This window comes from Malaclemys terrapin, chromosome 16 (genome assembly GCF_027887155.1).
Source record: "Malaclemys terrapin pileata isolate rMalTer1 chromosome 16, rMalTer1.hap1, whole genome shotgun sequence".
NCBI lineage: Eukaryota > Metazoa > Chordata > Testudines > Emydidae > Malaclemys > Malaclemys terrapin.
This window is the reverse complement of record NC_071520.1, coordinates 815,703-957,051: the sequence shown is the minus strand read 5'-3', so window position 1 is coordinate 957,051 and position 141,349 is coordinate 815,703. Positions and strand designations below refer to the sequence as shown.

The 141,349-nt window shown below is 52.2% G+C and overlaps 3 protein-coding genes across 6 annotated transcripts; 2 read left to right on the top strand and 1 right to left on the bottom strand.

Moving 5' to 3' along the window:
* The first annotated feature begins 42,557 nt into the window (after positions 1–42,557).
* SEC14L2 (SEC14 like lipid binding 2) lies at positions 42,558–98,093 on the top strand. 3 transcript variants are annotated; one of them, XM_054006569.1, is made up of 12 exons: positions 42,558–42,827; positions 50,095–50,170; positions 73,830–73,873; positions 81,337–81,396; positions 81,521–81,709; positions 82,437–82,532; positions 85,181–85,241; positions 85,776–85,859; positions 90,128–90,234; positions 90,492–90,631; positions 91,137–91,306; positions 95,332–98,093. In XM_054006569.1, the coding sequence occupies exons 1-12, from the start codon at positions 42,615–42,617 to the stop codon at positions 95,484–95,486; spliced, it is 1,395 nt and encodes a 464-aa protein (XP_053862544.1). In that variant the 5' UTR covers positions 42,558–42,614; the 3' UTR covers positions 95,487–98,093. The 3 variants fall into 3 exon arrangements, with proteins under 3 accessions (XP_053862544.1, XP_053862545.1, XP_053862546.1); XM_054006570.1 differs by lacking the exon at positions 42,558–42,827 and having other exon boundaries at positions 50,155–50,170; positions 80,788–81,396; XM_054006571.1 differs by lacking the exons at positions 42,558–42,827; positions 50,095–50,170; positions 73,830–73,873 and adding an exon at positions 80,407–81,079.
* A 20,897-nt stretch (positions 98,094–118,990) lies between these two features.
* On the top strand, positions 118,991–127,208 carry MTFP1 (mitochondrial fission process 1). Its single transcript, XM_054006843.1, has 4 exons — positions 118,991–119,215; positions 120,514–120,641; positions 122,518–122,750; positions 126,524–127,208. The coding sequence occupies exons 1-4, from the start codon at positions 119,161–119,163 to the stop codon at positions 126,594–126,596; spliced, it is 489 nt and encodes a 162-aa protein (XP_053862818.1). The 5' UTR covers positions 118,991–119,160; the 3' UTR covers positions 126,597–127,208.
* On the bottom strand, positions 126,999–138,181 carry LOC128824914 (uncharacterized). Of its 2 annotated transcripts, XM_054006840.1 has the most exons (9): positions 138,062–138,181; positions 134,832–134,969; positions 133,461–133,652; positions 132,030–132,210; positions 131,423–131,534; positions 130,261–130,352; positions 129,526–129,620; positions 128,628–128,708; positions 126,999–128,062 (listed from the first exon to the last, which is right to left on the bottom strand). In XM_054006840.1, exons 1-9 carry the CDS (start codon positions 138,120–138,122, stop codon positions 127,773–127,775), a joined length of 1,242 nt encoding a protein of 413 aa, XP_053862815.1. In that variant the 5' UTR covers positions 138,123–138,181; the 3' UTR covers positions 126,999–127,772. The 2 variants fall into 2 exon arrangements, with proteins under 2 accessions (XP_053862815.1, XP_053862817.1); XM_054006842.1 differs by lacking the exon at positions 128,628–128,708.
* Positions 138,182–141,349: the final 3,168 nt, after the last annotated feature.

Here is a 141,349-nt window from a genome sequence, read left to right as displayed (position 1 = left end):
GAACCTAATCACTGGGCAGCCACAATATGAGGCACCTGACCGTGGAAAACAACCATTAGTGCTATCTTAGAAGTCTCAAGTGGACAAGTGTCCACGTTACAAAGTCATCACCATTAATCAGCCTTTTGTTGGCAATCTCAGCTGAGAGGCTAAGGATTGGATGGACAACAGAGACCAAACTCCCCTCCCATTATGTAGGGATATTAAAGAAGGTACTAAAAGTGATTCCCCCAAGTGACAGTGACCCCCCAATAATTTGTCCCCCATACTTTAAAATCCAACAGTTTCACCAAGTACAAAAATATCTTGGGTCTTCTGTTAAAACTTGTAAGCTACTGTCTGTAGAAACCATTGATTGTATCTGTCCTGTGAAAGATACTTTATCACTATGTAAAACTTACAAACAAGTTAATTGACTTTGTTCTTGAGGTAATTAATACAATGTAAACAAACGCTATAAGCCTTTAAGTGACTTTCACTTCATTGTAACAACAATGGCTCCTAGGAACAGACCCCCACCCTCTATGATTAAAGGGCCGGGAGTCTCAAATGAATTAGCACACACCCCGAAAGTGGTGGAGACAGTAAATTAAAATATGGTTAAGATATGGAATGTATGTAAATGAATGCTTGATGTACATGAATGGTTAGGGAGGTGCCAGCCTAGAAAGGGAGTATCCATCGGCCGAAGAATGTGTAAAGTGGACCACCAAAATCCTTGGAGGGTAAACTGGGATCCACCCCATCACCTGGAAGGATGAGAAACACAAACTTTGGACAGAGTGGAGCCACCAGGAATGTGCCATCCGCTGATTGAGTCAGCAACAGCAGGATGAAACAGCTCCCATAGACTAACATAGGAATTAATTCCTATAAGAATGGACTCTCAAGACTGAAGATTTTGAGTCTCTGGTTCTGCTGCCAACCTCCAGGAGCATCAGGTGCACCTGACACAGACTCGGCTCCATCCTTATGACCAAGATACCTGGCCAGTAACTTGGCATGAGCAACTTCTAGACTGGTAACTATAACACCTATACAGAACTTGAATGAATGATTGTGTGAATGAATATGTGTGTGTGTGTGTGTGTGTGTGTATAAGAAATAAGTAGTGATAGGAATAAGTATTCAAACAACGTTGTTTACTTTTATCTTTTGCTTTATCATTATATGTACAATAAATGTGGCATCTTTGCCTTACCCCTCTTAATAAGATCCTGCTGGTTTTTATTCTATTGGTATAACAAGTGTACATTCCCATTGCGTCAAGTGGATTTTGGCCTGGTGGAAAGTGCTGGACAGCTTGCCCTGGAGTCTGTAGGCCTCCCCTGATCCACTGAATGAGTGGTGCACAGTGGGTAGAGGCTTCCTCCCACCACCCTGCCATTGTCTGTAGGGTTGGGAAGATAGCTCAGTCTCGGTGTCCCGTTCAGGCCTTGGCCTCTCCAACATGGTATTGAGTGAGTTCCAGGAAGTGGACACATGGCACCAGATTCAGAATCAGCAACTAGTGATGTGTGCCTCAGGTTTTGGGTGCTTAACTGGAGACTTCGGCCTGATTGTTGGAGCTTGAGCACCCGCAGCTCCCTGTGACTTCAGCACCTCTGAAACATGTCCCGAGTTGGGCAGATTCGAAGTGGTCAGATTGGAACGAGCTGGCTCTGGTCTTTAACAGACACCATTCAAGTCAGTTATCAAAGAAGGTGCCAAACAGCCAGCTCAGGGTCCCAACTCTCAGTGGCGACTGATCAATTTAAATTCAAACTGTTGAATCCCTCCATTCCCCTTCCCTCATCCCCCCAGCTCCCTGGCCACCTTCCCAGCTTCCTTCGCTGGAACTCCCCTGTGATAAATGAAGCAGGAGTGGGAGTAGCTCCCTTTTATGGACCCAGCCAGCCAGTTAGCTATAAAATCCCTCTTAGTAGCTGTTCTCTACTTGCTTTACTTGTAAAGGGTTAAAAGTCTCACTGCGATGCATAGGTAAAAGAAAGTGAGTGGGCACCTGGCCAAAAGAGCCAATGGGAAGGCTAGAACTTTTAAAAATTGAAACAAGACTCCCTTTTTTGTCTGGCTGTTGTTCTCGGGGAGAAGCAGACAGGGAGTAGTTATGCTGTGAGAAGCTTGGGCCAGGTATGAAAAATTATCAGTATCATACCTAGAAACTACTCAGCAAGTTTGCAGATGACACTAAACTAGGAGGCGTGGTAGATACACTAGAGGGTAGGGATCGGATACAGAGGGACCAAGGCCGGCTCCAGGCACCAGCCCACCAAGCATGTGCTTGGGGTGGCACCTGGAGGGGGGTGGCATGGCACTCCGGCCCGAGAGCGGAGCCCTGGCTGGCTCGCCGCCCTCCCCTGGCGCTCTGGCCGCGGGGGAGAGCAGAGCCACGGCCGGGCTCTCCGCCCTCCCCCTGTCGCTCTGGCCACCGGGGAGAGCGGAGCCCCGGCTGGCTCGCCGCCCTCCCCTGGCGCTCTGGCCGCCGGGGAGAGCGGAACCCCAACCGGGCTCTCCATCCTCCCCCCGGTGCTCTGGCCGGTCGGGGAGAGCGGGCCAACAGCCGGGCTCGGTGCCCTCCCCTGCCGCGCTCCCCACCGGGGGCTGGAGGGGGGGCGGCGGGAGGCTTTTTTGCCTTGGGCGGCAAAAAAGCCAGAGCCAGCCCTGAGAGGGACCTAGACAAATTAGAGGATTGGGCCAAAAAAACCTGATGAGGTTCAACAAGGACAAGTGCAGAGTCCTGCACTTAGGATGGAAGAATCCCATGCACTGCTACAGACTAGGGACCGAATGGCTAGGTAGCAGTTCTGCAGAAAAGGACCTAGGGGTCACAGTGGACAAGCAGCTGGATATGAGTCAACAGTGTGCCCTTGTTGTCAAGAAGGCTAACGGCATTTTGGGCTGTATAAGTAGGGGCATTGCCAGCAGATCGAGGAACGTGACCGTTCCCCTTTATTCGACATTGGTGAGGCCTCATCTGGAATACTGTGTCCAGTTTTGGGCCCCACACTACAAGAAGGATGTGGAAAAATTGGAAAGAGTACAGTGGAGGGCAACAAAAATGATTAGGGGTCTGGAGCACATGACTTATGAGGAGAGGCTGAGGGAACTGGGATTGTTTAGTCTCCAGAAGAGAAGAATGAGTGGGGATTTGATAGGAGCCTTCAACTACCTGAAGGGGGGTTCCAAAGAGGATGGAGCTCGGCTGTTCTCAGTGGTGGCAGATGACAGAACAAGGAGCAATGGTCTCAAGTTGCAGTGGGGGAGGTCCAGGTTGGATATTAGGAAACACTATTTCACTAGGAGGGTGGTGAAGCACTGGAATGCATTACCTAGGGAGGTGGTGGAGTCTCCTTCCTTGGAGGTTTTTAAGGCCCGGCTTGACAAAGCCCTGGCTGGGATGATTTAGTTGGGAATTGGTCCTGCTTTGAGCAGGGGGTTGGACTAGATAACCTCTTGAGGTCCCTTCCAACTCTGATATTCTATGATTCTATGATACTCATCTAAAACTCCAGATATGTAAGTAGATCAGGAAATGTCTAGGAAGATGCGATTAGGTTTCTCTCTTTTATTTCTTTGTGGCTTGTGGATTCCTCTGTGCTAACCCCAGGTGCTTTTGTTTTGCTTGTAACCTTTAAGCTGGACCTTAAGAGAACTATTCTTGATGCTTAATCCTTGTAACTGTTTTTTTTTAAATCTAGCAAAAGCCTAAGTCCCAGATGTATTTTCTTCTTTTGTTTTTTAATTAATAAAATGTATCTTTTTTAAGAACAGAATTGGATTTTTGTGTCCTAAGAGGTTTGTGCACATGTTTTTAATTAGCTAGTGGCAACGGCTAATTTCCTTTGTTTTTCTTCTTAGCTCTTCCCCAGAGGGGGTGAAAGAGCTTGAAGGTACCCCACAGGAAGGAATTCCCACGTGCACTTGGGTGGTGGCAGCATCTACCAATCCAAGGTCAGAGAGAAGCTGTAACCTTGGGAGTTTAATACAAGCCTGGAGTGGCCAGTATTAATTTTTAGAGTCCTTGGAGGCCCCCACCTTCTGCCCTCGAAATGCCAGAGTGGGGACTCAGCCTTGACAAGCCTGTGAGGCCCCCATTCTCGGCCACCTCTACCAGGGAGTTGCACACATTGTCACCTGTGTGGGCTGATCTCATTGCACAAACCCAGGGCCCCTTGCATGCCTCCATTCAGGGCCAGCTCCAGGCACCAGCTTGGCAAGCAGGTGCTTGGGGCAGCCGCTCTGGAGCGGGGTGGCAGGTCCAGCTATTCGGCGGCAATTTGGCGGACAGTCCCTCACTCTCGCTCGGAGCGAAAGACCTTCCACCGAATTGCTGCTGCAGATCGCAATCACGGCTTTTTTTTTATTTTGGCTGCTTGGGGCAGCCAAAACCCTGGAGCCGGCCCTGCCTCCATTCCCCTGCTCCCACGCCCCCAGCTCCCTGGCCACCTTCCCAGCTTCCTTCACTGGAACTCCCCCATGCCAGGGGCTCTGTGTACCTCAATGTTCCCCTCCTACCATATCAGGGTCCCTCATCCTCCCCCCAAATCAATGGTTCTGTGTGCACACCCATTCCCACCTCCCCCATGCCCTCCATGGCAGGGGCTCTGTGTGCCCCGAATCCCCAAAAGCTAGGGTCCTCCATTTTCTCCCATGCCAGGGGCTCTGTGTACACCCCTATTCCCCTCTTTACCACATATCCCCATTCCAGCCAGGTCCCCCATATCCCCTCTCAGGGGTTCTGTGTTCTCCCCTTGCCCTCTCCCTACATAGCTGGGTCCCCCATTCTCCCCCCATGTCAGAGGCTCTTTCTGTCCCCCATTCCCACCCTTCCTCCAGGTTAGGGGTTCTGTGTGTCCTATTCCCCCCTTTCCCTATACCAGGGACCCCCGTGCCACAGTGGCGTAGCTAGGTCCTAAGTGCAGGGGGAGCAAACCTAAAAAAGGCGCCCACCCTTGGCTCCTCCTCTGGCCATGCCCGTCCCCTTGGCTCCTCCTCCGGCCGCTCCACGCCCCCCCCACTGGCTCCTCCAGCCGCGCCGCGCCCCCTCCCCTTGGCTCCTCCAGCCACGCTGCGGCCATGCTGCTCGGCCGGCTCCACTCGGCCAGGGCCGGGATCGGGCCGGTGCGCTCGGTCGCAGCTGCTGGGGCCGGGGCCGGTGTGCTCAGCCGGAGCCGTTGGGGCCAGGGACGGAGCCGCTGGGGCCGGGGCCGGCGCCCAGGGGCCCGAACCAGGCCGGAACCGCTTGACCGGGGCTGGAGGGAGCCACTCGGCCAGCGTCGTGCTGCGCCGCGCCTCCCCGGAGCCCTCCTCCTCGCGTTCCCCCGCCATGCCCTAGCTTACCTGCTGCTGCCGGCCTGCCCCTGCTTGTTTTCAGACTTCCTGCGAACATCTGATTCGCAGGAGGCAGGGGAGGGGGAGGAGCAGGGGGGACGGAGCGTTCAGGGGAGGACAGGAGGGGGAAGTGAGCTAGGGGAGGGGTGGACAGCTGCGGGGTCCTTTTAGGCACGGCCAGCCCTGCTCAGGCGCCGCTTTTGAAAAATGTGCTGAGGGGAAGCGGCCGCTTCCCCTGCACCCCACCAGATACGCTACTGCCGTGCCACCTCCATGTCAAGGGCTATGTCCATTCCTCCTGTCCTGCCCATTACACTGCTCTACAGCCAAAATGCTTCTGAAATGAATGTAGTCAAACTTTACTAATTCTGGGTCACTGAGAACGAAAATGATGCTTAAAATTGTTGATTGGCTCTAGTTTTCAAGATATGCTATTGGGTCAGTCTATACGACCCTTGACTTGGGAATGGCGGAGGATAAGTGAGTAATAAAGGGAAGGGATCTCAATTTAAACTAGAAATGACTAAAATACATCTTTGACTGGATGTATGAATAAATCTATGACTGGGTTTGGACAGTACTTGCTTTTTAGGCAAAACAATGAATGATGCAATCTGAAGCTGGTATTACGTCATACATGATATGAATTGGATCATGTTATTCCTAGAAGTCATGGATGATGCAATCATAACGAAGCTTACATCACTCTGCTGAACAAATTGCCCTATATCAGCTCTAGAAATCAAACAGTGTCGTGCTCTCTTATTTGTCAGTGTTTGATTTTGCAAAGGGACACATTTCTGTTTAGCCAAAGTGAGCAGAGATGCCTTGTACTTGTGTGAACAGTGCAGATATCTTCTGCTATGTTTGTGGTGAAGTGACTTTTGCATCACAAAAGCGCAGTATAACCACTATGGTTAAGAAAGCCTATCACCTTTATTTTGGCTGCAAAATTGGAGATCAGGACAAGAGGTGGGCCCCACACATATGCTGCAACACTCGTGCAACAAATCTTCGCCAGTGGTTGAACAGGAAAAGAAAATCTATGCCTTTTGCAGTGCCAATGATTTGGAGAGAGCCAACAGATCATACCAGTAATTGTTACTTCTGCATGGTGCCTCCAGTTGGGAAAGGTGTGTCAAAGAAGAAAAAGTGGACTGTGCATTATCCAAACATTCCATCAGCTATACGCCCAGTACCCCACGGAGAAGGACTGCTGGTTCCTGATGCACCAGAATCATTCTCACTTGAGTCAGACGAGGAAGAGGAAGAGGATGAAACTTCTGGTCCTGAACCATCAATGTCACAGGACCAACATTTTCTCCCATCCTCCTCCTCTGAACCACACCTCATAACACAAGGTGAACTGAATGACCTTGTCAGGGATTTGGAACTACCCAAGAGTAAGGCAGAGCTGTTGGGCTCCAGACTACAGCAGTGGAATCTCCTGGCAGGTGATGTTAGGGTTTCCATGTTCCGTGACCATCAAAAGGATCTTGTCCCATTCTTCTTCATGGAAGGTGCTCTTGTAGCCTGCAACAACATCGATGGTGTGGTGGCAGCCCTCAACATCGTTCACGATCCAGATGAGTGGAGACTGTTCATTGATTCATCGAAGACGAGTCTTAAAGCTGTTTTACTGCATAATGGCAATGTTTTGCCATCCATTCCAGTTGGTCATGCAGTCCATATGAAGGAAACCTATGACAACATGAAACAACTTTTGAAGTGCATAAACTATGACCAACATCAGTGGCAGCTTTGTGGCGATTTGAAGGTTGTTGCTCTCTTGCTTGGTCTGCAGACTGGATACACAAAGTACTGCTGTTTTCTCTATGAATGGGATAGTCGTGCAAGAGATTCCCACTACATCAAGAAAGATTGGCCACTCCAACAGTCATTGGAGCCTGGGAGGAAAAGTGTTCAGCATCCACCACTTGTTGAATCAAGGAAGATTTTGTTACCACCCTTACACATCAAGCTGGGTCTGATGAAGAACTTTGTCAAGGCCATTGACAAAACACAAGCAGCTTTCAAGTACCTCTGTGGAAAATTTCCAAGGTTAAGTGAAGCTAAGATAAAGGAAGGTGTCTTTGTTGGTCCTCAGATTCGTGAACTTCTTCGAGATGATGCATTTGACCCTGCACTGCGTGGCAAGGAAAAGACGGCATGGAAAGCCTTCCAGTTAGTGGCAATAAATTTTCTCTGAAACAACAAGGCAGACAACTACAGGTTGTTGGTGGAAAACCTCCTGAAGGCATACAAAAGCCTTGGTTGCAAATGTCACTAAAGATAAATTTTTTGCACTCTCATCGAGATTTTTTTCCACCGAACTGCAGAGCAGTGAGCGACGAGCACGGCGAGCGATTTCACCAGGACATTGCAACAATGGAGAAACGCTATCAGGGCAAATGGAGCCCATCAATGCTTGCAGACTATTGCTGGACAGTGACAAGAGATGCTCCATTTAATGAATACAAGAGACAAGCCAAGAAGTGCCGAGTAGACACTGAATAGGAAGAAGTGAGGTTTTTACCCAAGAAAGCTTATGCCCAAATAAATCTGTTAGTCTTTAAGGTGCCACCAGACTGCTTGTTGTTTGACTAGGACTAAACTATGTGCATAATAGTTTTTTGCCTTTTGTTTCATAATAAATTTTATTTATATAACCCTTTTGCTGATTTTTAAAGTGTTACATAAACAGGACAAGTATCAGCGGGGTAGCCATGTTAGTCTGAATCTGTAAAAAGCAACAGAGGGTCCTGTGGCACCTTTAAGACTAACAGAAGTATTGGGAGCATAAGCTTTCATGGGTAAGAACCTCACTTCTTGCATCTGAAGAAGTGAGGTTCTTACCCACGAAAGCTTATGCTCCCAATACTTCTGTTAGTCTTAAAGGTGCCACAGGACCTTCTGTTGCTATAAACAGGACAGGTGAAATATTATCATGTAAAGCAACCATAAACACATGAAAAGACCTAGGTTTACAATTTATGATTAAAACTCTACTATCTACACAATATACATAGACATAAAATGTAAAAACTTAAATATCTTAGGCCTTGTCTACACTACGAGAGTAGTTCGATTTTACTTAAATCGAATTTTTGGAATCGATATTGCAAAGTCGAACGTGTGTGTCCACACTAAGGACAGTAATTCGACTTTGTGAGTCCACACTAACGGGGAAAGCGTCGACATTGGAAGCTGTGCACTGTGGGCAGCTATCCCACAGTTCCCGGAGTCCCCGCTGCCCATTGGAATTCTGGGTGGAGCCGCAAATGCCTTCTGGGTAAAAAAAATGTGTCCAGGGTGCTTTTGGGTAACTGTCGTCATCCGTCCATCACTCCCGCCCTCCCTCCCTGAAAGCGCCGGCGGGAAATCAGTTCGCGCACTTTTCTAGTCAGTGACAGCGCGGACGCCACAGCACTGTGAGCATGGAGCACACTGCGACCATCGCTGCAGTTGTGGCCGCTCTCAACGCCTCGCAGCTTATCATACACCTTTCCCTGAGGCAGATGCAGATAAGTCAGGCGAGGAGGCTACGTCACCGCGGTGATGGCCTGAAGTCTGAGAGTCGCACAGACCTCTCAGAAAGCAGGGGACCCAGCGCCGAGGACATCACGGTCGCAATGGGTCATGTTGATGCCGTGGAACGGCGATTCTGGGCACGGGAAACAAGCACTGAGTGGTGGGACCGCATAGTGCTGCAGGTCTGGGATGAATCCCAGTGGCTGCGAAACTTTCGCATGCGGAAGGGAACTTTCCTGGAACTTTGTGAGTTGCTGTCCCCTGCCCTGAAGCGCAATGACACCCGGATGCGAGTAGCCCTGACTGTCCAGAAGCGAGTGGCCATAGCCCTCTGGAAGCTTGCAACGCCAGACAGCTACCGGTCAGTCGCGAACCAGTTTGGGGTGGGCAAATCTACTGTGGGGGTTGTTGTGATGCAAGTAGCCAAGGCAATCGTTGATGTACTGCTGCCAAAGGTAGTGACCCTGGGAAACGTGGAGGCGATCATAGATGGCTTCGCAGCGATGGGATTCCCAAACTGCGGTGGGGCCATAGATGGAACTCACATCCCTATCCTGGCACCGGACCACCAGGCCAGCCAGTACATTAACAGAAAGGGCTACTTTTCCATGGTGCTGCAAGCACTGGTGGACCACAGGGGACGTTTTACCAACATCTACGTCGGATGGCCGGGCAAGGTTCATGACGCTCGTGTTTTCAGGAACTCTGGTCTGCTTAGACGGCTGCAGCAAGGTATTTACTTCCTGGACCACAAAATAACTGTTGGGGATGTGGAGATGCCTATAGTCATCCTCGGGGACCCAGCCTACCCGCTAATGCCCTGGCTCATGAAGCCCTATACTGGCGCCCTGGACAGTGAAAAAGAACTCTTCAACTACCGGCTGAGCAAGTGCAGAATGGTGGTGGAGTGTGCTTTTGGCCGTCTCAAGGGGAGATGGAGAAGCTTGCTGACTCGCTGTGATCTCAGCGAAACCAATATCCCCATTGTTATAGCAGCTTGCTGTGTGCTCCACAATCTCTGTGAGAGCAAGGGGGAGACCTTTATGGCGGGGTGGGAGGTTGAGGAAAATAGCCTGGCTTCTGATTACACACAGCCAGACAGCCGGGCGATTAGAAGAGACCAGCGGGACGCGCTGTGCATCCGGGAGGCTTTGAAAGCAAAGTTCCTGAGTGAGCAGGGTAACCTGTGACTGTAAAGTTTGTGTACAGAGAAGCCGAACCTGCCCCCGTTTCTTTACCCAGTTAATGTTGACTATCCTACCCAGTTACATACCCCCTTCACCCCCCTTCCAACACACGTTTCGAAATAAAATCAGTTCTACTTTGTTAATGAACACCGTTTTCTTTACTACTGTTTTCGCGGGAATTATTTTAAACTGGGACGCGGATTGTGGTGCGGAGCGGGTGTAGTGTAGTGACGCAAAGAAAGCTTCTAAACTCAAGGATTGACAGGCTCCGCTGTGGTGGGCTGGTTCTTTCAACGGAGCCTGTCACCCCTCCTGATCGGGACTGTGTGTATGGGGGGGCTATGTGACTTTGTGGCAGGGGGAGGACGGTTACAGATCTCCTGCTGTGTGGCTCTGTGATCCTGCATAAGGACCGCCGCTTAAGATCTGTAACTGCCCTCCCCCGCCACAAAGTCACAGAGCAACCCACCCCCCACTACAGAACATGAAAACCACCTCCCAGACTGACCAGGGCAACTAGTCACTGCACTGTGTATGTGCCCTGCTGCTGTACCTGCCCCCGCCTATGTACCCTGCCAAAGGTGACTGTCCTGTCCAATTACCATCCCCGTTTCCCCCCCTCCTCCAAAAGAACATGATGGAAACATTAGTTAACAGAAACATATTTTTTATTATCAACTACACATGGAACTGGGAGGTGAAACTTGGACGGGGGCTTGTGTCAGGCGGGAAGGAAAGAACTTGTCAAATTTTGGGGAATGAGAGCCTTCTGCTACTAGAGCTCTCTGCAGGGGTGGAGTGAGAGTTTGCGTGGACTCTGCCGCCTCTCCTTCTGTGCACTTTGGGTGAGGGGGGTATGGGACTTGGTGGCGGGGGAGGGCGGTTAGAGATGGACTGCAGTGGGGCTCTGTCCTCCTGCCTCCGTTCCTGCAGAACATCCACAAGGCGCCGGAGCGTGTCCGTTTGCTCCCTCAGTAGTCCAAGCAGGGTTTGAGTCGCCTGCTGGTCTTCCTGCCGCCACCTCTCCTCCCGATCCATGTTTGCTTGCTGCATTTGGGACAAGTTCTCCCACCACTGGGTCTGCTGTGCTGCCTGGGCTCGGGAGCAGGCCATAAGCTCTGAGAACATGTCCTCCCGTGTCCTCTTCTTCCTATGCCTAATCCTCGCTAGCCTCTGGGAGTGTGATGCCAGGCTAGGTTGTGAGACAGTCGCAGATGGGGCTGTGGGAATGGGAAAAAGGGAGTGAATTCCTCAGAAAGATAAATGTAGTTGTGAACAAAGAACATAGTCTTTCTCTGTGAACAAGACCATGCACAGCACCTATCACATGCGCACTCAGCACAAGGTCGAATTCTCGGCCTTCGCATTCAGTGCCTGGGGTCTTGTACAGCACATTTGAGAAGCGTGTCAGGACAACGGAATTTCTGTTGCAGGCAGACATGGTAAGCCGTAGACTCGTGGCAGCTTAAAACTTTAATATTAGCAATGGCCTCATTTCACATTGAAATCAATGTCGGTCCCTGCTGCCAGCAATCCGGCAAGCAGGAACTCTGCTCCTGTCCCACACCCTCGCGGCTGTCCCCGGGAACGATCCCTTTCGGCTGCCCCTCTCCCGCCTCCACCGCGTGGCTGCAAACCAGCGGTTACAGTTCTGTAAAGGAACGGTAAAGCAGTCCCAACACTAACATTCCCCTACCTCATTCAAAGCAGGTCACCATGAGCGACATCACCCTCATGAGGATCTCTGACAGCGAGAAAGAGAGAATGCTCCGGGAAAGCCTCCAAAGACCAGGGCCGTATGCCGCCCTGCTGTGCAGAGCAATGATTCCCGAGTACTTGCTTGTCTCGTGGCGCGGCAACGTGTCGTACTACGAAGGACCCAATAAGGCCGCTCTCCCCAGGAACCTAATGCAACGGATTTCCAATTACCTCCAGGAGAGCTTCCTCGAGATGTCACAGGAGGATTTCTGCTCCATCCCCGGACATATAGACCGCATTTTACTCTAGCTGCTGTAGCAGTGACTAAACAGTAGAGCGGCTTGGGCAGGACAATCATGCAAAACTGGACATTGCTAGATTTTTTTTTCAATAGTTGCACTGCCCATGACTGAACCGTTAAGCGCCTAGGGCAAACTAATCATGAGAAACCCATTTTTTTAATTGTTAATATTCCTGTTCTGTTAAAAATAAATGTTTAGATATTTACAACACTTACTGGCTGATCCTTCCCCAGATTCTGTGTCCGGGGTAACGGCTGGGGACGGTTGGTAGGGGATCTCTGTAAGGGTGATGAAGAGATCCTGGCTGTCGGGGAAATCAGCGTTGTGAGTGCTGTCGACTGCCTCGTCCACCTCTTCTCCTTCCTCATCTTCCCCGTCCGCTAACATGTCCGAGGATCCGGCCGTGGACAATATCCCATCCTCAGAGTCCACGGTCACTGGTGGGGTAGTGGTGGCGGCCGCACCTAGGATGGAATGCAGTGCCTCGTAGAAACGGGATGTCTGGGGATGGGATCCGGAGCGTCCGTTTGCCTCTTTGGTCTTCTGGTAGCCTTGTCTCAGCTCCTTGATTTTCACGCGGCACTGCGTTGCATCCCGGCTGTATCCTCTCTCTGACATGTCTTTAGAGATCTTCTCGTAGATCTTTGCATTCCGTTTCTTGGAGCGCAGCTCAGAAAGCACGGACTCATCGCCCCACACAGCGATGAGATCCAAGACTTCCCGATCAGTCCATGCTGGGGCCCTCTTTCTATTCTGAGATTGCACGGCCATCACTGCTGGAGAGCTCTGCATCATTGCCAGTGCTGCTGAGCTCGCCACAATGTCCAGACAGGAAATGAGATTCAAACTGGCCAGACAGGAAAAGGAATTCAAATTCAAATTTTCCCGGGGCTTTTCCTGTGTGGCTGTTCAGAGCATCCGAGCTCGTACTGCTGTCCAGAGCGTCAACAGAGTGGTGCACTGTGGGATAGCTCCCGGAGCTATTAGCGTCGATTTCCATCCACACCTAGCCTAATTCGACATGGCCATGTCGAATTTAGCGCTACTCCCCTCGTCGGGGAGGAGTACAGAAGTCGAATTAAAGAGACCTCTATATCGAACTAAATACCTTCGCGGTGTGGACGGGTGCAGGGTTAATTCGATGTAACGGCGCTAACTTCGACATAAACGCCTAGTGTAGACCAGGCCTTAGAAACAGTAGCCAATCAGTTGTTTTAATTGTCATATTTGAATTCAGCTAATCAAAATACATAATAAACAGCACATTTTATCTCTGAAGTAGACGACTTCTCAAAAATTGTAGACCAGTGCTTCATTCTGCCTGGTGATACAAGTCATTTACGGTGTCAACACATGAAATTCTGTTGGGCGGATGAGCAGGGGCACTGCAGTGTTGGAAGGAGTTAATGGATGCCATCTACCAGCTGTTTGCCCTATACACAATTGCAGAGGTGCATGAGACAGGGGCTATGGCTACACTAGAGTTCATGGAGGCGCAGCTGCACTCAGTACCGGGTTTACCATGGTGCCAGGCCCAGAGTCAGAAGGGGCCAGAGCCAGCCCGATCCCCCAGCTGGCTGAGCCAGCCAGGAAAGCTTCCTCTGCCCCGACCCTGCCTCTTCCCACCCCTGCTCTGCCCTAGCCCTGCCTCCACTCCACCCCTTCTCCCTAAACCCCCTCCCCTGAGCTACACGTCCTGGGGAACTGCAGCAGGGGTCGGATGCCCTGCACTCACTGGGCGGCAGGAAGTGGAGCGACCCAGCCCCAACCCGCTCCGCTCCGCCGGCTCGTGCTGGGGGCACTTTCCCCCCTTCCCCACAAGCCTGGGGAGGAGATGGGGCAGTGGGGAAGGGCATGGGATGGGGAAAAGAAGGGGATGGGGGAAGCGGGGGTTGGAGGAAAGAGGCAGTGGGGACAAAGGGGGTGGGATGGGGAGGAGAAAGGGATGGGGGAAGTGGGGGCAGGGGGGAAACTGGAGCCCAGCATGCGGCATCCCCTTGGCAGAAGCTGGGGCTCCCCTGTTAAGCAGGCCCATTGAACCCTCACCCTGACAAGCCTCACCGCCCCTGCATATGTACCACCCCAATGAGCTCCTCCAGACACCCTCCCCACTGAGCCCCAAACACCTTCACCTGGATCCCTGCAGAGTCCCATTGCCCCTGCACCTGGAACCCCCCAATGAGCTTCTGTCCATCCAGATCCCCCCACTGAGCCACCTGCACCCAGATTGCCCCACAGAGAACTCTCCTACCCCCACCTGGATCCCCCCACCCTAAGTCCCTCTGCACTGGGATCCTGCTGCCGGGCTGAGCCTGCTCACCCACACCTGGTGTGCCTGGCACAAGAGGGCAGGGCCCCAGGGTGTTTCTGGGGCAGGCCTGGCCCTTGCACTGTGTCAGGATCGGGTGCAGCCTCACTGATGAGTCCCTGACCCGGGGTGGGGTGGGGTGGGGGGAGGTTGCAGGGTAATCTCCCACCTCCATGCAACCAGTGGCCTGCGCTCCCCACTGCCACGTTGGAGCCTCCACATTTATTTATTGACAAATAACATTTGCAGAATTTTAAAATATTGTGCACAGAATTTTTAATTTTTTGGTGCAGAATCCCCTCAGGACTATGGGGTGCTGTGCAGCTGTGATGGTGGGACTGTGAGGAAGGGGGTGGGCAGTGGGGAGGTCTATGGGCAGGGGGCACTGGGAGAGCGGTGTGGGGTGCAGGGTGCTGTGCAGCTGTAGTGGGAGGCCAGCGGGGGAGGTCTCTGGGAGGGGTGGGGGCTGGGCATAGAGATCTGTGGTGGAGGTCTCTGGGCAAAGGGGCGCTGGGCATAAGGGTGGGGCACTGGGCAGGGGGGCAGTGTGGTGCGGGCCCGCCCTCAAGGGGAAAGAGCATGCTGGCAGCACAAAGCTGGGCAGGCCAGTGTGTGTCTGGCAGCTGCAGGTTTGTAAACAGTGCCCTCCTGCTGGGCTGCGCAGAGCGGGGCTGCTCCCGCCAGCTGTGCCTCATTGCCTCCAGCCCGCCCTTCACTCTGGACACTGCCCATCCCGTTCCCCTGCACCTTGCCCCATGGGGGCCCACAAATATGTTTGGCACCGGGCCCACAAAAAGTTAGTGCAGACACTCTAAGCTGACTGGAGAGAGCTCTCCTGGCCAGGCAATCACTCCAGCCCATGGGCATGGGGTAGAATAGGCCAGGGGAGTTCAGCCTCCCCAAACAGGACGCAGCACCCCTCCCTTTGGCAGCATGCCGCAGGCCTGATGCCTTTGGAGCGCTGCTGCCAAAAGGGTGCCGGGGCTGTGGGTCTGCCCACACTCCGCCCGGAGGCCTTGCTCCTGGATCCCACTCTTCCCCTGTCAGCTGGAGAAGCTCTCTGTAACTTATGTTGGTGGGAGTGTGTGTGGCTTATTCACACCCCTGAGCGACATCACTTATCCCGACGTAAGCTGTAGTGTGTACATCATTCATGTCTGTGCTAAGGAGCTCTTCCCCGTTTCCATTTTCTAATTTCCTGCAAATCAATAGGGCTCTGCCCGTGGATGCCTGGAACATTCCCTGACATTTTGCAGTGTTGGAAAGTTACCATGTTACACGCAGACAGACCAATACCGAAACGCTGACGAGTTGGGAGTACGGCCTGCCGCAGCTCAGGCAGTGAGGCCATGGAAGTGGCAGCTTTAGGCACCTGCAGCCATGCAGTCGCAGGGCCCCCCCGAGATGACTCAGTTACTTGTCCCCGGGGACAAACACTGTTGTGGAGCTGGAACACACCCTACCTGGGTGGAAGATGCCACCCTCTATGCGGCACACACCTGGTGTGTGTAAGGCACAGCTAAGGGCCCTGGAATTGAGCTTTGCAGGATGCTCCTGGGCAGGGCCGGCTTTAGGCCAATTCCACCAATTCCCCTGAATCGGGCCCCGCGCCTAAGAGGGCCCCGCGCCCAGTGGCAGGACCGCCGGGGGGGAGGGGAGAAAGAAGTGGCCAAGAATCCCTTCCCTGGCTAGAGGCTCCTTTTTAATTTTTACTCACCTGGTGGCGCTCCGGGTCTTCGGCGGCACTTCGGAAGCGGGTCCTTCACTCGCTCCGGGTCTTCGGCAGCAGGTCCTTCAGTGCTGCCGAAGACCCAGAGCGAGTGAAGGACCCACCGCCAAAGACTAGGAATGCCGCCCGGTGAGTACAAGCCCCACGTGTTTTTTTTACGTGGTTTTTTTTTTTTAGTCATCCCTGCCGGGGCCCTGTCAAAACTATTCGAATCGGGCCCCGCACTTCCTAAAGCCGGCCCTGCTCCTGGGGACAGACGCTGCCGCTATGTGCTCCCAGCATTCCTGGAGCCACATACGGTGTGGACACAGGACTTGCTATTTTGCAGCGGGGCTGCTCTTCCTCATGAGAGACTAACACCAGGGGAAGCACCTCGAGGCTGGATCGTGCAAGTTCATGCTGGAGCGTGGATGCAGCCTGTATCTTCCTGTTTGGGTCCTGCAGCCATAGAAGAGCACCAGGAACTGAATGACCTGAAGACGCCTGTCTACTCCTCCCCATCCACACATTCTCTGCTCTGCCTGCCCACCCCAATCCTGCAGCGGAACTAGAGGCCAAAAAACTCTAAGGATCCACCATTTACATCAAGTCAGGAGAACTAGCGTCTCTAGCAGAGTGACAGAAATGCTATGGTAGGGTTACCATACGTCCGGATTTTCCCGGACATGTCCGGCTTTTGGGGGTTCAAATCCCCGTCCGGGGGGAAATCCCCAAAAGCCGGGCATGTCCGGGAAAATCGGGAGGGAGGGATGGAGGGCTCGGGCGGGGCCTCTTTGGCCGGGCCGGTGCGGGGCCGGGCCGGGGTCGCGGTGCCGGGGGCATGGTGCCGGGCCAGGCGCGGGGCCGGGCGGGGAGCCGGGGGCGCGGTGCCGGGCCGGGAGCCGGGCGGTGCGCCGGGCCGCGGGCCGGGGTAGTGGGGGGGTGCGCGGGGCCGCGAGCCGGGCCGGGGTAGCGGGGGGGTGCGCGGGGCCGCGAGCCGGGGTAGCGGGGGGGGTGCGCCGGGCCGCGGGGCCGGGCGGGGAGCCGGTCCGGGGTAGCGGGGGGGTGCGCGGGGCCGCGAGCCGGTCCGGGGTAGCGGGGGGGGGGTGCGCCGGGCCGCGGGGCCGGGCGGGGAGCCGGTCCGGGGTAGCGGGGGGGGGTGCGCCGGGCCGCGGGGCCGGGCGGGGAGCCGGTCCAGGGTAGCGGGGGGGTGCGCCGGGCCGCGGGGCCGGGCGGGGAGCCGGTCCGGGGTAGCGGGGGGGTGCGCCTGGCCGCGGGGCCGGGCGGGGAGCTGGTCCGGGGTAGCGGGGGGTGCGCCGGGCCGCGGGGCCGGGCGGGGAGCCGGTCCGGGGTAGCGGGGGGGTGCGCCGGGCCGCGGGGCTGGGCGGGGAGCTGGGGGTGCGCGGGGCCGCGGGCCGGTCCGGGGTCGCGGGGCCGGGCCGCTGGGGGGTGCGCGGGGCCGGGAGCCGGTCCGGGATAGCGGGGGGGGGTGCGCTGGGCCGCCGGGGGCCGGCAGTGCTGGGCGGGCTGGGGGTGGTCGGCCGGGGCTGGCACCCCAGGGCCCGAGCCGACCCAGGCTGGCGCCGCCGGGGGGCCAGCCTGGGCCGCGCCTGCTCCCCCCACACCCCCCCTTACCAGCTTCAGGCTTCCCGCGAATTTAATATTCGCGGGAAGCAGGGGAGGGGGCGGAGACTTTGGGGAGGGGGCGGAGTTGGGGAGGGGGCATGGGCGGGGCTGGGGGCGGGGCCGAGGCCCCGTGGAGTGTCCTCCATTTGGAGGCACAAAATATGGTAACCCTATGCTATGGAGAGTCAAAGCCAGACAGCAAACTTCTCGTGCCAACACTAAAAAGCAGGAGCATCTGCCCAGTCTGTGGAGTTACGGTAGGAATCCCCAAAAGCTGTGTTAATGAGAATGTGGGTTTGTCTGCTCTCTAGCAGTAACTGGCCCTAGTTACTGCACTTGCAGGAATACATAAAAGGGAGAGAGGTGCTCAGATATTACAGTAATGGAGGCCATAAAAATACAATAGGCAGATACAGAATTGTTTCCCAATTCTGCCGAAAGATCCCAGTAAAATAAAACTACTTCTGGTCATTGCCACTTCACATTAGAGACCACAAGCACAACTCCGCCTCCCTGTTCCTCTCTAAAGGAATCCTTCAGATCAGTGATTTACCAGCTGGAAAGAATTCTGTCACTCAGCGAGATCCGCGCTGGTTATTGTCTATAATCAAGGCATATCGACCTTGCTAGCAGGTCTCTTTATTGTATGTCTAACAGACCTTTTGCTATCCTTGGGTGCATAAGCAGGGGAATAGTGAGTAGGATACTGTATACAGCGTTAGTGAGGCCATTACTGGAGACTCTGTCTAGTTCTGGGGTCCAGGCTTTAAAAAGAATGTTGACAAGTTGGAAAGCTTTCAGAAAAGAGCGATAAGGATGATCTGAGGTCAGGAAAGCTGCCCTACAGTGAGAGATTAAAGAGGCTCAGTCTATTTAGCTTAGCCAAGAGAAGGTTAAGAGGTGACTTGATCACAGTCTATAAGTCCCTACTTGGGAAAGAGATTTCTGAGGGTAGACAGCTTTTTATTCTAGCAGACAAAGGCTCAGAGCGATCCAGTGGCTGGAGGCTGAACAAATTAAAAGTAGAAATAAGGTACAGATTCTGTTGTTTACAGTGAGGGTAATTAACCATTGGTACATTTTACCTCAGGGGTCTCAAACTCCCAGCCCGTGGGCCATCTGCGGCCTGTGAGTTTCCCCAGTGTGGCCTGCGAGGCTCCAGCAGTTTTGGGGCCAGGTCTCTCCTTAGGCCCCACCTGCTGCCCCCGGGCGCTCCCCCCTCAGGGGCCCTGGCAGTGCAGCGGAGCTGAGCAGCTTCTGCCTGCTCACTCCAGTGGCTGCCAGCCCCTCCGTGTGGCCCAGGGGTGGGACGGGGCTGTGCCTCCGCGCGCTGCCCTCACCGTGAGCGCCCCTATGGCCACTGGGATGCTGCAGGGGCAGTGCCTGGGGACAGAAGCGCATGGAGGCCCCCCCGGCCTGCCCCTCCTCTGCTGCTTCCAACTGCTAAATTCCCAGCTTATAGTAAAAACTCATTGTTAGTCCTGTGACAGACCCAGACCAGTGGGGTACAGGAGTCTGGTAGAGGGCAAATATACTGGTCACTGGATGAGTAGTTTTCTGTTCCCTGAGTGACCAGAGCAGGGGCTGCACTAGAGTAATCAGGAACCTGCTAGAACCAGTTAAGGCAGGCAGGCTAATTAGGACACCTGGAGCCAATTAAGAAGAAGCTTCTAGAATCAATTAAGGCAGGCTAATCAGGGCACCTGGGTTTTAAAATGGAGCTCACCCCAGTTTGTGGTGGGAATGTGAGGAGCTGGGAGCAAGAGGTGTAAGGAGCTGAGAGTGTTCTGTGGGTGGATTGAGGAGCACAAGTGTTATCAGACACCAGGAGGAAGGTCCTGTGGTGAGAATAAGGAAGGTGTTTGGAGGAGGCCATGGGGAAGTAGCCCAGGAAGTTGTAGCTGTCATGCAGCTGTTACAGGAGGCACTATAGACAGCTGCAGTCCACAGGGCCCTGGGCTGGAACCCAGAGTAGAGGGTGGGCCTGGGTTCCCCCACACCTCCCAATTGACTTGGACTGTGGGTTCTTCCTCAGGGGAAGGTCTCTGGGCTGTTTTCCAACCCACATGGTGAATCTCTGAGGCAAGAAAATCCAGCAATAAGTGCAGGACCACCAAGATAGAGGAGGAACTTTGTCATAGTCCCTAAGTGCATGGCCTTGCACTTTGCACTATTAAATTTCATCCCATTTCTATTACTCCAGTTTTCAAGATCGTCCAAATCTTCTTGTATGATATTGCAGTCCTTCTTTGTACTGGCAATCCCTCCCAAATTTGTGTCATCCACAGATATTTATTAGCACACTGCCACTTTTGGTGCCATGGTCATTAATCATAGAATCATAGGAATGGAAGAGACCTTGAGAGGTCATCTAGTCCAGTCCCCTGCACTCATGGTAGGACAAAGTATTATCTAGATGAAAATTTTAAGTAAGATTGGACCCAAAACTGATCCTTGAGGAACTCCACTAGTAACCTCCCACCGGCCTGACAGTTCACCTTTTAGTATGTAGTGTCCCCTGTAACCTTGGGATGGAGTTGATTCCCCATTACTTGACATCTTTAAATCAAGACTGGATGTCTTTCTAAAAGATCTTTGTAGCTCGGCTAGGTATTCTGAGCTTGATGCAGGAATTGGTTGGGGAAGTTCTCTGGCCTGTGCTGAGCAAGAGGCCAGACTTGATGATCTTCATGGTCCATTCTGGCCTTATGTAAAACTCCAGCGGAGACTTTGGCCAACCGATAGCGCTGTAACCATAGCAACCATTCAAGAGTGCAAGTATCGGGGGTCGCTGTGTTAGTCTGTATTCACAAAAACAACAAGGAGTCCAGTGGCACCTTAAAGAAGTGAGATTTTTTTTTACCCACGAAAGCTTATGCCCAAATAAATCTGTTATTCTTTAAGGTGCCACCGGACTCCTTGTTGTTTTTGCATTCAAGAGGACTCATCTATCTTAGTTTCACTCCAGGCTCATCCTTGCATTCCTCTTCCAAATGCTCCCACACCCCTTGGGACAGTGAACACTCTCTCAATGGAACCAGGCACAGCATTTAATTGAGCAGAAGGTTCCATTTGTTCTGAATTCTGGCACAGCTACAATGTAGGAATCGATTTATCCAGTTGGTTACATTTCTGGGTGCTGCTCCCACAGGGTGTTGTAAGAAAGAACCAGCAAAATTCCCTTTTATTTGACTCTAAGCAGGAGTGCCCATTATGCCCTATGCTGTGACTCCATTAGTCATGCCCTTCTCAATACTGCATTGCAGGTATGAACTATGTGACCCTCCCTTCCCTCTTTGCTGTGATACCCTCACCTATTGATACCCTCAATCTGTTAGTCTTTAAGGTGCCACCAGACTCCTTGTTGTTTTTGTAGATACAGACTAACACAGCTACCTCCTGATACTGCTCACCTACTGTAAGCCACCAGTCCAGCATGATCATTACTCACCACCCTTGAAGTGATGACAACCCCACCTGTGGCCGAAGGTAAACTGGAATCTAACTTGCATTTGTTCCCATTGGACTCAACAGCAATTTCACACCCACATAATTTATAGCCATTGGGTCCAATTCTCTTTTCCACTAAACGGGGTGGAACTGCCCTGTAGAACTGCCTGGGTGTAAATGGTTTCCCTGGCTGAGAGAGAGCTATTTAAATGGTTCTGTTCTGGCCCCCCAATCCAGATTCTTGGACAGGATGTGGCCCAGGGATGAAGGGGGCATGGGCATAGCACACCACGGGAATGCAGCTACCCTTGCTTGGTGGATGACTCATAAGGAACCATTGCAGCTCTATTAGCAGTAAATATGCCCTCTAGCCTGTGATGGGACACTAGATAGGGTGGGATCTGCATTACTACAGAGAAATCTTTCCTGGGTGTCTGGCTGGTAAGTCTTACCCACATGCTCAGGGTTTAGCTGATCACCATATCTGGGGTCGGGAAGGAATTTTCCTCCAGGGCAGATTGGAAGAGGCCCTGGAGGTTTTTCGCCTTCCTCTGCAGCGTGGGGCACGGGTCACTTGCTGGAGGATTCTCTGCACCTTGAAGTCTTTAAACCACAAGTTGAGGACTTCAATAGTTCAGACATAGGTCAGGGGTTTGTTACAGGAGTGGGTGGGTGAGATTCTGTGGCCTGCGTTGTGCAGGAGGTCAGACTAGAAGATCATAATGGTTCCTTCTGACCTTAAAGTCTGTGAGTCAGACAGAACATTGATTAAGGCACCCTCAAGGTCACTCTAAGATATTGTACACTGGGGGCTGGGAAGATCTCTGGTTGACTGGAGCATTCAGGAGGTGCAAGCTGGTCCTTTGTCTCTCCTCAACCTCCATCCCTTAGCCAAGTGCAGGAATGGAGGGACAGAATTTGGGCCAAAGCATCCAATCCTTCTGATGGAGGCAAAACTCAGGTGGAATTTGATAGGGGATTTATCTGTGTCTGGGCTGCAGGATCGGGCGTTAGTCACTGTGTAGCCTGAGCTGTAGATTATGTATTAATTATATTGATTACTTAAGAATTCTCAATTATCACTTTGAGGATTGACAGGTTCTTGCCCCAAGATCAGGCCCAGTATTATTAAAATTACTATATAGTTGGGAACCCCGATGTGCACAGTTGCAACACTCACACTATAAAAAAACGAGGAGTCCAATGGCACCTTAAAGACTAACAGATTTATTTGGGTATAAGCTTTTGTGGGTAAAAACCCCATTTCTTCAGATGCATGGAGTGAAAATTACAGATACAGGCACATGAAGAGAAGGGAGTTACCTTACAAGTGGAGAACCAGTGATGACAAGGCCAATTCAGTCAGGGTGGATGTGGTCCACTCTCAATAACTGAGGAGGATGTGTCAATACCAAGAGAGGGAAAATTGCTTTTGTAGTGAGCCAGCCACCCTCGGTCCCTATTCAAGCCCACATTAATGGTGTTGAGTTTGCAAATGAATTGTAGCTCTGCAGTTTCTCTTTGAAGTCTGTTTATGATGTTTTTTACTTGAAGAATGCCTACTTTTAAATCTGTTATTGAATGTTCAGGGAGACTGAAGTGCTCTCCTACTGGCTTTTGTATGTTACCATTCCTGATGTCTGATTTGTGTCCATTTATTCTTTTACATAGAGACTGTCCGGTTTGGCCAATGTACATGGCAGAGGGGCATTGCTGGCACATGATGGCATATATCACATTAGTAGATGTGCAGGTGAATGAGCCCCTGATGGTGTGACTGGTGTGGTTGGGTCCTATGATGGCGTTGCTAGAGTAGATATGGGGACAGAGTAGGCAACAAGGTTTGTTACAGGGATTGGTTCTTGGATTAGTGTTTCTGTGGTATGGTGTGTAGTTGCTGTTGAGTAATTGCTTCAGGTTGGGGGGGCTGTCTGTAAGCGAGAACTGGCCTGCCTCCCAAGGTCTGTGAGAGTGAGGGAGCGTTTTCCAGGATAAGCTGGAGATCGTTGATGATGTGCTGGAGAGATTTTAGCTGCAGGCTGTATGTGATGGCCAGTGGTGTTCTGTTATTTTCCTTGTTGGGCCTGTCCTGTAATAGGTGACTTCTGGGTACCTGTCTTGCTCTGTCAATCTGTTTCCTCACTTCCCCAGGTGAGTATTGTAGTTTTAAGAATGCTTGATAAAGATCTTGTATGTGTTTGTCTCTGTCTGAGGGATTGGAGCAAATGCAGTTGTATCTTAAGACTTGGCTGTAGACCATGGATCATGTGATATGTCCTGGATGGAAGCTGGAGGCATGTAGGGAAGAATAGCGGTCAGTAGGTTTCCAGTATAGGGTGGTGTTTATGTAACCATCACTTATTTGCACTGTAGTGTCCAGAAAGTGGATCTCTTGTGTGGACTGGTCCAGGCTGAGGTTGACGGTGGGGTGGAAATTGTTGAAATCCAGGTGGAATTCTGCAAGGGCCTCATTCCTGTGAGTCCGTATGATGAAGATGTCCTCAATGTAGCGCTAGTAGAGTTGGGGCACTAGGGGACGAGAGCTGAGGAAGCATTGTTCTAAGTCAGCCACAAAAATGTTGGCATACTGTGGGGCCATGCGGGTACCCATAGCAATGCCGCTGACTTGAAGGTATAAGTTGTCCCCAAATCTGAAGTGGTTGTGGGTGAGGACAAAGTTACAAAGCTCAGCCACCAGGTGTGCCGTGGCCTCATCAGGGATACTGTTCCTGACAGCTTGTAGTCCATCCTCATGTGGAATATTGGTGTAAAGTGCTTTTACATCCATGGTGGCCAGGATGGTGTTTTCAGGAAGAACACCAATGCATTGTAGTTTCCTCAGGAAGTCGGTGGTGTCTCAAAGATGGATAGGAGTTCTGGTAGCGTAGGGTCTGAGGAGAGAGTTCAAATAGCCAGATAATCCTGCTGTAAGAGTGCCAATGCCTGAGATGGTGGGGCGTCCAGGGTTTCCGGGTTTATGGATCTTGGGTAGCAGATAGAATACCCCTGGTCAGGGCTCTAGGTAGGGGTGTGTCTATATAGATTTGTTCCAATGCTGTAGCAGGGAGTTTGTTGAGCAGATGGTGTAGTTTCTTTTGATACTCCTCAGTGGGATCGGAGGATAGTGGCCTGTAGAATGTGGTGTTGGAGAGTTGTCTGGCAGCCTCCTGTTCGTAATCCGACCTGATCATGAGGAATACAGCACCTCCTTTGTCAGCACCTTTGATTATAATGTCAGAGTTGTTTCTAGTATCAGGGGGTAGCCGTGTTAATCTGTATCTACAAAAACAACAAGGAGTCTGGTGGCACCTTAAAGACTAACAGATTTATTTGGGCATAAGCTTTCGTGGGTAAAAACCTCACTTCTTCGGATCCATACAGTGAAAGTTACAGATGCAGGCATTATATACTGACACATGGAGAGCAGGGAGTTACTTCGCAAGTGGAGAACCAGTGTTGACAGGGCCAATTCAATCAGAGTTGTTTCTGAGGCTGTGGATGGTGTTGCATTCTGTACAGCTGAGGTTATGGGGCAAGTGATGCTGTTTGTTCGCAATTTCAGCCTGTGCATGTCTGCAGAAGCACTCTATGTAGAAGTCCAGTCTGTCATTTCGACCATCAGAAGGAATCCATGCAGAATTCTTCTTGTAGTGTTAGTAGGAGGGTTCCTGTGGATCAGTGCACTGTTCAGTGGTGTGTTGAAAATATTCCTTGAGTCGGAGACAGCGAAAGTAGGCTTCCAGATCATCGCAGAACTATATTGTAGCTCTGCAGTTTCTCTGTAAAGTCTGTTTTTGACATTTTTTTTGTTGCAGGATGGCTACTTTTAAATCTGTTGTTGAATGTCCAGGGAGATTGAAGTGCTACTGGCTTTTGTATGTTACCATTCCTGATGTCTGATTTGTGTCCATTTATTCTTTTATGTACAATTCATTTGCAAACTTAACACTATTCATTTGGGCTTGAATAGGGACTTGGAGTGGCTGGCTCACTCCAAAAGCAATTTCCCCTCTCTGGGTATTGACACCACCTCATCAATTATTGGGAGTGGACCACATCCACCTTGACTGAATTCGCCTTGTCAACACTGGTTCCCCACTTGTAAGGTAACTCCCTTCTCTTCATGTGCCAGTATATTTATGCCTGTATCTGTAATTTTCACTCCATGCACCAGAGGGTGACCAGCCCTTTGTGGAGAAAGAAGTGGTTCAGAACTATATAGAAAAGATGGACGAGCACAAGTCCTTGGGGCCAGATACACTGCATCCGAGGGTGCTAAAGGAGTTAGCAGATGTGATTGCAGAGCCATTGGCAATTATCTTTGAAAACTCACAGCGATCAAGGGAGGTCCCAGATGACTGAAAAGGCTAATGTAGTGCCCATCTTTAAAAAAGGGAAGGAGGAGGATCCGGGGAACTACTGGCCAGTCAGCCTCACCTCAGTCCCTGCAAAAATCATGGAGCAGGTCCTCAAGGGATCAATTTTGAAGGACTTTGAGGAGAGGAAAGTGATCAGGAACAGTCAGCATGGATTCACCAAGGGCAAGTCATGCCTGACTAACCTAATTGCAACAGAGTCCTGTAGCATCTTAGTCTCTAAGGTGCCACAAGTACTCCTGTTCTTTTTGCGGATACAGACTAACACAGCTGCTACTCTGAAAAGAGTCCTGTGGTACCTTATAGACTAACAGACGTATTGGAGCATAAGCTTTCATGGGTGAATACCCACTTCGTCAGATGCATGTATTCAACCACGAAAGCTTATGCTCCAATATGTCTGTTAGTCTATAAGGTGCCACAGGACTCTCTCACTTTTTACAGAACAAGACTAACACGGCTACCCCTCTGATATGATGAGATAACTGGCTCTGTGGATGAGGGGAAAGCAGTGGACATGTTATTCCTTGACTTTAGCAAAGCTTTTGATATGGTCTCCCACAGTCTTCTTGCCAGCAAGTTAAAGAAGTATGGGCTGGATGAATGGACTATAAGGTGGATAGAAAGCTGGTTAGATCATTGGGTAGTGATCAATGGCTCCATGTCTAGTTGGCAGCTGGTATCAATCGGAGTGCCCCAAGGGTTGGTCCTGGGGCCGGTTTTGTTCATGCCATCCTCCAGATCATTAATGAAGATATTGGATTGCACCCTCAGCAAGTTTGCAGATGACCCTAAACTGGGAGGAGTGGTAGATATGCTGTAGGGTAGGGATAGGATACAGAGGGACCTAGACAAATTAGAGGATTGGGCTAAAAGAAATCTGAGGTTCAACAAGGACAAGAGCAGAATCCTGCACTTAGGATGGAAGAATCCCATGCACTGCCACAGACTAGAGACCGAGTGGCTAGGCAGCAGTTCTGCAGAAAAGGACCTAGGGGTTACAGTGGATGAGAAGCTGGATATGAGTCAACAGTGTGCCCTTGTTGCCAAGAAGGCTAACGGCATTGTGGGCTGTATAAGTAGGGGCATTGGCAGCAGATTGAGGGACGTGATCATTCCCCTCTATTCGACATTGGTGAGGCCTCATCTGGAGTACTGTGTCCAGTTTTGGGCCCCACACTACAAGAAGGAAGTGGAAAAATTGGAAAGAGTCCAGCAGAGGGCAACAAAAATGATTAGGGGTCTGGAGCACCTGACTTATGAGGAGAGGCTGAGGGAACTGGGATTATTTAGTCTGCAGAAGAGAAAAATAAGGGGGGATTTGATAGCTACTTTCAACTACCTGAAAGGGGGTTCCAAAGAGGATAGATCTCGACTGTTCTCAGTGGTAGCAGATGACAGAACAAGGAACAATGGTCTCAAGTTGCAGTGGGGGAGGTTTAGGTTGGATATTAGGGAAAAACTTTTTCACTAGGAGGGTGGTGAAGCACTGGAATGGGTTATCTAGGGAGGTGGTGGAATCTCCTTCCTTTTAGGTTTTTAAGGTCAGGCTTGACAAAGCCCTGGCTGGGATGATTTAGTTGGGAATTGGTCCTGCTTTGAGCAGGGGGTTGGACTAGATGACCTCCTGTCATAACTATAAAGGGAAGGGTAATAGCTGTCCTGTGTACAGTACTATAAATCCCTCCTGGCCAGAGACTCCAAAATCCTTTTCCCTGTAAAGGGTTAAGAAGCTCAGGTAACCTGGCTGGCATCTGACCTAAAGGACCAATAAGGGGACAAGATACTTTCAAATCTTGGGGGGGGGAAGGCTTTTGTTTGTGTTCTTTGTTTGGGAGTGTGTTCGTTCTCGGGGACTGAGAGGGACCAGACATCAATCCAGGTTCTCCACATCTTTCTAAGCAAGTCTCTCCTATTTCAAACTTGTAAGTAAATAGCCAGGCAAGGCGTGTTAGTTTTCCTTTGTTTTCTCAACTTGTAAATGTACCTTTTACTAGAGTGTTTATCTTTGTTTGCTGTACTTTGAACCTGAGACTAGAGGGGAGTCCTCTGAGCTCTTTAAGTTTGATTACCCTGTAAGGTTAATTTCCATACTGATTTTACAGAGATGATTTTTACCTTTTTCTTTAATTAAAAACCTTCTTTTTAAGAACCTGATTGATTTTTCCTTGTTTTAGATCCAAAGGGATTTTGGATCTTGATTCACCAGGAGTTGGTGGGAGGAAGGAGGGGGGATGGTTAATTTCTCCCTGTTGTAGATCCCGGGGGGGGGGTTGGAACTGATTCACCAGGAGTTGGTGGGAGGAAGGAGGGGAATGGTTAATTTCTCCTTGTTTTAAGATCCAAGGGGTTTTGGATTTGTTTTCACCAGGGATTTGGTGAGGGTTTTTCAAGGCTTCCCAGGGAGGGAATCCATTGATGGTGGCAGCCGAACCAGAGCTAAGCTGGTAGTTAAGCTTAGAAGTTTTTCACGCAGGCCCCTACATTTGTACCCTAAAGTTCAAAGTGGGGATCTCAGTCCTGACATGGTGAATAGCGGTGGGATCATTTTAAACCCAAAAGCCAGTGAGATTTTTTTTTCCTTCTAGCTGCTTGGAAAGCGGAGCTGGAAGTAGATAGATGCATATCTTATCTCTCCTTGCCTGAAGGCAGAGGTGTTAAGTTTTTTTTACAGGTCCTTTGTTAAGAGAAGGGTTCAATTAGCAAATGACTGGTAAAAGGTATTTACAAGCTGAATTTTTTTTTTTTTTCTTTTTACATCCTCGGGAGTAGCTAGTTAGAAAGTTACTGTTAACTCTGCAGCAGCCAGAGCTGAGAGCTTCCCAGTTTGTCAACTGCAAAGGGGGTGACCCAGCACAAGAAAACAGGAAAATGACTACCAAAGAAGAAAAAGCCAAAGAGGAGGCCCACAAGAGAGAGATAGAGCTGAGAGACAGAGAGGAGAAAGCCAAAGAGGGGGCCCACAAGAGAGAGATGGAGCTAAAAGAAAGAGAAGAAAAAGCCAAAAAGGAGGCCCATGAAAGAGAGATGGAGCTGGAAAAAGCCAAAGAGGAGGCTCACAAGAGAACTATGGAGCTGAAAGAGAAAGAGATGAAGATGAAAGAAAAAGAGATGGAGGAGAGAGAAAAAGAAAGGAAGCATGAACTGGAAGTAGCAAAGGCTAAGCAGGATGCACCAGCCAATGCTAACAACCCCCCTCCAGGTACCACTTCCCATCCCAGAAAATTCCCCATCTACAAGGCAGGCGATGATACTGAGGCCTTCTTAGAAAATTTTGAAAGGGCCTGCCTTGGATACAGCATCACTGCAGACCAGTACATGGTAGAGCTGAGGCCGCAGCTCAGTGGACCCTTAGCAGAGGTGGCGGCTGAAATGCCTAAGGAACACATGAACAGTTATGAACTTTTTAAAAACAAGGCCAGACTCAGAATGGGGCTAACACCCGAGCATGCCCGTCGGCGGTTCAGAGCCCTAAAGTGGAAACCCGATGTGTCATTTACCCGTCATGTCTACCACATCGACAAAAATTGTGATGCCTGGGTATCAGGAGCAAATGTTAAATCTCTGGAAGATCTGCTTTCCCTAGTAAAAATGGAGCAGTTCTTAGAGGGTGTTCCTGAGGAAATAGAAAGGTACATCCTAGATAGGAAGCCCAAAACTGTAACTGAGGCGGGGGAGATTGGAGCCCAATGGGTGGAGGTGGCAGAAAAGAAAAAAACTAGTAGCAGTTGGAGCGAATATCAGAAGGGGCAAGCCGAAACAAAACCTTACCACCGGGGACAACCCAAGGCCCCACCCACATCCCAAGGGAAACCCCAGACGCCTTCTCACCCCACCACACCGGTCTCCACCAACCAACCTCGTCCCGGTGATACCTTAGCAGGGCGATGTTTTAAATGTAATGAACTGGGACATATAAAGGCTCACTGCCCCAAGAACCCCAACCGATTACAGTTAATTACACCCCAATCACACCAAAGATCCCCAAACCCAGATGCCTCTCTCATACCCTCGGAGCGAAGGGAAACCTTGAGAGTGGGCGGAAAGAAGGTTATCGCTTGGAGGGACACTGGGGCTCAAGTGTCAACTATCCACCAATCCCTAGTGGACCCCAAACTCATCAACCCAGAGGCTACAGTGACAATTCAACCCTTCGTGTCACAATCTGTAACCTTGCCTACAGCCACGTTGCATGTCCAGTACAAGGGCTGGTCAGGAATGTGGACTTTTGCAGTCTATGACAATTATCCCATTCCCATGCTGCTGGGGGAAGACTTGGCCAACCATGTGAAGCTAGCCAAGAGGGTGGGAATAGTCACCCGCAGCCAGGCTAAGCAAGCTTTCACCCCCATCCCTGTTCCTGAGCCGTCCACCAGGGCCCCGTCTGTGTTACCGGAGACCCAGACAAAGGTGGTGGAACTGGATCCCCTGCCAATGACTGCAACAGCCGTAGTGGATCCAATCCCAGAGACCCAGCCAAAGCCAGTCCCAGAACCGAAACTGGCAACGCAACCAGCACCAGAACCATTGCCAGCCCTGAGTCCAGCGCTTGCAAACCCGTCTACAACTCCAATGCCAGAGGGCACCAGCGAGCCTGAACTGGCAGAAGCAGCAGATAACCCTACCCAAGAGGCTCAGCCAGAGCCTGAGTTACCACATAGTGCACCAGCGGACAGCGGTTCACAGTCAATGGAAACAGCCCCAGCACCTGCATCACTTCCAGAGGGACCAAGCCCCAGTCCACAGTCCAAGGAGGAACTGATGTCTCCAGCATCAAGGGAACAGTTCCAGGCCGAGCAGGAAGCAGATGACAGCCTTCAGAAAGCTTGGGCGGTGGCGCGGAGCACCCCACCGCCTCTCAGCTCTTCTAACCGATCCCGGTTTGTTGTAGAACAAGGACTTTTATACAAGGAGACTCTTTCTGGTGGGCACCAGGAAGACTGGCATCCTCAAAGGCAGTTGGTAGTTCCCACTAAGTATCGGGTAAAGCTCTTGAGCTTAGCCCATGATCATCCCAGTGGCCATTCTGGGGTGAACAGAACCAAAGACCGGTTGGGGAAGTCCTTCCACTGGGAGGGAATGGGCAAGGACGTTGCTAATTATGTCCGGTCTTGTGAGGTGTGCCAACGAGTGGGAAAACCCCAAGACCAGGTTAAAGCCCCTCTCCAGCCACTACCCATAATTGAGGTCCCATTTCAGCGCGTAGCTGTGGATATTCTGGGTCCTTTCCCAAAGAAGACACCCAGAGGAAAGCAGTACGTACTGACTTTCATGGATTTTGCTACCCGATGGCCGGAAGCAGTACCCTTAAGCAACACCAGGGCTAAAAGTGTGTGCCAGGCATTAACAGACATTTTTGCCAGGGTAGGTTGGCCCTCCGACATCCTTACAGATTCGGGAACTAACTTCCTGGCAGGAACCATGGAAAACCTGTGGGAAGCTCATGGGGTGAATCACTTGGTTGCCACCCCTTACCACCATGAAACCAATGGCCTGGTGGAGAGGTTTAATGGAACTTTGGGGACCATGATACGTAAATTTGTAAATGAACACTCCAATGATTGGGACCTAGTGTTGCAGCAGTTGCTTTTTGCCTACAGGGCTGTACCACATCCCAGTTTAGGGTTTTCACCATTTGAACTTGTGTATGGCCGTGAGGTTAAGGGGCCATTACAGTTGGTGAAGCAGCAATGGGAGGGGTTTACGCCTTCTCCAGGAACAAACATTCTAGACTTTGTAAGCAACCTACAAAACACCCTCCGACATTCTTTGGCCCTTGCTAAAGAAAACCTAAAGGATGCTCAGGAAGAGCAAAAGGCCTGGTATGATAAACATTCCAGAGAACGGTCCTTCAAAGTAGGAGACCAAGTCATGGTCTTAAAGGCAATCCAGGCCCATAAAATGGAAGCGTCGTGGGAAGGACCATTCACGGTCCAGGAGCGCCTAGGAGCTGTTAACTATCTCATAACCTCCCCCACCTCCAACATAAAGCCTAAGGTATACCATGTTAATTCTCTTAAGCCCTTTTATTCCAGAGAATTAAACGTTTGCCAGTTTACAGCCCAGGAAACAGATGACGCGGAGTGGCCTGAAGGTGTCTACTACGAAGGAAAAAAGGATGGTGGCGTGGAAGAGGTGAACCTCTCCATGACCCTTGGACGTCTGCAGCGACAGCAGATCAAGGAGCTGTGCACAAGCTTTGCACCAATTTTCTCAGCCACTCCAGGATGGACCGAACGGGCATACCACTCCATTGACACAGGTAATGCTCACCCTATTAGAACCCCACCCTACCGGGAGTCACCTCATGCCAAAACTGCTATACAAAGGGAGATCCAGGACATGCTACAGATGGGTATAATCCGCCCCTCTAAGAGTGCATGGGCATCTCCAGTGGTTCTAGTTCCCAAACCAGATGGGGAAATACGCTTTTGCGTGGACTACCGTAAGCTAAATGCTGTAACTCGTCCTGACAACTATCCAATGCCACGCACAGATGAGCTATTGGAGAAATTGGGACATGCCCAATTCATCTCTACTTTAGACTTAACCAAGGGGTACTGGCAAGTACCACTAGATGAACCCGCTAAGGAAAGGTCAGCCTTCGTCACCCAGGCAGGGGTGTATGAATTCAATGTACTTCCTTTCGGGTTGCGAAATGCACCCGCCACCTTCCAAAGACTTGTAGATGGTCTCCTAGCGGGATTGGGAGAATCTGCAGTTGCCTACCTCGATGATGTGGCCATTTTTTCTGATTCATGGGCAGAGCACATGGAGCACCTGGAAAAAGTTTTCGAGCGCATCCAGCAGGCAGGACTAACTGTTAAGGCTAAAAAGTGTCAAATAGGCCAAAACAGAGTGACTTACCTGGGGCACCAGGTGGGTCAAGGAACTATAAATCCCATACAGGCCAAAGTGGATGCTATCCAAAAGTGGCCGGTTCCAAAGTCTAAGAAACAGGTCCAATCCTTCTTAGGCTTGGCTGGATATTATAGGCGATTTGTACCCCACTACAGCCAAATCGCCGCCCCGCTGACAGACCTAACCAGAAAGAAACAGCCAAATGCAGTTCAGTGGACTAATGAATGTCAAAAGGCCTTTAACCAGCTTAAGGCAACACTCATGTCTGACCCTGTGCTAAGGGCCCCAGACTTTGACAAACCGTTCCAAGTAACCACAGATGCGTCCGAGCGAGGCGTGGGAGCAGTTTTAATGCAGGAAGGACCGGATCAAGAATTCCATCCTGTCGTATTTCTCAGTAAGAAACTGTCTGAGAGGGAAAGCCATTGGTCAATCAGCGAAAAGGAATGCTATGCCATTGTGTACGCGCTGGAAAAGCTACGCCCATATGTTTGGGGACGGCGTTTCCAACTACAAACAGACCATGCTGCGCTACAGTGGCTTCATACCGCCAAGGGAAATAACAAAAAACTTCTTCGGTGGAGTTTAGCTCTCCAAGATTTTGATTTTGAAATACAACACATTTCGGGAGCTTCTAACAAAGTGGCTGATGCACTCTCCCGGGAAAGTTTCCCAGAGTTAACTGGTTAACAATTGTTTTTGGAATGAAACATATTGTTAGTTTTTATATAATCAGTCGTATGTCTAAAGGTACATGTGTCTTATTAACTCTGTTTTCTCCTAAAACTCCAGGAAGAAATCACAGCCAGTGTGGAACCGAACATCCAACACTATCTGTGATTTGGGGGGCGTGTCATAACTATAAAGGGAAGGGTAATAGCTGTCCTGTGTACAGTACTATAAATCCCTCCTGGCCAGAGACTCCAAAATCCTTTTCCCTGTAAAGGGTTAAGAAGCTCAGGTAACCTGGCTGGCATCTGACCTAAAGGACCAATAAGGGGACAAGATACTTTCAAATCTTGGGGGGGGAAGGCTTTTGTTTGTGTTCTTTGTTTGGGAGTGTGTTCGTTCTCGGGGACTGAGAGGGACCAGACATCAATCCAGGTTCTCCACATCTTTCTAAGCAAGTCTCTCCTATTTCAAACTTGTAAGTAAATAGCCAGGCAAGGCGTGTTAGTTTTCCTTTGTTTTCTCAACTTGTAAATGTACCTTTTACTAGAGTGTTTATCTTTGTTTGCTGTACTTTGAACCTGAGACTAGAGGGGAGTCCTCTGAGCTCTTTAAGTTTGATTACCCTGTAAGGTTAATTTCCATACTGATTTTACAGAGATGATTTTTACCTTTTTCTTTAATTAAAAACCTTCTTTTTAAGAACCTGATTGATTTTTCCTTGTTTTAGATCCAAAGGGATTTTGGATCTTGATTCACCAGGAGTTGGTGGGAGGAAGGAGGGGGGATGGTTAATTTCTCCCTGTTGTAGATACCAGGGGGGGGTTGGAACTGATTCACCAGGAGTTGGTGGGAGGAAGGAGGGGAATGGTTAATTTCTCCTTGTTTTAAGATCCAAGGGGTTTTGGATTTGTTTTCACCAGGGATTTGGTGAGGGTTTTTCAAGGCTTCCCAGGGAGGGAATCCATTGATGGTGGCAGCCGAACCAGAGCTAAGCTGGTAGTTAAGCTTAGAAGTTTTTCACGCAGGCCCCTACATTTGTACCCTAAAGTTCAAAGTGGGGATCTCAGTCCTGACACCTCCTGAGGTCCCTTCCAACCCTGAGATTCTATGATTCTATGATCTGAATAAATGTTTTTTTACCCACAAAAGCTTATGCCCATATAAATCTGTTAGGTTTTAAGGGCCACCAGACTCCTCATTGTTTTTGTGGATACAGACTAACACGGCTACCCCTGATACTCACACTATATAGGAATTCTTCTATATTTACAATAATTTATTAGTTCATTTAGCAAAGTCACAAACTCTCTATCCCAGTAAGGTGGCTAGAGATAATACAGAATGTAATATGCACAGCCACATACTCACACCATGCCTTGCAGAACAACCTGAATGTTAGCCATTATCTTCCTCATCACCATCACCTTCCTCATCATCGCCAGTGGCCATCACCCTGGCACCTCCCAAGGGCTACATCTCTCTCTTCTCTCACTCACAGGCTGGATAATATGTTATCCCGACACCACTATGTCTAATGCATAGTCACTAGGGGTTTCTCCCCTCTTCCTTATTTGTATGTCCTCACCCTACTAATGTTGGGGTGCCCTTCTCCTGTAGATTAGTGTATTAATGATCTCAACTTATTATCATATACATCAATTCGTTGCCATGGCACTCTTGTAGCAGACATTTGCGGATGTTCTATCCAAAAGCCAGTGTTAGCTCCTACTCCTGTGGTTGGCTGATGTCATTAGGGACCAAATTCCCCCTGCCACTCTATTTCCAGTTCCCCAAAATTTAGGGGTGACTGTTAGGTCATTTATCTGTGCCCAAGTTCATAGGCCTCAAGCCTGATGCTAACTGCTGAAGCCAACATCTTACAGGAGACAAGCCTGTAGGTTCTGTGCGTTACTGTTGAATATAATGAAGGCAAGCTAGCCCTGTGGGCTACAACTGAAACCCTTTCAATAGCTGGGGATTAATGAGCACAACAACCTTGTGCTTTTACTGGCTCTGCACTGTGTCCTAACTCAAGCAATTACTGATTTGAGCATCTGGAGAACACACAACTCATTTAAGCCGTGGCAGGATTAATACAGTCATAGAGGGCACACTCTCCTGGCCTTCTCCAAAGCCTCCCCATTAATCCTCTGCCATGTCTCTCCATGTACGCAGGTGAACAGAAGAGACGACACCAAGCTGCGCCTGCAAACTCAGCAGCTGCCCATCCGGAGGAAGCTAGCTCTCCCAAACTCCTTTCAATATTATTTGGCAGCACCGCTCCAGTTCACATCACTCTGGGCCTATCCTGAGGCTGGGACTCCACACCCAGGGTAAGCCAGAGGACAGATCCTGTTCCCCATATGCCACTCCAGCAGCATAGAGGGCCAGACCTGTGCAACGGGAGGCTGGGGTAGAATTCCCCTGGCACAGGCCCTCACAAGGATCTACTGAGGGCATGAGAGGCGAGGGCCATAGTCCGCCCCCGAGGGGATTCCTAGGGAGCCATCAGGAGATGACTGTAAATCAGGGCACTTCTGCAGCTGCTCATCTACACCAAGTACCCTGCCAGCCCCCAGCCAGCTCATAATCCAAAGGCACAAATGTGGTGTGAAGTTGGTTTGACCCTCCGCCCCCTGTGCTGCACTCTATAGGGGCAGCGTGCAGAATCTCAGCCTAGAAGACTCAAGGGGAAGAGCCCCTGGGCTGCCCCTACACATAGGAGCCGAGGGGTACATGCCCTGGATCCCACTCCCTGGCAGGAGCTCAAGGGCCAAATTAAAACATCTGGAGGCCCCCAGATGCGGCCTCCGGGCCGTAGTTTGCCCACCCCTGGTCGAGGTCACCAGGAGGGGATGATAAGCCATGCCTGTGGACTGCTTTAAAAGCATTGTTCTCTAAATGCTTTATTCCTACTGTTAAAACAACCGTACTTTGGTTTAAGCCGTCTGTCGGGTCACTGCTCACCCCGGTCGGACTCCTGAAGGGAAGAACCACAGGTGCTGCGCTCAGTCAGCATGGTAACACACAGGTGCTGTAGCCCAGGAGAGGGAGAACGGCAGGATTCTGCCCCAGGAGAGGAAAAGGCACAAGGCTGACAGCTGAGGAGGTGGCCCAGAGAGGGAACGAGGGTGCTGCTTGCCCTATTCCCATGACACAGGTGACCATCCTTGCTTACCCTGCCGCCACCCTGAATGGTTAGAATAGGCAAAGAGGAAATAACAAGCCAACCCCTGCAGTCTATACCCGCAGCCATCCCCTCCAACATCAATAACAGGAAACAGCCACTTAACAGAGAACCCAGAGGAAACAGGACTAGAAGCCTAGATGGGTTACCCCAGCCCTCTGCTGGCTCCAAGCGGCAGCCAAAGCCCAAGCTTTGCTCCAGGGTACTCAATGGAGCTGCACCATCTTCAGTGGCTGATTCCCAGAAGCTGTGGTAAAAGACAGATCATTTGTTCTAGCTCCACTCACCTGCCATAGCTCGAGGTTACAAGATGTGTCACTCACAGTGACACAGCAACAATAGGCACAAGAGAGAAACGACCCTTCCTAGAGAGCTTCCGGGTTCTTGGTAGCGTCTCACTATTGGCTTGCTCTCTTAGGTTCACTATTTTCCCCAGAATGCCTTTCTAGGGGCGGCCCTTTACGTTTGGCAGAACCAAGCAACCACAGCGCTGACGTGCCTCTTTCACAGGAGGTTGGATCTGTTTCCCTTCCAGCCAGTTTAGACGTCTGTCAGATTTGCCCTTTCCTATTACTAAGGAGCTGGCCTAGGAGGTGGGACCTGTTCCAGGGCAGGGAACTATCCATTCATGCCAATGGCTACAGTTCCAGCTTTGTTTTCTTTTTTTAAATCAAATGCAACTAAATCCTAACCTTAGCCTAGCCCCACAGCTGCAAACACACACAAGAGGTGACTATATCCCCGACAGACGAGACGACTGAGCTGCCTCTGATGGGACGTCTGAAAACAGTTCCCATCTCTGACCCTCCATGGCTTGCTAATAGCATGGCTGCTTCTCTTGTCTGTCTGCAGGGGCCTGTTTGGTTGTTGAGGCTGATACACCACGTGGGGCCTGGATTTGCTGCTGTTGTTTCCCACCGTTAGTGGCTGTGCACTGTTGCCAACACAGGACCTGGCGTTCTCAGAGCTACTCTCCTTGGTGTTGGTTAATTGCCATGTGTTCCTGCCGTAGGATGGACCTTTGGGGTGTCTGGGACATAAAACCACAGGGTGGATGTGATAGCTCTTCCCAAGGGGAAGCCAGTGAGATTTGGGCACCAAACTTGCTTGTAGCCCATGCCCCGGTCACATGGCAGGGGCCAGTATCCATTGACGGCAGCAGCTCCTGTTAGAGCCAGCCAGGCAGAGTAAGGGTAACAGAGTAGCTTCCCCTCTTGGCTTTGATAGTGGAGACAGCCTGGTAAATAAGTAGGGTTGCCAACTCTCCAGGATTGTCCTAGAGTCTCCAGGAATTAAAGATGAATCTTTAATTAAAAATGTCATCTGATGAAACCTTCAGGAATATGTCCAACCAAAACTGGCAACCCTAATGAGTAGCCCAACAGGTCCTAAGTTTTCCCTGATTAATGACTATTCACTCTATCTCAAACCATTTCTGTCACAGCATCCCTGCACCCCACACAGGGTGTAAATCGGGCAGAATTAGGCCCAGGGAGTTCAAGAGCAGCCATGTCCCAATCACATTACTCCCAAGCCCAGTGATTCTGGTTGCCTCCCAGGGGATAGTTGGGGCAGAAGGGGTTTGTAACAGTCCTTACATTTTTTGCTGGGAGGATCATGCACGGATTACCATGGTAACAGCTGTAATTGTCCCAGGGAAGCTAGGCCTGGTTCTCTGCTGTCTTGTGCAGTCACTTACACCTGTGCCAAGAAAAGTCATCAGCATGGATGCACTTCACGCCCACTCGGCAAAGCTGTAATTGGCTACATGAGGTGCCAAGCAGTGGAGAAGCCAGCCTGGCATCTTTAGGTAACATCCAAGCCAAGAATTTCCCCACTTTGGGTCTGATCCAACATCCACTGAAGACTTCCTTTGACCGTAATGATCTTGGATGAGGCCCTTAACCCCTGGCCATTTGCAGCACCCTGCTGAGCTTTTGGTCTCTCGTGGGAGCAAAGTATTGATCAAATGCAGTTTGTATCAGTTTTCAGGTTGTATCAGGGAATGATCTGGGGGGTTCATACCATAAATAGCTAAGCACCCCTCAGTTTTCCGCTGCAAACAATGTGAGTCGAGACCCCTCTGCATCAAGGTGGATCAATCCCCGATTTACCTGACTTCCATTTGAAAGCAGAGGCTTTTCATTACGTTCTTTTGGATCAGGAATTAAAAGCTCGCCTGGTCTGAGGTTCAGAGTCTTGCTAGATTAGCTTGTGGACCACTGGCAAAAAAGCCTTCAGGGTCTCATCAATGCAGCTGGATGAATATTTCTGAAATATCAAGGAAAACATTTTGTGTGTTATTCCAACCAACTTATCGAATGGTTGGCATTTTTTCTTTTAAAAAAAATTGAAATTGACACTTTAAAAAAAAAATCTGCAAAAATATTTGTGACCTTTTCAACCAGCTTCCAGACTAGAAATGAATGGGGAAACTGAGGTACCAATGTTACGGTGATGTGCCAAAAATTACACAGTAAATCTGTGCATGCACCAGGTATCCGAAATCCTAGTTCTCTGGTCCATTGTTTATAATAATAATTGGCCGAGCTGTCTGTCTGTACTGTGATAGCTTTGAAAAACACATTGGATCAATTCCAGAATGTCAGGGGATGTTCTAGGCATCACTGGGCAGAACCCTATTGATTTTCAGGACAATCAGAAAACCAGAAAAGCCTGATTTCCATTAACACCACCGTTGGGTCACTCAGGATACAGTGGTGAGAGTTAGGGACAGGGTTAGAGTTATGGGCCCTTCATCCCACTCTGGTCAGCTATGGTTGCCAACTTTTTGACTGCAGAAAACTGAACATCCTTGCCCCACCCCTGCCTGGAGGCCTGAATCCGCCCCCCACTTTACTGAGGCCCCCCTGTTCACTCCATCCCCCCTCCCTCCATTGCTTGCTCTTCCCCACCCTTGCTCATTTTCACCAGCCTGGGGCAGGGGATTGGGGTTCGGGAGGGAGTTTGAGCTCTGCCTTTGGGGTGCAGGAGGGGGCTTGGGGGTGGGGCTGAGAGGTTTGGTGTGTGGGATGGGGCTCCGGGCTGGGGCAGTGGGGATTGGGGTGCGAGGTAGTGTGAGGGCTCTGGCTGGGGGTGTGGGCTCGGGGGTGGGGCTGGGAATGAGAGATTTGGGGTTTGTGAAGGGGCTCCAGGCTGGAGCAGGGGTTGGGGTGCATGTGGAGCTGTGGGGTGTGGGCTCTGGGAGGGAATTTGGTGCTGGAGGGGGCTCAGGGCTGGGGATTGGGGTGCAGGAGGGGGTTTGGGAGGGGGTTCCGGGCGGCTTTTATCTCAAGTGGCCACGGAAGCGTCTGGCATATCCAGAGGCAGATTACGGTTTTGTGGGGCCCTGGGCCACTGCAAGTGGCGGTCCCCCCAACCCCTGGTGCTCCTACTGAGGAAATGGGGTCAGGCTCCCCAGCAGGAGCGCCAGGCGGGTGTGGGTGCAGCAGGTCAGGGCACAGGGGCACCCATTTTTCCGGAGCCCCCCCAATTGGCCAGGGCCCCTGGGTACAGGCCCCGTTGGCTAATCCGCCACTGGGCATGTCCCTCTGGTTCCTAGGCAAAGGGGCAGCCAGGGGGCTCTGCACTACCCTGTCCGGCCAATGGGAGCTGCAGAGACAGCGCTCAGGGCGGTGCAGCATGTGGAGCTCCCTGGCTGCCCCTCTGCCTAGGGGCAAGAGGGACACCACTGCAGCCAACTGGACTTCTAACCGCCCGGTCAGCTGTGCTGACCAGAGCTGCCAGGGTCCCTTTTAGACCAGGCATTTCAGTTGAAAACCGGATGCCTGGCAACCCTATGGTCAGCGCCCCCCACCACTCCCAGCTGGGCCCTTCAGGTCCCCATGCCAGCGGGCCCCTGATTTCCTGCTCTGGGCAGGAGTGAGGCAGTGTGACCTCACAGAGGCCTGGGGAACAGGGAGGGGAGGTCCCTGGATACAGGGGTGTAGCACTGAGCTCACAGAGAAGAGGAGCAGGGTCACTCTGGGTACAGGCGGTGACCTCAGAGGCCTGTGGCTGGGGAACAGGGCCGTTCTGGATACGGGGTGAGGCAATGACATTAGGGTTAGGTTAGGATGCGCCACTTATCCCACTCCATCTGGGCCTGCCCAACTGGGACCCTCATCAGGGGACAAGAGGCTGTGGCGAGGTTATTAGCGCAGACAGCAACATCTGAAGCATTCCTGGGTGAAGTAGGGCTTCAAGGCAAGATATGAAGGGGGTGGGGAAACGGGTGGCTCTGAATCACAGAATCATAGAATATCAGGGTTGGAAGGGACCTCAAGAGGTCATCTAGTCCAACCCCCTGCTCAAAGCAGGACCAACCCCAACTAAATCATCCCAGCCAGGGCTTTGTCAAGCCTGACCTTAAAAACCTAAAAAGAAGGAGATTCCACCACCTCCCTAGGTGACCCATTCCAGTGCTTCACCACCCTCCTAGTGAAAAAGTTTTTCCTAATATCCAACCTAAACCTCCCCCACTGCAACTTGAGACCATTACTCCTTGTTCTGTCATCTGCCACCACTGAGAACAGTCTAGATCCATCCTCTTTGGAACTCCCTTTCAGGTAGTTGAAAGCAGCTATCAAATCCCCCCTTATTTTTCTCTTCTGCAGACTAAATAATCCCAGTTCCCTCAGCCTGTCCTCATAAATCATGTGCTCAGCTCCCTAATCATTTTTGTTGCCCTCCGCTGGACTCTTTCCAATTTTTCCACATCCTCCTTATAGTGTGAGGCCCAAAACTGGACACAGGACTCCAGATGAGGTCTCACCAATGTTGAATAGAGGGGAATGATCACATCCCTCGATCTGCTGGCAATGTCCCTACTTATACAGCCCAAAGTGGGAATCTGTTCCAGGCATCTGGGTGGGTGAGGGGGGCAGCAGGTAAGAAGCTAAAGGTGGGAGAAGACTATGGAAGGAGCTGCACCAGGCCTAGCACAATGCGGGTCTGGCCTATGATAGGGGTTTCTAGGTGCTACTGCAATACAAGCAATAATAGCCTGTACCAGGTTAGATACCATGGGGCTAAAACACCTGGGTTCAGTCCACATTAGTGTGTGTGTCCACTGGGCAGCTGCGCTGGCTCTAGCTCAATGGTGCAGGAATTTTTGATGATTGCCAGGCTAGATGCAGTTCTGGTGTCTCTGCCATGGACACCACAACCCTGCTCCCCGGTGCCTGGCAATGGCCTCTCTAGCACTTGCGGCCTGAGTCTAGAAGCTGCCTGATAGCTACAGAAGGACCTAGGCCCTGATTCTGACCTTCACTGTGGCCCATGTACCCCAGCTCTGCAGGAGTAAAGAAGCCAGTAGCCCCTGGCCTGGCTGCTGCAGAGCCAGATGAATGGCTCAGAACTTGCAGCTCCCAGCATGGGGCATAACTGTAGGAGAGGGTGTTTTGATATTTTTAACTATTTGTAGCGCCTAGGAACCCCAGTCAAGGAGCAGGGCCCCATTGTGCCAGGTGCTGTACAGAGCAATAACAAAGAAGACAGCTCCTGCCATAGAGAGCAATCACAACCTACAATGGTGGAAGTGCCCTCTGCACACTTCTTGTTGCTGGAATGGGGATTTGGGTACCACTGCAGCTAAGCATAAGTAAGAGCAGCCCTCTGGTTGCTCTAGCTTGTGCCAGGGGCTGACCCACTCCCTGGAGGGCCTCAGACTCAGGCAGGAAGGTGGCATAGGGCTGCTTTTCTCTTCTCCCCATCCTCTAAGCTGCACCGAGTTTAGCTCAGCCGCCACCCAAGGGTCAGGACCCTAGTGCCTGACCCTGAAGGTACTTGGCCTGGAGTCAGTGGGAGCTGTGGGTGCTCAGCACTGCTCAGGGACTGCTGAGAGACCTCCGATTCCTTGGGTTCTTTGACTGGAGAATGCAAGGGAACAGTGTGTCTGCAAAATAAAAACAACAAAGGGGAGGGGGAGAACTCTGGGCTGGGACAAGGGCATTCAAAGTCAGCCGTGTCTGGGGAGTGGGGCATGTCCTGTGTGTTGGCAGTGCAGACACTGCGGGATCTCTGGGTGAATTCATAATTTTGATCCAAAGGAACAAAACGAAAACTTGGTATCAAAATCTCCCATCTCTTCTCAGTGCAAACACACTCCTGCAGGGACCATCAAAGCTTTCGGCAGCAGCTGTGCCCGGGCAGGACTGGGTTAGTGACCGAGAGGGCAAACTGGGCAATGGAGCAGGAGTCCAAGGCCAGAGGCACAAGTTACCGTCTATTATCACAGGTCATCAAGGGGCAGGGGCCGTACCAGACAGTGCCAGCCACGCACGGGGGTGGCTGCTCCCTGCCCAACACCTCTGCCACAGCACTCTGGCTACAATGCCCTCTCCTTCCAGCAAAACTGGTCCTGCCTGGCCTCCTACATGCTTCCTGCGTGTCTGAAACCCATCAGGGCTGCCAGGGAGCAGTCCCCTTTAAGAGGTGGAGCTTGCAGCCTGGCACAGGAAGATCAAGTCTGGAATGAACTGCCTTGGTCGGAGGAGGTTGCAGACAGAAGCCAGCTGGTCAGCACAGAAGAGACCATGAGTGGCAGGGTGGGAGATCTGAGCCCCAAGCAGGCAGAGGCGTTAGCCAAGGTGAGATCTAGCAACAGTCCCTATTCTTCAGCAATTCTGATTACTTCCTGCACACCTCCTCCAGTGGGGGAAGGGCAGTCTGGAGGGGGTGTTAATTTTCTCCCCAAAGTGTTGTGCCTTTGAGATGCTGGGATCCTGCAGTGATGGGGACTGTATAAGCACCTAGATAGAAGCAGGGATCTTAGAGGGGTGCAAGGGACTGGGAGAAAGCGCATCTGTGCCCCCAGGCTGACCGGGAGGCAGTTTACCTGACCTCACCCGCAGGCCGTAAACGAGATTTCGAATCTCCCTGCACCCAGCTTTCCGCAGGACTAGGGTGACCAGATGTCCCATTTTTAAAGGGACAGTCTCGTTTTTTGGGACTTTTTCTTATATAGGCACCTATTACCCCCCATCCCCTGTCCTGTTTTTTCACAGTTGCTATCTAGTAACCCTACACAGGACCATCCTGCGAGGAGATTTCTCCCGCTCCTCAGCACCCAGCACCTGTGGGACTCGGTGCCCGGAGCAGCCCAGGCCAGCTCCAGGAGCTGACTCACACAGGGAGCCTGTTTGGGGAGTGAGTGGCAGTCCCAGCCGTGATTAGCACAGAAAGCGTTGGCAGAGGCATCGGCTCATGGGAGCGTGATCATGCTGGGTTTCTGGGGGCTGCCGAGCCTCTCATGAGCTCCCTCTAGACTGCAGAAGGGGCAGAGGAAGCTCTCAGGGTGACTAGGAATAGGACCCCCCCACGCCCTCCGTACCCTGAGATGTGGGATGCTGCTGGGTCCTTGAGGTGACAGAGCTGGCACCTCCACTGGGGCATGTGGTTGCCTGGCGACTAGCAGAAGGGACTGGACACAAGGGAGTATTCATGGCCTGTGTCTGGTGGAAAAGCCTCAGGGCCGCAGGCTGATTACTCGGCAATTGTTCCTTAAGCAGCTTCTGAATGAAAGGTGACTGAGTGCACAGCTGCGGGGTCCTCCCTGCACAAAGCGCCACTACCCTGTTCTCCTGCAGGGAGAGGCTGGGAGCTGCCCCACAGCCCCCACCATTCCTGCAGTGCCAATTCCTCCCTGGGCAGGAGTAGCTGGGCCTTTGCATAGTGAAGCCTAACGTCTTGTTCCCTGCAGCTCCTGGAGAGAAGGGTTTGGACTGGAGTAGCTCTGAGACCCTCCACAGCCAGTGCTCCTGCCCCATGTCGTAGTGCCTCTTGCAAGGCCAGATGGGAAGAAATGGTTAACTCACATGGTTGCTTCTTTGCCCCCTCTTTGTTCCTCTCCTTGTAAACCTTGAACTTTTCCTGCCTCCTGTGAGCTTTCACCCCCCCTTCCCATCTTCCTCTCTCTTGCCCTTCTGCATGCATTTGCTCTTTCCTATTCTCTGTCCCAACGTGCATCTGTGGGGGCCTTTTATGAAACTGCTCTTCCTTTGATGCTAACTCAGACGCATCTGTGCTGAACTTAGGAAGGGGAGAGAGGGCTGAGCGGGGTGTTAAAGGAAAAGGCCCCTGTTCTGCTATCCAGCATTGTTGGATCCATACTTGCATACATCCCCCACCAGTATTACAAATACCTGGGAAGTGTGAGCATTGCTGGTGGCAGCCACTGGTTCAGAGCTCCCTTTATGGAGCAAGGGAGTTTTCTCAGCTGGGCTGAGAGAACCTCTTCCCCAGTGTGTTCAGAGGGAAGAGCTGTCAGCTTTGAATGCGCGTTTGTCAGTCTGGGGGAGCAAAACATGGCTTTGTCATACAGCACGTGCTTCAATGTATGTACAGGCAGGTAGGGGCAGGGTTCTGTGCATGAAGGCAAACTGCACCCACCCCCAATGAGCTCTGGCTAGCCCCCTTCCTGCAGACCCTTGAGCCAGGTGTGCAGCGTGAGCAGGAAGTTCCACCACAGGTGTAAATGGGGAAGGGAATTTTGGTAGCATTTTTACATGCACTGGGCATAGGTGCTAATGATGGCACAAGGTGGTGGAGAATCAGCCCCCACTGCATTTGAAGAGCACGTGTGCTATAGGGGTTTAAACCTGTTCCTCTAAGGAATAAAGAACAGCCTTGTAGGTAAGGTGTGTGAGTGGGTCCTGGGAGATTTGCAGTCTGTTTGCAGCTCTACCTGCATGGACTTTGGCAAGTCACTTAACCTCTGTGCCTCAGTTTCTCCAGCTATAAAATAGGGACAATTCTATTTCCCTACTTCTCTGGGGAAGCCATGAGTGTTAATTAGTGCTTGAGGAGCCTTAGCAGCCCTAGAAGTGCTGTGTGCGATCAACAATTCTATTTTGCATTCTTCTCATCAGCTGGTTTTCATGACTCCTCCTGTCAGTTTCAATGGAACTTTCAAGTTAAAATAAAAAGAAAGCGAGAGATGCTGGCTGGCAGGAAACCTCTCCCCCATCCCACTTCCTGGCATTCAAGGGAGAGAGAGGCTGTGGGTTAAGAGTGGGACGTCCCAGGAGCTCTCTGTGGTGTGGTTGTGTGGGAGTGAGGGAGGGATTGCAGCTAATCCTCATGTACAAGTCTAGGTCCTTCTATCTGTCTAGAAGTAAACCAGTCCAAGTGACAGTAACTTAGTGTAGTACTACATTCATAGCTCCCCTAAAGATCATCTGAAAGTCACCTCAAAACAGCATTCAAAAGTGGCTGCCTTCCCCATTGAAATCTGCATTCATCAGAGGAAGTCTCAGCTCCACAGATTTCACAGGGCTATGGAGACTGGCACAGGAAAGGTTTCTGGTGTTAGACCCTGGAGCCTGATTCTTGCACCTTGCATGGCCATTGACTCCTGTGCAAAGTTTCTGGGCAGCATTTCACACACACCCTTTTGTCAGCGATCTCATAAGGGGCAGGGCAGGGGAGAATCCGATTGCACACTGATTTATTCTGGATGCAGTTCAGTTGGTTTTGATGCTCTGTTGCATCATTCCAAACAACGATACGTGTCTTCCTTTAAAGGATCATGGAACGTGGGTCCCAGGATCCCAACTCAGTAGCAACTAAGAGTCACTGTTGTCTAACAGCCGCGCAGGGCCCTCTGTGAAATGCATCAGTGTCCACATGAAACCCAGAATGATTCAGCCTCAGCAGAGATATGAAAGACTGCCTGGCCACAGTTGCCAACTTTCACATGGTAAATAAGCACCCTGACTTTCACAATAAGCCAAAAATCAAGCTAATCCCATTTCAAAACAAACCCAAAACAAGCCAATCCCTAAGAACCCCAACGCTCGATGTGACTAGATCCCCCCGGCGTGCAGTCTGGGACTGTGATGGGCCCACTGTGCACCCCTGACTCTCTCCCCCACCAAAAGCCAAAAACTAGCCAACAAGCAACTTACAAGCCAATTAAGCCAAAAACAAGCCCAATTTCTGTGTTTTTTCCCCATGGGTTTGGCATGTCTGTGCCTGGCCCAGTGACTGAATCCTCCCTCACACCAAGAGGTGAATTCCTGGCACATTGGCATAGTAGTGAGGGGGAAGGGGGCAGTTTATCCTGTCGCTGGCTGTTTGACTTCTTCTGTGGCTAAATGTAGGGCCTGCAGGGTTGTCAAGCCAATACCTTGCGCTACTGCTTACAATTGATTTTAAATGTGTAGACACAGAAACTTCAAACAAACCAAGACCCCAAAAGACATGCTGGGGATGTCCAAGTCTCTCCCTTTGAGGTGAAGCTGGAACCTGCCATGTACCATAATGTCAGGGGCAATTTGGAGACTGCTCTGCCTTTTTGACTCGGGCTGTAGCAGGACAGAGGAGTTGCTAGCCTGGAACAGACCCGAGGTCCCTCTAGTTCAGTGTCCTGGCTCTGGCAGTGGCCAGCATCAGATACTTCAGAGGCAGACATCAAAACTCTTCCATAAGGGACAATAATGCCACATTTTCCAAAGTTGCCTCCCAGACTGTGGGCGCTGAGAGATCTGAGGCCAAATTTCCAGGGATGCTGGAGGCCCAAAGCTCCCTTGGTTTCAAATTAGGTTGGCAGTGCTCAGCACTTGGAAAATCATGTCTCAAATCAGCACCCAAAATCAGGGATGGTCTCGAAAATGTGGCCCTTAAGAATAACAAGCCCATTGGGGACCATTTCTAGCCACAGATTTATGGGTGTGCGGTTATACCTTGGAGCAGGAAGGTTGATCTCCTTTACACATTTTTATTCTTTCTGATCATCACTATAAACACCTTACACTTCTTTCAAAACTCTATCAAACTGTTTACCTCACCCGTGTCTTCTGGCAGCGAGCTCCAGAGATGACTTAGACGTTTAAAGTGTTTCCACCTATCAGTTTTAGCTGTGATGCCTTTTAATGTCTTGGGAGGTCCCCTTGTTTTTATATTATAAGAGGCAAACTGGGATGAGATTAGTGAGGATGGAGGGGGTATTTTAGATGGACAGTTGAATTAGAGAGAGAGAGATTTTAAGCACTGGGAAGGTTGGGGAAGTTTTGCCAACTGAGAAGTGTTATATTCTCTGCAGAGGGTCTGATCTGATGCATAGTTGCACATAATTGAAATCTCTATTGTGCAATATCTTTGGTTCAAGGAATCAGAGCTGGGGCACAGCATTAATTGACAACAGATCTTTGGATATTCTCCTCTCCTGCTTCCCGGAGCTACTGCTGGGCTTTCATCTTATCCTCCCTTCGCACTGCTCCTCCGTGGTGCTGTTCTCAAGGCAAAGGAATTAATCTCAGATTTAATTACACCTAATTTCAGACCACAATAATCTAACCAGCCCCATTAAGAAGGGAAGGGAAGGACTTAGAGTGCTCTGCCCCTCTGAGATTTATGCTATTCATTGCCCTGGTGCAGCCGTGGCTGACCCTGGTGTGTGTCCTGGGAAGAGGGGGGGATCAGCTGACCTGCAGGCTCAGGCTTAACTCTCACATCTGTTATTTGGGATTGATTCCTCCCCTGCCCTTTGCACCCCCATGTTGGGTTTGCCATTGACCCAAGGGCACCTGCTTGGGCTCCCCTGCTGCCTCTCAAACTGATGCCAATGTTGCGCTGCACAGCAGCCTGCAGGGGGTGCATGCATAGCAATTCCCAGCCATTAACACCCCCACCCACCCACCCACCCCCGTTCTCCATATCTTGGGCAGGGGCCAGCTCTGTGATTCAGATGAGAATTGCCGGCCCAAGGAGAGAAATGCTGCCTCCAACACAAATTGCCCACATGCCTTTGTGCCCTATGCTAGCACCTGAAGGTTCCCTTCAGGAACCCTAGAGACCCCTTTAGACCCCTAAAGATTGCTTTAATGCCTCCCCTTTTGGGAGACTGAGATCAGGGCTACCCTGTAGCACTGACCCCCGTTTCCCTTCCAGCTCAGCTGTGCTGTTCCTCACTTGGCCAGAAGGAGCCACTGTTGAGCATGACAGGCATCTCCTCTCCCGGGGTGGGATGTGCTGCCCTGCCCTCAGCACTGCAAGGAATTAAACAGGCTCCAGCACCCTTTCTGGCTCCCCTCACAGCCGCATCCAGGGCTGAGCTGGTTAGTTAGCCAGGTGTAGAGAGGCCCCCAGTAGATTTCATGCTATCTTTGGCCCCTCCAGGAAGCTCTGCCTAGGGAAGCATTGGGGAGTGTTGTGATGACTGGCAGTCCAGCTAAGGCAGGAAGGCTTGATCCCAGAGGCGGGCCCCGTGCACTCCCCCATGGACGGTCAGACCCTGGGTTAGGCTTATCTCACAGGGAGCTTGGTTCCATAGCCAGACCAGACCCCATCTTCCCCCTGCCTGGGCTCTGTGCCAGCACTTCCCAAGGAGCACAGCGGGCTGAGTGACCAGTGGCCCTGCTTCTTCATTGTTCGCTTCCTGCTTGTGCCTTTAAACTGCCTTGGTTTCCCCCTATTCCCAGGGCAGTCTGGGCCTGGGCAGCCCCCAGTTTAAATTACAGGAGCCCCAAGGCTGAGGCCAAGCCCCCTTTCCCACCACATCTCTTATGCTGGCCAGGGAGTTCCCTTATGCAAGGGCTATTCCCAGGAGCAGTAACAACCCTGTTGCGCTGCCCAAGTGGCAGAAGGGTCACGGCACAAACGATCGCTGGGAAACGGTCCTTGATGAGCTGGCTCCTCACTGGCTCATGGCTTTGACGATCAGGACCAAGGCCTTGATCTGGCAGTGGCAGCATGAAAACCAGAGCTGTGTGCCGAGCGCGATCGATGAAAGCACTGAAATGCCCTTGCGAATAGAGACCCAAGCTGAAAGCAACTGGAGCCCCAGCCTGAACGCCAGGGCACTGAACCTCAGGGATGGGGATGGGTCACAGGACTGAAATATCAACTTGGGGGTGGGGGGTGCTGGGTTTCTAAAGGACGTCAGCCCCACAGGCAATTGTACTGCGTAGGTTGCTGCGTGGCGTGGGGTGGAAGGAGCTGAATGCCCCCTTGGAGTGATGCGTTAGAAAGGAGTAGCAGGGAAACACCCCACCAGCAAGATCTCCGGAGCTGTGGACAGGCCTGCTGGGGAGGTGGTGGAAGTGCCTCCCATGGGATCCTGCAGCTAGACTGGAGAGAGAACAACCCTGTTTCCAGCCCAGAGGGCTGGACTAGATGGGACCTAATGGGACTCTTCCACCTCTACAGCGTCTTCCCTGAAACCCTGATCTCTAGGGGGCAGGGGTACATTGTCATGGTGAAGAGCTCCTCATTAGACAGCTCCCTGCCCCCCCCCTCCCCAAATTCCCCAATACTCCTTCTGTGCCTGCAGCCATCCTGGCCTGTGGTATAAGCGATGGCAGAAAGGGAGAGGGCCCTTCTCCCCAACCCACAAGTCACTGCGGTCTGGGCATCTCCACTTGGGGCCCAAATATTGGGTGCAGGCCTTTTGCTGTTCTGCAGCCCCCAGCTCCGGGAGCGCGAAGCCAATGCAGGAAACACATCCTGCTGTAGACATGCTCAGCAGTCGCTTTGCCCTTCGGTCTTAATGGTTGAGGGAAACAGGTCAGACTTGTGAGAGGCCTTGGGCAGATGGCAGGACAGGCATGGGGCTGTCTGCAGCCTGGCAGCTGGGCACTTCCTGGGCAATTGCATGCAACGTGCCCCTTGGGAGTCTACCTCCTCCTTGCCCCTGCCCTGACTAAAGTCTAACTGTGGGATCAACCTTGGGAGTCCCAGGGCCTAGCACCTGGGGATGAGGTGGGGCAGGTCATGGAGGCTGGGTGAGAAGTTCTGGCCTCTGCACTGAGACACTGAGCTTGTGGGCCCTGCGGGGCCCAGTTGGTGCCTCCAGCTTTGCTGATCCAGAACTGGGAAGTGCCCATGACGCTGTCCCTGCTCCTCTTCTCTCTGCAGTTCCGCGAGAACCTCCAGGACGTGTTGCCCTCCCTTCCCCATCATGACGACTACTTCCTCTTGCGCTGGCTCAGAGGTAACAGGGGCTGGAGGAGGGAGGAGATGCGTTATGGAGCCAAGCTAGCCCTAGTTGCCCCCCAGCACCCAGCCCCTTGAGCCAAGATCAGCCGCAGGCACTGAGCCACTGCTGGAGCTTTCTTCTTGTTCCCACTCCTGCGAGACAGGAAGAAAATGGATGGGCCTGAGTTTGCCTGGGGTGTTTTAGGTTTGCCCCATAGAGGGAATGGGGGTGTGTCACCACTGAGCAGGGAAGGGTGGAAATGCCTGCTTGGGCACAAGAGGAGGGAATGGCTAGTAGGGGGAGATTCCCCTGCTGAGCTCCTGGGAGGAGGGGGAAGAGGAAATCCCTTAGCACCACTTTTGCTGTAGGATTCAGACCCCGGCTCCAAGCAGCCCTGGGATATCGGGTTTTTCTTTAAGCTGCTGGTTTCTCTCAGAGTCAGAGAACAATAGAGCAGTCTGACCCCCTGTGGGGGCGGTGGCAGAACAGGTAGGGCAGCCCAGGATTAGGGGCCCCACACAGGTGGATGCAACACCTGCCAGTGTCTGGGTGCAGTGGAAGATGGTTCAGGTGTGGGAACTGGATTGGGGGAGGGAGAAGCCTGCTCTTTTGTCTGGGGCAGCTGCGGTTTTGGGTTACACACAATCCCTGTGAGCAGGTGCAGGGAGCTAGCCACATTTCTTGGTTGCATTAGCTGTGGCCTGAGCCAGCCATGCAGCAGGGAACCGAGAGGGGAAAGGGCTAAGAGCTCAGCTCTGTGAGAGGTCTGGGCCCTGGCCATGGCAAAGCCAGCCTGCTCTGTCTGGGGCATGAATGGGCTGACTTGGCTTGTGGGGGCACATGGCTTCCTGAGCACTCAGGCCTGAGTGTTTCCAGCCCGCTGCTCCTCTCACATGGAGCCTGAGTCCTGGGGGGGATCCCCAGGTCTGATTCCCAGCTGGGGGCACCAGTGGGACACCCCACAGTTAGAGCCAAGCAGGGAACAAAGACTGACATCATCTGCAGGAAGCTGGGTGGGTTGGTACAGATCAGGCCGATATCACAGGCCGATGAGGGGCCTTATCTTGGCAGGGGGTGGGGCAGTGAACTGTGAGCTCGGTTATCACAGAGAACTCCCTCCCTCCCACTTTCTCCTGCTATCTGTTTTGGAAAGTCCAAAATTCAGAGACTTGTCCAGCCCTGACCTGGGAGATTTCTATCCCCGTGCGGCTGGGCAGGCCCAGTGTGGCTGGGCCAGGCAATGCCAGATCCAGGGCAAGTCCCAGTACAAGGGGCTCTGTGGGTCCTGTCTGCTTGGCCTCAGGGTTAGGGGGAGGCTTCTAAAAGCACAGGGGTTCCTGCCTCTCCTTGACTGGCCCACCCACCCTTCCTACCTTTGCATAGCTCCCCCATAGGCTCTGACCTCCCAGGCTCTCACTGTAGCAAGCCCCAAAGAGGGGCCCTCCAAGATCAGGATCTTTCCACTTGGCCCCATGAAGCCAGGACCCTAAACACACCCACAAGGCCCTGAGATCACTCCTCTGGCCTAAGGGGGTGTGGAGAGCAGGAGGGGCTGGGGGGATCAGTCTGTCCAAGCAGCGGGCTGCTTTTAGTTTATAGGTGGACTGTTGCTCTGTAAGCACCCAGCTGGACAGCATGGGCCCAGGCAGCTTAGCCCCAAATGTACATTGTTCTGTCATTAAACTACAGGGCTTTTTACAAACCTCAGTGTTGGGACCAGCATTCTAACAAAAGGAACTCCTTCCCCTGCAGTGCTGGGGATCCACTTAGATGCCAGAGTAGGCCAACTGGCTTAGGACTCCTGCTTCCTATGCTAGAGGTCATGGGTTCAAATCCATCTGATGCCTGGGGTGGGGGACGAAGAGTGCATGAATGGGGCAGTAACCTTAGATTAGTGTTACCATATTTCAACAATCAAAAAAGAGGACGGTGGGAGCCCTGCCCCTGCCCCTCCCACTTCCTGCCCCCTGACTGCCCCCCTCAGAACACCCAACCCCGCCCCCCGCTCCTTGTCCCCTGACTGCCCCCTCCTGGGACCCCTGCCCCTAACTGCCCCCCAGGATCCCACCGCCTATTTATGTACAGGCGTGACTACCTGCCCTTTCCTGGTTACTATACGCGGCCAGTCCGCATCCACATCCAGTAGTTAAAAAAAAAAATAAACTAATAATTTAAATTGGAATTTCATCCATTAATAAGTATTTATTATATAGTTAAAACCATTCTATTGAAGGGCAGATATTAAATAACACTAAATATGTTAATGTTCAAAACAATATTAAAAATTTGAAAATTTAGAGCATGGAAACCAAAATAGCTAAAATTTAGTTTTGGCAAGATACACGGAATGGAAACTCCGGGATCTTTACCTGTCACTGAATATAGCCATCATACCAATAGTGGAATATAAAACAAGTCTACATATACTCTCCTTAAAATTTTTACTTCTGTCCATTCCCAATAATTGTAACAAATCATTATTACCTTCACTCCACTTGCCACGCGCCCCAAGCACAAAACCAAAGAAGTGGATATTTTTACCTCCCGTTAAGTTTTTAATTTCTTCCTCTAACTCAAGATAATAAGCCACCTTCTCACTGTGGGCTTGTTCCAAACTTCCGGCATTATCCTCCCATCGCACTGTAACATCAACCACCACTGCTGTATCTCCTTTTATAAATATAATATCCGGCTTTCTTAACTCACCCTTACTATTTCTCAAATGGGGCTCTATCATTGCCTTCCACCCTAATTTACCAACCTTATCTACAACTGCAGCCACTACTCTATTATGCCTTTTTATCCTAGCATTCTTAGTCTTATAACATTGTCCTGAGATATGGAGAACAGTCTCCCGCACTTTACCGCACCATCTACAAAGAGCATTCACACCTCCTCTTCCTCTTGCTAATGTCTCCCTAGTAGGATAAATATTTGCCCTAAGCTGCAATGCTGCGATATACGCTGACGATTTAACTTTACTAGAGTTTCTAAAAATCGAATTACTAATTAAATCATTTTTAAAATATTTTATCCCTATTCCCTGACATCTCAGTTCCGACCATCTTAAAAATTCCTCTTCCCTCCATTTCTTGGGATGAGATGTTACTGCACTAAATGACAATATTTTATCCACAAGATTTTCTCCTGCATATAGATAAGATAGGTCCATCCAATCATCTCTCGAGACAATATGTCTCTTCCATTTATGAATTAACATATTTGGGATTTGCACACTAAACTTAGTGAGAGCTAAACCACCATCCCTACCTCTAGAATAAAATATCCCATCTGTGGCACACTGAGGTAAATGTAAAATCTCTTTAACTATTTTTCTAACACACACATCAAGATCGTCTAAAAGATTAAAAGGGGGTTCTATTAAAAGAAGATTATAAAATAGCTTCGGTAAGATGTATGTCTGTAAAATTAATATTTTTTGGGCCGGTTTTAATGGGGCCTTAATTAAATTCTCACTCCAATCTTTCAATTTTTCTTTAAGTACCGGTCCCCCTACACCTATCCAGGGATCTATTCTAGCCCCTAAATATTTTTCAAAATCCCCTGGTTGAACATAATCAATCTTCTCTGACCCTATCTGCCAATTATCCTTAGGATTAACTACATAGGTTTTATGTTTAGTTAAAATATGAAAGCCTTTCGTTTTCTTCACATTAACAGAGAGATTAGTATTTTTACAAAACTCCTCTAAGATACCCAAATTTTTGATCATTCCTTTATATGAGCTACTTAAAATTGCCACATCATCAGCAAAAGCCAATGACGTGACACTATTACCCTTAACATAAAAACCACTTCCTTCTACTTCTAATCTAGTTAAAAGGGGATCCATAGCAATATTAAACAAAATTGGGGACAACGGGTCACCCTGCTTGACCCCCCTCCTAATTAAAATAGACTCAGTAGCTTCATCACCCACCCATACCCTAGTTGTGCAATTATCATAAAGGTCCCTAATAATATCTATAAAATGTTCATCTATACCAAATCTTCTCAACCCGGCTATTATATGTCCGTGTCCCACAGAATCAAATGCTTTAGCCAGATCTACGAACACTATTGCAATTTCATTCCCATTTCGTTTAGCCCCTTTAATCAAATTATCTAATATAGCAATATTTTCCTCACACCCAGGGGCGGATATAAATCCTTTTTGTCTACTACATATCTTAACTGTTTCCACCAGTCTTTTTGCTAATATTTTGGTATAGATTCTAATCCAAACTGACCCAATTGTCAATGGTCTCCAAGATGTTAACTTCTTCATTTCCTCCTCATCTTGTGTCTTTGGTATTAAAATCGTTCTATTTTTCTTAAATTCATCTGGTACCTGTCTATTTAGAAACCATATATTAAAAATTTTTGTAAGTATTAAGGAGTCTAAATTAAAAATATCCCACAAATTGCTCACTTTTACTTTATCTGGGCCAGGAGCACTATCTTTTCTTATTTCTGTTAAAGCTATTCTAATCTCATCCACAGAGATCGGACTCATTAATATATCATTATCCGCATTCTCTGTGGATGATGGCCACCCTATCATATTACCATGTCCAATTGTTCCCAAAATATTTACATAGTATTCCTCAATTTCTTTCATAGGGATAGCACACTTAGCCTTATCTGGCTCTCCCATTATAATGCGAGTCAATCTTCTTCTATCCTTATCAAATAATTGTTGATAGAATTTATACTTAGCTTTCTTTGTAGCATATCTCCTAATTGCATTAAATTGCTTCCTTCTCCCCTCCTTTCTAATCTTCCCTTTTCCTTTATTCCTCAACTCTATTTGACTTTCATTTCTAGGGTCCTGTCCCTCTACTAATGAATAACATAATTTTTCCAACATTGCCCATCCGAGAGCTTTTGTTAAATCCTCCTTTAATAATCCTTCAATTTCCCCTAAACTATTTATTATTTCTCTTCCCTCCCTACTTTGTTTTCCCCGTTTACATATTTTCTCCACTAAATCCACTTCTGGATGTCCTTTTAGTGGGAAAATCCTCTCTCTTGGGGGCGGAATTTCTAATATATTTACTCTAATGTCCTCTACCTCAGTCACTTTCTCCCTATCTCCTGTTACCACTAACTTCTTCTTTGCTAATTCTCGTCTTTTATCTGATATTTGTTTATTCGTTTTGGTCCTCATCTCGCTCTCAATACATTTATTTATATTCCTTTTCCCAATATATTTCCTTTCCAACTGTATAAGCTGCGCAACCTCATCTTTGGTCCATATACGAGATCTAGTCGATCCCTCTTTGATCTTACTTTTAGCAGCCATATCTTCTTTTCTTTGCTCATTCCTCACAGCAGGGTGTCTATGTCTACAGTGTTGGCTCAATCCAGATCTAGTATGAAAACCAAGCCCACAGACCGAGCACGTATGGCTCTTCATTGGGGTATCCGCCTTCTTGGGTATGCACCTGGGGTAGTGGCAAGCTATATTATGATATTGAGAAGATTTTCCACATTTACTACATACAACTCGTATGGCTTTACTTTTATGAACCACATTAATGTGTTTGGCCCATTTACCAAATGTTGGTAATATCTGGGGACATATTGGACAATTAAAACTATCAACGGGATACTCTAAATAAAAAACCCCATCCTTCCACGAACTACTTTCTAATATATTTATATTACTACCAGTACTGTTAAAATCCTTATTACGATCCCTATTAAAATCAGTACTTGATTCCCTAACATATGGATCATCAAATGTACTTAAATACTTAAAATCTGGATTAAAACTGTCCATAGTTAAATCATTAAAAGTGTCCCTTGTAAAAACCATCGGTAAGATAGATAAAATCTCCTCACCATGATCATCACAAACATTCTCCTCTACCTCCTCTCCATACTCCACTGGGAGGACTTGATTCTCACTCTCATGCTCATGAGACTTCATTATAGTCCACACCATTTTATCCATTGGTCCAGCGACCCTGATCACACCCCTAATATATTTAACACTGTCAGCCGGGGCATCAAAGCCAACAGCGGGGGCGTTATTAACCCGGTCCAGCGCCAATCCGGTATAAAAATATAAATTACTTTTTTCCATAGCTAAAAGATTTACCCTTCTCAGGGGAAAACTAACCCTTTCCAGGGGGAAACTAACCCGTACCTGGGGGAAACTTACCCTTTCCAGGGGGAAACTAACCCGTGCCTGGGGGAGACTACCCTTACCAGGGGGAATCTAACCCTTACCAGGGGGAGTCAACCCGTACCTGGGGGAGGCTACCCTTACCAGGGGGGCATCCATGTGGCACCATATGGGGCTGCCCAACCCCGTCCCACACCCCACTGAATGTGGGATGTGGGTTCGTCCTCCGCAATCCGCCTGGCTATCCAAGCCAGTTACCGACTCTCACCACGAGGAGGTAGCGGTTGGACTTGCAATCCAGAGGCTTTCCTCAAAGAGGGGTCCCAAACAGCATAATGTCGAGCTCTAACGGGCGTGTGAAAAAAGGCTCAGATCTTGGTAGGGGTTGCCCCTATTGACCGGGCTCACGCCCACCCCCACCTCACCGATAACCCATTCTCTCACTACCCTCAGGCAATGTTTCCGTCCAAGCCCGACAGCTGAGAAGGTCCAGAGACACATGGAGAGCCATTAAGAGATCCCACCCCCTACCTAAGCCTCCCTGCTCCTTGTCCCCTGACTGTCCCCTCCTGAGACCCCCCCCATCCTATCTGCCCCCTAAGACCCTACTCCCTACCTGTCTCCTGACTTTCCAAAACCTTATCCACACCCCCCGCCCCCTGACAGCCCCCCCCAGAACTCCTGACCCATCCAGCCCTCTCCCTGTCTCTTCTTGACTGCCCCCTCCAGAACTCCCTTGCCCCTTCTCCGACCCCCTGGCCCCCTTACCGTGCCACTCAGAACAGCGTGTCAGGCTCCACGCCGAGCCCGACACACTGCCGCGCTCCCCCACGGAGCACATAGCCCGGTTCCCGTCCTCGCAGAGTGGCACGCTGGGCAGCAGGGGAGGGGGAGGAGCTCCAGACTGCTGGAGGCCCGATGCGAATGGCTGGCGATCTGCGAATGCAGGGAAGGGGAGGAGGAGGGGGGGGAGAGAGAGAGAGGAGGGGAGTGATCTGAAGCTGCAGGGGAGAGGAGGGGGGAAGTGGAGGAGGGGCTCTGGCTGCCAGAGCCCCGTGCGAGTGGCTCGATCTGACTGGCTCCCCTGTCAGCCGTGCATGGGGGAGGAAATCCGGACATTTACAAATTCCCCCCGGACGCTATTTTTAAACTCAAAAAGCTGGACATGTCCAGGAGAATCCGGACAAATGGTAACCCTACCTTAGATGCAAGTGTGCGTGCGTGTGTGTGCGTGCGTGCGTGTCCTCTCTGCCTGACCTGCAGCTGATCTGAGTCTGGTATAGCCCCAGCTCTTTCACTCAAGCTGCAGCAGCTCATGCTTTTAGCTCAGGAGGTCACTGCTTCAGTGCCTATGGGCTGGCCAAGACTACGCGGCTTTCACATAATGGTCCTTTTGGGTGGGTCCACTTATGGGGTTGGGTCTTCACCCGTGTCTCTACAAAGCCGAGACATCTGCAGTACTGGTTCCACACCCTGCAGCAGTGTGCCAATCCCATGTGTTAAACATAAATATTAAATTAAAAAAACCACAATTGCCTTCAAAATCACCAGACTTAATAAGAACAGGAGTACTTGTGGCACCTTAGAGACTAACAAATTTATTAGAGCATAAGCTTTCGTGGACTACAGCCCACTTCTTCGGATGCATATAGAATGGAACATATATTGAGGAGATATGTATACACACATACAGAGAGCATAGACAGGTGGGAGTTGTCTTACCAACTCTGAGAGGCCAATTAATTAAGAGAGAAAAAACTTTTGAAGTGATAATCAAGCTAGCCCAGTACAGACAGTTTGATAAGAAGTGTGAGAATACTTACAAGGGGAGATAGATTCAATGTTTGTAATGGCTCAGCCATTCCCAGTCCTTATTCAAACCGGAGTTGATTGTGTCTAGTTTGCATATCAATTCTAGCTCAGCAGTCTCTCTTTGGAGTCTGTTTTTGAAGTTTTTCTGTTGTAATATAGCCACCCGCAGGTCTGTCACTGAATGACCAGACAGGTTAAAGTGTTCTCCCACTGGTTTTTGAGTATTTTGATTCCTGATGTCAGATTTGTGTCAGACTGCTGAGCTAGAATTGATATGCAAACTAGACACAATCAACTCCGGTTTGAATAAGGACTGGGAATGGCTGAGCCATTACAAACATTGAATCTATCTCCCCTTGTAAGGATTCTCACACTTCTTATCAAACTGTCTGTACTGGGCTAGCTTGATTATCACTTCAAAAGTTTTTTTTCTCTTAATTAATTGGCCTCTCAGAGTTGGTAAGACAACTCCCACCTGTCTATGCTCTCTGTATGTGTGTATATATATCTCCTCAATATATGTTCCATTCTATATGCATCCGAAGAAGTGGGCTGTAGTCCACGAAAGCTTATGCTCTAATAAATTTGTTAGTCTCTAAGGTGCCACAAGTACTCCTGTTCTTCTTTTTGCGGATACAGACTAACACGGCTGTTACTCTGAGACTTAATAAGCTTTCTGAGCAACTAGGTGGCTGAGGTAATATCTCACTGGTACAGCCTCTTTTGGTGAGGGACAAGCTTTCAGGCTTCCACACAGCTCTTCTTCTGTGTAAGCTCAAAAGTGTGTCTCTCCCACCAACAGACTTTGATCTAACAAAAGATATTCCCTCATCCCCTTTGGCGCTCCAGTATCCTGGGACCAGCACGTCTGCACCACCACTGCATCCAATCAACTTTCTGTTTCTTTTGTTTGCCGTCTGCTTTCAGAGCCTTTAGGGCAGGGGTTCTCAAACTGGGGGTTGGGACCCCTCAGGAGGTCACGAGGTTATTACATGGGGGGGTCGCGAGCTGTCAGCCTCCACCCCAAACCCCGCTTTGCCTCCAGCATTTATAATGGTGTTAAATATATAAAAAGGTATTTTTAATTTATAAGGGGGGGTTGCACTCAGACGCTTGCTATTTGAAAGGGGTCACCAGTACAAACGTTTGAGAACCTTTGCTTTAGGGGATATCGGGGTCTGAGTGTCAGGCTATTCTCCACAAACCCAAGGCCAGAAACTTACTTAGGTGTGATTCTCACCTAATCACTTGACTTTGGAGGCTGGGACTTGCAGAAAAGACACCGAATGTCATGAGCTCAGGGATAAAGTCCTGACAGTTGGGGACACTGCCCCAGCAAACACTGCAGGGCTTGGGAGATAGCTGCAGATTCCCCCACTTGACAAGCTACCAAGAAGGCTCTGCCTGTTGGACTTTACAAAGCAGATAAGCACTGCGATTGGAGAAAGGGCAAGTGACAGAGCTTTCTGTGATAAAAGGAGCTCACAGTTCACCCTCTCTCCTGCAGAGGTGCGATAAAGCTGCTCTGGGACAGAACCCAGGGGATTTAATCCCTAGCAGCCCTTCATAGAGAGATCATAAATGGAGCTATTAAGGGGGGAGGGATGTTGCAAAGCCTTTGATCTGTGCACCCCTGCACCACAGGCCAGTCTCCTTCGCTTGAGCCTGGGGTCACACTCCAACTCCTCCTTCCAAACAGCGGAGCCTGCTGGCTGTGGGGGCGGGGGAAAGAAGGTACTTTAAAGAGATTTTACACATCAGTAGAACTTGCCGTTTATCTCCCATTCACTGAGAATCCTGGAAAACCCCTGGCACCTCCTGAGCCCGCTTCCTCTTCAAAGCTCTTTACCAGTACTAGACAAGGAGAGGCAGTGTACCCTAGTGCACCAGACTGGCACTTAGGGGACCTGGGTTCTAGTCCTAAATCTACTGCATGACCTTGGGCAAGTCATTTAACATCTCTGCTCCTCAGTGTTCCCATCTGTAAATTGGGAATAATGACACTGACCTCCTTTGAGAGCTACTGATGAAAAGAGCACTAGTCCTTATGCCCACACCTGTTATAGGAGTCAGGCTGCTCCTGAGTTCTAGTCCTGGCTCTGCAACTGACCTCACCGCTCTGTGCCTCAGTTTCCTTATCTGTGACCTGGGGGATAGTGATACTTCCCTACCAGGTAGGGGCGCACTCAGATTAAGTTTAATCACTTTAGTGCTGAGTAGCTGTAATGAGTTACACATGAGCGTATCGTCCTTATGATTGTGCTTAATAACCAACCCTTCCCAAGTCATATAAAGCACAGTCCAGCCCCTACCCAGAGAGAATCCTGTGTCACGTCTGGCTCCATCGTGCTGGGTGCTGTGCACACACTTCATCAAAGACAGACATTGCCGCAAAACTGGGGAGATGTGTCACTCCCAGGTTTGGGCCTGTGTTTCCCTGAATTCAGGCATGAGACTAGTATTTCTAGTACTTTGCGAGAGCACGAGCCATTATTACTATGGATGCAAAATTAGGGCAGGAATGTAAATAGTTGCCACAGCAGGCTGAGGAGCCCAGGGCAGGATCAGGCAGGAGGCAGCGATAGGCAGGGAGGGAACTGGCCCGTACCATTACTTCTAAATCTGGGAGCACAGGCACTCAGAGCTGGAGAGCAAGGTCGTAACCAGCTATTATCCCAGCCCAGAAGGGCAACGTCCCAGCACCTGGCCAGACAAATGCAGAGAGCTCCCGTGGCAGGAATCCTCTGTGCGGTATAAACTCGCTCGTAGCTGGAGGTACAGTCCTAACTATGGTGATAATAGGTAAACCGCAACCTGAGTGTCCCCTCACAGCCAGGGGTGGGTCTGAGGTACTGTGCCTCAGTTTCCCCATAAATCAATAAGCTCCACTAGAGGCTCTCTGGTGGCCAAAAATACCCCTCCTTGGGGCCTGGCTTTATGAACAAAGTAAATCTCAAAGTCCAACAAAAGTTCTTGCTGCCACTACAGCTATCCTTTAACCTGCGCTCAGGCCTTCTTGTCTGGAGTCTTTTTCTGCTTTCCCTGGCCCTCTAGCCTGGTTCTGCTTTCCAGACCCAAAGATCCCCTGCAGGAGTGCCCTGTTCACCACACGTCTAGGGCTATCTCTGCCGTAGCTTCCTCACTAAATGTCTGTCCCCCCACTTCTTCCAGCTCTTACTCCTGAGGACATTCTGCACCAAAAAATTAAAAATTCTGCACACACTATTTTAAAATTCTGCAAATTTTATTTGTCAAATAAATGTGGAAGCTCCAGCATGGCACTGGGGAACACAGGCCACTGACTGCACGGAGGTGGGAGATCACTGTGCAGCTTGCCCCTGGGACACGGACTCAGCAGTGAGGCTGCACCCAACCCTGACACAGTGCAAGGATGGGGCCTGCCCCAGAAACACCCTGGGGGCCTGCCCCTCTGTGCCAGGTGCACTAGGTGTGGGCAGGCAGGCTCAGCAAGGCCAGGCTCCAAGTGTAGAGGGGCTTAGTGTGAGGGAATCCAGGTGTGGGTAGAGAGAGTTCTGTGTGGGGCAGTCTAGGTGCAGGCAGCTCAGTGGGGGATTCAGGTGCTGGGGGGATCTGGATGCACAGGGGATTGTTGGGGGATTCTGGGTGCAAAGGGACTCTGCAGGGTGGTCCAGGTGAAGGTTATTGGGGCTCAGCAGGAAGGGTGTCTGGGTGTGGGAGGGATAGAGCTTGGCAGGGGGTCGGTGTGGGGAGCTCAGTGGGGGGGGGTCCAGATGCTGGGGGAGTGGCGCTCAGTGGGGTGGGGGATCCAGGTGCAGCTCGTTGGGGCTCAGTAGGGTGGGGGTGTGGATGGCTCGTTGGAGTGGTGCAGGGTGAGTGGGGCTCATCAGGGGGGTTCTGAGTGCAGAGAGATGAGGCTCAGTGGGAGGGTCGGGGTATGAGGGGTCTTGGGCAGATGGGGGAGCAGCTCCCTGTACAGGGATCCCACTCCCTGCAGCTGAGGAGCAATGGGTGCAGGAAGCACACACGGGGTGGGGGGGGGCAGTTTGCAGAGCTTCCTACAACCAGGGGAGAAATCTGGGCATGGGTCTGACACAGTCCCAGAGGCTGTGCAGGAGAAGAGGAAGTTCTGTCCTCCACAGCCCAGTCATGACTAGCTGCTGAGCCTGGCACAGGGTAGGAGGCACCAGCCAGGTCTTCCCCAGTCCTGTCTCCTGCCCCAGAATGATTTACCTCTCTGCCGGCTGCTCTGGGCACCCAAAACATACTGCTGAGGAGAGTCGCATGACCACTCTTGTGGCTTCCCTTTGCTTCTGTCACGGAGTGTGTGGGAGTCAGGGCCCTGCACCCCCCCCCCCACTTCCTGCAATTCACCATGACTCTCAGCGAGTCAGTAAAACAGAAGGTTAACCTGCAACATTACCAGGTTAATACTCCCTACTCCGTCACATCTCTCCCCACTTCGAGACTGAACTGAGCGGGGTCACTCTAACCAGTGACCTGGAGAAGTCTCCAGGACAATGCATCCCCCTCTCCAGGACAATGCATCAATTAACACATTGGCACTCCCCTTCCCATGGACCACTTCCATATTATAATCCTGGAGGAGCAGGCTCCACCTCAGGAGCTTGGCATTGGCTCCTTTCATCTGACCTGGCTCCACCACTCACTGTACACAGTGAAGTGTCGCCCAAATAGATATGGCTCTAGTTTCTTAAGGGCTCCTACTATAGCCAGGCATTCCTTCTCTATGGCTGTGTTTAGTGAGTCCAGCACGTAGTTTTGCTCCTGAGGTAACGACTTCTTGCTCAGGTACACGATGGGGTGTCTCTCCCCCTTTTCATCAACCTGCATTAACACTGCACCCAGCCCCGTGTCTGAGGCGTCAGTGAACACTATAAAGGGCTTGTCAAAGTCTGGGTTTACCAGAACTGGGCCACTGACCAGAGCCTCCTTCAGGGCACAGAGAGCCTTCTGGCACTGCTCAGTCCAGACCACCTTTTCTGGCTCCCTTCTTGCATAGCTCAGGGGGTGGCTATGGCGCTAAAGTGGTGCACGAATCTTCAATAATACCCTGCCATCCCAATAAAGGCCTGGACCTGCTTCTTGGTTTGAGGAGTGGGCCAGTCTCTGATCGCCTCCACCTTGGCTGGTTCTGGCTTTAGGCAGCCACTCCCCACCCAGTGGCCCAAGTAAGATACTTCGACCATCCCCACGTTGCACGTCTCAGCTTTTATAGTCAGCCCAGCCTCCTGGAGTTGGTCCAGCACTTGTTTAACCTGGGACACATGGTCCTCCCAGGTCTGGCTAAAGACACAGATGTCATTAACGTACACCATGGCAAAACTCTCCATCCCCCTCAGTAGCTGATCCAGCAGGCGCTGGAAGGTAGCAGGTGCCCCCTTGAGCCAAAAGGCATGGCCAGGAACTCAGAGCCCCAGAGGAGTGAGAAAGGCACATTTCAGCCTGGCATCTGCATCCAGTGGCACTTGCCAATAGCCCTTTGTAAGATCCATAGTGGTGAGGTACCGAGCGCCTCCCAGCTTGTCGAGGAGCTCGTCAGGTGTGGGCCTGGGGTAGGCATCGGATACAGTGATGGCATTAAGCTTCCAATAGTCCCCTCAGAACTGGATTGACCCGTCCTTTTTGGGGACCAATACCACAGGAGAGGCCCAAGGGCTGGATCACCCCCAAAGCCAGCATGTCACTGACCTCTCTTTCCAGGTCCTGAGCAGTTTTCCCTGTGACTCGGAAGGGGGAGCATCTTATAGGAGGATGCGATCCTGTCTCCACCCGGTGGACAGTCAGATTAGTGAGTCCAGGCTGGTTGGAAAACAGCTGTCAGTACAAATGCAGCACCCCTCTGATCTCAGCTTGCTGGGCAGGGGTTAGCTGATCAGAGAGGGGAATTGTTTCCAGAGAGGAGCCAGCTCCTGTCTCAGGGAATAGATCTACTAAAGGGTCAGCTCCCTGCTCCTCCCAATGCCTACACACGGCCACCACCACATTCCCCCTGTCGTAATATGGCTTCATCATATTAACATGGTACACCTGGCGGTGATATGCCTGGTTAGACAGTTCCACCATATAGTTTACCTCATTTAATTGCTGGACAACCCTGAAAGGGCCTTCCCAGGCAGCTTGTAGTTTGTGTTTTCTCATGGGGATAAGAACCATCACCTGGTCCCCGGTGGCATAGGCATGGACCCATGCCGTGCAGTCATACCAGACTTTCTGCTTCCTCTGGGCTCTGGCCAGATTCTCCTTGCCAAGCCCATGAGCTCAGCAAGTCTCTCTAGGAAGGTCAGGACATACTCCACCACTGATTCTCCATCAGGAGTGGCCTTCCTCTGCTATTAGTCTCTCATCAGGTCCAGGGGCCCCCTTATCCTTCTTCCGTATAACAGTTCAAAAGGCAAAAACCCGGTAGATTCCTGGGGCACTTCCCCGTACACAAACAGCAGGGGAGATAAATACTTGTCCCAATCCTGTGGGTGCTGGTTCATAAAGGTTTTCAGCATCATCTTTAGAGTTCCATTGAACCTCTCCACCAGCCCATTGGACTGGGAGTGATATGCTGAGGCCCAGATGTGCCGAACCCCACATTTCTCCCACAAGCACCGGAGCAGGGGTGACATGAAGTTGGATCCCTGGTCTGTCAAGACTTCCTTGGGGAACCCCACTCGGCTGAAAATGGTCAGCAGTGCATCTGCCACTGTGTCTGCTTCCATAGAAGACAAGGCCACTGCCTCGGGGTAACGGGTAGCGAAATCTACCACCACCAGATTGTATTTCTTCCACCACCAGGTCATCTTGCTGAGAGGCCCCACTATGTCCACAGCAGGGCCGGCTCTGGCTTTTTTGCCACCCCAAGCAAAAAACAACCAAAAAAAACCTGTGGGGTGTCCCGAGCGGCAAAGCACACACACACACACACACACACACACCCTGCAGGGTGGCCGGAGCAGCAAAGCACACACACAAAACTCCTGTGGGGTGGCCTGAGCAGCAAAGCAGAAAAAAATACCAAAAAAACCTGCAGGGCAGCCGGAGCCAGGGTGCAGGGGGACTCCCTGTGCTGCAGACGTGCCCCGGCTAGCAGGGGGAAGGGGGAGGGAGCCGGGGGGAGAGAAAGAAGGGGGGCAGCCAGGGCTTCAGCAGGGCGCGCACCACGCAGCCCCTCTCGCTGCGCCGCCTGCCGCTCCGGTCGGCTGGAAGGGAAGGACACAGGCAGCCCTGCCGAGTTTGCTGCAGGGCGCTCCCCTCCTCCGTGCCGTCGCCCCCTACAAGGCGGCCGGAGCAGCAAACCAAAAAGAAAAGGGTGGCCGGAATGCCCCTTGGCTTGCTCGGCTGGTGCCTGGAGCTAGCCCTGGTCCACAGCCACCTTCCGAAAAGCCTCCTCTATGATGGGCAAAGGTCTCAAAACTGCTTTCCCCTTGTCCTGGGCCTTCTCCACCCGCTGACAGGGGCACAAGATCTGCAGTACTGTTGGACAGTATTAAAGACTCCAGGCCAGTAAAAGTTCTGTAGCAGCCTCTGCCTGGTGCGCCAGATTCCCTGGTGTCCTGTGAGAGGGATGTCATGGGCCAGATACAGTAGCTTGCAGTGATACTTCTGGGGGACCACCAGCTGCCTCCGGATCCCCCACAACTCCACTTCCCCTGGGGGATCCCATTCTTGGTACAGGAATCCCTTCTCCCATAGGAACCTCTCCTGGCAGCCTTTCCCCATGGTCTGCGGCCAGCCAGGTCCCTTAGCTTCTGCAAGGAGGGATCTTTCTGCAACTTGGCCTGGAACTCAGCAGCTGGGGAAGGGATGGGGGCCTGCTCCCTCTCGCTGGCTGGGTCTGAAGCTGCAGCCCCCCTGAGCCTTGTCTCTGGGTGCTCCCTCCCCTCCGGGGTGGGGTTCTGCGCCTCTGGTGAGGTACCCTCCCCGATGTCAGGGCATTGTGCCCCTCGCCGGCTCTGGGTCACGACCAGGGCGTTCTGGGGATTGCTTGGCCAATCCTCTAGGTCACCCCCCATCAACACCTCAGTGAGCAAGTTATGGTGCACCCCCACATCCTTGGGGCCCTCCTTGGCCCCCCATTTCAGATGTGCCCTCACCACAGGCACCTTGAATGGGGTCCTGCTCAAGCCCATCAGGGTCAGGTAGGTATTGGGCACCACCCGATCTGGGGGCACCACCTTGGGCCAAGCCAGCGTCACCTCTGTGCCCGTGTCCCAATATCCATTGACCTTCCTCCCATCCACCTCCAGAGGAACAAGGCACTCGCTCAGCAGGGAGAGCCCTGTGCCCACCCTGTAAACTGAGAACCTTGAATCTGGAACATCAAGCCCCCCAGAGGAACTGGTCTGGGAAACTCCTCCATCCTCAGCAGTTGGTTAGCTGCCAGCCCCTCCTGCCTGGGAAGCCTGCCCCTCCTCAGGCGGGTCTCTACCTAGTTAACCCTGTGAGGGTTCGATTTGCTCAGTCTGTCTTTGAGCTTGGGGCACTGGGTCCATATGTGGCCTCTCTGCCCACAGTAATAACAATTCACGCTCCATTGGTCCCCTCGAGCCGGTCAGTTGGTCCTGGTGCCAGTTGTTCCCCTGGAGAGGGGGTTCTCCACATTGCCAGGGTGGCTCACTCTCTGCACCATGGTGGGCTTATTCTTTTGGGACTCCTCCATTCTACCCCCTGACTGGCTGTCCACAAACTCGTCAGCCAGCTGCCCTGCATGTCCTCTGGCTTTTTGTCCTCCAACCATATCCTCAGGTCAGATGGGCAATGTTCATACGGGTGCTCCAGTACGACCAGTTTAACCATGTCCTCCTTTGTCTTGGCCCCATCTGCCCACTTGTGAACATATCCCTCCATTCGGAGGATCAGTTCCAGATATGTGTCCGCTAACTCTGGAAATTTGTCAGTATGTCTCAGGAGTCATCCCAAACTTGCATAACAGGGCCTTTTTGAACAGTTCATAATCCCCTGCCTCCACCCCTTCCATTCGGTTGTACATCCCTATGGCTTTGGGGTCCAGTAAGGGGGTGAGGAACTGGAGCCTGTCTGCAGGGTCAACTCTGTGCAGCCCGCAGACCTTCTCAAAGGCCAGCAGGAATTCATTCATGTCCTCCCCTTCCTTAAACTGGGACAGGATGCGCTTATCAAAGTTACATGTAGTCCTGGGTCCCCACTCACTCACTGCAGCAGGGGTCTCTCTGCTCCTCAACTTTGCCAACTCCAGTTCATGCTGCTGCTGTTTCTCCCAATCCTCCAGCTCTTTCAGTTTTAGAATCATAGAATATCAGAGTTGGAAGGGACCTCAGGAGGTCATATAGTCCAACCCCCTGCTCAAAGCAGGACCAATCCTCAGACAGATTTTTACCCTAGTTCCCTAAAAGCCATTTAGGGAACTAGGGTAAAAATCTGTCTGGGGATTGGTCCTGCTTTGAGGAAGCCACTCTCAAGGTTTTATCTACTTCTCCCATTCCAGCTGCCTCAGCTCCAGCGACAGGGGAGCTTGGCCATGAGGATCCCCTGCTGGCTGCGGGGGTCACAGTGTTCGCCTGGCTGCTTCTAGCCACTCCCCTAGCCATAAGTAGGAGGGGCCTTGGAGTGCCCTCAGCAGCAGTCTGACCACTCCCAGCTGAGACAGACACTGGTGCCAGCACTGCATCTGCTGGGCTGCTTCCCTCAGCGATCCTCCTCCTCCAGCTGTGCTTTGGTGGCCTTCCCTCTGCGAAGCCCTCTCTCCTTGCACAGCTCTACAAGGTCCCTCTTAAGGAGATGGTTATACATCTCTCCGCTGTTCTCAAGTTGTTGTGGACTCTCAGGCCTGTGTGCTCTCAGCTCCCCTTAGTTTCCAGGAAGAACCTCTACTGTGCCAGCCCTTCTCCAGGTCACCACCTCTCTCCCAGGGTCAAGCCGCAGACTCCTCCGCCCTTGAAACCGCTCACTGCAGTCCCCAGGGGGACCCCGTTACTGCAACAGTCCTTCTCGCTGGTCACACACTCCCAAGGGTTAAGTGTAACTCCTCTGCCTCCTGAAACCGCTCCTCTCTGAGCCTTCAGCGCGCCTGGTTCTTGTTAATCCCCCTTCATTTTACTGCTCCCCAGTCACTTACTGCAGGAAGTGTCATCCATGGGGTGCAGTACATCCCACCACTACCACCAATGGTCACAGAGTGTGGGGGAGTCAGGGCCCTATACTCCCCACTTCCTGCAATTCACTGTGATTCTCAGCCAGCCAGTAAAACAGAAGGTTTATTAGACGACAGGAACACAGTCTAAAAATAGAGGTCGTAGGTACAGAAAACAGGCCCCCTCAGTCAGATCCCTCTTGGGGGGATGGGGAGCCCAGACCCAGGTTCTGGGCCTCCCCCCATGTCTCCCAGCCAGCTCCAAACTGAAACCCCTTCCTGCTGCCTCACCCAGCCACACCCCTGCCCCCCCCTCCAGCCTTTGTCCATTTTCCCAGACAGAAGGTGTCACTGTGACAAACTGGGACTGTTCTTACTGTGGTCTGTGAATGCTGACAGGGGAGTGTGGCTAGGATAGTCTGCATTGGGGGATGGGAGTCTGCCCGAAGGAGAATACCTGAGCATGTAACATGAGAATCCAGGAAGGGGTTGGAGGCCAGGTGACACCTTGGCCCGGGAAACTGAACTAAGGCTGTGGGAGGGGTCGCTGAAGGCAGAGTTTTTGGAAGCTGGCTGGTGAGATGGCTGGGAGGCAGAGATGGCTGTGACCTCCCAAGGGGGGCTGGGATGCCCTGGGACCCCAAGATGGACCTAACTGAGGGGGGTCCTGTTGTCTGTGCCTGCAAGACCTGTCTTGGACTGTATTCCTGTCATCTAAATAAACCTGCTTTACTGGCTGGCTGAGAGTCATGGTGAATCGCAGGAAGCCGGGGGTGCAGGGCCCTGAGTTCCCCCACACTCCGTGACAACTGGTGGCAGAGGTGGGATCTACTGCACCCCGTGGACGGCGCTTCCTGCAGTAAGTGACTGGGGAGCAGTAAAACGAAGGGGGATTGATGGGGACCAGGCGTGCTGAAGAGTGAGAGAGAGACGGTTATCACCCCTGGGAGTGTGTGACCAGCGAGAAGGACTTTTGCAGTAACAGGGTACCCCGGGGGGATCGCAGCGAGTGGTCCCAGGGGCGGAGGAGTCTGCAGCTCGACTCTGGCAGAGAGGTGGTGACCTCGAGAAGGGCTGGCACACTAGGGGTCTCTCTGGGAACTGTGGGGAGCTGTGAGCACACAGGCCGTTGAGTAGCCAGCAGGAAGATGTATGCCAAGCGGCTTAAGAGCGACCTGGTAGAGCTGTGCAAGCAGAGGGGGCTGTGCAGTGGGAGGCTCACCAAAGAACAGCTCATTGCCCAGCTGGAGGAGGGAGATCGCGCGAATGAACTGATCCATGTGTCTCAGGGAAGCCGCCTGGCAAATGCAGCACAGGCACCAGTGTCTGTCCCAGCTGGGAGTGGTCAGCCGGCTGCTGAGGGCTTCCCGAGACCCCTCCTTCCTATGCCTAGGGGAAGGGTGGGGAGGAGCCCAGCAAATACCGAGGGCGCCGTGACCCCCCCCGGCCAGCAGGGGATCCTCCCGGCGAAGCTCGCCGGCCAGCAGAGGATCCTCCCGGCGACGTTCGGCATCCGTGGAGCGGAATTGGCTGGAATGGGAGAAAGAGCTAAAACAGAGAGCTGGAGGATCGTGAACAACAGAGACAGCATGAACTGGAACTGGCGAGACTGAGGGGCAGCGAACCCCCGGCTGCGGTGCGTGAGGGGGGACCCAAGACTGCCTGGAGCTTTGATAAGTGCATCCTGGCCCCACGCAAGGAGGGGGAGGACATGGATGACTTCCTGGATGCCTTTGAGATGGCCTGCGAGCTGCACCGGGTTGATCCCGCGGACAGACTCCGGGTCCTTACCCCCTTACTGGACCCAAAGCCGTGGCATTGTACCGCCAACTGGAAGAGGCAGAGAAAGGGGACTACGAACTATTCAAAAAGGCCCTGCTACGTGAGTTTGGGCTGACTCCTGAGATGTACCGGGAAAGGTTCCGGAGTCAGGATAAAACCCCTGAGATCTCATATCTGCAACTAGCCGTCCGCATGGAAGGATACGCCAGCAAGTGGGCTGATGGGGCCCAGACGAAGGAGGACCTGGTTAAACAGCTGGTACTGGAGCAACTGTATGAGCGGTGCCCATCCGACCTGAGACTGTGGTTGAGGGACAAAAAACCAGAGAACCCGCGACATGCAGGCCGGCTGGCCGATGAGTTTGTAAAGAGCCGGTCAGGGGATAACAGGGAGGAGTCCCAAAGGAACAGTCCCACCACAACGCAGAGAGAGAGTCACCGTGGGACCTCCCCGTGGGAAAATACAGAAAAACCCCATCAAAGGGGAACATCCGGCGTCAGGACCATCCGACCCACTCAAGGGGACCCATGGGACATGGGCTGCTATCACTGTGGCCAGAAAGGCCACATACGGGCCCAGTGCCCCAGGCTCAGGGACAGACTGAGCAGACCGAACCCTCAGAGGGTTGACTGGGTAGAGACCCAGCTGGGCGAGAGGCAGCATTCCCAGGGAAGGGGGGCTGGCAGAGTACCACCTGCTAAGGAGGGAGGAGAGCTCCAGGCCAGCTCCTCTGGGGGGCTGGATGCTCCAGACTCAGGGTTTTTGGTTTATACGGTGGGCGCGGGGCTGCCCCTCCGGAGAGAGTACTTTGTTCCCCTGGAGGTGGATGGGAGGAAGGTCAATGGATACTGGGATACGTGCGCAGAGGTGACGCTGGCCCGGCCCGAGGTGGTGGCCCCAGATCAGGTGGTGCCCAACACCTACCTGACCCTGACGGGGGTGGGCGGGACACCAGTCAAAGTGCCCGTGGCAAGGGTACACCTGAAGTGGGGGGCCAAGGAGGGCCCCAAGGATGTGGGGGTACACCCGTATTTGCCCACTGAGGTGTTGATGGGGGGGGACCTGGAGGACTGGCCAAGCAACCCCCAAAGGGCACTGGTTGTGACCCGCAGTCAGAGCCGGCGAGGGGCACTGCGCCCTGGCCTTGGGGAGGGTGCCTTGCCTGAGGCGCAGGACCCTAACCTGGTGGGGAGGGAACGCCCAGGGACATGGCTCAGGGAGGCTGCAGCTTCAGACCCAGCCGGTGAGAAAGAGCAGGTGGCCATCCCTGTCTCAGCTGCTGAGTTCCAGGCCGAGTTGCAGAGAGATCCCTCCTTGCGGAAGATAAGGGACCTGGCCGACCTCAATGCGGTACAGACCATGGGACAAGGTGGCCGGAAAAGGTTCCTGTGGGAAAAGGGGTTCCTGTACCGAGAATGGGCTCCCCCAGGGAAAATGGAGTCGGGGGATCAGGAGGCAGCTGGTGGTACCCCAGAAGTATCGCCGCCAGCTGCTGTGCCGGGCCCATGACATTCCCCTCTCAGGGCACCAGGGAACCTGGCGTACCCAGCAGAGGCTGCTACGGAGCTTTTACTGGCCTGGGGTCTTTGTTACTGTCCGACAGTACTGCCGATCCTGTGACCCCTGTCAGAGGGGGAGGAAGGCCCGGGACAAGGGGAAAACGGCTTTAGGACCCTTGCCCAGCATAGAGGATCCTTTCCGGAGGGTGGCCAAGGTTAAAAGGGTGGCTCTGAACCAAGAGAGCCCAAAGCACAGACCTCCAGACTGGAGCGCTGGGAGAAGACCACAGCCCAGTTGGAACCCCAGGGGTATTGGGGTGGGAAAAGGGCACAGGCCGCATAAACCTTCCCACATGCGAACTGCGAGTGCCATCAAGCACCCTCGACCTAAGGGGGGGGGGCGTGAAACTGGAGGGGCCTGGTGTAATTCTCACCAAGGAATGGGAGGGATGCGGGGGCATCCATGGGAACGGGGGTAGGTTCGAACTTCCCCGGGTCACTGGCTAAAGTGACCCTGCTCAGTTCGGTCTCGAAGGGGGGAGAGATGTGACGAACTGGAACTGTTCTTACTGTGGTCTGTGAATGCTGACAGGGGAGTGTGGCTAGGATAGTCTGCATTGGGGGATGGGAGACTGCCCGAAGGAGAATACCTGAGCATGTAACATGAGAACCCAGGAAGGGGTTGGAGGCCAGGTGACACCTTGGCCCGGGAAACTGAACAAAGGCTGTGGGAGGGGTCGCTGAAGGCAGAGTTTTTGGAAGCTGGCTGGTGAGATGGCTGGGAGGCAGAGATGGCTGTGACCTCCCAAGGGGGGCTGGGATGCCCTGGGACCCCAAGATGGACCTAACTAAGGGGGGTCCTGTTGTCTGTGCCTGCAAGACCTGTCTTGGACTGTATTCCTGTCATCTAAATAAACCTTCTGCTTTACTGGCTGGCTGAGAGTCATGGTGAATCGCAGGAAGCCGGGGGTGCAGGGCCCTGAGTTCCCCCACACTCTGTGACAGTCACCTGGCCCCAACCCCTTCCTGGGCTCAGGTTATGAAGGGCAGCCGCCATCACTTACATGCTGGCCATCAAGTATCATCCCTCTGTGAAGTCACACCCTTATTTCCAATCACCATCTAGGGAAACGGAGGCACGCCCCGTATTAGCAGAAGACAGTAAACTAGTAAAACTCCCATGCAACATTACCAGGTTAATACTCCCTACTCCATCACAGCTTCCCTCTCAGAAAGTCATTTTTCTACAGGGAAGCAAAGAAATCTGCAGGGGACATAAATTCTGTGCATGCGCAGTGGTGCAGAATTCCCCCAGGAGTATCTTCTAGGGGAATCCTGCTCAGGTGTGTCTACTCGGTAACGAAGGATAGCTGGTCCCAGGTCTCTAGCTCTTAAAGGGGCATGTCACCCTGTTCCAGGCCCCTTGTTGCTCCCTGCATGTATCAGACTCAGAGCTCCTGGCTTCCATGACAGGAAAGCGTGGCCACCTGTTGGTTCCTGCTAGCCCTGCGGAGCTAACTCAGCTAAGTGAGAGGGAGCTGGAGTCTATTCCATCCTGTGCAATGTCAGCAGAACTGTCCAGCAGTCAGTGACCTCTGCACATCTCCCTGGAAGCCCAGAGGCTGCCCCAGTGTGGCTGGCATCACTGGCTGCAGGATAATAACAGGAAGGAACGTTTCCCTTGTAGGTCTCTGATTTGGATGCAGCCCAGGGAGTGGTGGTGGAGAGTGGAACTCATCAGCATCTGATGGCAGGCAGGTGGCTTGTGTGTAATGAGTTTGTGGGTCTCAGCTCAGTTTGCAGCAGGCAGATAGCCACATAAAACAAATTGCCACTCCAGCTGGTGCTATTCACTCCAATAGTGGCAGCTCAGTTGAGAAGCCATGGACTGAATGGATCACATGGACTGATCCCAGGAGTTCAGTCCCTCTGGGAGAGGGGCCAGGAACAACTCAGGGGCTGATTTTTCCTGCTGATCCTGTACCTCACCGGCGCTGTGCTCCAGCCCCCAGTGCTGCCGTGCTGGCGTCATTCACCAGCAGGCAGGGCCGGCTCCAGGGTTTTGGCCGCCCCAAGCAGCCAAAAAAAGAAAGCAGCCGCGATCCCGATCTGCAGCGGCAATTCAACGGAAGGTCCTTCGCTCCGAGCCGGAGTGAGGGACCATCTGCCGAATTGCCGCCAAATAGTTGGACGTGCTGCCCCTCTCCGGAGTGGCCGCCCCAAGCACCTGCTTGACAAGCTGGTGCCTGGAGCCGGCCCTGCCAGCAGGAACTCCCTGGGGCAAGCTGTTTAGATGGGTAATAACAGAATGGGCCTGGCCACGAGCATAACCTCCCCGTTCTGTTGCAGCTCGATGTTTCGACCTTCAGAAAGCCGAGGCCATGGTCCGGAAGGTAAGAGACCCTCCCAGCCCCCGTCCCTGGGGTTTCTACATCCCAAAGGGGGGTGGAAGGGAAGAGAACAAAAGTAGTCCCCAAGCCCTGTGCCCCTGCACTCCCCACCACTCTGCACACACATGCAGATTCCAACAGGATCCAAGCCCACGATCCCATGTGTGCAGCCATTCATAAACCTGTCCAGGCCCCCTAGCTACACGGCAGGCACTCCTCCTCTGGTTCCACAGAGTCCAGCTCACACCAGAAGCCTTTGAAGTATTTATTTAATTGCTCTTATCTTGTTTTTCATACAAGATATACATTCCTTCCCCCTCTTCCTCACTTCCTGCTGCCCCACCCCCTTGCTCCAGTACACCCTGTGACAAAGTTCCTCCTCTATCTTGGTGGGTCCTCGCTTATTGGCAGATTTTCTTGCCTCAGAGATTCACCACGTGGGTTGGGGAACAGCCCAGAGACCTTCCCCTCTGGAAGAACCCACAGTCCAGGTCAATTGGAAGGTTTGGGGGGAACCCAGGCCCCCCCTCTACTCTGGGTTCCAGCCCAGGGCCCTGTGGACTGCAGCTGTCTATAGTGCCTCCTGTAACAGCTACATGACAGCTACAACTCCCTGGGCTACTTCCCCAATGGCCTCCTCTAAACACCTTCCTTATTCTCACCACAGGACCTTCCTCCTAGTGTCTGATAAAGCTTGTGCTCCTCAGTCCTCCAGCAGCACTCCCAGCTCCTCACACTCACACCACAACTGAAGTGAGCTGTCTCACTGCACCCCCCCAATGCTGTTATCTCCTCCCTTCCTTGGTGCAACATGAGAAGCCGGAAACCTTCCCTGAGTCGGTGACTGACCCCTAGCCCTTGATAGCCCCCCATCCACCCTCCTTTTTTTTTTGGCGCCCTCCTCCCCTGCCTACAGCTTAGCGGGGAGGAGTGGTCGACCTGCTTCCCCTTTCCCTACCCCCCCTCCAGTGTTTGCTCTCCCCCCGTCCTCATTATGGCAGGGGACAAGGAGAGTGAGACCCCTCGGGCAGACCCTACTGCCGTCATCGCCGGCGCCCCTAGCTGCCCGGCGCCCGAAGCCGCCCCTCCTCCTTTCCGGCCCACCAACACTCCCGCTCGGGCCCAAAGGGTATCTCCCCCAGTGCGCCTAGACGAGCAAGAGGGCCCCACCTCTGCCGCCTGCGATCTGGCGGGGCCTGTGGAGGAGGGTGAGGTAGGGATATCGCCGGGCATAGAAGAGGGCATGCCCCAGAGAGAATCCTCCCTCCTACATGCTGCCCCACCATTGCCTCCCCGAGTCCCTAAGCCTTCGCTCTTGCTCCCTGACCCAACTCCTGTTAGCCAGCCCCCGGATGATGCCATGGAGGGCTGGTCCTTAGTACAGGGGAAGCAGGGCAAGCGGAAGGCTCGAGCTCCGCTCCTTCCATCTGATGCGGTAGCCCCCCTGGAAGACCAGGAAGGGGGGAACCGATGCTGAGCCTTCCGCTTTGCCCCCGGGTGGGTTTTGTCCACCATTACCAGCTAGGGAAGACGTGGCAGCATCGGAGGAAATCACTACCCCTCCTCCGGTGTCCCTTCCTATGGAAACCCCTGATGGAGCCCCTCTCGCCCCCTTACAATCTGAAGCCCCTGCACGCACCAAGGCGAGCGTCGCTTCGGGTGCAGGAGGGGAGAGCCCTGGGGTGGTGGAAGGTGATCTCCCTTCCATTTATGAGGAGATCGAGGCCCTGGGTCTGACCCCGGTTACCCAGGGGGAGGACGACCCTCTGCCAACGGGCCTCGATCTGAGCGACCTCGCCTCGGCCCCCCTTTCCCCATATTCCATCCCCTTACCCACTGCTTCCACTCCCGCCTCCGAGGAGCCCCTGGACTCTTCCACCATCCCAGCTGCAGATGGCACCCCGCTAGCGGCCCCCGAACCTCTTGAGGCGACGGCCAGTGCCACGCAACTGGGACCCGAGTCGCCAGGGGACTCCCTCATGGCTGAGGGACAGCCGACCTCCTTTCCGGGTGGGGGCCCCATCGTTGATTCTCCATCTACGGATGCCGTGGCCTTACCATCTGCCTTGGAGCATGAGTCCGGCATCGCCGAGGGCCCACCTCCCTCCCTGCAAATCCCTGAGCCCCTTTGTGGGGTGCCACCCCCCCACCCAGTGGCCTGGCTGCTGAGGCCCCCGATCCCACTATCACCCCTTCCCCTGTCCCTATTCCTGACTCCGACCCTGCCCCTGTCACCGACCCCGTCCCTGTCCCCTCCACTTCCCATGATGCTATTGCCGCCCCTGGGGCCATCTCCTTCCATATCCCAGAAGATGACCCCCAAGGAGCGGCCTTTGTTTTTCCCTGTCCCAACCCACCAGGGGCTGCTGTTTTCCCTCCGCCGCCCCCCATTGAGCCAGAGTCTGAGGCGGCCACGTGGCGCCAGCCCATCGGACGCCACGTTGAGGGTCTGCCCCCTGCTTGCCCGTCTCGGTGGGCCACGGGGCTGTGACAGGGGCCCCGCTGGGGGATAGCCATAGATCAATAACCCCACCCCCCCATACGCTGAGAGAGGAGCTACGGGACTTCCTTGAGGACGTCTGTGGCTCCCACAACAAGGTACAGCTTGCACTCCAGCGATGGGGGGATTTCCATCAGATCCTCCGGGCCGCGAGGGCTCTCATGGGGGAGGGTAAGAGGACCGGGAGGCAGGCCGCCGCGGCCTACCAACGGGTCCGCCTCTTCCGTGACTCCTTAATCGCTTATGGGGTAGGTCACGGATTGTTGCGCGGCCCGACGGAGGCCGTGGGTGTCTCTGCTAGCGAGGATCTCCCCCAGTCCTCCTCATGGCACCGATCATCTTCGCAACATTAAACACCCGGGGCTGTAGGATGGGTCTCCGCAGGAACCAGGTGCTCTCCTTCCTTCGGGAGGGGGGTTACTCTGTGATTTTCCTGCAGGAGACCCATACGGATCCGGCCGCTGAAGCTAGCTGGAGGCTGGAGTGAGGGGACAGGGTCTATTTTAGCCACTTCAGAGTTTGTACGGCTGGAGTGGCGACCCTGTTCTCCCCCGACCTACGGCCCGAGGTGCTGGGGGTCACCGAGGCTGTGCCGGGCCGCCTGCTGCACCTCCGGGTCCGCATGGAGGGGCTTGTAGTTAATCTCGTCAACGTTTACGCCCTGACATTGGGCCCGGAGAGGTTGTGTTTTTATCAGCAGGCGTCCGCCTTCCTCGGCACCTTGGATCCTCGCGAGTGCCTGGTCCTGGGCGGGGACTTTAACGCCACCCTTGAGGAACGGGACCGTTCGGGGACCGAGTAGCACCAGGCCGCCGCGGACGTCCTCCGGGAGATCGTCGAACATCACTCCCTGGTGGACGTCTGGCGCGACCACCACCCGGATGACGTTTCAACATTCACTTTTGTCCGGGTGGAGGTCCATCGGTCGTACCACTCCCGGTTGGACCGCATCTATATGTCACGCTTCCATCTTTCCCGGGCCCACTCCTCCAGCGTCCGGCCGGCCCCTTTTTCAGATCACCATCTAGCCACCGTGACAGCCTCTCTCTGCGCGGAGAGGCCGGGGCCGGCCTATTGGCACTTTAATAATAGCTTGTTGGAGAATGTGGGCTTCGTGGCGTCCTTCCGGGAGTTCTGGCTAGCCTGGCGAGGGCAGCGGCGTGCCTTTCCCTCGGCGCGACGGTGGTGGGACCTGGGGAAGGTGCGCGCCCGGCTCTTCTGCCGTGACTACACCCGGGGCGCCAGCCGACGGAGGGATGCGGCGATAGGGCAGTTGGAACGGGAAGTCTTAGAGCTGGAGAGGCGTCTGGCCGCCAGCCCCAGTGATCCATCCCTCTGTGGAGCGTGCCGGGAGAAGCGGGAAGAGCTGCGGACCCTCGAGGACCATCGGGCCTGAGGTGCCTTTGTTCGATCCCGCATCCGCCTCCTTCGGGAGATGGATCGCGGTTCCCGCTTCTTCTATGCCCTGGAGAAAAAGAGGGGGGCTAAAAAGCACGTCACCTGCCTTCTAGCAGAGGACGGCACCCCCCTCACGGATCTGGCGGAAATGTGCGGGAGGGCCAGGGCCTTCTACGCAGGCCTTTTCTCCCCGGATCCGACCGATCCTAACGCTTGCAGAATGCTCTGGGATGAACTCCCGACAGTCAGCGTGGGCGACCGAGACCGGCTGGAGCTGCCTCTCACTCTGGCTGAGTTCTCGGAAGCCCTCCGCCGCATGCCCACCAATAAATCTCCGGGCATGGACGGGCTGACCGTGGAGTTCTACCGCGTGTTTTGGGACGTCCTCGGCCCGGACCTTGTCACCGTCTGGGCCGAGTCCTTGCAGGGCGGGGTCCTCCCGCTTTCGTGCAGGCGAGCCGTGCTGACCTTATTGCCGAAGAAGGGGGACCTCCGCGATTTACGGAATTGGCGTCCCATCTCGCTCCTCAGCACGGACTATAAAATCGTAGCGAAGGCCATCTCGCTGCGGCTAGGGTCCGTGTTGGTGGACGTGATCCACCCAGACCAGACCTACACCATCCTGGGCCACACCATCTTCGACAACTTGTATCTGGTCCGGGACCTCTTGGAACTCAGGTGTAGGGATGGTCTGTCGTTCGCCCTCCTGTCCCTGGATCAGGAGAAGGCGTTCGACAGGGTGGACCACGGGTATCTCCTGGGCACGCTGCGAGCGTTTGGCTTCGGGCCCCAGTTTGTGGGTTTTCTCCAGGTGCTGTACGCCTCCGCAGAGTGTTTGGTCAGGCTCAACTGGACCCTGACCGAACCGGTCAGCTTCGGGCGAGGAGTACGTCAAGGGTGCCCCCTCTCGGGCCAGCTGTATGCTCTGGCGATCGAGCCCTTCCTCTGTCTCCTCCGTAGGAGGTTGGCAGGGTTGGTGCTGCGGGAGCCGGAGCTGCGGCTGGTCCTGTCGGCGTACGCCGACAACGTGCTCCTCGGGTCCAGGACCCGGGCGACTTGGTGCGGGTGGAGGCTTGCCAGACCATCTATTTGGCGGCCTCCTCCGCCCGGGTTAACTGGGTCAAGAGCTCTGGCCTGGTGGTAGGGGACTGGTGGCAGGCGAGCTCCCTCCCACCCGCGCTTCAGGCCATCCGGTGGAGCGCGGGTCCGCTGCTCTATCTCGGCGTTTACCTTTCTGCCACGCATCCGTCTCCGCCGGAGAACTGGCTAGGTTTAGAGGGCAGAGTGTCGGAGCGGCTCCAGAAATGGACAGGACTACTCCGGTGTCTCTCCCTTCGAGGGAGAGCACTGGTGCTCAATCAACTAGTCCTGTCCATGCTCTGGTCCCGGCCCCGGGCTTCCTGACCACCCTCCGGACGTTGATTCTGGAGTTCTTTTGGTCAGGACTGCACTGGGTCTCTGCGGGGGTTCTCCATCTACCCCTGGAGGAGGGAGGGCAGGGCCTGAAGTGTCTGCACGCTCAGGTCCACGTCTTCCGCCTCCAGTCCCTGCAGAGGCTCCTTTATAGTGCAGGTAGTCCGGCATGGAGCGTATTGGCACACGCCTTCCTGCGCCGCTTCCGAGGGCTCCAATATGACCGGCAGCTCCTTTGTCTCCATCCGAGAGGTCTTCCGCGAGGCCTCTCCGAGCTGCCGGTCTTCTACCAGGACCTCCTCCGGACCTGGAAACTGTTTTCAGTGACCAGGTCCGTGGCGGCCACCGTGGGGGCAGATCTCCTCGCGGAGCCCCTGCTATACAACCCCCAGCTTCATGTGCAGGTGGCAGAGTCCCCCATGGTGCGCCAGAGGTTGGTCCTAGCAGAAGTCACCAAAGTCGGAGACCTCCTGGACTACGACCGGGGAGACTGGCTGGATCCCCTGACGCTCGCTCAGCGCATGGGGCTCTCCAGACCTCGTACTCCCCGGCACGTACTTCAGGAGGTGAGGGCCGCTTTGCCTCCCGCTGCTCGGGACTATCTCGACCGGGTCCTGCGAGAGGGCACGCCCCGCCCACCCTCCACTCCGAGCCCTCCAGACTCTTTCATCGGGCCCCTGCCCCGTGGACCCAACCAGCCCCCTCCCCGTCCATTCGCGATGAGCCGGCTGCACCATCTACAGCCGGTTCCGTTCCGGACCGCGCCAAGGAAACATCTATACACACTCGTGCTCCATGTTCTTCATGTCCTCACCCTCGCGTCCCGCCCTGATACGAAGTGGCGGGACCTTCTGCCACCTCTGGAGGGTGAGGAGCCCCGGTGGGCCAGCCTTTATTCTGCTCTGATCCCGAAGCCCACCGGGGACATCAGTTGGCGGCTCCTTCACGGAGCTGTGAGCACGGGCGTGTACTTGGCGCGGTTTACCCCTATCCCAGACACCTGCCCCTTTTGCGGCGTGAGGGAGACCCTGGCGCATGTTTACCTGGAGTGCGCCAGGCTGCAGCCCCTATTCTGGCTCCTCAGGGATATTTTGTTACGATTTTGGTTGCACTTTTCCCCTCACCTTTTTATTTATGCACTCCCTATCCGTCGCCCCACAAAGTTGCGGGACCTCCTGGTCAACCTCCTCCTGGCCATTTATAAAACCAGAGTGAGGAGGTTGGCCGATGGAGTCTCCTGTGACTGTGGGGCCTATTTCCGGTCCTCTGTTCATCCACGTATCCGGGCAGAGTTCCTCTGGGCGGCATCCACTGGCTCCCTTGACGCCTTCGAGGAGCAGTGGGCGCTGTCCGGGGTTCTCTGCTCGGTGTCCCCGTCAGGTTCCCTTCTTTTGACCCTTTGACCTCACTCCTGTCCCTGTTCTTTTATTAGTTGTCCCCCGTAACTTTTTGGTCTCCAGGCCCTGTGGACCCCCCCTTAGGCTGGGGGGGATCCTTTAGCAGTGGGTGGGCTTTGCCTGCCCACATCCTGGATCCCAATAGGACCAGACTCCTGTACCCCACTGGTCTGGGTCTGTCACAACCCCTTCTTGTCTTGTTCTCACAGAGTCACAGGAGATTTAAGGCCAGAAGGGACCACCTGCTATTCCAGCCCTGAGTCCCCAGCACAGTGCAGAGGGTGCACTTCAACCCAGCCTGCTGCTCCAGCCTTACCCTCCACACACACCCAGCTCTACTGATGCCCCACAGTCCTGATGTGCAGCCCCCTGCCCCCGCCTCCATTCCAGTCCTGAGTCCCTTTTGGGCAGAAGCTGTCAGTTACATGCAGGATCTTTCCTGACGCTGCAGCCGTGTAATCCATACCTCACTGCTCGCCTTGCTGAGTTTTGTTCCACAATGTCAGTGTTCATCGGAGGAGGGTGGAAGACGTACACAGATTCCTGTATTTCCTGTCCCTGCTTGAAAGTGACCCAGACGTAGGGTGACCAGACAGCAAATGTTAAAAATTGGGACGGGGGTGGGGGGGGAATAGCAGCCTATATAAGAAAAAGACCCAAAAATCGGGACTGTCCCTATAAAATCGGGACATCTGGTCACCCTATCCAGACTGTTTTCCCCCCACTCTCAACAGCTCCCCTCTGGTTTGTTTTAACAGTATGTTGAGTTTCGGAAGCACATGGATGCTGACAACATCATCAACTGGCACCCCCCGGAGGTGAGTTCCCATTTGCCCTCTCCCTCCTGTCCTCGGGGATGGATTTCCGCACCTGTTCTGGGTGCGGCCCGTGAACAGCTGTGCTTAGTGGAGGGACTCTAAGGCCTGTGTCTTTTCTGTGCAGGTGATTCAGAAGTACATGTCTGGGGGGATGTGTGGGTATGACCGGGATGGCTGCCCCATCTGGTACGAGATCATTGGGCCCCTCGACGCCAAAGGCATCCTCTTGTCAGCCTCCAAACAAGATCTGCTCAAAAACAAGTACCGTGACTGCGAGATGCTGCTGCAGGAGTGTGACAAGCAGACCCAGAAGGTGAGACCTCGCTGCCTCCATGAGTCATTGTCATCTGGGCCTGGAGAGCCCAGGGCAGGGAAGGAGCCTGTAGCAGTGGCCAGGGACTTTCTGTCTTGAGGTCTAGGGTCCTAAGCCGGAGCAGGGCACAGGAGAAACCAGCATTCAGACTTGGCTAGGATCCTAGTAACTGAAATACATTACAGGCTCTCTGTACCAAGACCACTTTGCCCACCACTGAAATGCAGCCACCTCTGGGATGGAAGAGAGCAGCTCTTTAACAGCACACAGCAACACTGCAGAACATCTCAGAGCAGGTAGTGAAGAAGAAAACTGTGTCCAGTTGAAACAGTGGGTGGAATTCAGGGAGGCAGAATGTACATTATCTGCCTGTGTTAGAATATGCTCAGAGCCCAGCACTGTTGGAACAGCTTTGGAATTTTAGATGGCCGCCTGAAGGATAGGATCTCCTGCAGTGCCCCGTCACCACGCTGGAGCATTGGGGCCTGTGCTGGGACAGGAGAGCATCCCCTACTGAGCCACATATACCACTCTTCCAGGATGACAGCCCAAGGGGTCATGCAGGAAGGCACTATGCCCCAGGGCCCAAGCAGGAAGCGAAAAGGAGAAAGCCCATCACATAGTAAAACAGAGTTTTGATTGAAGATGGCTGTGTTTCCCTGGGACGTTACCCTGCAGATGGTTGGAATGGTGTCTGTCTGAATCCTCTTGCTCTGTTCTCTTGCAGCTGGGGAAGAGAGTTGAGATGGTCATGATGATCTATGACTGCGAGGGGCTGGGCCTGAAGCATCTCTGGAAGCCAGCCGTGGAGGCGTATGGAGAGGTGAGGAGGTAGGGGTCAGGGGAGGGGGTCTCTGTTTACATGTTGCTTATTCTCCATCCTGCAGAATGGTCTGGTGCATGGGTTTCTCAGATCATATGCTTTCCCCACAAGTCCACTTCATGGTGATTTAAGGATTAGTCCTCAGGTCTATGATGGAGGCAAATAGATCTTCCCCTGTTTGTTTGTTAACGAGTGTCTACAGGCTAAAATATGTGGTTGGTGGTTCCTTTCCCGGGAAGGAATCCAACTGGACTTTCATAGATTACACTGGCATTGGCCAGACCCAGTATTCTTCTCTTATTGAGGATGTGACAGGATCACAGATACCTCAGTAGATGTTTGCGCTGAGGGCCTCGCTTTTGGTTATCGGGTTAACTAGCCCAGCTGACAAAGGACATAGCTGCACTGCAGTCAGGAGGTGCGATTGCAGCATGTGCAGACGTAGCTTTGATTTAGCTCGAGTAGCAATAAGTGAAGCTGGCAGCTGCTCCAGTATGTACCCGGGGACCTGGGCAAACTAGCTTTGATCTAGGTAGATCAAAGCTAGCTTGGGTATGCTATATATTCAGCAATTACATCTCCTGATTACATCTTGGATAAGTGTCTGAATTGGAAGGTTGAGCTAGATAGTTTTAGAAGGGCTTCCTGGATGCGTTCAGTGGAGTGTTTGATGTCTTTACCTTAGCTCTCCGATCTTCTAGATTTGAGGTGCTGAAGGCTGACTTTGGTTGCTTCTCTTGTTCGTACAAAATCCATGGAGTTTGGGTAGTTTTCCAGTGTTGCCAACTCTCAGAGTTTTATTGTGTGTCTTGTAGTCTTTGGTGTTTTTTCTTAAAGCCCCAGTTCCTGGAGTCATGGGAATATGTGAGAATCTCAGCTCTCATTTACCAAAATAATGGTTTCTGGCCCTTATGGCAGTGGGAAAAAACTCAAAAACATGATCCCTAAAGGCTCAAAGAAACCCAGAAAGCAAATACAAATAATTCCAAGTTATTTTTTAAAATCTCATGAATTTCAAGCCAATCTCATGATTTTGGGAGATCTCACTCATGACTTGCCAACCATTTGGGGTTGGCCATGCTGATGGTGCCTTCCAGCGTAGCTGGTTTGGAATGATTCTGGTTTATCCTTCAATACTGGCCAATCCCCAACCATTTGAAAAATCATGTCAGGGCCCCAAAAATCATGAGATTGCTGTAGAAATCATGAGATATGCGTTCCCCTATGGTTGTGGGGTTCTAATAAGCATGGAAAGGCTTTAACAGTGTTATTCTTTCGGGGTCAAATTCCACCCCATGCAGAGGGCTATTGCTCAGGGCCTGGGCACTGCAGGAGTCTCGCTTCAGCCCTACGGGTGCTAAAGCCCTCTGCCCAGGGGTGAATTTCCTCCTCTCTGCAGATGTCATAGGGTGACCCCACCTAGGGCACCTTTCACGGGCAGGTTGCGACACAACAGGCATGCCTAGCCTCAGTTTCCCTTTTAGTCTAGCCCTGAAAGGATTATCATCTCTCAGTGTGCACTACTAAGCCCACCTTTGAGTATAGCTTGCTCACATACACCAGTGCAGTAGTTCCCCTAAAGCAATTCTCCAATGTGCACAGTAAATATAAAGGTACCGTGGCTTCTCCATTCCCCACTCCAGGGGAATCACCTCCACCCACCCACTCCATAGCAGCACATTGTTCCCAGTTCCTTTCACCCCTGATGCAAGTCCCCACTCTCCAGGCCATCCACTTGAGAGTGGCCAGTCTCCACAGCCCACATCAGGTGTCCTCAAGAGAGCTCCCCAGTGTCCCACTCCCCAGGCCTCCCTGCCAGGGGGATCCACCCTCCCTCTTGAGCCTGGGCTCAACTTCCCCAGATAAGCTGGATCTTCCCCATTTGCCAAGGAGCCACTGCCTGAGCCTTAAACTCCTCAGGGTTCCCGAGCTTTGGTCAGTTCTCGCTAGCAGTGCTGTTCCACACAGCTCTCTCTACCTGCTGCATCCCCGCCAGCTGGCCGATTCTCCCAGTCTCCTCCCCTCTAGGGCCCAGGTGCCCTCTCTTAAGCCCAGCTGGGGATGGGGAGGAGTCAACTGGCCAGTCACAGGTGCACTGGCCTCTTTTCTCCCCCTGTTCCCCCATGACAGCAGAGCTAGTGGGTGTATGTTTTAATGCCCTTTTGTGGATCTGAATTTGGGGGCTCCCTGACAGCCTGTCCTAGACTGATCCCTCTTTCCTGAGGAACTTGGATTTGAATTCCTTGCCAGTCCTTTTTTTGTACTTATGACTGGCCTTTGCTCTTTGATTTCTGTTCCTCTCTGTTTCTGGGGTGGGGGAGAGGGGTGGAGATTCAGATTGGGGGATGAGAGGGTCACTGGGGTTTAAAGCAACCAGAACACCTCTCCTTTGGTGCAGAAGCCTGGAGGGGGAGGAAGAGACAGGGAAGGGCTGTCTCCTGTCTGAAATCATTGCAAGCTTTGTGCAGGTGTCTGATGTGGATCTGGTTCTGTCTCCTCCCGCACAGCTGTTTGCTACTACAGCCCAGGGCTGGCTGGTGGGGGCTGAGGCAAGGTCCCAGACATGAGATACTGGGGTTGGCTGGGGGCAGGGAGAGCTTGGGATAGGTTTCTGTCTCCCTGACTGACAAGCTCCTTTGGATTCACAGCTTCTGTCCATGTTTGAGGAGAACTATCCCGAGACCCTGAAGCGCCTGTTTGTAATTAAAGGTGGGTTTAACTGCAATGCAGGACAAGGCTGGTATGATTCCCCTCCCCACCCAACTGTGCAGTTGCATGCACATGCACACATACACGCATGCACATGCATGCATATACATGTGTGAGCTGGGACAGCAGACTTGCATTTGGAGGAGATGCTGCATGCACATCTCTGCCCCCTGGGGACAGAAACACAGAACACCCAGTCTGAAAGGTGCTCTGTGCAGACCCTCTACCTTTGCCACCTGGGGTACAGTGCTAGTATCCAGCTGGGGAAGCATGGTTGTTTGTGCCATGGCCCAGTAGGAGACACCACAGTCAGCCCAGGAGATGCACAATGTTGTTGGCCATGTTGTATGTTCTCCCATCTCTATCACATTGGCACAGCACTGGCGCTGCATGGCAGGGATCGGTGAGAGACATGAGGAAGGTATTGCAGATCCCTGGCAGGGGGTGGCGCAGGAGGTGGAAGGCCAAGGTGAGAGGATGGTATGAAGGATTTCTTGCCCATGATGCTTTGTTCTCTCTGTACCATCCTTGCAGCTCCCAAGCTCTTCCCTGTGGCCTACAACCTCATCAAGCACTTCCTGAGCGAAGATACCCGTAAGAAGATTGTCGTTCTGGGAGGTGAGTTTGACCCTGCCCTCTATCCCTGCCTTGCACCTCCTCTCCCAGCCTAGCCCATGGGCCCCCAATGACCAGGCCCCCAGTCCCAGATCCCCTTTTCTAAGGGGAATTTGCTGCCCAGCCTGAGTCTAACCCCCTCTGCTCAGTGCAGGGACATCACCAGACTGCTGCTTCCTGTTGCCTAGTTGATGCCCCAGTCCCACCATTCACAGAGAGTTGTTACATTTGGGCACGGAGGGTCTCGTGATGATCACAGTGCTGGGCAGGATAAATGAACCCATTCAAAGCGTCTTCGTACATCTCACTGGCTCAGCAGGGCTGGGTCTGATCAGCAGCTGGATGGGAGACCTCCCAGGAAGACTGAGGCGGGTGTGAGTGATGCGGTGGCAGTGCTGCTGCCAATGCCCCTGTGTGGCACTAGGGGGCAGCGCGCTGCTGGAAGGGCCATATTTCAGATGAAATGTAAAACGGAGCTGGGGTGTTTAACTGCCTATGGGTCTCTTTGTAAATCGATCCACCTTCTTGACCAAGTTTTAGGGCTACACCTTGTCTCCCTAAATCTCCCCCACCCTCCCTTCACTGCCTGTCCTACAGGACTGCCTAGTGGTGCTGTGAATGATTGTAAACAGCTGTCACCTGTGGTCCTCCCCAAAGGCTGGTGCAGTGATGTACATAGTCTGTAAAGCCCTTGGAATTAGAGCTGTCAAGCGATTAAAAACATTAATCACGATTAATCATGCTTTTAAATGATAATAGAATGCCATTTATTTAAATATTTTTGGATGTTTTCCACATTTTCAAATACATTGATTTCAGTTACAACACAGAATACAAAGTGTACACTGCTCACTTTCTATTTATTTTTATTACAAATATTTGCACTGTAAAAAACAAAAGAAATAGTATTTTTCAATTCACCTAATATAAGCACTGCAGTGCAATCTCTTTATCGTGAAAGTTGAACTTACAAATGTAGAATTATGTACAAAAAATAACTGCATTCAAAAGCAAAACAATGTAAAACTTTAGAGCCTACAAGTCCAATCAGTCCTACTTCTTTTTTGTCTGAGCGATTGGCTGAACAAGTTTGTTTACATTTGCAGGAGGTAACGCTGCCCGCTTCTTGTTTACAATGTCACCTGAAAGTGAGAACAGGCATTCGCATGGCACTTTTGTAGCCCGCATTGCAAGATATTTACGTGCCAGATACACTAAAGATGCATATTCTCTTCATGCTTCAACGACCACATGCGTCCATGCTGATGACGGGTTCTGCCCGATAATGATTCAAAGTAGTGCAGACTGACACATGTTCATTTTCATCATCTGAGTCAGATGCCACAAGCAGAAAGTTGATTTTCTTTTTTGGTGGTTCGGGTTCTGTATTTTCCACATCTGAGTGTTGCTCTTTTAAGACTTCTGAAAGCATGCTCCACACCTTATCCCGCTCAGATTTTGGAAGGCACTTCAGATTCTTAAACCTTGGATTGCATGCTGTAGCTATCTTTAGAAATCTCACATTGGTCCCTTCTTTGCGTTTTGTCAAATCTGCAGCAGAAGTGTTCTTAAAATGAACAACATGTGCTGGGTCATCATCTGAGACTGCTATAGCATGAAATATATGGCAAAATGCGGGTAAAACACAGAGCAGGAGACATACAATTCTCCCCCAAGGAGTTCAGTCACAAATGTAATTAACACATTATTTTTTTTAATGGGCGTCATGAGCATGGAAGCATGTCCTCTGGAATGGTGGCCGAAGCATGAAGGGGCATACGAATGTTTAGCATATCTGGCACGTAAATACCTTGCAACACCACCTACAAAAGGGCCATGCGAATGCCTGTTCTCACTTTCAGGTGACATTGTAAATAAGAAGCGGGCAGCATTCTCTCTTGTAAATGGAAACAAACTTGTTTGTCTTAGGGCTGGTCTACACTTGGGGGAGAGGGAGGGGCTGTCGATGTAAGATATGCATCCTATTATATATATATATAAGTATCCTATTCGACTTACCCCGCTGTGAGGACGGTGGCAAATCGACCACCGCAGCTCCCCCATCGACGCTGCTTACTCCTCCTGACAAGGTGGAGTACGCACGTCGATTCAGGGATTGATTTCTACCCGCCGATCCAGGCGGGTAGTGAAGACGTGCCCTTAGCAATTGGCTTCACAAGAAGTAGGACTGAGTGGACTTGTAGTTTCTAAAGTTTTACACTGTTTTTTTTTTTTTTTTTTTTGAGTGCAGTTATGTAACAAAAAAAATCTACACTTGTAAATTGCACTTTCACAGTAAAGAGATTGCACTACAGTACTTGTCTGAGGTGAATACTATTTCTTTTATCATTTTTACAGTGCAAATATTTGTAATAAAAATATAAAGTGAGCACTGTACACTTCGAATTCTGTGTTGTAATTGAAATCAATATATTTGAAAATGTAGAAAAACATCCAAAATATTTAATAAATTTCAATTGGTATTCTATTTAACAGTGCAATTAAAACTGCAATTAATCGCAATTATTTTTTTAATCCCCATTCACTCTTTTGCATTAATCGCATGAGTTAACTGTGATTAATTGACAGCCCTACTTGGAACCCTTGTGTTAAAAGGATTAAAGAAATGTCAGATCATTAATCCATTGCTATTAAAGGGAAACAGTCAGGTGAGCCAGGGGCACCTTAATATTGTGACCGGTGTATTTCCTTCTCCACTTCTTGGCTTTCTTCTTGAAACAAAACCCAGTGTGACAGCTCCCTCTGCTGGCTCTGTGCTGCCACTGGGCTAACAAACCCTGTTGCCAGGCTGGCAGTGCTGACGCCACTGGTGATGCCATGGAAGCAAAAAGCCATCATTCAGTTGAGCCCCATGTGCATCAGTGGAGGGAAGGAGGTGGCAACCCAAACTCAGCGCATTTCCTGTTGTGACACTGGCTTGAGAGCCACGGGGAGTGGAGTCCAGAGCTGTGGCCAATGCACCTCGAGCTTCACTCTTTATTATTTAATAATAACAACCAGGGTCCCGGCCCAGAGCTTACAGTCTGAACAGAAAGCCAAACCCAAGGGGGGTGTTCTCAGCCCTATTTCATGGTGGGGGGGAGGGGTGCACTGAGAGCCAGAGAAACTCAGTGACTTGCCCAAGAGCTGGGAATTGAAGCCAGCTCTCCTGAGTCCCACTCTAGCGCCTTCCCCCCAAGAGCTCACTGCCTCTCTCCTCCGAGCTGAGGGCGTAGCCCCTCCAGTGGGAGCCAGGTGGTCACTCTACATGGCCCATTCAGTCATTGGCCTGTCTGCTAAGGTTCCCCCCGAGGGAGCCAGTGAGGAGATGGGTGCTGTTCTCTAAACTGGCAGGCTGGGTTAGGCAGAGGTCCAGGCTGTCGCAGCGGGCCAGAGCCAGGTGCTGTTGGGATAACACCATCCTATGCTAATAAGGCATCTTGGCCAGTGCCTCTGATCCCTCCCCATTGTCACAGGACTATATGCACACCTGTGTCATGTGGGGCTGGGCTGACAGGCGCCAGCTTGCTCCAGCCATTGGCCATGGGGATGGTGTTCGATCCCTGCTAGCCCAGGCTGGCTTTGGACCTCGGCTGTAATGTGATGACACAAGGCGGAAAGTGGAGCCAAACATTCGGGCCTGGCCTATTCTGGAGCAGGGACAAGCTCGGCAGCCATCACTGTCCTGGCCTTTAGTGCTGTGTGTTCTGAGCCCTGGAGATCGCTGCCAGGGACTCACCCTTTGGCTCCTAACTCATGTGCTCTGTGCTGAGCTCCCTGCACTTCTTAGCTCAGCTGGCCAGACATGGTCAAACTACAAGGCTGACCTTGGTTCCATTTCCCTTGGTTAACTCAGCTCCCTGGCAGGATCCCTGTGGAGCAGAGAGCGTTACTTGTCTCCACCCCTCCTCTCCTTGTCTCGGCTAAGATGGGGGGCCGGCTAATGAGTGGGTCTGCTATGCGCCAAGCCAGTCTCCACCATGCCAGAAACTGCGCCACCCCAGCTCCATGGCATCACCACTCCCAGTGCTCGCATGCTGGGATGGAAAGACATAGGGAGGGACTGGAAGCGCTAACAGATCTTTTCCACACCTCACCTCTCTGGTTCTGTTCCCCCACCCCAAGGAGCTCAGCGTGCTGTAGGTACCTGTGTTCCCTTCCGCCCTGTGATCCCAGCAGAGCAGAGGGTCCCCCTGCCCCCCCACTTCAGCTCTCTAGCCAGAGGGCAGCTCCTGCAGATGTAACCTCGCTGCTCCTCTCTCTTCTGCCAGCAAACTGGAAGGAGGTCTTGCAGAAGTACATCGCCCCCGAGGAGATCCCTGTGGTGTATGGGGGAACCCTCCGGGACCCAGACGGGAACCCCAAGTGTGTGACCAAGGTACAGTGACCCCATCCTGAACACCAGCATCCCCCCACTTCCATGCTGGGGTGTCAGCCACCGCTCTTCCAGTCTCAGCCCAGCTCTGCTAGTGCAGCCACCAGCTGGGGAGCCCAGTGGGAGACATGGCAGGGGAGAGGCCTCTGGACTCCAATGCAGGAGTCCTCTCAGTCATCTTGTGTCTGTGATCCCAGGGTAGGAGCGATGTCGGGGAGTGATGCCCTCGTGGCTCAGGGCCTGGTTCTCTCTCAATCCAGATTAACTACGGCGGTGACATCCCCAAGAAGTACTACGTGCGGGACCAGCTGAAGCAGCAGTATGAGCACTTAGTGGTAGTGAGCCGGGGCTCCTCCCACCAGGTGGAGTATGAGATCCTCTTCCCAGGCTGCGTCCTCAGGTAGGGAGAGCTGGTGCAGAGCTGTCCCCGGGGCTACCAGCTACACATGGGCCCCATCTGGGGTGAGCAGATAACAGGGGCTGCATGAGGGTGAATGGAGGGAGGGGGGCAGTGCCAAGACATGGGTCACCCCAGCCATTTGGGGGCAGGGGGTTACTGAGGCCACCTGGGCAAGCCCACCTACTCAAATGGAGGTGGGGTAGGAAGGTACCAAGGCTTGGGTCAGACGAGCTAACTAAGGTTAATGAGTTCTAGGTCATACCAACTACCCAGGCATGACACTGAAGTCAGGGTGAGCCCACTGTGAGTATGTGTGTGGGGGTAGTTACTGAGGCATGGGTTAGTCCCACTGTATTAGGGGAGGATGGATGGCAACATCTGGGTCAGCTCCACAGGCTGCGGGATGGTACCAAGGTCTAGGCCAGCCTCATTCTATTGGGGTGGGGTGGTTATGAGGGGAAGGGGTCATGGGAGCCCCCTGTGTCTAAGGCCTGCGTCCCGCCAGGTGGCAGTTCATGTCCGAGGGGGCCGACGTGGGCTTTGGGGTCTATCTGAAGACTAGAATCGGGGAGCGGCAGCGAGCTGGCGAGATGACGGAGGTGCTTCCAAACCAACGCTACAATGCCCACCTGGTGCCCGAGGATGGCTCCCTCACCTGCTCAATGGCTGGCGTCTGTAAGTGGCTCCCTCTCCCTTGCCGCTGGGAACTTCCCCATCTGTTGGCTGCAGAGACCATGCTGAATCTGCTGGGGGGAGGAGTTGGGGCTTAAAGGGCACCATCTCTCTCAGCATTTATGGAAAGAAAATACAGAGAATTCCCCAGGTAATTGAGACGCTAATTTCATGGCCAGTCTCGGAGCTTCCCTCCACTGCAAGTTAATCTGCCAGCTGGAAAAGCCTCCCTGAGCACAAGTTTCTGCCCTGTCAATACCCAGGGCCTGTTCTGGCCCAAGGCATCACAGACACCACTTCATGTGGGCTGGGGAATGGCTGGATGATGTGGCAAAAATGAAGCTGGCTAGTTAAGCCTGAATAACTCATTAGTCTGCCTGATCTTACCCATGTAACAGAATCAGCCAGTTCAGCCAAAAACCCATTCAGGTGATAAGTAGCCTTTGCTGGGATTACTTTGTAAACTAGCACCTCAGGAGGATTTCCAGGAGGAGTTTTCTGGGCTCTCCCTGGGAACCCATTCTGCTGAATTAAATGCAAAGAAGGAGCAGTCAGACTCCTGCAAAGTTGTATCTAATCTCTTTATATAGAACTATTTCATACATGGCCCTTTAAATAAGAACATAAGAATGGCCATACTGGGTCAGACCAAAGGTCCATCTAGCCAGGTATCCTGTTTTCCGACACTGGCCAATGCCAGGTGCCCCAGAGGGAATGAACAGAACAGGTAATCATCAAGTGATCCATCCCGTCGTCCATTCCCAGCTTCTGGCAAACACAGGCTTGGGACACCATCCCTGCCTATCCTGGCTGATAACCATTGATGGACCTATCCTCCATGAATTTATCTACTTATTTTTTGAACCCTGTTATGGTCTTGGCCTTCACAACATCCTCTGGCAAGGAGTTCCACAGGTTGACTGTGTGTTGTATGAAGAAATACTTCCTTTTATTTGTTTTAAACCTGCTGCCTATTAATTTCATTTGGTGACCACTAGTTCATGTGTTATGAGAAGGAATAAATAACAGTTCCTTATTTACTTTTTCCACACCAGTCATGATTTTATTTCCCCCCACGTCATCTCTTTTCCAAGCTGAAAAGTCCCAGTCTTATTAATTGCTCCTCATACGGAAAACATTCCATAACCCTAATAATTTTTGTTGTCCTTTTCTGAACCTTTTCCAATTCCAATATCTCTTTTTTGAGATGGGGCAACTACATCTGCACGCAGTATTCAAGATGTGGGTGTACCATGGTTTTATATAGAGCCAATCTGATATTTTTTGTCTTATTATCTATCCCTTTCTTAATGATTCCCAACATTCTGTTGGCTTTTTTGACTGCCGCTGCAGATTGAGTGGATGTTTTCAGAGAACTATCCACAATGACTCCAAAATCTTTCTTGAGTGATAATAGCTAATTTAGATCTCGTCATTTTATATGTATAGTTGGGATTATGTTTTCCAATGTGCACTACTTTGTATTTATCAACATTGGATTTCATCTGCCATTTTGTTGCCATAGTCACCCAGTTTTGAGAGATCCTTTTCGTAGCTCTTTGCAGTCTGCCTGGGATTTAACTATGTTGAGTAGTTTTGTATCATCTGCAAATTTTGCCACCTCACTGTTTACCCCTTTTTCCAGATCATTTATGAATATGTTGAATAGGACTGGTCCCAGAATAGACCCTGAGGGGCACCACTATTTACCTTTCTCCATTCTGAAAACTGACCATTTATTCCTACCCTTTTTTCCAATCTTTTAACCAGTTACCAATCCATGCGAGGACCTTTCCTCTTATCCCATGACAGCTTACTTTGCTTAAGAGCCTTTGGTGAGGGACCTTGTCAAAGGCTTTCTGAAAATCTAAGTCACTATATCCCCTAGGATCCCCCTTGTCCACAAGCTTGTCAGCCCCCTCAAAGAATTCTTGTGGATTGGTGAGGCAATGATTTCCCTTTACAAAAAACCACATTGACTCTTCCACAACAAATTATGTTCACCTGTGTCTGACTATTCTGTTCTTTACTATAGTTTCAATCAGTTTGCTCGGTACTGAAGTCAGGCTTACAGGACTGTAATTGCCAGGATCACCTCTGAATCCCTTTTTAAAAATTGGCGTCACATTAACTATCCTTCAGTCATTTGGTACAGAACCTGATTTAAATGATGAGTTACAGACTACAGTTAGTAGTTCTGCAAGTTCACATTTGAGTTCCTGCCAAATTTTTGGGTGAATACCGTCTGGTTCTGGTGATTTATTACTGTTTAGTTTATCAATTTGTTCCAAAACCTCCTCTAATGACACCTCAATCTGGGACAGTTCCTCAGATCTGTCACCTAAAAAGAATGGCTCAGGTTTGGGAATCTCCCTCACATCCTCAGCCATGAAGACCAATGCAAAGAATTCATTTAGTTTCTCCGCAATGGCCTTGTCGTCCTTGAGTGCTCCTTTAGCATCTTGATTGTCCAGTGGCCCCACTGGTTGTTTAGCAGGCTTCCTGCTTCTGATGTACTTAAATTTTATTTTGCTGTTACTTTTTGAGTCTTTGGCTAGCTGTTCTTCAAATTCTTCTTTGGCCTTCCTAATTGTATTTTTACCCTTCATTTGGCAGTGTTTATGCTCCTTTCTATTTTCCTCACTAGGATTTAACTTCCACTTTTCAAAGGATGCCTTTTTGCCTCTCAGTGCTTCTTTTGTTTAGGCACAGTGGCTCTTTTTTGGTTCTCTTACTAAGTTTTTTAATTTGGTGTATGCATTTAAGTTGAGCCTCGATGGTGCTGTCTTTAAAAAGTTACCATGCAGCTTGCAGGGATTTCACTTTTGACGCTGTACCTTTTAACTTCTGTTTAACTAAACTCATTTTTGTGTAGTCCCCCTTCCTGAAAGTAAATGCTACAGTGTTGTGCTGGTATGGTGTTTACCCCCCACAGGGATGTTAAATTCAATTATATTATGGTCACTATTACCAAGCAGTCCAGCTATATTCACCTCTTGGACCAGATCTTGTGCTTCACTTAGGACTAAATCAAGAATTGTCTGTCCTCTTGTGGGTTCCAGGACAAGCTGCTCCAAGAAGCAGTCATTTAAGGCGTCAAGAAACTTTATTTCTGCATCCCGTCCTGAGGTGACATGTATCCAGTCAATATGGAGATAGTTGAAATCCCCCATTATTATTGAGTTTTTAACTTTTATAGCCTTTCTAATCTCCCCGAGCATTTCACAGTCACTATCACCATCCTGGTCAGGTGGTCGGTAATATATACCTACTGATTTATTATTATTATTATTATTATTAGAACAAGGAATTACTATCCATGGAGATTCTGTGGTACAGTTTGGTTCATTTAAGATTTTTACTTCATTTGATTCTACGCTTTCTTTCACATATAATGCCACTCCCCCACCAGCACGACCTGTTCTGTCCTTCTGGTATATTTTGTACCCTGGTATTACTGTGTCCCATTGATTATCCTCATTCCACCAAGTTTCTGTGATGCCTATTTTATCAATATCCTTATTTAATATGAGGCACTCTGGTTCAGCCATCTTATTATTTAGACTTCTAGCATTTGTATATAAGCACTTTAAAAAGTGTCACTTTTTAGCTGTCTGTCATTACATGATGTAATTGAATGGGAATCTTTTTAATTTGACTGTTTCTCATCAGATCCTACCCATATTTTATCATCTTCCAACCTCTCCTCCTTACTAGGACATAGAGCGTCTCCATTAATAGATCCTCCCCTAAGGGATGCCTCCAGACGAACCATGTGCTCCTCCGCGCCTGTCAGCTTTCTCCCAGCCCTTAGTTTAAAAACTGCTCTATGAATATTTAATACCAATAGGGTGTTAATGCAACCTCCCTCTGGGGAGCTGATATCTCCCAGATCTGTATCCTCCAGCCACTAATGGGCAAAATAACTACACACATTCACAGGTCTAGTTCTGTCCAGCTGGGGGCAGTGCCCATGGATCTCTCCTTCGCACTGAGTGTGGAGTAACCTCTCTCCCCTCCTCCCGCAGATGTTCTGCGGTTTGACAACACCTACAGCTACCTCCATGCCAAGAAGGTCAACTACACAGTGGAGGTTCTGCTGCCAGACAAGAAGTCGGAGGAGCAGATCCAGCAACTGGAAGAGACCTTGAATGAGTTGGACCTCAACAATGCCCACCAGTGATGGCTCTTAGAGCCCCCTCATCGTCTGACCCCCACCACCAGCCCCACTCCCAGCTCTCTCTGCACAAGCAAACCTAGGGCTTCTCCCAGACCTACCCAGCCATGGGGAAGTGAAAGTGGAACCATTCTCCAGAGAACCTCTGCTAGTTGCTATTAGAACGTTCAGGCAGCTTCTCTGGAGTGATCTTTCGGGCATTCCCTCACCCTGGGCTGGCCGTGGGGCATGGAGGGGGTGTTTGTAGGCAGGGGCATGGACTCTGTAGAGTGGAAGGTTTCCCATCTCTTCCTTGCAGCTGCCTAGAATGAACATAGCTGAGCGGGGGAGTCAGCGTCTGCATTGGCAGGGTCTGGGATCTAGCACTCTGTGCCCAGGCATGCACCAGTTCAGGCTGCCAATCCAGCCAGCATTTGCCAGGTTAATCTGTCCCTGATCTGAACTCCAGGCTTTAAGCACCTCGGGCTAGGTGGAGGGTTATGGGGTGTTCAGGAGGGAAACCCCTCGTATTATCGTTGGATTTGCCTTCCAGCTGGGCTGAGCTGAAAACAGGGTGGGAAAGGGGCACTTCTTGGCATGTCCCCTATAGCACAATGAGGTGCAACAGCTGAGAGCCCAAGTCTTGGGGTGGTAGCAGCTGGTGTTAGTAGCAGGGCCCTGGCTATCCAGGCCAGCACAGAGCTTTGCAGGAGGGCAGGGTGCCCCTTCTTTCTCACCCCTCTGAAAACCTCCCCAGCACTTGTCTGTGTAATTCACTGCCTTGCTCATTAACATTCACACCTAACAAAGGGCTGGAGCTTCCCTGGGGCCAGTGGATCCAGGCTCCACAGTCCCAGGGGGTACCGCTACCCATAGCGCCGTAGTGAGGCTTGCACTGGGCTCCGTGGCCCAGTGTGCCCTAGAGGGGCAGGAATCTATAAAGACCAATCAGCTACAAGGGAGTGGGGCAACTTGAGAAAGCAAATCACAGTGGGGAGGAGGGGCAGGGCCTGGAGAGTGGGAAGCTCAGACATAGTGGGAGGGGAAGTGGGATGTAAGGGCTTGTTTGGGGCATCTTCCACCTTAACGTCAAAATCAATAATACAGAGCAAATCCCAGAGATGGCAATATCACCGTTCATGCTCCCCTCCCAGCCCCCAGGGCTTGCCTGAGGCATAAACACGTCACTGCACTTTAAGGAGGACCCAGGCATTCAGAAGGTGGCCTGACCTATCTTCCCCCGCTGGGAAGGAAACTAATGGTTCGCCTCTCCCTTCTGCAGTCCCGGCAGGAAGCCTGGCCCCTGGCAATCATAAAGCCCATCCTGGGGCACCAGGAAGGGAGGTTCCCATGAGACTCATACCCAGCGAGGCTTTCGGGAATCTCATTTTCCAGGTCAGCATCAAGAGACGGTGGGGTGCTCCAGGGCCGCTGAATTCCTGACCACTCAGCTGGCCCAGAGTTACATGCAATAAGGACGTTGGTTCTGAATGCAGCTGTTGCCCATTTCATTGACTTCCCAACCCTCAGCCTGCAGGACCTGCTCCCCATCCACAGGGGAATGGGAGCGGCACTAGGGGTGGGGTAGGAAAAAGACTGCACAGGGGGGCCAGGAGCAGGTGAACACTGCAGACTGTACACTGCGTTAAGGGTGCAAATGGAGCAAATGGAAATGCCTGAGTCAAAGACATATCAGAAAGCCAGCTCTAGACTGGAACCAAGATGGCTCAAGCAGCCACAAGCAAGTGGAGGTCTCCCATGCAGTTGCACTGTGTTCTGGAACATAGAGAAACAGCCAGTGCAAATTTTATGTGCAGCAGAGCCCAGAGACAGCAAAGATGGGATACAGTCCCTGTGCACCTCTGATTTTCGAGGACATCTCTAGAACAGCCAAGCACGGTGTCAATATGGGAAAGCACTGACCATAAAGGGGGGGAACCAGTGGATTTCATGAAAGACAAATTCCTCCCAAGTTTTGAAGGAGTCCCAAGGCTGAAGCACTCACTCAGCTGTCTGGAAAAGATATGGTACTTTTATTCTTTGGATTGTGGACAGTAGAAGAAAATAATAAATAAGTTAATATGTGATGGGTGGGCATTATGAGGCTATGCAGCCTAGACTGTATCACCCCATCTGTGCCTCGGGCTCTGACCATCCTAGGTGGGCCATACTGGGTGATACAGCCCAGCTTGTGTTGGCCCATCAGTGCCTTACCTAGGTTGCACTGGTAATAGGAACTCTAGTCTTAAAGGGGAACCAGGTCTCTTCTTCCAGGAAATGACTAGCTCTGTAGGTTGTGTTTCTTTAGAAGGGATGTTTACAGGACCATGAGTATAGCATGATTGTTAGCAGGTGGCAAGGCCATCAGGTGGCTGCTGGCTCTGCCGCCTTTACAGAAGCTCCAGGCTGGAAATGTAACAAAATGAGAGTAAATTCACATAGGAAAGGGAAAAGGAGCCTCCATCACAGCCACTAGCTCCCAGCCCACGTGCCCTTTCAATTCCTTGTGTGCCAGGATAAACATCAGAGGTGAGATGGTTTGGAATAACAATGGATAATTATAGGATGGAATAATATATATTTTGTGCTATTTCATGGTGTTCACAGGCTTTATTAGTAAATGGCTGAACAGATCATTGTCTCATCTCTTCTTTTGGGGGTGTGGGGGTTCATAAATGCTCCAGGTGGCCAGACCTCTGTGCTCCTTGCCTTCAGCCCTCGCCATTGTGCTCACACTAGCTGAGAGTCCTTCCCCTCTCCCTGCAGCAAGAGAGCCCCACATTGGTTTAATATCATGGGGCTTTCAGCCAATCTCAGGACTTAGGGGGGCTTGTTATGGATATTCAGGTTTGTCAACAGCCACTGCTGCAGCAACATCTGACTTCCTGCCACACCCAGCATCCCCCCACCATGGCATCTCCTCACCCCCACCCCACCCACCATACAGCCAGTGTCCCCTCACCCACCCACACAGCCAGAGTCCCCTAAACCCCCACAGCAGGGGTGGACAACCTGTGGCTCCGGACCCACATGCAACTCTTCAGAAGTTAATATGCAGCTCCTTGTATTGGCACCGACTCCGGAGCTGTAGCTACAGGCGCCAACTTTCCAGTGTACTGAGAGGTGCGCACAACTCAACTAGGGTTACCATACGTCCAGTTTTTCCCGGACATGTCCGGCTTTTCGGCAATCAAACCCCCGTCCAGGGGGAATTGCCAAAAAGCCGAACATGTCCGGGAAAATGCCGGCCGGGCACTTCCCCTCCCGCGGTGGCTCTGCTCCTCCCCGGACTCTTCGGCTCTGTTTAAGAGCCGAGCTGCCCGAGCGCTATGGGCTTCAGGCAGCCCCCTTGCCTCCGGACCCCAGCTGCCGGCCGGGCACTTCCCCTCCTGGGCTCCGGCGGCGCAGGGTCCGGAGGCATGGGGGCTGCCCGAAAGCCGGTAGTGCTCGGGCAGCTTGGCTCTTAAACAGAGCCGAAGAGTCAGGGGAGGAGCAGAGCCTCCGGCCGCGGCAGCTCTGCTCCTCCCCTGACTCTTCGGCTCTGTTTAAGAGCCGAGCGCTACGGGCTTTGGGCAGCCCCCATGCCTCTGGACCCTGCGCCGCCGGAGCCCGGGAGGGGAAGTGCCCGGCCGGGGGTGCAGGGTCCGGAGGCATAGGGGCTGCCCGAAGCCCAAGTGCTACCGGCTTCATGGTTTGCCGGGCAGCCTCCAGACCCTGCGCCCCCGGCTAGGCGCTTCCCCTCCCGGGCTCCAGCTGCACTGGGGAAGTGCCGGCCGGGGGTGCAGGGTCTGGGGGCTGCTCGGCAAACTGTGAAGCCGGTAGCACCCATATCCTCCATCCAAGCACCCGCCCCCTCCCCATCCCGGACACTGCCCCGCCCTTCCAAGCCAGCCTACGGGGTCAGTACCCGGCCCAGCCCAGCACACGCAGGCCCAGTTGACGCCATGCAGCTGGGGCCCCTCCGCACAACCTCAGTTGCGGCGGAAGTGAGGTTTTAACTCACGAAAGCTTATGCCCAAATAAATCTGTTAGTCTTTAAGGTGCCACCAGACTCCTTGTTGTTTTTGTAGATACAGACTAACACGGCTACCCCCTGATACTTTAAGGGGAGGAGTCACTGAGCCCTATCTCAATGGAAAACTCTATGCCCATGCGCACTATGAGGCGGGTCGCTTCCGGGACCGCAGCGTTCGAAGCGTTTTTCCCCTTCCTGTGGCAGTCAGGAGAGGAACTCTCGGCAGACATCTTTATTCGGGGCGGAAGTACTCCAAGGTCGGGATGGGCGGAGCCACAGAGGAGGGATTGGACGCGGGTAAATTAGAGACCGTCTGAAAATTCGTGTCGCGAACCTCAGAGGGCGGCAGCCGCAGCGATCAGCTCCGCTGTCTCCTCTCCCAGCCAGCCCCGGCCTCCTCACCCCATCGGCCCCAAATCCCCATCTCCTCTCCCAGCCAGTCCCGGCCTCCTCACCCCATCGGCCCCAAATCCCCATCTCCGTGCCCAGCCAGTCCCGGCCTCCTCACCCCATCGGCCCCAAATCCCCATCTCCGTGCCCAGCCAGCCCCGGCCTCCTCACCCCATCGGCCCCAAATCCCCATCTCCGTGCCCAGCCAGCCCCGGCCTCCTCACCCCATCGGCCCCAAATCCCCATCTCCGTGCCCAGCCAGTCCGGGCCTCCTCACGTCATCGGCTCCAAATCCCCATCTCCGTGCCCAGCCAGTCCCGGTCTCCTCACCCCGCCGGCTCCAAATCCCCATCTCCGTGCCCAGCCAGTCCCGGCCTCCTCACCCCATCGGCCCCAAATCCCCATCTCCGTGCCCAGCCAGCCCCGGCCTCCTCACCCCCGCCGGCTCCAAATCCCCATCTCCGTGCCCAGCCAGCCCCGGCCTCCTCACCCCGCCGGCTCCAAATCCCCATCTCCGTGCCCAGCCAGTCCCGGCCTCCTCACCCCATCGGCCCCAAATCCCCATCTCCGTGCCCAGCCAGCCCCGGCCTCCTCACCCCGCCGGCTCCAAATCCCCATCTCCGTGCCCAGCCAGTCCCGGCCTCCTCACCCCATCGGCCCCAAATCCCCATCTCCGTGCCCAGCCAGCCCCGGCCTCCTCACCCCATCGGCCCCAAATCCCCATCTCCGTGCCCAGCCAGTCCCGGCCTCCTCACCCCATCGGCCCCAAATCCCCATCTCCGTGCCCAGCCAGTCCCGGCCTCCTCACCCCGCCGACTCCAAATCCCCACCTCCATGCTCAGCCAGTCCCAGTCTCCTGACCAGACCACCTCCAGGTCCCCATCTCCGTGCCCAGCCAGTCCCAGCCTTCTCACCTCATCAGCCCCAAATCCCCATCTCCCTGCCCAGCCATCCCGGCCTCCTGACCCCACCGGCTCCAGGTCCCCAGCTCCGTGCCCAGCCGGTCCCAGCCTCCTCACCCCACCGACTCCAGGTCCCCATCTCCGTGCCCAGTCGGTCCCAGCCTCCTCACCCCGCCAGCTCCAAATCCCCATCTCCGTGCCCAGCCAGTCCCAGCCTTCTCACCTCATCAGCCCCAAATCCCCATCTCCCTGCCCAGCCATCCCGGCCTCCTCACCCCATCGGCTCCAGGTCCCCATCTCCGTACCCATCCAGCCCCAGACTGCTCAACCCGCCGGCCCCAAATCCCCATCACCGAGCTCAGCCAGTCCCGGTCTCGTCACCCCATTGGCCCCAAATCCCCATCTCTGTGCCCAGCCAGTCCTGGCCTGCTCACCCCATCGGCTCCAAGTCCCCATCATTCCATGCCCAGCCAGTCTCAGCCTCCGCACCCCGCTGGCTCCAGGTCCCCATCTCCAGGCTCAGCCAGTCTTGGTCTCTCCAGACTCTTCATCACAATCTATTCCCTCCTCTCCCTCAACCCAGCATTTGTTCCCTCTGCTTTGAAATCAGGTGTCTTCCTCCTCCACTGTCTGCGTGGCATCAGGGTCGTACTGGATAAATGGGCTCCCTGCTTTCAGGGTGGTACCCAGGCCTACACAGGCCCAGAGCAGGCATTACAGGGAAAATGCTTCCGTGCCGTTGTAATCGTGGCCTCATGTGTCTTTGTGGCCCCTGTGCAGTCCAGTCACACATAGGCACTGCGAGGGGATGAACCATGGCTCTGTGGGGATCGTGCATGCACAGTCTAGTCAGTACTAGCAGCTTTAAGGGGCTGTGGCATGATCAGGGCTACTCTACACTTGAAATTCTACAGCGGCACAGTTAGAACATGGCAGCAGATGGAAGAATTCTTCCATCCACCTAGCACTGTGTACACCTACTAGGGGACGAGTGCTGAGGTAGCGTTGTTCTAAGTCAGCCATAAAAATGTTGGCATACTGTGGGGCCATGCAGGTAACCATAGCAGTGCCACTGACTTGAAGGTATAAGTTGTCCCCAAATCTGAAGTGGTTGTGGGTGAGGACAAAGTCACAAAGCTCAGCCACCAGGCTTGCTGTGGCCTCATCAGGGATACTGTTCCTGACAGCTTGTAGTCCATCCTCATGTGGAATATTGGTGTAAAGTGCTTCTACATCCATGGTGGCCAGGATGGTGTTTTCAGGAAGAACACCAATGCATTGTCGTTTCCTCAGGAAGTCGGTGGTGTCTCGAAGATAGCTAGGAGTTCTGGTAGCGTAGGGTCTGAGGAGAGAGTCCAAATAGCCAGATAATCCTGCTGTAAGAGTGCCAATGCCTGAGATGATGGGGCGTTCAGGGTTTCCGGGTTTATGGATCTTGGGTAGCAGATAGAATACCCCCAGGATGTGTGTGCTGCTCACCTTTGAGAACAAACATCGATGCTGCTCTTGCAACAGCACCACCTAGAGACAATGAGATTCATGCCAGGACTTGAATAAAACCTTAAATTTTTAACAGTCTAAAAATAAAGATTATTATGTTAACCCCTCCCCCCCATCCTGTGATGTTGAGAGGAATAACACAGAGATGCCATTTCCCAGTGCCACTCTGTGTTCATTTGCAGAGCTGAGCCTTTTACATCACCCCTCGGAGAGAGATGCAAGAAGAGGGACTCATTCAACAGCACACCCCTTCATGGCTGGGCACAGCATTGCAGGACCTTGCCTCCAGTCACTTCTGATGGCCCTTCAGTTGTCTGGTTCTTCTACTGACTTGATCCTCTGGGCAGGTCATGTAGTCTCACTTCTTACGAGCTGACAATGTCCCAAATAAACAATGTCCATTACCATAGAACATCTTCCACTCCTGCTGGGCTCTTCACTTCCCCTCTTCTTTCAGCACAGTAGGGTCCTAGGCTTCCCAGCAGAACTCAGAAACTCCAGCCAGAACCATATACAGCTTAAGCCACTTCTGCCTGCCTCTGGCTTGAGCTTTTAGTCCCTCCTGGTCATCCTCAGCTCCCTGTTCCTCTTCCAGAACAGCAACCCCAGGGCTTTCTCCCTGGAGCTTTGCAGGCAGACCCCCTCCTGGGTCTCTCCCTCCACTACTCTGAGCTCCTTCCTTCATGAAGACCTAGCTCTTCCCCAGCTGGGTCTCTCACACACACTCCTGGTATAACCTCCTGAGCTAATTGGGGCCACAAACTCCCATTTAACCCTTTGTCTACCAGTGTGGAATTTATACCCCCCATAACAAGTGATTTTATAATGTGCTGGTTCTTGGGAGTGGTTGGACCATGATATAACACAGCGAGGGTCCGTGCACAGCAGATCTATGTAGCTCTATTGATTCCATCCCTGGATCTGCCTTTCTGCATTTTGAAAATACCCATCACTGTAATATCGAGACATTGAAGAGTCACTAGAGTGCTAGAGAGCCAGGGGCTGAATATCATGCCCATAACATGTGTGCCAAATGAGATCCCCTCTCAGCTACCAACAGCCTCACTTGGAGCTCATGCATCTCTTCTAGGCTGGGTTGATACAGAACAGTGGCCTTTTGATCTTCCAGAGAGTCTAGGCCTGAGGGTCCTGTCACCATCCCAGCACTGCTCATTCCTGTCCCTTCTCTGCTCATTCAGGAACCAGCCTGTTGGCCTTGAAGATCACAGTCCCCTATTTATCCACAGGGCAAGCGTCCTGTGATGGATTGGATCACAGAAACCCCCTTGGGAACTGCCAACTGATGTGCCAAGACTATTTCTGCCCCTGCTTTCCCTGCCAGCTTGGGACTTCAGCACCCTGTCTTGTTGAGCCAGACACGCCAGTCTGCTCCAACTCAGACCCAGGGTCTGAACCATATGCCCCAAAGTGGCAAACTTAACTGAAAGCCACTTAAGAAGTGTTCTTGTCTCTAACACTCAGATGCCCAACTCCCAATGGGGTCCAAACCCCAAATAAATCCGTTTTACCCTGTATAAAGCTTATACAGGGTAAACTCATAAATTGTTTGCCCTCTATAACACTGATAGAGAGATATGCACAGCTGTCCCCCCCCCCCCCAGTATTAATACATACTCTGGGTTAATTAATAAGTAAAAAGTGATTTTATTAAATACAGAAAGCAGGATTTAAGTGGTTCCAAGTAATAGCAGACAGAACAAAGTGAATTACCAAGTAAAATAAAGTAAAGCATGCAAGTCTGAGGCTAATACAGTAAGAAAACTGAGTACAGATAAAAACCTCACCCTTAGAGGAATTCCAGTAAGCTTCCTTTTACAGACTAGTCTCCTTCTAGTCTTGGTCCAGCAATCACTCACACCCCCCCGTAGTTACTGTTCTTTGTTCCAGTTTCTTTCAGGTATCCTTGGGGGTGGAGAGGCCATCCCTTTAGCCAGCTGAAGACAAAATGGAGGAGTCCCCAGGGGTTTAAGTAGACTTTCTCTTGTGGGTGGAGACCCCCTCCTCTCTCCTATGCAAAGTCCAGTACCAAGATGGAGTTTTGGAGTCACATGGGCAAGTCGCATGACCATGCATGACTGAGTTTCTTACCAGCCAAGCCACATTCCTGGGAAAGCTCCGATGTGAACTGGCATCTTCGAATTCACTGTTGGCTTAAGTGGTTCTTGATTTGCACTTAATTTGCACATTCCTTTCTCAAGAAGCTGACCAAGTGCTTTATTAAGGCTACACTTGCAGATGTACAGCGCTGTGAGTTAGACCTGACTTCATGCAGCTGAGTAGGGAAAGCGCTGCAGTCTGTCCACACTGACAGCTGCCCAGCACACTGTCGTGGGCACATTTGCAGCATTTGCTGTGCCATTGGGAGCGATGCATTATGGGCAGCTATCCCACAGAGCACCTCTTCCCATTCTGGTGCCGTGGGTTGTGGGAAGGGGGCTAGGTGTGGGGCATTCTGGATCCTGTCCCAACGCCCCGTGATGCATCGCTTCACATCCCAGAAATCCCTTTGTTTCTGTCCACCTTTGGCGCCATCTTTCAACGGTTTCTGTGCAGCGCGATCTGTCTGTGGGAAATGGAGCCTGAACTGCTGAGGTGTATGCTGACTTATCTCGCCAGCACGTCACGTTTGGCTGTCGAACTATTCCTTAAGATCCAAAGTGACAGTGAGAGTGAGGAGTCCGACGATGCTATCAAGCTGCGTAACGCGTACGACATGAAATTGCTTGTGGCATTCACGGACATGCTCAGCACCGTGGAATGCCGCTTTTGGGCCTGGGAAACAAGCACCGAGTGGTGGGATCACATCGTCATGGAAGTCTGGGATGACGAGCAGTGGCTGCAGAATTTTCGGATGAGAAAAGTCACTTTCATGGGACTGTGTGAGGAGCTCGCCCCCACCCTGCGGCGCAAGGACATGAGATTGAGAGCTGCCCTGCCAGTGGAGAAATGGGTGGCTATTGCAGTCTGGAAGCTGGCAACTCCAGACAGTTACCGGTCAGTCGCAAACCAGTTTGGAGTGGGAAAGTCGACCGTTGGAATCATGTTGATGCAAGTTTGCAGGGCCATTAATCGCATCCTACTCAGAAGAACCGTGACTCTGGGTAACGTGCAGGATATAGTGGATGGCTTTGCACAAATGGGGGTCCCTAACTGTGGAGGGGTGATAGATGGGATGCACATTCCTATTCTGGCACCACCCCACCTAGGATCCGAGTACGTTAATCGGAAGGGGTATTTCTCTATGGTTCTCCAGGCGCTTGTGGATCACCGTGGGCGTTTCATTGACATTAACACAGGCTGGCTCGGAAAGGTGCATGACGCACGCATCTTTTGGAACACTTGGCTGTTCAGGAAGATGCAGGCCGGGACTTTTTTCCCAGAGTGGAAGATCACGGTAGGGGAAGTTGAAATGCCCATTGTGATCCTTGGAGACCCCGCTTACCCGTTAATGCCATGGCTCATGAAACCCTATACAGGGAGCCTTGACAGCAGCAAGGAACGGTTCAACTACAGGCTGAGCTGGTGCCGAATGACTGTGGAGTGTGCCTTTGGCCGTTTAAAGGCCTGCTGGCGATCTGTGTATGGGAAGCTGGACTTAGCCGAAAACAGCATCCCCGCGGTTATATCCGTGTGCTGTGCCCTCAATAATATTTGTGAAGGGAAGGGTGAAAGTTTCACTCAGGCATGGAGCTCCGAGGTTCAACACCTGGAGGCTGAATTTGCACAGCCAGAGAGCAGGGCTATTACAGGGGCCCAGCGCGGGGCTGCAAGGATTAGGGATGCCTTGAGGGAGCAATTTGAGGCTGAAAACCAGCAGTGATATCTGGTGCCCTGCACGGGAGTGAAGTGCAGTAGTTCCAATCTTTAGGAATCAGTGTTTGCTAAGCAGACAAGCAGACTTGCAGTGCCTGTTTATTTCCTGGGCTAAGGAGTCTTTTACTTTATGCAATAATAAAGAATGTTTTCAAAGCCAAAAGATCCATTTATTGAAAAGAAAAAAAAATTATTTATTGAAAAGAAACAAGGGGGTGGAGTGGGGAACGGTACAATCACAGATTCGCGTATGTCCTGTCTGGTGTGCTGTGCAGTGAGTGCTGCACTTCAGGACAGCTATACTGCATGGTGATGGGGGTTGAGTGCAGAGGGTAAGGGTCGTGGTTTTCAGGGCTGGGTGGTGAAGATACTGGTGTTGGAGGCAGCTGGTGGCGTGAAGAACACGGAAGTTGGGGAAAGTGGGTTGGAGGTGACAGTGGGGCACAACGGAAAGAGTTTTGGGACAAGGGCTGTGGGGGGGGGTGTGGCGTTTGTGTTTGCGGTACTGCTCCTTCTGCATGGCTACGAGCTCCTGGATAGCGTCTGCTTGGCGCTCCAGGATGCTTATGAGCCGATCTGTGCTTTGCTGCCGCTGCTCTGTGCTTTGCTGCCGGTGCGCTGTGTTTTCCTGGCGGATCCTGCTTTCTCTCTCCCTCCAGTTCTGTGCTTTCTCATTCTCTTTAATAGATTGCCGCATCACTTCTTGCAGCATGTCTTCTTTGCTTTTTCACGGTCTCTTCCTGAGTCTTTGCAGTCTCTGAACAGGTGATAAGAGGGACGGCTGAGGTCTCAAGGTTGATGCAGCTGTATAGGCAAAATGCAACATTTAACAGAGGCAGCATCGTTTATACCAGACAGAGTAATGATTTCCCCCACACTTAAGGAGTAGAAAACACACAGGATTTACACAATTGCATAATTTTCCCGTCCAAAACAGAGCGCAGATATCCCATGGGAGCCTCAAAATGGTGAGTAAGGGGGATTGATTGTTTCAGGGCTGCACTGTCCTCTGGCTTTCTGTGCCTTGGGGAGAGCCAACAGCTTCAGGGGGCACCTACACTGAACACTGTCTCAACATTTTCCACAGGAGTTGGTCCTGGACGATATCTCGCTGCTGAGGGTGACCTGGGAAGCAAGGGAGGGTCTTCTACTGCAATGCGGCTTCCGCCCTGGCCCATATGCAGCTTGCCTGTGTGCAGCAATGGTCCCCCCGCCCCTCGCGGCATAGTGGCGCGGACACATTAGCCTGGCTGGGACAAGGGCCACGGTGGCTCTCCCGATAAACCTGCGCAAGCACATTGCACACGTTCTGGATGAGACATTCGAGGAGATTACCAAGGCCGATTACCGCGATGTGATAAACCACATCAATGCACTATTCCGCATCTAGGCATGCATGCCTAACCCTCCTCTCCCAAAGAGCCCGCACCGAAAAAATTCCTTCCCCCAAAAAAACCCGCTTACTGGGAACCTGCTCTTCTGTTTGTCCTCCACCAAGTACCGGCTGCTGCGACTGGCTACCTTCCTCCTGGCTCGAGAAGAGCTCCTGGCTGCATGGCTCCAGGGATTCCGGGGTGTCTCCATCCGGCCCACCACCCTCACTCCCGTTTTCCTCCTCCTTCTCCCCTCCCCCGGCTCTGAAGTGTCCATGGTGGTGCTCGGAGTGGAGGTGGGGTTAACCCCAAGTATCGCATCCAGCTCTTTGTAGAATCAGCAGGTCGCGTGGGGAGCACCCGAGCGGCCGTTTGCGTTGCGGGCTTTGCGGTAAGCACTCCGCAGCTCCTTCACTTTAATCCTGCACTGCAGGGCATCCTGGTCATGGCCCCTTTCCATCATGTCCTTTGATACCTTCCCGAAGGTATCATAATTCCTACGGCTGGAGCACAGCTTCCTCCCCCCAAACACTGATGAGGTCCAGCAACTCGCCATTGCTCCATGCTGGGTCTCGCTTGGCGCGTGGAGGCATGGTCACCTGGAAAGATTCGCTGAGAGCACTCCACGCCACGCCGGGCTGAGCAATCAGGAAGGGGATTTCTAAAATTCCCGGGGAATGTAAAGGGTGGCTCACATGGTTGGTTACCTGAAGCCAGGGCAGTAGAGTTTGAACTGATGACCAGAGTGGCTAGAACAGGCATTGTGGGATACTGCCGAATACTTCTGGAGGCCAGTCACAGCGCATTGGGCGGCCACACTGGCACCGCAGTGCTGCAGCGGCAGCACAATACACGCTATTCCTCTCGGAGAGGTGGAGTACATGCAGCGCTGCAACCACAGAGATACAGCGCTGCAAATGCCTTGCCGGTGTGGACCGGGAGTGAGTTACAGCGCTGGGGGCGGCTTTACAGCGCTGCAACTCGCAAGTGTAGCCAAGGCCTAAGGCTACTTAGAAATTAAGCAAGTATACAGCCAATATTCCTAACTTCAAGTACAAAAATGACACATGCATACAAATAGGAGGAATGTATTCAGTAGATCATAATCTTTACAGAGATATGTTACATGACATATGTAGCATAAAACATATTCCAGTTATATCATATATACATTCATAAGCATAATCCCATGAAGCCTTATGGGGTACACCATCACACGTCCCTCACAGGAGTCCTCAATCCCCTTCTGGAGGGATTGTCTTCAAAGAACGAAGGTAGTTTGGTCTTCAGAGCCTGCTCAGTACAGTACTAGGGCCTCCCGACTGAGGCTTCCACCAAGGGGGGAAGGATAGCTCAGTGGTTTGAGCATTGGCCTGCTAAACCCAGGGTTGTGAATTCAACCCTTGAGGAGGCCATTTAGGGATATGGGGCAAAAATCTGTTGGATGATTTAATTGGGGATTGGTCCTGCTTTGAGCAGGTGGTTGGACTAGATGATCTCCTAAGGTCCCTTCCAACCCTGATATTCTATGAAGGGGCCAACGAGTGCCATGTGTGACGGTGGCTTTTGTGTCATGGCCACCTGCTGAATAGGAACTTGATTGACACCCCTCGTTCATCCCACACTGACCACTGAGATGCCATCAGATAAGAAGATAAGAACGGCCATACTGGGTGTGACGAAGCGGGGTTTTATTCATTTTGTTATGTTGCATGTGTGTCTTACTGTCCAATACTAATACTGTGTGTACCGCCGTTTCCCTGTGTACTGCACCAATATTTCGGTGGTGGGAATTGGGTATGTGATTTTCACTCAGGCCCTCGGGGCAGGCGAGGCTGTCCAGCTGTCTGCACGTATGTACCTGAAACCCAGGAGGGCGATGTGACCAGGTGACCCAGTGACTCCGTGACAACTGGTGGCAAAGGTGGGATAAACTGCACCCCGTGGACAGAGCATCCTGCAGTAAGTGACTGGGGAGCAGTATCTAGAACAAAGGGGGATTAGCAGCAGTGTTGAAGGCTCAGAGAGGCATAGTTCCAGGAGGAGGAGGAGCCTACGGCTCAACCCCGAGAGTGGATCCCCGAGAAGGGCTGTTGCACTGAAGGGGTTCCTCCCAGGGACTGTGGGGAGCTGAGAGAGTACAGGCCTGTTAGTCTGTGACCACTTGGGAACCACCTCCTTAAGAAGGACATTGTAGAGCTGTGCAGAGAGAGAGGGCTGCGCATTACAAGATTCACCAAGGCACAGCTAATTGCTCAGTTGGAAGAGAATGATCGCTCTAAGGAGTCGGTTTGTGACTCAGCTGGGGCCATGAGAGAGGCTGGGAGCAGCCAGACAGCCCCAGTGGTCACCCCAGCCACCGACCCAACTGGGGCTGTGGGAGGGGCTGAAAGCAGCCAGGTGATCCCAGGACCCACCTACCTGACCAGCAGGGGATCTTCACAGCCGAGTTTCCCATCAGTGGAGCTGAGACAGTTGGAGTTGGAAATGGAACTGAAACTGAAAGAGCTGGAGGACCGTGAGAGACAGAGGCAGCATGAACTGGTGATGGCGGAGCTGAGAAGCAAAGAGACCCCTGCTGGGGTGAGTAGGGATGGGCCCAGGGTGGCAAAGCCCACAGGGAACTCCAATATAAAAGTGCTGCCTCATTTTAAGGAAGGAGATGATATAGATGCCTTCCTCACTGCCTTTGAGAAGGCTTGCAATGTGCACCAGGTTGACCCTGCAGACAGGCTTCGACATCTTACTGGGACCCAAGACCATAGAGATGTTCAGCCAGATGGATGGGGTGGAAGCAGGGGACTGTGAACTGTTCAAACAAGCCCTGCTGCACAAGTTTGAGCTGACCCCCGAGGTGTACAGGAAAAGGTTCCAGAGTATGCAAAAGATCCAGGGGATTACATATCTGGAACTGGTCACACTGATGGGGGAATACACCCACAAGTGGGTGAATGGGGCCGGAGCCCAGACCAAGGAGGATGTGATTGAACTGATGGGGCTGGAGCGACTATATGAACTCTGTCCCCCTGACCTGAGGATGTGGCTGATGGACAAGAGGCCGAAGGACTTGCGCTGTGCAGGGTTGCTGGCTAATGAGTTTGTAGACAGAAGGTCGGGATATGGAATGGAATCCCAGGGAGACAGGCCCACATCAGTGCTGAAGGGGAGTCACTCAGGGGCTTGCCAGAAAAGGGACTCGGATAAATCCCTGAGCCGACCGACCAACCCCAGGGGACCAACAGGACCTGAGTTGTAATTACTGTGGGCCGAGGGGCCACATATGGGCCCGGTGCCAAAAGGTCAGGGACTGGATGAGCAAACCAAGGCCTCAAAGGGTTAACTGGATGGGAGCCCAGCTGAAGGAGGGGCTGGATCCCCAGGCAGGAGGGGCTGGCAGTTTAGCAATGGCCCAAGAGGGAGGAGTCTCCCAGTCCAGCTCCTCAGGGAGGCTTGATGCTCTGGATTCTAAGTTCTCAGTCTACAGGGTGGGTGCGTGATGGCCCCTGAGGAGTGAGTGCCTCATTCCCCTGGAGGTGGATGGGAAGCAGACCACAGGGTACTGGGACACAGGTGCTGAAGTGACGCTGGCCGGGCCCGAGGTGCTGATGGGGGGTGACTTGGCGGATTGGCCGGGCGGCCCCCAGAGCACCCTAGTCATTACCTGTAGCCAGAACCAGCGAAGGGCACTCTGCCCTGACACCAGGCGGGAGTGTGTGTGTATACCCCGCAGGGGGCGTGGGACCCTACCCTGACAGGAAAGGAGCCACAGGGGACGGGACTTAGCGGGGCTGCAGCTTCAGACCCAGCCAGTGAGAGGGAGTAGTCCCCATCCCTTCCCCAGACACTGAATTCCAGGCCAAATTCATGGAAGGATCCCTCCTTAGAGAAGTTGAGGGAACTTGCTGACCATAGCACGGTGAAACCCCTGAGGGAAGGCTGCTGGGGAAGATTCCTGTGAGAGAAAGGATTCCTGTACCGGGAATGGGCTCCCCCAGAGGAAGTGGAACTGTGGGGGATCAGGCAGCAGCTGGTGGTCCCCTAGAAGTACCTCTGCAGGCTACTGTGTCTGGCCCACGATGTCCCTCTCTCGGGACACCAGAGAATCCAGCGCACCAAGCAGAGGCTTTTACAGAACTTTTACTGGCCTGGAGTCTTTAATGCCGTCTAGCAGTACTGCAGGTCTTGCGACCCCTGCCAAAGGGTGGAGAAGGTCCGGGTCAAGGGGAAAGCAGCTTTGAGGCCATGGACATAGTGGGGCCCCTCAGGAAGGCAACTCAGACAGGGAAAAAATATCTATCGAGGCAGACGCGCAGATGACCATTTTCAGCAGAGTAGGATTCCCCAAGGAGGTCCTTACAGACCAGGACTCCAATTTCATGTCACCCCTGCTCTGGTACTTGTGGGAGAAGTGTGGGGTCCGACACACCTGGGCCTCAGCTTATCACCCTCAGTTCAATGGGCTGGTGGAGAGATTCAATGGGACTCTAAAGATGATGCTGAAAACCTTTATGAACCAGCACCCGCAGGACTGGGACAAGTATTTACCCTACCTGCTGTTCACGTACCAGGAAGTGCCCCAAGAATCTACAGGGTTCTCTCCTTTTGAGTTGCTGTACGGGAGGAGAGTGAGGGGACTCCCGGATCTGATGAGGAACTAAGGGAGAGGAAGGCCTCTCCTGATGGAGAATCAATGGTGGAGAATGTACTGACTTTCCAGGAAAAGCTCACTGAGCTCATGAGCTTGGCCAGGGAGAATCTAGCCAGGGCCCAAGGGAAGCAGAAGGTCTGGTACAACCACTCAGTGCATGCCTGCTCCTATGTCACCGGGGACCAGATGATGGTTCTCATTCCTGTGAGAAAGAACAAACTATAAGCTGCCATTTAAGGTCATCAAGCAGCTGAATGAGGTGAACTATGTGGTGGAACTGTCTACACTGGGCTCACAGCCACCGGGTGTACCATGTCAACATGATGAAGCAGACCAGAGTCTTGTGGCACCTTATAGACTAACAGACATATAGAAGCATAAGCTTTCGTGGGTGAATACTCACTTCTTCGGATGCATGTAGTGGAAATATCCAGAGGCAGGTATAAATATGCAAGCAAGAGTGAGTAAGGCTAGAGATAACGAGGTTAGTTCAATCAGGGGGGATGAGGCCCTCTTCTAGCAGTTGAGGTGTGAACACCGAGGGAGGAGAAACTGCTTTTGTAGTTGGCTAGCCATTCACAGTCTTTGTTTAATCCTGAGCTGATGGTGTCAAATTTGCAGATGAACTGAAGCTCAGCAGTCTCTCTTTGAAGTCTGGTCCTGAAGTTTTTTTGCTGCAGGATGGCTACCCTTAAATCTGCTATTGTGTGGCCAGGGAAGTTGAAGTGTTCTCCTACAGGTTTTTGTATATTGCCATTCCTGATATCTGATTTGTGTCCATTTATCCTTTTACGTAGGGACTGTCCAGTTTGGCCGATGTACATAGCAGAGGGGCATTGCTGGCATATGATGGCGTATATTACATTGGTGGACGTGCAGGTGAATGAACCGGTGATGGTGTGGCTGACCTAGTTAGGTCCTGTGATGGTGTCGCTGGTGTAGATATGTGGGCAGAGCTGGCATCGAGGTTTGTTGCATGGATTGGTTCCTGAGTTAGAGTTACTATGGTGCGGTGTGTGGTTACTGGTGAGAATATGCTTCAGGTTGGTGGGTTGTCTGTGGGCGAGGACTGGCCTGCCACCCAAGGCCTGTGAAAGTGAGGGATTGTTGTCCAGGATGGGTTGTAGATCACTGATGATATGTTGGAGAGGTCTTAGCTGGGGATTGTATGTGATGGCCAGTGGAGTTCTGTTGGTTTCTTTCTTGGGCTTGTCTTGCAGTAGGAGGCTTCTGGGTACACGTCTGGCTCTGTTGATCTGTTTCCTTATTTCCTCATGCGAGTATCGTAGTTTTGAGAATGCTTGGTGAAGATTTTGTAGGTGTTGGTCTCTGTCTGAGGGGTTGGAGCAGATACGGTTGTATCTCAGTGCTTGACTGTAGCTGTAGACAATGGATTGTGTGGTGTGTCCGGGATGGAAGCTGGAGGCATGAAGGTAGGCATAGTGGTTGGTGGGTTTTCGGTATAGGGTGGTGTTAACGTGACCGTCACTTATTTGCACCGTGGTGTCTAGGAAGTGGACCTCCCGTGTAGATTGGTCCAGGCTGAGGTTGATGGTGGGGTGGAAGCTGTTGAAATCGTGGTGAAATTTTTCCAGAGTCTCCTTCCCATGGGTCCAGATGATGAAGATGTCATCAATGTAGCGTAGGTAGAGAAGGGGCATGAGTGGACGAGAGCTGAGGAAGCGTTGTTCCAGGTCAGCCAAAAAAATGTTGGCATATTGTGGGGCCATGCGGGTGCCCATGGCGGTGCCACTGGTCTGGAGGTATATATTGTCATCAAATTTGAAATAGTTTTGTGTGAGGATAAAGTCACAGAGTTCAGCAACCGGTTGCGCTGTGGCATCGTCAGGTATACTGTTCCTGACAGCTTGTATTCCATCTGTGTGTGGGATGTTTGTGTAGAGAGCCTCTACATCCATGGTGGCTGGGATGGTGTTTTCTGGAAGGTCTCCAATGCATTGTAGTTTTCTCAGGAAATCAGTGGTGTCACGGAGATAGCTGGGAGTGCTGGTGGCGTAGGGTCTGAGTAGGGAGTCCACATATCCAGACAGTCCTTCAGTGAGGGTACCAATGCCCGAGATGATGGGGCATCCAGGGTTTCCGGGTTTGTGGATCTTGGGTAGTAGATAGAATAACCCTGGTCGGGGCTCTAAGGGTATGTTGATTTGTTCCTGTGTTAGTGTAGGGAGTGTCCTGAGTAGATGGTGCAGTGTATTTCCACTACATGCATCCAAAGAAGTGGGTATTCACCCACAAAAGCTCATGCTCCTATACGTCTGTTAGTCTATAAGGTGCCATAGGACTCTTTGCTGCTTTTACAGATCCAGACTAACACGGCTAGCCCTTTGATACTTAACATGATGAAGCTGTACTTTGACAGGGAGAATTTGGTACTGGCCATGTGTGGTGCAGGGAGATGATCCCATGGTGAATCTATTCCCTGAGACAGGGTTTGGCCCTTCGCTGGAATCAATTCACCTCTCTGACCAGCTAACCCCTGCTCAGCAGGCAGAGATCCAAGAGGTGCTGGGTTCCTACCAGCAGCTGTTCTCCAACCGGCCTGGGCTCACTAATCTGGTTGTCCACCTGGTGGAGACAGGAGCCCACCCTCCTGTAAGATGCTCCCAGTTCCTGGTCACTGGGAAAACAGCCCAGGACCTGGAGAGAGAGGTCAAGGACATGCTGGCTTTAGGGGTAATCCAGACATCCTCCAGTCCTTGGGTCTCTCCCGTGGTGTTGGTCCCCAAGAAGGACGGGTCAATCTGGTTTTGTGTTGAGTCATAGAATATCAGGGTTAGAAGGGACCTCAGGAGGTCATCTAGTCCAACCCCCTGCTCAAAGCAGGACCACTCCCCAGACAGATTTTTGCCCCAGATCCCTAAATGGCCCCCTCAAGGATTGAGCTCACAATCCTTGGCCAATGCTCAACCCACTAAGCTATCCCGCCCCATGCCATCACCAAGTTCGATGCCTACCCCATGCCTAGGCCTGACGAGCTCCTAGACAAGCTAGGGGGGGCTCTTTATCTCACTAGTATGGATCTCACCAAGGGCTACTGGCAAGTACCCTTGGATCCGGATGCCAGGCTGAAATCTGCTTTTATCACCCCTCTGGGGCTATACGAGTTCCTGGTCCTACCTTTTGGCCTAAAGGGGGCACCTGCAGGGCCATCCCTAGAGATTGTGGTGCCCTACGCAGCCCCCCTGCAGGGGGGCCGGCCCCGGGCCTCCGAGAGGGGGGTGTCCCAGGCCTCTGCAGGGGGTGAGGGTGAGCTGCGCCCACTTTGGGAGGCAGGAGCAGCCAGTGTAGGAAGGCAGCAGGGGTCGGGCCCACGGGGCAGCGGGAGTGGAGTGACCCGGCCCCAGCCTGCTCCGCTCTGCTCCCCCGGCTCCCAGGCTTGGGAGAAGGAGGGGAACCGCCCCCCAGCACTCATCGGCAGCGCGGCTGGGAGCCAGCATAGCATAGCAAGCTGGGGCCGGGTCACTCCACTTCCCGCCGCCTGGTGAGTGCAGGGTGGGCCCGACCCTGACCCCTGCTGCAGTCCCCTGGGACGCATAGCTCAGGAGACGGGGTTTGGGGGGGAAGGGGTGGAGTGGGGGTGGGGGTGGGGCAGAGCAGGGGCGGGAGCTGAGGAGAAGGGGTGGGGCTGGGGTGGAGGTAGCTTTCTTGGGTCCTGCTGTGCGCAGTCCACAAGGGGCCAGCTCAGCTGTCCGGGGGATTGGGCTGGCTGCTGGAGCTGGATGTAGCACGCAGCTGCGTAGGGCACCAGAAAATTTGGGGCAATTTGGTGCCCCAAATTTCCTGGTGCTCTACCCAGCTGTGTAGTTTGTGTATGGCTAGGGACGGCCCTGGGCACCTGCCACCTTCCAGCGCCTGGTGGACCATTTATTCAAAGGGATGGAGCATTTTGCCCTGGCGTATATTGAGGATATCTGTGTTTTTAGCCAGACCTGGGAGGACCATGTTTCCCAGGTTAAACAAGTGCTGGGCCAGAACTTCCCCAGACCACTGGCTAAAGTGGCCCCGCTCAGTTCGGTCTCGGAGCGGGGAGAGATGTGACGAAGTGGGGTTTTATTCATCTTGTTATGTTGCATGTGCGTCTTACTGTCCTATACTAATACTATGTGTACAACAGTTTCCCTGTGTACTGCACCAATATTTCGGTGGTGGGAAGTGGGTGTGTGATTTTTGCTGAGGCCCTCGGGGCAGGTGAGGCTGTCCAGCTGTCTGCACGTATGTACCTGAGACCCAGGAGGGGGATGTGACCAGCTGACATCTTTTGCCAGGGAAGCATGGCAAAGAGGAGAAGGAGCAACAGGGGTGTCAGAGGGCAGGTCGCTGGAAGCTGGGCAGGCTGTTTGGGGGACTGGAAGAGGAGGAGTCCAGGCCGTCTGGCCCAGAACTCCCCAAGATGGACTTGGCTGAAAGTCACTGATTTCTGAGATAGCAAGCTCTGTTCTACGCGGTGTTCCTGTCAGCTAATAAACCCTTCTGTTCTACACGCTGACTGAGAGTGACTGCTAACTGTAGGAGTTGGGGTGCAGGGCCCTCTGGCTTCCCCAGGAACCCCGCCTGGATGGACTCGCTGCGGGAAGCACACAGGGAGGAAGGAGATGCTGAATACTCCGTGGTCAGATCCAGGAAGGGCGAAGCTAGGTAAGCTTGCCCTGGTGACAATATGCTCAGAGAGAGGAGGCATGCTACACCAGAGTCCTGGCTGGCTTTGTATGGAGTAGTTCCAGAGCATTGACCCAGTGACTCTGTGACACTGGGTCAGAGCAAAGGTCCAGCTAGCCCAGTAGCCTATCTTCCGACAGTGGCCAATGCCAGGTGCCCCAGAGGGAACGAACAGAACAGCAACAGCAACCCCCAGGATCGTCAATGATCCATCCCATTGCCCATTCCCAGCTTCTGGCAAACAGAGGCTAGGGACACCATCCCTGCCCATCCTGGTGAAGACCTATCCTGCAGGAACGTATCTAGTTCTTTTCTGAACCCTGTTATAGTTTTGGCCTTTATAACATCCTCTGGCAAGGAGTTCCACAGGTTGAGTGTGCCTTGTGTGAAAAAATACTTCCTTTTGTTTGTTTTAAATCTGCTGTTTATTAATTTCATTTGGTGACCCCCTAGTTCTTGTGTTATGAGAAGGAGTAAATAACACTTCCTTATTTACTTTCTCCACACCTGTCATATCATATCCCCCCTTAGTCAACTCTTTTCCAAGCTGAAAAAGTCCCAGTCTTATTAATCTCTCCTCAGCTGTTCCATACCCCCTAATCATTTTTGTTGCCCTTTTCTGAACCTTTTCCAATTCCAATATATCTTTTTTGAGATGGGGAGACCACATCTACATGCAGCATTCTAGATGTGGGTGTACCATGGGTTTATATAGAGGCAACCTGATATTTTCTGTCTTATTGTCTATTCCTTTCTTAATGATTCCCAACATTTTGTTGGCTTGACTGCCGCTGCAGATTGAGTGGAAGTTTTCAGAGAACTATCCACAATGACTCCAAGATCTCTTTCTTGAGTGATAACAGCTAATTTAGATCCCATCATTGTATATGTATAGTTGGGATTATGTTTTTCAATGTGCATTACTTTGCATTTATCAACATTGAATTTCATCTGCCATTTTGTTGGCCAGTCACCCAGTTTTGTGAGACCCTTTTGTAGCTCTTCACAGTCTGCCTGGGACTTAACTATGTTGAGTAGTTTTGTATCATCTACAAATTTTGTCACCTCTTTTTACCCCTTTCTCCAGATTGTTTATGAATACATTGAATAGGACTGGTCCCAGTAGGGGGCAGGGATAGCTCAGTGGTTTGAGCATTGGCCTGCTAAACCCAGGGTTGTGAGCTCAATCCTTGAGGGGGCCACTTAGGACTCTGGGGCAAAAATCTGTCTGAGGATTCCCCTTTGAGCAGGGGGCTGGACTAGATGACCTCCTGAGGTCCCTTCTAACCCTGAGATTCTATGCAGGGCCAACTCCAGGGTTTTGGCCGCTCCAAACAAAAAAAGCCACTATCTGCGATGGCAATTCAGCGGGAGGTCCTTGCCTTCGCTCGGAGCAGGAGTGAGGGAGCGTCCGCCGCTGCCACCCCTCTCTGAAGTGGCCACCCCAAGCACCTGCTTGGTAAGCTGGTGCCTGGAGCCGGCCCTGATTCTATGATAAATTGAAGCTGAGTTCTGGAAAGGAAATTACAATCTGATTCACAGAGAGGAGCACAAGATAACACACATGCCAGTGGAATACTGTAATTCATAACCCCAGTTTAGCCCTGCATTGTCATTTATTCCCAGCAGAATAGAGCTCTGGTAGAAAGGGATGACCATTATAAGGACATGGGGCTGCTCTGTCTATAAGAACAACCCCCTATATAATGCACTGATGTCTTAGCACAATCAGAGCCATGAACCCAGAGAGTCTAGATTCAGCTGGCAGGGACTCTCAACCCCCTCCTCCTTTTAACTTTCTGAAAGACTCTCCCTTGGGGCTGGAAATGTCCATGTGTGGTTTCCGATTTTATTCCTGCCTGGAAAGTGGGGTCCGACTGAGGGGAGGCTACTGCCAACTATTCTGGTAGAGATGGCCCTGACCCAACGCTGCAGGCCCAGGCCTTGCAGCAGGAAGGTGGGTGAGTCAGGGTCCATTAGAGACCCCTGGCTATTGGGGGTGCTTAGCCCTCCCCCCACAGGACCCTGGCTCTGTGCAGGTGCCCCCAGGGTGCAGATCAGGGCCTTTGTGACACTGCACACACCACGGGGCAGCGCGGGGGGTGGGGGCGCTAGACTATTTCTGGTGTGACTTCGCTGGGGAAGGCAGCCCAGCTGCCCCCTCCCGGCTGCGGGCGGCAGAAGTGTCCCGGGGAAGGGCTGGCTGAGCTTGGCTCCCATCGGCCGCCACTAGCCGCCCCCGCGCTCGCCTAGCCCCGCCGGCCGGGCCCCATGGGGGCGGGGATTTGCTGACACCGCCCTCGGGCTGGATGGCGGCGGCTGACCCGGGGCCGGCGTGACGGGAGCCAGCGGCCGCTGCGCCATGGGGCCCCCCGCGGAGCCCGACCTCTACCGCGACACGTGGGTGCGCTACCTGGGTGAGTGTGGGCCCGATCCTGACCCCGTGTAACGCCGGCCCGCCGCGGCCACGCTGCGGGCCCGATCCTGGACCCCCCCCCCCGCCCGTGTAACGTGTGCACAGCGCGGCACTAGCTCCATGGTCAGTGATGTGTCTGGGAGCAGGATCTTTCGCTGTGTTAGACACCTAGCCGTCCGTGCAGGGCATGCTGCGTGGGCTCCAGGGTGCCGCACACACGTGGGGAAGGGGCTGTGTGTACTCCGAGGAGAGAGGCAGCCACACTCCATAGCTAATGCTGTAAGGGTTGGTTGTCAGCCTGATTTTTCAGGGTGTTATTGTGTAGCTATGCAATATAGAGTGTGTGTGTTGCTGTGTAACCACACAGCGATTTATATAGATCATTGTATAGCGTGTGTGTTGTTGTGCAATCCGTGCACAGCACATTCAGGCGCCCATGCGCTCCTTCCCCACCACCCCCGACCCGATTGTTGCATTGCAGAGAAGGGGGCCATGTTCCCATGCCATACTATGGAGCATTTGGCTTCTTTGAGTTGCTGGGTCAAATGTGCTCCTGTGACTACTCGCGCCATGGGATCTTCCCGCTGGGGATGGCTTTCTGCCCCTACCCTCAGCGGGCAGCTCGCCCCAAGGTGGCACCGCCCACCCCTTCGTGATGGGCTCCTGGAGGGCGATGCAGGAAACAAAGGGCAAGCGCTCAAGGTGACCTTCCTGCCCATCAGCCCCAGACTAGCGAGGCATCTGCCAGCGCTCAGTGATTCCGTGCTCCGGAGGCACCTGGCACAACCTGCAGGTATGGGAGGCACCAGGGCTAAAAATAATGCAGGAGACACTGCTGAGAAGCAGGTTGCTCTGAAACTCTGTGTGGTGCATCCGTGAGTGAGCCCTGAAGAGCCTCAGAGTAGTGCAGCAGAGGGCAAGTTTCACCCACGCTGCCCTGCCCCATGCCTCAGCCCTGCTGAGGAGGGACCCAGGGCCTATTCTCTCCTGCGCTGGCACCTCCTGCAGAATTGACATGTGCAGTTCCCAGCCCCTGATCCCGGAGGTGACCTGATGCAGAATTGTCTGTTCAGTCTCAGAGAGCCTGACACTCTCTGAGAGGCATGAGCTGCCCATTGCTTGCAAAGAGCTGCCATTCTGAAGCCTAGTGCTGATGCTTGAATGACAACACGTCATTTAGCAACTGGGGTGTTGTGGGTGGAGCTTGGAGTCCCACCATTTTTTTGTTTTAACTCCTCTCTGCCCTGTGCCTTATCCCCTTGGTAACTCTGGCCCCTCCGACCTTGTCCTTTCTTAAAGGCTACGCCAATGAAGTTGGAGAGTCCTTCAGAGCCATTGTGCCCATCTGGCTGGTCTGGGCGAGCTATGGGGTGGCGACTACATACGTGACGGCTGACGCGATTGATAAGGGAAAGAAGGCAGCTGTTGTAAGTGTCCTGGAGCTCTCAAACCCTTCTGTTACCGCCCCCCAGAGCTGGTTGTTTCCTGGACCCTGGGGATAGCCTGTGTGTGTCCTAAAAGAGAGGGGCCAGAGCAAGATCCTGTCACCTAGACCCTGGTCAGGTCCTGGTGGAGGGAGCAGTGCCAGCGGGAAGGGCAGGCTAGGTGGGTCTCGCTGTTGGGCCTCTGACCTTCCATGGGACAAGGGCTCCCCTCTCCTGCTGACAAACTGGGCAGCCTGGGGCCAAGTTCTCTCATCTGCCAACTCCACCCTCCCTCTCGTTCCTGCCCAGATCCTGTCTACTGGGCCAGTCCTGCTCATGCACCAAAAGTCTGCTTCTTCCTCTGAGCCCAGGGGCAGTCCCCATCTTTGCACAGACAAAGTCAGTCTTGCACACCTCCGCTGCACAGCTCTCTGTGCTGAGGCCCTGTCTTTCTCTCCCACTCCACCTGCAGCAGGCGTCAGACTCCACAGATTGAAGTTCCTGGGCATCTTTTGATTCATGGTGTCAGCTCAGGACTTGTAGTGTCCTGCATCTCTATTCTGTGAAATGCACCTGCCTTTTCCTTTCAGTCCTTTCTCACTCACCTCCCTGTCTCCAGGAGAGCTGGAGGTTAGGACCATAAGAATTCCCCTGCAGGAAGAGACTTGTGGTCCGTCTAGTGCAGTATCCCATGTCCCTGACACTCTGGAAGAGACCCCTGGGTCATCCAGTCCAGAGCCCTGTGTCTGACATTGGCCAGTGCCAGGTGTGTCATAACTGTGCAATATGCTGGGCTGGGGGATCATTCCTGAGCCCATCCTCTGCAAAAGCATTTGGGTTTAGGGCATGCCAGGAGCTGACAGCAGATCCAGGAGCCAGAAAAGCCAGCTACAGCACCTCCAGGAGTGTGGAAGAGGATGCTCTGAGCCCTGCTACCGTACTGGAGACAGAGGGTCAGAGCCTGCTAGCACTGACCCACCATCCAATGTTAGCCAGAGAGCAGGGAGCCATGTGCCATGGTCTGGGTGAGCGGGCCAGGGGAGGCCTGGCTCCCTTTGAAGCAGCGGGTGGGATCCCTGTCAGACACAGCAATGACTTGGCAGCTTCCTTGCTCTGTATTGGCTGTGCTGCCCGGCAGTGCCAAGCTGAGCTCTGTGGCGTGTTCCTGAGTGGTGGTACCTGTCTGGGGAAAGCTGCTGCTAGGCTGTGATCTACACCCTGCACACACCAGGGCAGCACCTGCCCTGCTCAGGTGAGCTAATGGTGAGCTAACCCAGACACGTACAAACACACACAGACCTGACATCCCAGACCTGCACATGTGTGCACACATGCACAGATTGGTACACTCCCAACCTGCACACACACGCAGATGCACACACACACCCACAAACCCACACAGAGATCTGTATACCCCCTACCTGCACCTACACCTGTACTCATGCATGCACACACCTGTACACCCCTACCTGCACACCCCTGTACACATGTGCACTTAGACACACACACACACACAGAGATCTGTACACTCCCTAACTGCATACACACATGTACACATGTGTGCGCACACACAGAGATCTATACACCCACTACTTGCAAACACACCTACACACCCCTGCCTGCACACACCCCTGTACACATGTGCGCATGCGCACACAGAGCCCCTAACAAACGTGTTTTCTTGGCTTGCCTTCTGCTGTGGTCCATTCCTCTCTGCACCATTTCCCCAAACACACACACGGTCCAGTATGGAACCCCCCTCTTCCACATCAGTGGTACTTTCCTCTCTCTGCACTCCCACACCCACTCCCTGCTGTTCTGCCCCTCTCCTCCAGTGCAGTGTCCCTGATCTCCATGCTCTCCATGCTGCACCCATCAGGCACATGAACGCGACGTGGGGAAGACGACGCGGGTGTCCGTGGCTGTGGTGGATACGTTTGTGTGGCAGGCGCTGGCCTCTGTGGCTATCCCCGGCTTTACCATTAACCGCATCTGTGCTGCCTCCCTCTACTTCCTGGGCACCATGACCCACTGGCCCCTCCCCATCCGGAAGTGGATGACCACAGCCATCGGCCTCTCAGCCATTCCCGTCATCATCAAGCCCATTGACAGGTAAGGGCTGGCCTGGCTTCCCTGGCATGCCAAGGGTTAACACAGGTGGCAGGATCAGGGCTCAACACCTGGGGCCCAGGACTCTGGGCAAGAGGCCGGAGGCCTGTGATGCCCTGGGGGGAAGCTGGTGATGGAGGGGGTAGTGTACATTACATGCATAGAGAGGCAGGGTGTTAGAGCAGAGGACTAGGAGTCAAGACTCCTCACTCCACCGTTGACTCATGGTATGGCTTTGGGCCTCATTTTCCCTGTCTCTATCAGCGGTAGCTACAATGCTTGGCATTAAAAATGCAGCATTTGTCAGTAGTGCTCTGCCTTAGGGATAAAAGTGACCCGTGTAAGTGATCCTTGCAAGCCCCTGCACCCTGACCCCACTCCCTGGCAGGAGCGGGGGGGCGGGGGGGAAGCCCCCATGCCCCAACCTTATTTCCCCAGCTGGAGTGCTGGGGGAACTGCAAGCCGAAAGGGCCCCACTTGCTCTGGCCCAGGGCCTCACAAACCCCTAATGAGAGTGGAACAACCCCCGAGTGTCTTTGGAGCGAGGCCTCAAGCACTCAACTCCTGCTGAAAGTCCCTCATGCCCCAGGCCCTCTGGCAAGTGCAGCCTGTGTGTTCGTTGTCAAGCAGCTCAGAGGGAGCTACCACTGGGGAATGTGCACATACCCTGGCTGCACCATTGCCCTGCACCAGCATGGTGTCACCCTCTCCTGGCACAGCTGCTGTTGAACATCTGGCCGAGCACAGCGCTAGCTCATAGCTAAACCCTGCCCATTGCTTCAAGGAGTCACGGCCCCAGGCAGACTGCAGGGGCGCATGGCTAATACCAGCCTGGGGCTGATGACAAGCCTCAGTGCTCACTAGGAAATTCCTACACTGAGAAATGACCCACAAGCCACCAAGCAGAGGCTGGTGCAGGCCTGGGAAGCTGAAATTGATTGGTTCACGTAGGGCCTCAGCCCTCACTGGTGCCTGGACGTGGTGCATGGTGCATCCTGCCATCCCACATGGTGCTGCTCTTTGCTTTCACCTATCACCTGCTCTGTATTACCAGCACAGGCATCCACACATCATGAGTCAGGCCCCCACCAGCATGGCTTTTTTTAAAGACACCCCCAAAGCCCTATTGTTTTTGGCTGGCTGCTGGTGTCCTAGCTGTTCAGGGTCACAGCTCCAAGCTTTTCTCCACCTGCTACAGGGATAGAACCTGAGTTTCCATTTTAAAAAGTGAGATTCTCACGCTCAGACAACTTGAAGCGCTGCAAGCACTAGCTACACCTACATATGCCAAGCATCCCCCCGCACCGAGGGCTGTAAAAGTAGATGGAAATTAAGAGCAGCCCCCTGGCTGCCTCTAATAGGGACTGCTATGTGTGAGAAGAAACAGGCAGCTAGTATCAAAGAGCAGGTGGCTGGGCAGCACCTAGAATCATAGAATATCAGGGTTGGAAGGGACCTCAGGAGGTCATCTAGTCCAACCCCCCTGCTCAAAGCAGGACCAATTCCCAACTAAATCATCCCAGCCAGGGCTTTGTTAAGCCTGACCTTAAAAATCTCTAAGGAAGGAAATTCCACCATCTCCCTAGGTAACCCATTCCAGTGCTTCACCACCCTCCTAGTGAAAAAGTTTTTCCTAATATCTAACCTAAACCTCCCCCACTGCAATTTGAGACCACTACTCCTTGTTGTGTCATCTGGTACCACTGAGAACAGTCTAGATCCATCCTCTTTGGAACCCCCTTTCAGGTAGTTGAAAGCAGCTATCAAATCCCCCCTCATTCTTCTCTTCTGCAGACTAAACAATCCCAGTTCCCTCAGCCACTCCTCATAAGTCATGTGCTCCAGCCCCCTAATCATTTTTGTTGCCCTCTGCTGGACTCTTTCCAATTTTTCCACATCCTTCTTGTAGTGTGGGGCCCAAAACTGGACACAGGACTCCAGATATGGCCTCACCCATGTCGAATAGAGGGGAATGATCACGTCCCTCGATCTGCTGCCAGTGCCCCTACGTATACAGCCCAAAATGCCGTTAGCCTTCTTGGCAACAAGGGCACACTGTTGACTCATATCCAGCTTCTCGTCCACTGTCACCCCTAGGTCCTTTTCTGCAGAACTGCTTCTTAGCCAGTTGGTCCCTAGTCTGTAACAGTGAATGGGATTCTTCCATCCTAAGTGCAGGACTCTGCACTTGTCCTTGTTGAACCTCATCAGGTTTCTTTTGGCCCAATCCTCTAATTTGTCTAGATCCCTCTGTATCCTATCTCTACCCTCCAGCGTATCTACCACTCCTCCCAGTTTAGTGTCATCTGCAAACTTGCTGAGAGTGCAGTCCACACCATCCTCCAGATCATTAATGAAGATATTGAACAAAACCGGCCCCAGGACCGACCCTTGGGGCACTCCGCTTGAAACCGGCTGCCAACTAGACATGGAGCCATTGATTGCTACCTGTTGAGCCCGACAGTCTAGCCAGCTTTCTATCCACTTTATAGTCCATTCATCCAGTCCATACTTCTTTAACTTGCTGACATGAATACTGTGGGAGACCGTATCAAAAGCTTTGCTAAAGTCAAGGAACAACACATCCACTGCTTTCCCCTCATCCACAGACCCAGTTATCTCCTCATAGAAGGCAATTAGGTTAGTCAGGCATGACTTGCCCTTGGTGAATCCATGCTGACCGTTCCTGATCACTTTCCTCTCCTCTAAGTGCTTCAGAATTGATTCCTTGAGGACCTGCTCCATGATTTTTCCAGGGACTGAGGTGAGGCTGACTGGTCTGTAGTTCCCTGGATCCTCCTCCTTCCCTTTTTTAAAGATGGGCACTACATTAGCCTTTTTCCAGTCATCTGGGACCTCCCCTGCTTGCCATGAGTTTTCAAAGATAATGGCCAATGGCTCTGCAATCTCGTCCGCCAACTCATTTAGCACCCTCGGATGCAGCGCATCCAGCCCCATGGACTTGTGCTCGTCCAGTTTTTCTAACCACTGAACCACTTCTTTCTCCACAGAGGGCTGGTCACCTCCTCCCCATACTGTGCTGCCCAGTGCAGCGGTCTGGTAGCTGACCTTGTTTGTGAAGATAGAGGCAAAAAAAAGCATTGAGTACATTAGCTTTTCCTACATCCTCTGTCACTAGGTTGCCTCCCTCATTCAGTAAAGGGCCCACACTTTCCTTGACTTTCTTGTTAACATACCTGAAGAAACCCTTCTTGTTACTCTTAACATCTCTTGCTAGCTGCAACTCCAAGTGCGATTTGGCCTTCCTGATTTCACTCCTGCATGCCTGAGCAATATTTTTATTCTCCTCCCTGGTCATTTGTCCAATCTTCCACTTCCTGTAAGCTTCTTTTTTGCGTTTAAGGAAGGATTTCACTGTTAAGCCAAGCTGGTTGCCTGCCATATTTACTATTCTTTCTACACATCGGGATGTTTTTTTCCTGCAACCTCAATAAGGATTCTTTAAAATACAGCCAGCTCTCCTGGACTCTTTCCCCCTCATGTTATTCTCAAGGGATTTAACAGCTAGGAGGCGAGAGAAAGAAGATCAAAGGAGACCATGTGATTAACCCTTTCACTAAGGGCCCAACACTGATCACATTAGAGATGGATACAAATGCTTTCCTGAAGTAACTCCTTGCTGTGAACTAGTGCTCTGGGGCTGTTTGCTAGGAGAGGGGGCCCAGCTGATGGAATGAAGGGATATGCCAGGGGCACAGTGGGATGGGAGAATGAAGACAACTGTTTGAAGTAACCACAGTCTCTCCTCTCTGCAGGTCAGTGGATTTCCTGATGGATTCCAGCCTCCGCAAACTCTACGCGGCAGAAGAGAAATGTCCTCCTTCGTGAGGCAGCCCCCCAATATAGCTAAAGCTGGAGGGGGGGGGGAAGAGAAAGAGAGAACTCCTCACAACTAACTCCACTGTATTTAGAGTAATTTTTGCTATTAAACCAACTTACTGTGACATGGGGCAGGGGAGCACGTGGGCTGGGCAGCCCTGCCCCAGTGCAGGCTTACCCCTGCTTCAGAGGCATTAGCACCAGACCTGAATTGCCAGCAGCTGGTTGCCCTACCCAAATGCTGGAAGCCCAGCTGCTTTGGCAGCATGGGATTTCAGGGTTGTTCTTGGTCCTTTGTGGCCTGATCCAGCGGAAGGGGGAAGAGGGGAAAGTGCAATTGCTACCAAAACCCAGTGGTGCCAGGGGATATTAAATACAGGCTAGGGCCAATAGATTCTGTATTGGAGGAAGCCCCAGGACAGGTTAGTTTTGGCCCATTGAGATCTGTATTTACTGTGGGGGAAAAAAAAACAAAAAACCCCACACACCTCTTCTGGGGGTTAATTGCACTAACTCACATTCCTCTAACTGGCTCCAGTTCCTGCTGTTGTCTTACAGTGGGAACCTGACTAGTCAAAACTAGCAATTCCCTCTCCTCAGAATAAACTGCTTTAACCTGAATTCACTCCAGTTCCATGTGCTATTGAACTAATTAGTTAGGCTCCCTCTGCTTTAGTGCAGGGACGGTCTTAATAGCCATGATATGCTGGCAGGGAGAGAAGTGAGGAGGTTTGTCTCTCCCTTCCTCTAAGCCTCACAGAAGCAGACAATGCAACATACAGACACCAGAAAATGCAGGATTTGGGTGGTGCCCACTGTAGCACCCCAGCCTGCAGCTGTAGCCTCAGAGCATTGGCCCTGACCTCTAGCACAGCTTTGGTTTAACTGCTAGCCTTGAGATACCCTATACTCCAGCTCTATTTTCTGAGTCATTTGCTACTAGGAAGGTCCCCTGGTTCATTGTTACAGGTCAATTGAAGGCAGAGATTGGCCCTGTGCCTAGGTGGCAAGTGCACTTGCATGTCAGGACACCGGTACTTGCACCTGTTATTGCGGAGCTTCACACAAAGCTCCAGCTCCTTGGCTTTTGCCTCCTCCCCACCACCCCCATTTGTCAGCAGAGGGAAGCAAGACAAGAGATGAACATTAGAGAAATAGAGCATTTATTGTAGCTTGAAGGGCTGGTTATTCCTTCTCTGATGCATCTGTATTCAAGTTGTAGTCTATGCTGGATTCTCTCTCAGCCTTCTGCATCTCTTCAGCAGTCACGAGGGCGTTCACCACACTCTGCAGCTCTGTCTGGTAGGGGTACTCCTTCCTCTTCCTCAGCAGCCTTTGCCCTTTGCTGCGCTGGTATGACCGGAACAAGGCCAGAGCCAGAGCTAAGAGGCCTCCTACAAAGAGGGCTCCCACTAGACAGCTGCCTACAAAAGCAACACCCACCAGCAGAAGCTTCTTCAGGGTGCGGCATCGTTCTAGGGGACAGAGACATTCAGGGATTGAGTCCAGACCAAGTGGACCAAATTAAAATGTAACCCCAGGAGAAGCCAGTCTAAGGCTAAGAGCCTGCATTTGGATATCTGTGCCATGTGCATAGCCATTCATTAGATGCCACCTACAGAGAAATGCCCAGAACTGTGGTTACAAGCAATGCCAGCTGGGAGCTAAAGCAGCAAGTACTGCCTTCTTACTCAGACCAGTGCCAACAGAGCTTTTAGCATTGTCTTAAGTATCGGGGGTAGCCGTGTTAGTCTGTATCTACACAAACAACAAGGAGTCTGGTGGCACCTTAAAGACTAACAGATTTATTTGGGCATAAGCTTTCGTGAGTAAAAACCTCACTTCTTTGGATGTTTTTACTCACGAAAGCTTATGCCCAAATAAATCTGTTAGTCTTTAAGGTGCCACCAGACTCCTTGTTGTTAGCATTGTCTTAGCCATTTCCAGGTGTAGTAGGGTTGGAAGGACCCGTGAGTCTAAGTTAGTCATTCCCACTTCCCTCCCAATACAAGGAGTTTGGCAGGTCTCATTTGCACCTACCTTCATACCATGGAGCCTCTTCCTTGTGCACCATCAAGGGGCCAGCTACCTTTCTATGGAGCATCCCTTCACCTACAAACTCTGGAGGAAAACAGGTCTTTGTACCCACACTCAGACTGGGTTGTCCAGTCACTTTACAGAGGCAACTGAGCACAGCCATGGAGATCTATGCGATGGCTGCAGCCACCTTCATGCCACAAGGAGATAGAGGTTACAGGTCCCAGCATGCAGCTACACTGCTCTCTCCAAGAGAGTCACTACAGGCTGCACTGCCATATTGAGAGGCGTTTGGTTAACAGAACAGGGGTTTCTTGTGTGAGAGGGTCCAATACCCGCCTCAGGTGCCACAGCTTGATTTGGCAAGGTGGCTTGATACCATGTAGCAACCAACAAAGTGCTCCATAGGATGGAGTGGAGGCTGCCCAGTCTGATATTAGATAGGGCCTTTGTGTTAGTGTCCCCACCAGAGCAGGGAGGTGGTTGTGACTGGCTCCTGTTGGATAGCTAAACTTTCCCCCTCCTCACCATGTATTGAGGCTCACAGAAGAGCACGTTTCCTCAACATTGCCCCACTCTTGTTGGATGTGTTGTTGCCCTCACAACCCCTCAAGTCCAATGGAGAGCCTAATACTAACTAGCCACAGCAGAGTGGCTAACAGGAATCCAGAAGCCCTCCCCCTGGGCAGATGAAGCACCCTCTTATGGCATTGCTGCAAGGTCCTGCCTGCAGTCTGCTGAGATGGCTGCAGAGATCCAGATGTTCTCTGCTGGGGCTAAGACAGTGACCACACCCCAGCCTCCCCACATTCTGTCTGGGGAGCACTCACCAACTGGCCATACAATCTGGTTGCACAGTATCAAGCATGCAGAGAAGATAATGGACACAGGGTCCTGGTACCTCTTAGTTCTCCTGGGGGAGCAGAGTCAGCAGGGCAGTGGCTGTCACAGCAGCTACACTTTAAGTTTTGGGAAGGGTCCTCTAGGTTCTGCCAGCTGGAGATAGTGAGAGGAAGGAGTCACTGGGCAGCAGTCCCTACACAGCACATCTGGGGTCAGGAGTGGTCCTACAGAGAGGGTAGCCCATATAGCCCCACAAGCAGGCACTTTGAGGACAGGTGAGCCCCATACCATTATAGCCTTGGCTTCTCTGCAGAGAACCCACAAGCTGATGACAGTTTTGGTGGCCATTTCCATGTGGCAGCTTGCCCACTAGAACTGAATGGAAACCCCCTACTTCCACATAGGCTACAACCACCAAATGGTAACTACTGATCAGAGCTGGATTCAAACCTGCTTCTGGGAGGTACCCTCCCTAGTGCCAGTCCCCTCCATACCCTGCCTGCAATGGCATCATGTTGGCAGGGGAGCCACATTTGAGCCAGGTCATGGTGGCTCCAGTTTAGTCACACATGCCCTCCCTCCAAGCATAGCCTAGAGAGCCTTCTCCAGGCATTGTTTGACAGATGCTCTGGAGTGGTGTCATTTGTGCTCAGATGTGAAAAAGCACTTTCCCAGATGTGACTATTGCAACAGCCCTGCCAGCTGTTTCTTCTATTGGAGAGCCCCACTAGTCCCAGTGTTATGGGGTGCTTTGGTTATGTCCCCCAGTAATGCACTGAATGGCTGAACAGACCTGAAGGAGGTACTGTTGTAATAGCAGGACTTCTTCCCTAGGCTTGTGAGGCTCTCCTGGCCCCATGCAGTCAGCAGGCAGTGAATGTAGATCTGAAAGAGACAGCTTGTGCTCAGAGGAAACCCTGAGCTCCCACCCCAGATTGGCCAGTGGCACCTGGGATGAGAGTTTACATGCGGGCTAGGCTGCAGAGGGGTTGAGCTCAAGGTCATGATCAGAGCAGCCAGGGGAAACCCTTGGGCCAAGGCTTATCTTGGATGAAGCCTGCACTGACTGACAATTTCATTTGATGCCCTAAGTTTGGAGGGAGCCTGGCAGGTGTCCAGAAGCAGACAGGGGATGGTGGGCTTGCCCACTGCCATACATGCAGCCTTCCCACTCCAGGCAGGTCCAGAGCCTCTGGGGAACAGAAGTGAAGATTGTGCACAAATGAGGGCCCAGGAAGAGTTGGCTGCCTGGAGAGGCAGCGCACAGGGAGCTTATGGCTGAATGATCCTGAGGACTGAGCCAAGCACAAGCCTCTCTTCTGAACCATTTGCTGTACATGCTCAGCCAGTCTGGCTACTGCACATGTTCCAGGGCAGACATCTCCCAGAAGACCCCAGCTGCATTGTTGGAGATGCAAGCTGGTGCCCTGCAAGGGACTGAGCATCTGAGCCTGGGCAATAGGGCAGGACATAGCACTGCCTTCCTAGATCAGTCTTGCACAGCAAGGATGACCCCCTGTTCTAGCCAGGCAGTTAAAGCACCTTGCTAACAGGGCAGAGGAGGCTTTGGGATCCTTGTACGAGGATCTGGAGTCCAGTTAAGATGGCTTTCACAGAGCAGTTACTGCTTTTCTGGCTTAGCTGGGAGGGGCAGGCAGCGTCTCTCATAGGGCACCCTCTGTTCAGAATTAGGACCCTGAAGCAAAACAGGCAATTGCTGCTGAGTGCCTTGGCCAGGCTGCAAGGTACAGACAGCTCCATTCAGTCACTGCAGGGAGCTCATTCAAGGCTCCCAAGTCCGCTGCTTAGTTGGCAGCATCTGAGGCGGCAGGTGTGCAGACTGCTGCTCTCCTCCATCAGCCCATGGCTGGGCTCAGCCACCCCTTTCAGCCACTAGCAGAACGATACCCAAGCACAGAGCCAGTCACACTCCCCCACCCATAGTGGGGCCTCACCTTTTCCTCTGGTTCATCAGCCAGCATGAAAGCTGGGGTGGCAAACTGCAAGGCAGAATCCTCAGGCCGACACCAGACAGCAACATCCCCAGACTTCCCCCCATGGAGACACCTGGGGGGAGACAAGGAAGCCAGCCAGGGATGCCTTCAGTAGGGTCACAGCCTTCAGAAGGGGGAAGGGATCAGAGGAAGTGCCCTCCCCAGTAGTGAGTGCAGACTGAGTGTGAGGATTGTCATGTTATTGACCAGGCTGCCATTCTTCCCATTGACTTGTCCTAGGCTACCCAATACCAAGGTGATGGGCAGAGCACAAGAAGAGACTCCCTCAAGTGTATGCATTGGAGTTACATGTTCCCCTGCTAGAGCAAGGGATCCACACACCCCTACCGCCAAGAGTGAACAGGGATGAGGGTTTAATATAGGAACCAGCTGAGGGTCAAATAGCACCTTCTCCCCCTGCTGTATTTTTGCTCCAAGGAAGTGCTGAAATCCAACCAGCAGGATAGATCACGTCCCTATGTTGGGAGTGCAACCCCACAGCTGAGGGCATGCAGAACAAGCCCAAACACCTCAGTGTCTGATCTCCCCACCCTTCACCCCCACTGACCCATGGTTGTTCACAATCACATAGATCCTCCTGGAATGGCTCAGGTGCTCTGCATGGCTCCCATAGCACTCATCCACATAGATTCTTGGAGAGACACCTGCACTGGATTCCACTTTGGCCTCAACACGGATGGGAGAGCCAGGGGTGTATGTTGGGGGCTCTGCCATCACACTGAAGTCCTCTGGGGGGAGGAGAGGATAGGTTAGGTTACATGTGCCAATGTCTTGCACTATCCCAACTAAGTTGGAAGCACCTCTGAAGAGGTGGGCCTGTCTCATCCACCCAGTGACAGGGGGAGTGCCCCATGGGCTGAGTACACCTTCTTTCCAGCAGCCGTGGAGGTCACAGGATGGAGAAAGTCTGTATTGGGTCCTTGCACTCAGGAACAGTGAGCCATAGCGGTTCACTATGGACATCTCCATGCTAGGATCTCTGCTCTCCAGAAGGGTCAAACCAGCAACCACCCTTCCCAGGATTCTTCAGCCCAGGAAAGGAGCAAGTGGTCGAGGGGTGGATGAAGGCCACCTAGCCCTTGAGCTCAGTTACCATCAATCCAAACTGGATTGGAAACTAAGCTATTGCTTCCCAGGAGCCCATGGCTGGAGTCTGAGGTGTCAGAAGTTCAACTCCATGGTAAATGTTAAGACTGAGACCTACTCAAACTTGTGCTGGGGCGGGGGAGGGGGGAGACCCCCTGTCACCAATAAGCCACCAGCTGGAGCATACAAACAGCTCAGGGTACAGGGAAGCTACTGAATGCCCCAGCTAGACAGATAGAGGCTAATCTAATCCAGAAATGTGTGGTTGCAACCACACAAAACTCATTTATGAAACCCTTTGCTGAAGAGCTAGCCCCATATGCTGGCCCTTAAGCCTGCCACCCCTGGCATTTAATCCCTGTCATTTGGCTCCAGCACCCATCTGAATGAACCTGTGTGGGTGTTGGGCCAGCAGAGGTTCAGTGCTATAGAGTGATCCACCCTTTGACCTGATTAGTTGGGCTGAGGGTGGCAGCTTCCCACTCTCAAGGTGAAAAAAACCTGGTGTTAAGCAACACTGCCAATGTCTCCCTGAGGAAGTACCTTTGCTTTCTCAAAGCATGAAGCCCTGCACATGGGGCAGTCCAGGAAAGGATGGGGTGGGGGGAGGGAGGCAATAAGTCAATAGTCACCATTAACAAGATGAACCTAAGATGCCTGAAGGCAGTCACATCCAGGAGCATGTTAACCAGATATCCATGGCCAGATTGTTATCCTAGAGACAGCTGGCTTAAACTCATACTGACACCTAGGCAGCTGGGTTAGTGTTTACCAGAGTTGGTTTTGTACGTGGGGTGGGGAGGACAAACAGTGCAGAACTGAACATTGAGAAGGCAGAAGGCTGCGTCTCTTACACATGGCAACCTCACCAAGATCTGTAAGAAGGTCTCACCATTCAGGATCCTTAGGGTGAAGTTTATCTTTGCAGACTTTATGGAGTGGCCACCTTGCAGGAACTGGACATGACCTGGTGTCCTAGCTGAGAGATGGTCAGCCACTGTGGTACCAGAGGGGGCTGAAGCAGCAGGTGTCACTGTGGTGTTAGAGGAATCACCCCAGAAGGGGGACACTAGATCTTTGGCAGCTATGAGAGAAGAATTGAGAACTAGACTTGAATCTACATTGAACAGCATCTGCAGGAACATAGGAAGTGCCAAACTGGATCAGACCAGCAGTCCTATTCCCAAAAGTGTCCAATTGGAGAGACTTTAGAGGAATGTGCAACTAGGCTCCCCATGGGGGAAATTTATCATTAAATACTCACCCCCCCACTGGGAAGTTTGGTTTATGCCATGGTTTAGACCTCAACATGGAAGTGTTCTTTCTACCCACAGAGAATCTTAGTCTGGCAGAGTTCTTGACCTCAATGCATTTTGGTGGCATTGAAATCCACACTTAGGCAAGTCTTATCAGTTTTAAATTTGCTGCATTCTAATTCCACTGGTGTCCATTTGTTCTTGGAATGGAAGAATGGATGGGTAGGAGCATCTTGTCTACTTTCTATCCCATTCTTTAGACTGGAGACCTTCATCAGGTCCTCTGATTCATTGATGCACCATACAGGCTCCTCTCAGCCCTCCCCATGCAGCATTCACCAGCCTGATTATGGCTACAGAACTGGCCAAGTGTGACCTCCACCACCACCGAGGGACCTACTGAAAATAGGTTCAGCAGAGAACCTATGGAGAGGCCAACCCGAGACCTGCAGCACTACAAGATGGGCCATTAAGTATACATGGGTTTCTAGGTAGCTGGTCTTTCCTCCCATGAAGAGGGTAGAAGGGCATGGACAGGTGCAATAGGACCTGCCTTTGGGTCATTCTGGAAGGAGGGGTTGGAGAGTAATTAAGAGGGCTAGTCAGCAGCTCCCAGAAGGGAGATGACAACAGCCCCAGATGGCTCATCCTTCAGGAAGAGTCATCCTTAGGCTGGATTAGGGGAATACTGCCCTACAAACATGTAACCAACTTCTGCACTAAGGGGACAGCCTGGCTAGGTTGCAACCTTCAAGTCAGTGGTTATTTTGCTGACCAGCAGCCCACCAAGCAACAGGCAAGCACTGCCTACCCCCCAGAGCCCTGCCTCACCCAGTGAGGGGATGGCAGTGATGCAGGGTTCAGAGCAGAGAATAAGCACCACAGAGTTTCAAGGATGCTGCTGCAGATCTGCTGAGGGCCTAACCCAAGATGGAAGTAGCTAGTATCAGCTCATGGGCTTTTGCAGGGCTTGGCCTGCCTGACTCAGGAGGCCAAGAGTTTCTCACCATTCAGGACTTTATGGAAGAGGCTCATCTTTGCAGACTGTGCAGTTGTGGCATCTTGCAGACTGTGACCTGTGGCAATAGCTGCTGTGGTTGGGTGCGAGGAGCTGTTCAATTGGGAGGGAACCAGCTCTGGGACAACTAGAGAAGGAAACCTTTGATTATTGGCCTGACTCAGCCTGGGTTAGCTACTATGCTTAGAGTCTCCTCCACTCACGGTGCACAAGCCAGGCACCGCAGTTGGAGAAGCGATACTAGCTAGCCTTCAGTCTCCTTCGCATGGAGCGAGATGGTAAATGGAGACCTTAACAGTATGGATTCCTAGGATCCAAGGCATCACAACAAAGCAGGGAATTTGTTCCTTTAAATCCAAAGTTATCAGATGATAGGGAGCTAGTTGCAGAAAAACCCAGCCATACCAAGGAAGCAGGACCCAGCAAGAGTACAGACCCCAAGAGAAGTGCTCATACAGGTTGAGAACTTCCTTCAGAGCAAGGAACGTCCAGGCAGAGAGGGAGCATCCAGACTAGGGTGTAGACAGTTATACAGCAAGTGAAGTGTCACCACTCCCCAGCCCAGGGCTGCAGGGGGGGGGGGGGAAGGGAGGAGAGAAGAGAAAGGGTGGCAGAAGCATCTCTCTCCTTTCTCATGGCCTACATATGAAGTCTGTGGATGCTCCAGCTCCTAGGGGTCAGGTGTCCACATCCCCAGCTAGCACCATTGTTATCAGTCACAGCAGGGACCCAAGGGAACATGGAGTGGGCAAAGTCCAGTGTTGCCGATACTGGATTGATAAGAGAATCTCATAGCATTTGGTGGTTCTCTTACAGCCCCAGCTCTTGTAGTCATGCAAGTTTGGGGAGTCTCAGCTGTCATTTAATACAGTAACTGCTCACTTAACATCCTCCTGCTTAACATTGTTTCAAAGTTACATCGCTGGTCAATTAGGGAACATACTCATTTAAAGATGTGCAATGCTCCCTTTTAACATCATTTGGCTGCCTGCTCTGTCCACTGCTTGTAAGATTCTGTGGAAGTGCAATGCTCCCTTGTAAAGTTGCTACTCAAGTTCCTCTTCTCTGCTGCCTCCCCAGTGCCTCCCCCACCGCCAAGCAGGCAGCGCTTAGGACTTTCTGGGAGGGAGGAGCGGGGAAGCAGCATGCTCCAGAGAGGAGGTGGAGTGGGGGTGAGAAGAGGTGGGCCTGGAGTGCAGCAGGGACTGGAAGAGGCAGGCCTGGAGCATCCCCTGGCAAAGTCTGTGCCTGTTCTTCTCTGGGGAAGCTGCTGCTGCAGCAAAGGTGCTTCCTCACCTGCAGCAGGCTGTGCCTGTGTGGGGTAAGCCAGGGGCACTTCCTAACCACAGTATTGTACGTAATGCCTTTGTCTGCCCCAAGAAAAGTGTCCTTGGAACCTAACCCCCTGCATTTACATTAACTCTTATGGGAAGATTGGATTCATTTAACATAGTTTCACTTAAAGTTGCATTTTTCAGGAACAAACTACAATGTTAAGTGAGGAGTTACTGTAGTGAGTTTCTAGCCTTAGGTAGAGAAGAGCTTGAAATTGACTTGAGTGCACCCTAAAGGCTCAGAAACCAGAAGTAAATAGAGCTTTAAGACACATGGCATTCTCTATCAAATCATAAAATGGTATTCCCAATGCCAAGCTTTGTTTTTAAAGCCTCTGATTCCCCTCCCTCCCCCATGGCCCAGGCAGGTCAGTGCTAAGGCATAATAGCAAGGTAGCAGATGGGGGAAGCTCACAGTCTGCCTGGTGTACTCGAGCTAGAGACCATTTTAGTCTCCAGGGCTGAGGCACCTTTCTCCAGCATTAAGCCCCAGCATGGCATTTCAGTCTACAGCTTACTCCCTAGACACTAAACAAGCCCATTTTCCTTGGGCACATGGTTTTCATTAGCCCAAACAATCTGATAGCAATTTAGTCTAGTGTCAGAGGCAGAGGACACCACAACAGTTCCTAGCCTGCTCAAGGGTAATAAAAGCCAGAACTTTTTGCTGTCCCCTCCTCCCTCAACACCTGGTTACAAAAACCCCTCTTAGATCAGCTTTGACTTCTTTAGGCAGATCCCTGTGGAAGCACCTTTGCCTCCAGTGCCTCATGCAGTGAAGAGAAGCAGAAAGACGTAGGGGAGTGGTGGAAAATCAAGTTGGAGGCAAGTCCAGACTGAATCTCTTTTAAGAAGTTATGCTACATCTCAGATAAGGGTTTTTTCTGGGGGGAGGGGCCAGGGGAAAGGAGAGTTTAGCCTTTGTTAGGCACAGGGCCGGCTCCAGGGTTTTGGCCACCCCAAGCAGCCAACCCCCCCCCCCCCCCCCCAAAAAAAAAAAAAAAAAGCAGCCGCGATCGTGATCTGCGGCGGCAATTCAGCGGGAGGTCCTTCGCTCCCAGGCGGAGTGACAGACCCTCCGCTGAATTGCCACCGAATACCTGGAACTGCCACCCCTGTCCGGAACGGCCGCCCCAAGCGCCTGCTTGAGAAGCTGGTGCCTGGAGCCGGCCCTGGTTAGGCAGGTGGTCAGACTAGATGCTCATAATGGTTTCTTCTAGCCTTAAGTTCTATGAAATGCAGAGAGTGCAGGCTAGACTTCTGGTGGAAGTGTGCCTTGGTTACAAGAGATGAGACATAGACAGCTTCCTCTCACATGGAAATAAACAGCAACCAGTGAGTGGAGCTAGAGATCAAGCTACGTGTTCTCAACATATTCAGGGTAACACTGCTTAGAATGCAGTATGATCACACTCAAACAAGGGGAGCAGTCTACTTTGTCTCTTCAAGAAAGAAGCACAATTCCCTGCACTTCTCCATAGCTGGCTGCTCCTAGGCCCATATCACATCTGCCCCACAGCCTGCAAGCAGGACTAGGAAAACCCCCATGCCATTTAAAGTGATGACTTACCATTGTAATACCCCACACTTCGGAGTTAAGCAGACACCCTAGAAAGACTAGCCTAACCTAAGGCATCAGACACCATCTCACCTAGCATACTGGAGTGCCCAAGCCTCCCAGTAGAGAAGACAAGAGACCCTAATAGTAGGACTGCTAAGTAAAGATGTTACAGGGTAAGAAATCCCCATAGCTGTTTCCTAAGGTTCTTGTGATCAGGCAAATAAAGGACAGCAAGCAGAACACCCAGCACAGCATTAAGACAGCAGAACAGCTCACACCATTGTTATTAAGCTCAGCAGCACAAGTGGCTCAGTCTCAGATTACCTGGCACCCCAAATACTGCTACACAGACAGCCACAACCAGGACCACCCTCCGGGGAGCCATCCTAGGAAAGAAATGATTCAGAACACTAGCTCTCCAGCCCCTCTAAATAGGCCCTGCAGCAGGTGCTCTGAGAGAGAACAAGACCCACCTGAGTCAGCTTCAGCTCAAGAGCTCTGCCTCCTCATTGGGCAGTTCACCTGGATTACCACCTGGGGGGGGGGAGGGGGAATCAGTGCCAAAGCAAAAGCTCGTCGAGATTCCCTGGGCACATCTGGATCAGATTCACCCTTCTCCTAGAAATGGGTCTCCTCCAGTCCCACTGTAGTGGGGAGGGATCACAGCCCATGTGGATTTAAACACATAGTAAAAGTGCTGAGTGGAGACTCCCTATTAATTTAGCTGACAAGTGCTTAATATCAACGCTGGGAGCAGTGCTAAAGGTTCAGGGGTTCTGCCCAGCAGCATAGCATAAGTTTGAAATACAGACAGTATAGAGCCAATATTCACAACTTCAACTACAAAATTGATACACACATATAGACAGCATAATCATAACCAGTAAACCATAACCTTGTCTTAGACACCCCATTTGACCCCCTTTATACAAGATCTGGGTGCCACTACAGGACCTTGGTTGCAACAATGATCTATATGGTCCCAGATTATATCAATAATGTCACAGGCTAAAACCCACTTCATCGGATGCATGCAGTGGAAAATACTGTAGGAAGATATATATACACAGAGAACATGAAAAAATGGGTTTTGACATATCAATTAAGGTGGGCTATTATCAGCAGGAGAAAAAAACGTTTGTAGTGATAATCAGGATGGCCCATTTCCAACAGTTGACAAGAAGGACCTGATGGCGACCTAGCTTCTTCTGACACCCCAGTCTGTGCATCTACACTGACCAGCACAGAGGAAAGCAAGAAGCTTTACTCTGACCTGAACTCCATCATCAGATCAACCCTGCAAATGACAAGCTCATCCTCCTGGGTGTCTTCCAAAACATCTGTCCATGTCACAAACACACCAGAGCTGTGGAGATCACACAGCAGGTCACAATGCTCACCCAGCTTTGACTGGGCAATATCAACTGTTGCCAGCCCTAGGACCAGTCTGCTCAGCAGATACAGGACTAAGGACCAAAATACAGGCACCGGGGGGTAGTAGAGTGGACAAGCTTCAGGGAACAGGCAAAGGGCACGAAGCAGAGACCAGTACGTAAACAAGCTAAAGAGCAGAAACATGGACAGACAATATCATTAAAGTGAGAGTCAAATCTAGGCATTTTTGAGGAAGGAGGCAGAGATTCAGGTGTTGCGGCTGCTATTTTTTGTGCGTGTACAAGCCCATTTTCTTATCCTTCAGAAGCATTGATCTCCCGTGTCGCTGTGAAGAAGAAGCAAACAAAAGGGAACATGGCTGTTTGGGGCCAGCAATGAAACTGACTCTGCCGAAAGGGTGTTTACCTGCACGCCATAGAGTACATATTTGTACTAAGTAAACAAAGACTAACCTCTTCCTAATAGAGGCACCTTACCTGCTACTTGGAACACCACCACTAACCATTTCCAGTTTAAATCAGCATCACTTTAAATTTGGTGAAACTGCTGAGAAGTCTAGGAAGCAGTGTGTGCGCATATTAAAATGATAAAAGTGAAAGGGAGTGTGGTCCAGTGCACAGGACAGGGGTCTACTCCCATCTCAGCAACTGACTTGCCATGTGACTATCTGTTACAGCTGTCCCCCTGCTGGATTCTGAGTGGCCACCCCCTGGCCATGGAACTGACCAAAGTCACAGCCTGGCCCTGCTCATGGAAATGGCTTGTGCAGACTGACTGGAGCCATTGCTCTGCTCAGGGAGGTGGGGGCTTTTTCGCTCCTTTGTCTAGCTTCTTTGTTCGGACCCGGCTCGGTGTAGGGAGCTCTGCCCAGGTATGCGAGACCTAAAGTGGCCACATAGGTGAGCATATGAGTCATACCTGTGACTCAGAACTTGCCCAGACATGTCCTGTGCCTACCTGCAGTTTCCCTGCCTTCTCTCCTCCTCTGGATTCAGGGGAACCAATCAAAGTTACTGGAGGGAAACTGCCTGAGTTTGCCCGTAAAACCAGACATTTTCTGATCAGACCCCCGGAGAAGGTGCTTGCTTTGCCACCTGGTCTGATCACCTAGGGGTCTTTGGGAGGCCCTCTCCCTGCTCTCGTTTGTTTTTGAGCTTACCCCCGTTTTTAAACTCCCCTCCCACGAACAACGAATTTGTGCCTGGAGATCTCCTGATTATTGTAAGCGAATCGAGTCCTCTCTGCGTCCTCTGATGCTGAAACTGCTGTTCCTGCTGCTGCCTAACTCCGCCCCCTCCTCCCTCCCACTCCCAGCCATGCGAAAAGGGCTGCCCCAGCGCCGGCCGGGGGCGCAGGGTCTAGGGGCTGCCTGGCAAACCGTGAAGCCGGTAGCGCTCGGGCAGCCCTTTCCGCGTGGCTGAGAGTGGGAGGGAGGAGGGGGCGGAGTTAGGGCAGGGCTGGGGAAATGGGCGGGGCCAGGGCCCATGGAGGGTCCTCTTTTTTTATTGGTTAGATATGGTAACCCTAGTAGAAGGGGTTAAGTGCCGAAGTTGTCTGGCACGATCTCCTTCTGAGGAAGGCCCTGAAGGCATTTTTCAGTAATTTCCCAGCTACACTAGAATATCAGAGTTACAAACACCAGAGTTAAACTGACCAGTCAACTGCACACCTCAGTTGGAAGCGGAAATATGCAAGCAGGCAGCAGGGGGGCAAAAAAGTAAAAAAAAAAAATATTAAAAATAAAAGGGATTTTTTTTTTTAAAGACATGACAAGCTAAGGAAGCTGTCTGGGCTGGTTTCATTTAAATTAAGATGCTTAAAAATAGCATTTTTCTTCTGCATCATAAAGTTCCAAAGCTGTACTAAGTCAATGTTCAGTTGTAAACTTTTGAAAGAACCATAATGTTTTGTTCAGAGGTACAAACCACCTCCATTTCTGAGGTGTTTGTATTGGAGGTTTTACTGTAGTCTGAGCAGCAGTTGCGCTCTGGTATTTGGAGGAGTCCTGCTGTAGGCCAGTTATGGTCATGTAAGCTCACTGAGGGGGTTTAAATGAAAAAGGTGTGTAGTGCCCCCTCTCCACCCCTGTTACCTTCTTTAATGCCAATCTGCTTACATGTTTTGATGGACAGGTTTGGGTTCTTCTGGATCCTGCCAGGGCTTGAGAGCCTGGGAGGGAGGGGGAGAAGCGGCGCCCGCGCAGCGGCCACTCGGAGT

Excerpts from the sequence above, each read along its gene's own strand:
- SEC14L2 (XM_054006569.1), top strand. The coding sequence starts at position 42,615 with ATGCTTCCTGCGTGTCTGAAACCCATCAGGGCTGCCAGGGAGCAGTCC. Across the intron at positions 90,235-90,491 it reads ACCCCAAGTGTGTGACCAAG|ATTAACTACGGCGGTGACAT; the intron begins GTACAGTGACCC and ends CTCTCAATCCAG. Across the intron at positions 91,307-95,331 it reads CTGCTCAATGGCTGGCGTCT|ATGTTCTGCGGTTTGACAAC; the intron begins GTAAGTGGCTCC and ends CTCCTCCCGCAG.
- MTFP1 (XM_054006843.1), top strand. The coding sequence starts at position 119,161 with ATGGGGCCCCCCGCGGAGCCCGACCTCTACCGCGACACGTGGGTGCGC. Across the intron at positions 119,216-120,513 it reads CACGTGGGTGCGCTACCTGG|GCTACGCCAATGAAGTTGGA; the intron begins GTGAGTGTGGGC and ends CCTTTCTTAAAG. Across the intron at positions 120,642-122,517 it reads AGGGAAAGAAGGCAGCTGTT|GCACATGAACGCGACGTGGG; the intron begins GTAAGTGTCCTG and ends TGCACCCATCAG.
- LOC128824914 (XM_054006840.1), bottom strand. The coding sequence starts at position 138,122 with ATGGCTCCCCGGAGGGTGGTCCTGGTTGTGGCTGTCTGTGTAGCAGTA. Across the intron at positions 133,653-134,831 it reads CTTCCATAAAGTCCTGAATG|CTGCCAAAGATCTAGTGTCC; the intron begins GTGAGAAACTCT and ends CTTCTCTCATAG. Across the intron at positions 131,535-132,029 it reads GTGATTGTGAACAACCATGG|GTGTCTCCATGGGGGGAAGT; the intron begins GTCAGTGGGGGT and ends GTCTCCCCCCAG.